Below are 144,179 nucleotides of genomic sequence, written 5' to 3' on the forward strand. Positions count from 1 at the left end.
TCTGTTGATTCTTTCTATGGTCCTTTTTGTTTCTACTTGGCTGATTTCAGCTCTGAGTTTGATTATTTCCTGCCTTCTAGTCCTCCTGGGTGTATTTGCTTCTTTTTGTTCTAGAGATTTTAGGTGTGCTGTCAAGCTGCTGACATATGCTCTTTCCTGTTTCTTTCTGCAGGCACTCAGAGCTATGAGTTTTCCTCTTAGCACAGCTTTCATTGTGTCCCATAAGTTTGGGTATGTTGTACCTTCATTTTCATTAAATTCTAAAAAGTCTTTAATTTCTTTCTTTATTTCTTCCTTGACCAGGTTATCGTGAGTAGAGCATTGTTCAATTCCACGTATATGTGGGCATTCTTCCCTTATTGTTATTGAAGACCAGTTTTAGGCCGTGGTGGTCCGATAGCACGCATGGGATTATTTCTATCTTTCTGTACCTGTTGAGGCCCGTTTTTTGACCAATTATATAGTCAATTTTGGAGAAAGTAACAATAGGAGCTGAGAAGAAGGTATAACCCTTTGCTTTAGGATAGAATGTTCTATAAATATCTGTTAAGTCCATTTGCCCATGACTTCTCTTAGTCTGTCTACGTCTCTGTTTAATTTCTGTTTCATGATCTGTCCATTGATGAGAGTGGGGTGTTGAAGTCTCCTACTATTATTTTGTGAGGTGCAATGTGTGTTTTGAGCTTTAGTAAGGTTTCTTTTACATTATGTAGGTGCCTTGTATTTGGGGTATAGATATTTAGGATTGAGAGTTCATCTTGGTGGATTTTTCCTTTGATGAATATGAAGTGTCCTTCCTTATCTTTTTTGATGACTTTTTAGTTGAAAATTGATTTTATTTGATATTAGAATGGCTACTCCAGCTTGCTTCTTCTGACCATTTGCTTGGAAAGTTGTTTTCCAGCCTTTCCTCTGAGGTAGTGTCTGTCTTTGTCTCTGAGGTGTGTTTCCTGTAGGCAGAGAATGCAGGGTCCTCATTATGTATCCAGTTTGTTAATCTATGTCTTTTTTTATTGGGGAGTTGAGGCCATTGATGTTGAGAGATATTAAGGAATAGTGATCATTGCTTCCTGTTATATTCATATTTGGATGTGAGGTTATGTTTGTGTGCTTTTCTTCTCTTTGTTTTGTTGCCAAGACGATTAGTTTCTTGCTTCTTCTAGAGTATAGCTTGCCTCCTTATATTGGGCTTTACCATTTATTATCCTTTGTAGTGCTGGATTTGTAGAAAGATATTGTGTAAATTTGGTTTTGTCATGGAATATCTTCGTTTCTCCATCTATGTTAATTGAGAGTTTTGCAGGATACAGTAACCTGGGCTGGCATTTGTGTTCTCTTAGGGTCTGTATGACATCTGTCCAGGATCTTCTGGCTTTCATAGTTTCTGGCGAAAAGTCTGGTGTAATTCTGATAGGTCTGCCTTCATATGTTTCTTGACCTTTTTCCCTTACTGCTTTTAATATTCTTTCTTTATTTTGTGCGTTTGGTGTTTTGACTATTATGTGACGGGAGGTGTTTCTTTTCTGGTCCAATCTATTTGGAGTTCTGTAGGCTTCTTGTATGCCTATGGGTATCTCTTTTTTTAGGTTAGGGAAGTTTTCTTCTATGATTTTGTTGAAGATATTTACTGGTCCTTTGAGCTGGGAGTCTTCACTCTCTTCTATACCTATTATCCTTAGGTTTGATCTTCTCATTGAGTCCTGGATTTCCTGTATGGTTTGGACCAGTAGCTTTTTCTGCTTTACATTATCTTTGACAGTTGAGTCAATGATTTCTATGGAATCTTCTGCTCCTGAGATTCTCTCTTCCATCTCTTGTATTCTGTTGGTCAAGCTCGTATCTACAGCTCCTTGTCTCTTCTTTTGGTTTTCTATATCCAGGGTTGTTTCCATGTGTTCTTTCTTGATTGCTTCTATTTCCATTTTTAATTCCTTCAACTGTTTGATTGTGTTTTCCTGGAATTCTTTCAGGGATTTTTGTGACTCCTCTTTATGGGCTTCTACTTGTTTATTTATGATTTCCTGGAATTCTTTCAGGGATTTTTGTGACTCCTCTCTATGGGCTTCTACTTGTTTATTTATGATTTCCTGAAATTCTTTCAGGGATTTTTGCGATTCCTCTCTGTAGGCTTCTACTTTTTCTCTAAGGGAGTTCTTCACGTCTTTCTTGAAGTCCTCCAGCATCATGATCAAATTTGATTTTGAAACTAGATCTTGCTTTTCTGGTGTGTTTGGATATTCCGTGTTTGCTTTGGTGGGAGAATTGGGCTCTGATGGTGCCATGTAGTTTTGGTTTCTGTTGCTTGGGTTCCTGTGCTTGCCTCTCGCCATCAGATTATCTCTAGTGTTACTTTGTTCTGCTATTTCTGACAGTGGCTAGACTGTCCTATAAGCCTGTGTGTCAGGAGTGCTGTAGACCTGTTTTCCTCTTTTCTTTCAGCCAGTTATGGGGACAGAGTGTTCTGCTTTCGGGCGTGTAGTTTTTCCTCTCTACAGGTCTTCAGCTGTTCCTGTGGGCCTGTGTCTGGTGTTCACCAGGCAGGTCACTTGCAGCAGAAAAGTTGGTCTTACCTGTGGTCCCGAGGCTCAAGTTTGCTCATGGGGTGCTGCCTACGAGCTCTCCTCGGCGGCAGCAACCAGGAAGATCTGCGCCGCCCTTTCCAGGAGCCTCCGTGCACCAGGGTTCCAGATGGCATTTGGTGTTTTCCTCTGGCATCAGAGATGTGTGCAGAGTGCAGTCTCTTCTGCTTTCCCAGGCGTGTCTGCCTCTCTGTAGGTTTAACTCTCCCTCCCACGGGATTTGGGTGCAGAGAACTGTTTATCCGGTCTGTTCCTTCAGGTTCCGGCGGTGTGTCAGGCGCAGGGGTCCTGCCACTCCTGGGCCCTACCCCACGGGAAACCAGAGGCCTTATACAGTTTTCTCTTGGGCCAGGGATGTGGGCAGGGTTGGGCAGTGTTGGTGGTCTCTTCCGCTCTGCAGCATCAGGAGTGCCCACCTGACCAGGTGATGAGGTCTCTCTCCCACGGGGTCTGGGAGCAGAGAGCTGCTGCGGGCCAGGATCTGCGGGTGTGGGACTCCCGGTAGACACAGGAAGTTACCGGTCTTAGAGGAATTTTGCCTCTGTGTGTCCTGAGTTCACCAGGCAGGTCTCTTGCAGCAGAAAAGTCAGTCTTACCTGTGGTCCCGAGGCTCAAGTTTGCTCATGGGGTGCTGCCTACGAGCTCTCCTCGGCGGCAGCAACCAGGAAGATCTGCGCAGCCCTTTCTTGGAGCCTCCGTGTACCAGGATTCCATATGGCGTTTGGTGTTTTCCTCTGGCGTCAGAGATGTGTGCAGAGTGCAGTCTCTTCTGGTTTCCCAGGCGTGTCTGCCTCTCTGAAGGTTAGGTTTTCCTCCCATGGTATTTGGGTACAGAGAACTGTTTATCCGGTCTGTCCCTTCAGCTTCCGGCGGTGTCTCCAGTTTTTCATTCTTATATCTTCACAGATCACTGCCTGCATTGACACCTACAGGGACTCCCACACATGGTACTGATTCAGAGGGATGGTGTGAGGGAGGAGGACTGGGCACACCAAGAGGGATTCTCTCTTTTGTTTTTCTTTTAGACACAGGTATTCACAGGGAATCTTGTGAAAATGCAGGGAGTATACAGCCATCTGCATGTTGAAGAACAGAACCAGTGCTCAGACATCTTGATGTCTGACTCCCAGACTCCAGAACTGAGGGGAGGGGAGGGAATACATTTCTGCTGTTTCAGCCACCCCTTTGTGGCAAGACTTTGTGTGACAAGCCTAGCACAGAACTCCTAGGGTTTCCTAAATGAAACATGAAAAGTACCTGAGTACATGAAAAGGTACTCATTAGTCATCGGAAAAATGTAAATTAAAACCACAACAAGCTACCACTCCCCACCTACCAGAATGGCTATAATTAAAACATTTGACAGTGCAAAATATGTTTAGATGCAACTAGAATCATTAATACAGTCAATAGACATGTATAATACGTTGTCCTTGGCACTGTACCAAAGAAATTCATCACAGAGGTAAAGAAAGCAAAGGCTGCCCTACTTTCCTTGAACTTAGAACCCAGAAGGAAGTTACAGGATTAGAGCAGCAAAAAGAAATACTCCAAGATAAGTACAGTTATTGTGAAGGTGGCTTTGGGAACTCAAGCAATGTGAACTTTCCCAGATTAGAGGTAATATCAGTGATAATTAAAAAGGGAGAACATGTCAGGCCTTTTCTGACGGAACAGGAACGACTCACATGACATCACTGATAAGTACTGATGACATTACTGGTGAGTAACTGGTGTTACTGCAAAGATGCTGTTAAGATAACTGATTGACATTACTGAAAGGTGAGGCTGAATACATTTCAAAAGACAGAAGACCCTCAAGGGTACTCCTCTTGCTACTCCTCCGTTCTGGCTCCAACAAGCTCAGCAATACAGAGGGCTTTAGTTTAGGTGGCGTCACATGAAAGTTTCCAAGAGCTTCTGCTGACTGTAATGGGCAATGAAGCTACTTTTGCAGTGGTATCGATGACTGCAGACTCACAGTAGAGAAAGATTGAAATAGAAGGCCTTCATGATGACACCTACCTTCATCTCCCACTCCCTACAAAAGCAATAGCCTAGACAGGAAGCCATAGAAGAGAACTGTTAAAAATGGTGATAAAGATGCTGAAGTGTAGCTCTACACAGTTGATGGCTTCTGGAGGGGATACAGGTGGCAAAGGACTCAGTTTTCTTTAAGGGGTTGTCTACTGGGAGTTTGACCACGCTGCAGTGAGTATACGGGCGACACAAATTGGATTTTCCTCCTCCTCTCCTCCTCTCCTCCTCCCTCCTCCTCCTCTTCCTCCCTCCTCTTCCTCCTCCTCCTCCTCCTCTTCCCCTCCTCTTCTGGGGTGCCATAAAGGTGGAGGTGGACCTCAGAGGACTGGAAAGTGAATGTGACTGGGGTACATTATTTGAAATTCCCAAATAATCAATAAAATCTGATGCTAATTTTGAAGCTCTGTTACCACAGTCCTGGAACTGTAAATAGTTTTTGCACAGAGTCCCACATTCTCCTGATGCATGTATTATATAGCAGGTGCAGTCGGTTGCTAAGAATATTTTTAATCCTTAGCAATTTAATGTGTTTCTTAAGGAAACGTACCTGCATACTCTGTAAGTTGCTCAAAACCCTGAACAGAGAGGTTTATTTTCATAGTAGAATGATAAGCCACAGTCTTTTTTTTTTTTAAAAAAAAAAAGTCCAAGGAGGTATCTATAAGAATAAACATGACGTAGAGGGATAATGGGAAATCTGAACCTGAAACCAGGTTTCCTGAGTTAACCAAGCAATTTGAAGTAATTCAAATTGTCAGGGTAAAAGGCTATATAAAGAATTTCCACATTTCCTGTTGTTGTTAAGATTTTTTTTGTCACGTTTGCTTTATCCTGTGCACCAGGATTCCTGAAAAGGAGCTCTGAGTACAAAGATTTATTAAAACTCAGTGACCATGGAGAGTTTGGACTATTGCAGGTCTCAAAGCAAAATTACAATCTCTCCATCTTTAGTTCCCAAAGAACCAGTCCTTGCCCACATTTGTGTCAGACCTAATATCCTGACAAATGGATACCCACCCCCCCTGGATATATTTACTTAAAAAGGCCTTATCCTTTACTGACAGAAAGGCTAAGCATGGCGTCAGTTAGCATATAAAGCCAGTAGTTGAGAGTCTCCCATTTTTGCAGAAATTGCTAATCAGATGTTTCTACCAATGCACTTTAAAAAATGTCTTGATTTTATAACTTTCATTCTTCTGTTACCATAGAACTCCAGGAAACTGCTTCCACATTGGAACACTGTATCTTGGACCACAGTTATTCACAGTTTGGTTCTAGAATAAACTTCCTCTTATTTCCTTTGAATTAAGAGCTTTATTTTTGTGTTGATTCCTTATTATTCTTTCTCTTCCTTTCTTTCCCCCAAATTCTCCAAGAAAGGCTGCTTGTAGACATTATAGCTCATTAGCTGTAAACCCTGTATGTGTTTTAATGTAAATAAAGATATGCCTTTAAATGCTCACAATATAGCATCAGATGCAGGAACTTAACATCGTTTTACACTTTATATTATAATCCAAGGCATCAACATTTTAGTGACTGTCCCAAAGTAAAAAGGAAAAATATATCATGCTTTCTTATGATAGTGTTTGTTTCAGTGATAAACTTTATTTTTTTTTAAAAATTTATTGTGGCTGGATCTGGATGGTGTGTCTTTAGTAACATTTCTAGCACGCTTGAATACACACACACACACACACACACACACACACACACACACACACACGCACACATTACGAACATGCACACCAGCTGATGTTCATATTGCCATGGTGTAACTGTCATTTTTTTGTGAATTATTTCTATATCATTACTACTAAGAAGAAGGATCCGTATTTGCATTCCTACTTAAAGAAACAGTTTAAACAGCAGTCCCTGCGAAACATCAAGGAACCTACAGTGGAATAAGGGGTCAATATTTCAAAACCCACATCTCCATATCTATCTATTATCATATCCTAGTAGGTGGTAGAAAATAGTTTTCTAAGCCCTAAAATAATGGTGCCAAGCCATGTCCCAGCGGTTGTTAGGAAGATTAATTAAACAGTAGAGGTGAAGAATCCGGCGTGAATGAACCTGTGCATTGAGATTTAGTTTCTGTCAAGCTTATGCATTCATGGTAATGATGCCTGGTACTTCATTAAAGCTATTTAGAGCAGGGGTGGGGTGTAAGAACTGACACTTAGGTCATGTCTTCTCACTTTGCAGGAAGAGTTATCCGGTTTCTGTGCAAATGCAATGTTTTCTCTTTTATGTGCCACACCACATTAAACTGAGTACCACGCAAAAGAGTTTCGCTTATGTAGTCATAGGAAAGAAAACTTGCATCCGTTGGCTGGAATATTTTGTTTAACAATACTTTATTCTGAAACTTAACTGTGGGCTTTAGGAGGGGGAGGTCCTCTTACTTGAGGCTTAATACTTCTATCCACGAACAGTTTTAAACAGAGCTGTAAGGGTTGCAATTAGAACCACTTATAGCCATAAAAACAACAGAACTTTTAGTCCATTTCAGAATTCCAAATAGGATGTGTGATGAGTGAATCGATAGCAATGGCTTGTGCCTCCCCATAAGCCTTTTAGACATGGTGTTCTCATCCATTTTACAGTGTAATTCCACTTGTTCTATTATCTGCAATTGCAGGGATGACAGTGGAGGAGGATTTGTGAGGGTGGCTTCATGTTTAATCCCCACTATACTCTGCTGGAGACATCAAATGTTCCCTTAGGCTGTGGTTCAAGTTCAGGCACACTAAAGTAGAAGATAAAACAAACACTGTGGATTATTGCTAATCATTATTAACACAAAATCCCACACATCTTAGAAGATGAACATGAAGTTTTTCTTTAACATGCCCCCCCCACCCCTGGAAATGGTATCAGTTGAGAATCTCACTTGTAAATAACAGAAGCTGGATTCTAAGTAGCAAAAGAAAATGGTCTGTATGAGGAAAGGGTGAATCACCAGTTATGAGTATGGTTGAACCTTCAAAAAGTATTTATACTTGCTCTCTAATCACAGCTCTAGAGAGGAAGAGGCAGGAGGGTTTGTGTGAGCTCAAGGGTAGCATGGTCTACACAGTAAGTTTCAGGCTAGCTACGGGTACAGAGTGAGACATTGTCTTAAAAACTAGGTATTTATTTTTATGAATATGGGTGTTTTGTCTATGACCCGTGTGTGTGTGTGTGTGTGTGTGTGTGTGTGTGTGTGTGTGTGTGTGTGAGAAGTATTTACAAAGGCTGGAAGAGGGTATCACATCCCTTGGGATTGGAATTACAAATGTTTGTAAACTGCCATGTGGATGCTGGGAATCAAACCCCTGTACACTGGAAGAGTTTTGAGTGCTCCTAACTGCTGAGGCATCTCCACAGTCCTGTAATTGAATATTTGAGAGAGAGAGAGAGAGAGAGAGAGAGAGAGAGAGAGAGAGAGAGAGAGAGTTTCATAGAATAGAAATAATATGCCTTCTCAGTGAGCACTCACTCGACACACATAGAGACGAAAGAAAAGTTTTTTACTTAAGCATCTGATGAACTGGGGCTAATGTCCAAATAAGAGTTGGCCCCCAACAGAAGATTTCGTTAGCTATTCTCCACCTTAGGACTGTGGATTTTACATGTTATCATCTTAAATTCCTTTCAGGCTTGGCTTCACATTACACTTTAGAACAATTTAAACAGGGACAGAAGACTTTCAGTCTGGTCACTTAGGCAGAGAGGAGCTTTACACAGCCAAGATATTATATATTGCCAGAATTACTTTAAGCATGCCAGTGTTGTTCTTTCAAATAGTTGTCACCTTGTAGTTTTCTGATAAGAGCACCGAGGTCTAAATGGCAGACCTGATTTAATGATTGTGATTCTTCACTGCCACACCCCTGTATTCCTTTGGTATGGAAATCAGGGCTGGTCAATCCTGGTGAACATTTACATTCTAACATCCTAAATTTCTCTTCTTGCTAACAGCAAGTATAGCATAGTATTTTTCTTTGGGGTATTTTTGAAGCAGCACTCTCTTAGCTAAATTCTTACTGTGTGACTTCACGTCTCCAAAGCAAATCTATTAGTAAATTCTTAATAACATCAAGTATCCACTTAAGTATCCACTTGATGTTATTAAGAATTTACTAATAAATTTGATGGATACTTGATGGATAGTTTCATTACTTTGCATTTCTTCTACATCAGGGGCAGTGTTATGTTTGTGTAACTGGTGTTCATGAAGGCCAGAGGTATTGGATCCTCCTGGAGCTGAAGTTACTGATGACTGGAGACTAACTGTATTTGAGATAGGAACCAAATTCAGGTCCTATGTAAGAGCAGTACACACAACTGCTGAGCCATCTCTTTAGCCCCATAATGGTACTTAATTTTAATTTCCTAGTGTATTTAGTCAGGGCTCTCTAGAGTCACAGAACTTATGAAATACCTCTATATATTAAGGGGAATTATTGGAATGATTCTGCAGTTCAACTAACCCAACAATGAGCAGCTGTGAATGGGAGTCCAAGAATCTAGTAGTTGTTCAGTCCCATGAGGCTACAGGTTTCAGCTGGTCTTCTGTATAAGCTGGAATACTGAAGAAGTAGGTTCTAAGAGATGTGCTGGCGAGGAAGTACAAGCAGGTAGTGGAGAAGAAGGAAGCCCTCCTTCTTCCATTGTCCTTATGTAGGCCTCTAGCAGAAGGTTTGGCCCAGGTCAATGATGTGTTCCACCACATCTGGACCTAATCTGTTCTTTACTTGTAACTTGTGTTCAGGCTGGCCTTGAACACAGAGAGCTGCTTGCTTCTATCTCCTGGGATTAAAGGCATGTACCATCTTGTCTTGACCTAAGAGTTTCTTGGCCATTCTGCCTCAAGGTAGAGACCAAAAGTGTGGGCTATCTCATGTCAAGATCTGGATCTAAAGGCTGTGTCTTCCACCCTCAAGATCTGGATCACAGGATTGTAGTTCCTTCCAGATATAGTCAAGTTGACAACTGGGAATAGCCAATAGACCTAGCCTGAAGGTCCATTCTCCAGATTTCTCATATTGGAAATTACGACTTCAGGGTATGCATTGGGAAGAAGCAGTTCTGCCTACAGGACTGGTCATGTGCTGTTTCTTTAACTCTCCCTCTCTAGTTTCTTCCTACCTCCTTGCACATTCCATCAGTGTCATCCAATCAGCTAGCTATTCTCGACTGGCATGAAGTAAACGCATGCTGCAATATAAGCTTATCAAAATCCCCTCCCTTCACCCAAGGCCTTGCAATAACAATTATGTAGACTTGCTCCATGTTAGATCCATCAAAGACCCTTAGAAAATTTGGAGTCAGGTGTGTGAGAGAGGCTCTTCAATGACACATTAGGAAACTAGTTACATAGCTGTTGTCAGTCTTGTTTTTATCCATGTGGCCAGAATAGAAGTAGGTTCTACAGTTATCAAGCAAGAATAAACAGCATTACAGAATGTGTTAAAAAAGAATCAACATTCTAAATGCCTTTAGTCTTTAGTTTTATTAATTATAGTTGGACATAGTAACTTATTTGTGTAATTCTAGAACTCCTAAGGTTGAGGCAGAAGAATTGGACATTTGAGGCTAGCCTAGACTATGTAGAAAAATTTGTCCTAATGATGCAGAAGAAAGTCAAAGTAATATAAAATTGATGTTATAAATAATTTTCTATTAGACTTCCTTGGGAGACATGACATTACACAGTTAAGTGGAATTTAGTTAATGGAGCATTGCCTCCAAAATACCCCAAAGATAAGTACTATGATAACCAGGCCTGCTAGAGACAAGCACAGTCTAGAATGATAGGATGTAGAAGTTCACCAGAACTGATCAGCTCTCTGGAAGGTTCCATTCTCTTAACAAAGACTATTTGCATTTAAACCATGGTGGCAATTTAAGTGAGAATCATGGGGCAAGTGGATCCTGCCACCAGAGAGAAGAACTGGTAATGCTGAGTGAGTTCAAACTCCATGAATCTCAGAATTGAGAATGGTAAGAGTGGGGCCACTCCTGCCTGCCTCTACCTGCTCTGGGAGGACCATGACAATCAGTCACTAGGGAAACCACCTGGAATTCTGCCGCATGCAAATAGAACATCATTAGAATCTCAAACTGAGCCAATACGAAGCGTCTATCCCTGGATCCCACCCTACTCTTCAATGTTTATAAAGTCCTTATTCACCTGGAATAAAGTGCTAAAGTTATTTTACCGAGAATTGTCTGAGAGTCTCTTGTTTTACTGAGCATAAACACTTGGGGAAAAGTTCTCTTTTGAAGCATTCTAGCTCCCCTCTGAAGTGCAGTTACTGGTTACACACTGTACCCATTGGGATTAGTTTAAATTGGCCAAAAAGATGAATCATCTCGTAATGGCATTTGCCTCCAAGCTTGATTCATGACCTGAGTTTGATTTGTGAGACATACATGGTGGAAGGAGAGAACTGACTCCTGCAGGTTGTCTTCTGACTTCCACAAGTGTACACACACACACACACACACACACACACACACAGGATGGTGAGAGAAATAGTAAGAACTGAAAGGATTGTTTCAGATGCAAATAGTAAGACCTTTAGTTATGGCGTTTAAAATCAGTTTCAGCAAGGCATAGTTGTAAGCACTTGCAGTCCCATCTACCTGGGGAGGTGCAGCAGATGGATTCTGGGAAATATCAGAGAAGATTCCATCTCAAAACAAAGAGATAAAAACCTCAAGTTCAAAAAGTTTAAAAATGCAAAATATTAGAGTTCAGAAAGTTGATCCAGAGAAACTCCTGAAATCATTGGCTTTTTCTTTGTGCCTTACTACTTTAAAAGACTATATTACTTGTGTGTGTGTGTGTGTGTGTGTATGTGTGTGTGTGTGTGCATAAATGCCATTGTGTGTGTACTATGGTAATCAGAAGACAAATTGCAGGTGTCAGTTCTCTTCTGCCATGTGGGTTCTGGGGATCAAACTCAGGTGATCAGGCTTGTTAACAACTGCTTTTACCTACCGTGTCATCTTGCTAGCCCTGTTCAGCCTTTCTTGGTGTATGGCTTCTAATTTTTAGATCACCTTATGTATTTAGATGAATATCAGAGCTGTATATGTGCTGCTAACTTTTAGTCATCAAAAAGGAGGAAGGGAAGAAACGGTTATTTATCTATCCCCATACTTCTCCACTGCTTTAAAAATATTTCCTAGAACCTCTCTTTGTAGTTTCTATGCAAATCTCATTATGGCCAAACCTAGCTGCAAGAGAAGCTGGGCACTGCATCTCTTAAGTTAGTATATCACTTCCATTAGATAGGAATAGTTACAGCTCATTAAATAGGAATGTGAGAATGAAAACTTGAAAGATTAGCAGTCACTGCTATAGTTAATTAGAACCCCACACTATGGTAAATTCTGGGAGCATGGTAAGTGAATCATAAACACATAATAACAGGCAGAAGAGAGAGTCCAGGGCAGGTAGAGATAAGTCTGATGGCAAGGGTATGATTTATGGATGGCAAGAAGGCATAGGGAGTTGAGATTGTAGATGAACTGGTGGTAGAGTGATGAAGCTCTCACTGTTTGTTATCCATCAGTTTGATACTGAAGGCACTGGAAGTGACAAGCAATAGTAAAAGTAAAAAAAGTTTTTTTCTTATAATGAGGAAACTTAGTTCCTGGAGGTGTATAAAAGGCCTCTAATGAACATTTAGAAACTTCCAACAGGGCTCACAGGAGCTTTAGCTTCAGGAGTTTGGTCTCACTAGGTTGTCCCCCCTCCCCACTAATTTTTTTCTAAAAGAAAGCTGAGAGATTGAAGCAGGGTGAGAACTTGATCCATTTGTAAACATGTTAATATGGTGTGAGTGAGGCAGAGGGTCTGGCTCTGTATACCATATAAATCATCAGGTTGATTTCAGCTTCATTAAGAAAAAGAATGGATTGAATCTAAACTAATTAGATGTCATCTAAGGCAGTAATATATAATGAATAAACTTTTTGGCTGTTAGAAGTAAATTAATTTACAACTTATGGGCTGAGGCAGTAGCTCAGTGGCAGAACACATAGTTGGTATTCATGAAGACAAGGTTTTAATCATATAATACTAAATAAAATTTACACGCAGAAGCAACACACTTCTCTATGCCAAGCTTCCCGTCAGCTGTAAGAATGTTTTATCTTTTATAATACAGCTATTGAAATATATTTAGTTAATATTCTGGGAGATAAGTGTGAAGGTTTGCTTACTCATTTTCTTTTAGTTAGTGTACTGCTTAACTGTGTCTTATTTTCAGATGGACAGCTGTCTCGTTAGTATGGAAGCTGGAAAGATTTCTTTCCAAATGAGGGACATTGTTTTTTATTTTTCATTGGCTATTTTATTTGTTTACATTTCAAATGTCCCCCTCCCGGTTTCCCCTCTGCAAGTCCCATATCCCATCCCCTCTTCCCCTGCCTCTATGAGGGAGCTCTCCACACCCACCCACTCTCACCTCACTGCTCTAGCATCCTCCTATGCTGGGGTATCAAGCTTCCATAGGACCAACGGCCTCCCCTCCCATTGATGCCAGATAAGGCAATCCTCTGCTATATCTGTGGCTGGGGCCATGGGGTCCCTTCATGTGTAATCTTTGGTTGGTGATTTAGTTCCTGGCAGCTCTGAGGGTACAATTAGTTGATATTGTTGTTCTTCCTATGGGGTTGCAAACCTGTTCAACTCCTTCAGTCCTTCACCTAACTCTTTCCTTAGGGTCCCTGTGCTCAGTCCAATGGTTGGCTGTGAGCATCCACATCTGTATTGATCAGGCTTTGGCAGAGCCTCTCGGGGGACTGCTATACCAGGCTCCTGTTAGCAAGTGCTTCTTGGCACCAGCAATAGTGACTAGGTTTGGTGTCTGCAGATGGGATGGATCCCTAGGTGGGGGCAGTCTTTGAATGGCCTTCCCTTCAGTCTCTGCTCCACCCTTAGTCCCTGTATTTTCTTTAGACAGGAACAATTCTGAGTTAAATTTTTTTAAGATGGGTGGGTGGCCCCATCCCTCAAACAGGGGCTGAGCCTGTCCACTGGATATTGTCTCTACAGCTCTGTTTCCCCTGTGTTGGTTATTTTGGCTAATGTCATCCCTGTTGGGTCCTGGGAATCTCTTGCTTCCTTGGCATCTGGGATTTTCTAGTAGTTACCCCTAATTTCCCATCCTTTCCCCAACCCTTGCTACATACCTTCATTCAATTTCCTGACCCTCTGTACTTCTGCCCCATCTCCTCCCTCACATGATCCTGCCTCTTCTTTTACCCTTCCCTCCTCTCCCCCTCCCAAATCCCTCTCTCCACCTCCTGTAATTATTTTGTTCCCCCTTTCAAAATCCACACTTTGGTCTTCCTTCTTCTTGAGCTTCATATGATCTGTTTTGAAACAAAGCAAACAAACACACAAAACAAAATAAAACAAAAAAACAAAACAAAACAACACAACTACCACATAGTTGGCATAGATTATACAGGTCTGAAAGCTTGCCAATGCCTTTGGCCTCCTTGGGCACCAGGCTTGCATATGGTGTACATACATCCATCTAGGCAAAACTCCATACACACAAAATAATAAAAAATAAAAGGTTTAAAATTTTTTTTCAAGGCATTGCTAGATACAAATGATTTTGGACTGACCTGGGTACTAAATGGCTCAGAATCAAGTGAGATTTTAAGGAAGCTCAAAGTCTACTGAATTTTCTCTGTCTCTTACAAAAATGTGATCAGAAATGGATGTTAAGTAACCATCTTTCCCTGTTGTTCTGTATCCTTGCACACTGCTCTGCACTTCCCAGAGGAGATCACCCATGCTATTTTGCAGCATTGAGACTGCCCTCATCCATCAAATACAATTGAAAGCCGATTGAATCTATAATTATTGTATTTTTGCTTTTTGACAGAATAAAGCAGACAGAATTCCTGCCCTCCTGGGTTTCATACTGCAGTAGGTGACAATGAACAAGATTACTTAATGAGGTATGTAGAATGTTTATTCAATGCTAGAGAGTAGTAAATGCTGCAAATTGAATAGGAAGAGCAGTGTCTGAATGAGGGTGGGAGACGTGTTGTAGTTTTAGACAGAGTGACCCAAAAGGGGCTGAGCACTGGTAGGCTTATTTATAAGCTTGTCATATGATTTTTCTTCAAGCCTCATAGGTTGTGTGTCTTCCATGTGTGTATATTTAATTATGTGAGTGTTTTCTTAATGTGTCTTTTGTCACTGTTATGTTCAGATGCTGAAGCTTGTGGAACGGACCAGTTACTGCTCCCCTACAGGGTAGCCACGAGGCCTTATCTGCCTCTGAGATGCATAAGTGGAGATGACAAGTAGATGACTGAATATATGAATGTGGAGTTAAGGAGAGAGCGTGGATCCACCCATTTTTAAACATTTAGATAGTGTGTAAAGCCACAAGAATGGACAAGGTCACAAGAGAGAAATAGACTGTCAATGCTTCAGTGATGAGGGGATGAGGAAAATTTGTGAAAGGAGACAGAGACAAGGTGGTCTAAGAAAGGAAACATCAATATGTGATGTCCTTGGAGGGAAGAAACTGTTTCAAGAAAGAAGTAAGCAACTTAGCAACATCTGGAGCAAGACACACCAGAACTTCTATGCCCGTCACAGAAAAAGAGCAACCAGAGATAAGGATACCAAGTACCCAAGTTCACACAGTGGGCATGTAGCAAGTTTGAAATAAAAAAAACCAAAACCTTGTTTGTCTTTAATTTAAGGGAAGAAAGCAATTAGTCCACTTATGATTGGTATTAGTTGAATTTAGAATTCAAGATGTTTTCCTTGAATTTGCTTTGCTAATGAGGGCCTGAAACAAAGAGACAAAATGGAAACTATTCATTTCTCTGTTTCTCCCTGTTCCAGAGATGGCTTCATCTTCTTATATAGTGTCAATCTCCTCTCACAGACATGCTGGTAAAGGTCAGACTGAACAGATTTGGTCATATTGGTAACCTGGTTACCAGAGCTGCCAGTTCATCTGGCAAAGTGGAGATTGCTGCTGTGACCCCATTCACTGACACCAACTATATGGTCTCCATGTTCCAGTATGACTCTACCTATGCCAAGCTCAATGGTACATTTAAAGCTGAGAATGGGAAGGTTGTCCTTGCTGAGGTTTGTGGTCCAGGGCTTCTTACTCCTTGAAGGTCATGGAGGCCATGAGGTCATCACCCTGTTACTATAGCCATATTCATTGTCATATCAGGAATTGAGCTTTACAAAGTTGTCTTTGAGAGCAATGCCAGCCCCAGCATCAAACATGGGAGAGTAGGAGTCACTGTTAAAGTTGCAGGAGACAACCTAGTCCTCAGAGTAGCCTAGGGTACCCTTTAGTGGGCCCTCGGATGCAGCTTTTTCCAGGAGGCTCACTGGCATGCCCATGATGGACATATTGGGAGCAGGGATATGGAAGGCCATGCCAGTGAGCTTCCAGTTTAGCTCTGAGATCTTGCCCACAACCTTAGCAGCATCAGGAGAAGCAGGAATGAATTTCTGGGCAACCCCATGGCAATCATGCCATAACTCTCTGTTTCAATTCAGCTCCCAACACTAAGCATTCTTTTCACAGTTTTCATCCCAGATCCCCACAATAATGAGAAAGGCTTAGGGAGCCCTGTTCTTTTCAATACCACCAATAAAGTTCGGTGCACCCACAAAAAAAATTGGAAAAGATTCAACTTAAGAACTTTTAAATGTGTTTTTAGATGCCACTGAACACTGATGCAGTGAGCAATTATATCTGTCACAGGATGCTTCTGGCTTCTCTTTGGCATTTGCATTTATCACTTGTAATGCTCAGGGCACCATTGAGTTCCTTCTTTCCCCTCATAAGGTTTCTTGTGCTCTTTTAAAAACATCCTACAGGTTGATACATTGAAGATGCACAGATTACTAAAGAAAGCAAACCTGCAAATACTTGGCATCTGGTGGTTTCTTAAAATCCCATTATATTTAATGAAATATGAATGAATTCCAACTTCAGGGACAGAGACAGACTAAATCTGCATTGAATCCTAAATGAGTAAAATGAGAGCTCAACTTCCCTTGTATTTTCTATTAGAAAATATGTTCCTTAAAAGTGTTTGAGATGTAACTTGAGGACCACTAACATGGTAAATGGAACTAATGGCAAGACATTAATTGTAATGCTAGCTTGAGGAGCTCGTGCCCACACTTGGGTATGCTTCACTTTCATCAACTCTCCCCTGAGGAGGCTGGACTTGTACTTGGGTAGGTCTTGTTTCTCCTTTATTCTCAGGTAGTACACACCAGTGATGGTGTATCCTGTTTTCCTCATGAATGCCTCTCTTTCTCCTAAACCTCATGTTTAAACCTATATTAATTTGTGCTTAGGGTCAAAGAGGTGGCTAAGCAGGTGGAACACTTGTCACACAAGACTAATGACCTGAGTTTGGTTCCCAGAATCTCCGTAGGGTGGAAAGAAAGTGCTGACTCCACAAAAGTTGTCCTCCAAACTCTATATGCACACCACAGTATATACCACTCACTTGATTGGTATAACAATAAATAAAATTCAAAACAAAACAATCCAACCTCACAAATTGTCTTTAATAAAACCTCCGAATATGCTTTGGAAGTGTTATGCCTAAAATTCTCTTCTGTGTGGATACCACAAATCCAGGTTAGTTCTAAGTGAGGATCCCTAAAAGATTTGAGCTGCCCAGACTGCTGATAGTGACAGTATGGAACTCTTTGTCTTTTATTGCTGACAATATGACCTTATCTGAAGGTCATACATCAAATCCTCAGGAATACTAGAAACCACAGTGCTAAGTCCTGGCAGGACAGAACTCTATTCATCTCACCAGGCTTCTAATGTCCACTGTCTTCCTATTGCATATTGGGAATACACATTTATGTTGTATGGTGGCAACACCTGCAGTTATAGCTACCCCATAGGCTGTGGCAGGTGGATTGCTTGCCCTAGAAGCTTGAGGCTAGCTGGGGTACAGTAGTGAGATCCTAGCTCAATTACACACACATATGACTACTCACATTGTTTGAGATGCATTGTTATGATAACTGTATAGTTCTAAAATAAAACATTTACTCCTTAACTTACTGTTATACTTCCTTTTTACCTTTTATAGTAAAGCTCTTAGGCAGACCATTCTGATATTGAGTTGGAGCCTCACCATCCTTGAAGACATACATACATACATACATACATACATACATACATACATTTATATATATATACATATATACATATACATGTGTATGTATGTATACATGATTGTTGGGGAATGTAGGCATTTTCTTAAGTAGGGTAGTCACTGGTTAGTTGCCAATGCTTCTGTAGACAACCTGTCACTCGTGCTCCTTTGAAAGACTCTAATGAAACTTGTTGCATCATTAAAAAAAAGACATAAAGGTAGATGGGGACCAGTAGGGATGAGGAAAAGAAACAACAGGAGTGGCAGGTAGATAAGAAATGATAACAGGGAGTAAATATGAAAGGATTACATTATATACATCTATGAAAAGGTGGTGCTGCAACCCATTGAGTATAAACACAGTTAAAAATGAAAAAGTTGGATAAACAAATTTTCGAGCAGGATTTGAAGAGAAGTGAAAGAGAAGGCTCATTGACTTCCGCACTTCTCACTCAGGCCCTGTTGTACTATTCATGATTTCCTTCCTGTGCTCTGAGAGAGAGCAGCTAATTTTAGGTTTGTTTTTATGGCCATGGCCAGTATTTTGTTTGGCTTGAGACAACGATCTCAGGAAAGAATGGAGTTTTTGTAAAGCTGTTGCTTATCTTTTTCTTTTTCTGTTATACAACTCATCCAGAATCTTCTTACTGCTCAGAGTAAAAATGGATTGTTTATGATCACATTCTTAACATTTACTAAAGGCAAATCACAACCCCCCTAAAAAAACAGACTATAGCTTGTATTTTTGAGCATAGGGGTGAATGGAGTGTTTCTTCACAGCAATGATGGGAAATCTACACATGCAAGGTTGAGAGTCACTATCCTGAGCTAGGATGACTATGAAATTAGTAAAATGGTTAAAAGAGCCCTAACACGAAACATTAATTGGGATTTAATGGTTAATCTTGGTAGTGAGAAGGATATATAGTAGCACTCTGTTCAGCCTCTGCTAGCTCTATGCAATTCTCTGCTAACTGAGGTAGTCACAGAAAATGTACACAGTCCAGTCATGAATTGGAACATAATTACTTTATATTAGTGTCATGTCTTTACCTCATAGAGCACTCTGCTTTATTTTTAATCACCTCTTATATGTTAAATCAATAGTGTCTGCTAAGTGAGTAACAGTTGCTTTAAAAGCGCAACTCCGCATAATTACTTCACACACAGAGAAGCCACAGCAGGACTCCATAATCTCTGAGTTTATAAAATCTAATTATGTTCACAATACAATATTTTATGTTCAGTGATCTCAGAAAGACTCCAAACGTGAACAAGCCAGACTAAGCACATAGTAACTGGAGAGCAGTGAGGTCCTCTGTGCCTACAGTCTGCCCCTGCTAGCTGTCTGAGGGAGAAGCCCCCTTTGCTCAGTCATCATGGCACAGAGAAATTTGGGGATGTTCTGGATGAATCTTCTGGACTGGCCTACTTGACATTAGGTAAAGAATTCTGTTTAGTCCTGAGGTTCAGGCTTCTGTAGGCTAAACTCAGTCCACAGAGTGGAAAAGAAATGCCCAAATCTGGTTCTCCATGCTGCTTCAGAAGTGGATGTAGCTAACAGCTGGAGAAGGGGAGGCCTAAACATGGTCTCCAATGTGTTCTCAGAAGGAAGTTTGCTTTCCTTGTAAATGATTGCGTTTGATAAAGAGGATAAAATGCTAAAGCACATCTTCCAAAAACCTCTGCTCCATGCCATAGTCATAAGCAGTCCCTCTATTAAAGAAAAAAGGATAATTGAAAATATAAGAGAAGAAGAAGCTGGGAATGTACCGGGAGTGCAGCCCAGAAACCCATGCTTTCTAAGAGCCGCATACCTTATTGTTTCTTCCATATTATTTCTAACCCTGGTTACAAAAACTCTACTCTAAATAAAGTGCACACCCAGACCACTCCCCCGCCCCCACTTGACTAGTTCAGGAAATGGTCCTACTGCACTATCTGTGACTCCATTTTTTTGGTCCTATGTAAGAAAGAAGAAGGTATTAGGGCAGGAAATAATTTATTTTCCTTACCAGGTGTAACACTGTACAGAGCAGGGTACTCCATCTAGTTTCAGCATCTTTCCCATCATGTTTCAGCCTCTCTCCCCTTACTCTTTCTTCATGGTGTCTTGAGGTCCACTTCCCCCCTTTCTCCTTTCTCCTCTACCACACCAAATTCAGGATATTTCCACTGAGGATCATCGACTTACAATACTGTGAGACTCACGGAAAAGAAGTTAATAATATACTCTAGAGCAAAATAGATTGATGTCATAATTTATACTTGTTCCCAGAACGTACAGAAAATACAGGATTCAGGCAAAGACTGGAGGTGATGTGGGTGGCACCGTTAATGGAGAGAGAATTATGACTTTAACCACTCAAGAATTTTTCTGTGTTGACTTCCACTTCAGATTTATATGGTAATGGTGATGCCATTGCTAAGTACAAAATAATTCAATAAGTACATGTTAAAAGAATTACAGAAAAAAGGCATTTGACTCCTTGCCAAGCATCATTGTTGTAACAGAGTTGAAGTTACCATGAGAATTGGGGCAGTAGCAAGTATATTGCTCATGTTGTAGGTACACTTTCAATTTCCAGGTCATTGGGGATGGGAAAAGCCAACAGAAAATATTCAACAAAAATGTCTCCTCTGGAATTAGAGAAGGGATTGAAGGAGCTGAAGGGGCTTTCAAACCCATAAGAACAACAATACCAACTAACCAGAACTCCCAGGGACTAAACCACTACCCAAGGACTATACATGGACTGACCCATGGCTCTGGCTGCATATGTAGCAGAGGATGGCCTTGTTGGGCACCAATGGAAGCCCTTGGTCCTGCCAAGGTTGGACACCCCTCAGTGTATGGGAATGTTGGTTAGGGAGGGGGAACACCTTTATAGAAGAAGGTGAGGGGGATGGGATAGGGACTTATGGCCGGGAAAGGGGGATAACATTTGAAATGTAAATAAAAAATATCCAATAAAAATGCAACAGAAAAATAAATAAATAAATAAATAAATAAATAAATAAATGAAGGGAAAATGTCTCCTCCCCTTTGCTTTCTTCCAAATTCATGACCTCCTTTTGTTTAATTTTCATTACACACACATATGTACACACTGTGCATATATACACATATACATAGATATTCCTAAATATGTCAATGAAATCTGCTCAATCTATATAATATTATTTATATATATTTGCTTTTAGAGCTGACCACCACTCGGTATTTGATAATCAGTTGGTATGTTCTTCCCTGGTGATTTAGTTTGAGTTAATATTGCTGTAGTGAAACATCGTGACCAAAAGCAACTTGGGGAGAAAAGGGTTTGTTTGGCTTATATACCCTGAATCACAGTCACCATATATCAACATGCAGGTGCCCACTGAAGACAGAATAGAGTTTTGGAGCTCCTAGTGCTAAAGTTACAAGTGAGTATGAGACACTTAGTGTGGGTGCTGGAAACACACTCTGATCTCCTACAAGAGCAGCCAATACCATTCCATTGAGCTATCTCTTCAGCATCCCCTTTTGATAAAAGTCCCGAAGAAACTCATTAGGAAGAACATAACTCAACTTAATAAATACAAGAAACTTACAGCCAAAAGTTTACTAAATGTTGGAAAACTCAGGACCATTCCACTAAAATAAGCGATAACACCTTTTTTAAAAAATTTGTTCTTAGTGTCGTACCGGAAGTCACAGCCCAATAACACAAGCACATGGAAGGATGAGTAAAGGAAAGGAGGAAGGCAACCTCTCTCTATCCGCAGATGACATGATGCTCTACATAAGGGACCAAAGGAATCTACCAGGACACTCCCAGAGCTGATAAATACCTCTGCAAGGTAGACCGGACACAAATCAGAGACCGTCTTATATGCTAGTGACAGGTATACTGAGAAAATAATCAAGGACATAATCCCATTTGCAATAGACTGGAAAGCGGACAAACCAACAAACCAAGAAGCAAAATGCCTCAGAATAAACCTAACTAAAGATGTGACAGCCCTCGGCAAGGAAATTTCAAAAACTGAAGAAAACAATCAAGAAAGGCAGGAGAAGATGGAGAAACCTCACATATTTATAGATCAGGCTTATTAATATTCTGAAAATGGCCTTCTTACCAAAGAAATCTATAGATTCAGCACAATCCAATCAAAATCCCAATATTATTTTTTATAGAAAGTATAAAACAATCTTAAAATTTATATCAAAGCACAAAAGACCCCATATAACTGAAGCAATTCTGAGCAAAAAGGTTAGGGGAGATATCATTGTACCTGACTTGAAGTTATGCTACAGAGCTATTGTAATAAAAAGACCATGGTGTTAATACGAAACACATATATAGATCAATGGAATAGAACAGAGCTGCAGTATGGGATTTTTTTTTATAAAGATGCTAAAATACAGCCTCTTCAACAATAGGCACTGGGAAAAATCAGATATCCACATGTTCAAGAACAAAATGAGATGCTTATCTCTTACCCAGCACAAAAGTGAACTCCAAAAGTGTCAAAGCCTTCACTCAGTGTAAGGGTGCAGCCAGGAATGTGCTACAGGAAAAGGCTTCCGCTTTTATACCCAGCCCCTCATTTCCTTTGTTAGGTCTATTCCAAGGTTTGTCTTCTTTCCTCTCTTCCATTCCTTTTCCTTCCTTTCTCTTTCCTTTCTTTCTTGATTTCTTCTCTAGGCAGGACTCTTATTTAATAGGGTATTCCAGTGACCCAGCAGAAAGGCTGAAATGGGATCTAACAAAGTTCAAAAGCTTCTGTACAGCAAAAGAAACAGTTAATCAGGGAAAGAGACAGCTTACAGAATGAGAGAGAAATCTTTGCCAGCTATACTTTTGATAGGGGATTAATATATAGAATATTAAAAGAAGTAAAATAGCTAAATAACAAGCAAACGAATGAGGGACTGGAGAGCTGGCTCAGTGAGTAAGAACACTAACTGCTCTTCCAGAGAACCTGGTATGATTCCTAGCAGTGCCATGGTGACTCACGACCATTTGTAACTCCAGTCCTAGGGGGATCCAATGCTGTCTTCTGGCTTTCATGGGCACTATAAACACATGACATGCAGTCGTGCATATGTACAAAATACCCAGACACATACATAAACTTAAAAGGCAAACAAACAACATGATTTCAAAAACAAGCTTAGGAAATTAACAGGAAGTTGTCCAAAGAATAGATACTTTTATTTTAAGAGTTCAACATAATTTTATGTCAGGGAAATGGAAATTGAAACGTTGAGCTTCCACCCCACCCCAATCAGACTGGCTATTATTAAGAAAACAAATACTGGTGAGAGGGTGGGGAAAGGTGAACTCCTGTGTATTGCTGGTGGAAATGTAAACTGCTGCTGACACCAAGGAAAACAGTGTGGGGATTCCCCAGAAACCTAGTGATAGATCTATCCTATGACCCAGCTAATCGACTCTTGGACCTATACCCAAAGGACACCCATTAGAGATACATTGGTCATCATTCGCTGCTACTCTACTCTCAGTAGTCAAGGAGTGGCCCCAGTCTAGATATCCATTCACTGATAAATGGATAGAAAATGTGGTTTATATATATGCAGAATGGGATATTATTCAGCAACAAAGAAAAGAGAAGTTATAAAATTTGCAGGAAAATGAATGGACTAGAAAATATTATATATTGTTTTCTATAAATATATATTTAAATTATTTGTCTGTCTGTATAGGGGTATATGTGCATGAGTACAGGTGCTCTCAGAGGCTGCCCAATCCCCTGGAGCTTGAGCAATTGTGAACCAAACAACATGGATACTGGAAAGGCATTGAGGTTCTTGTAGGAGCAGTATCCACTGCTAACCGTCTCTTCATCTCCCAAACATCATATGAAATGAAGTAAGTCATGCTCAGAAAGATAACACTTCATGTTCTTTCTCATATGTGGAGCCCTGGCTCTAATATTTTACGTGCATTTGTAGATGTTTGTGTGTGTGTGTGTGTGTGTGTGTGTGTGTGTGTGTGTGTGCGCGTGTGTGTGTGTGTGTGTAGGTGCATGCACGTGCACCAGGAACTTAGTAAGGGGCCCTTGAGAGGGGAAAATGACACTTTCAGGGGAGAGGTGTGGAGAGGGCAATAGATCAAATGTGCTATGTAAGCACAAGTGGGAATACGGGGGTGGGTAGGCTTAGTTGAGCATGGGGCAAGGACATGGTGTCAACCAAAACTAAGCATAAACGAAAAAGCCACAAAGAAACCTGCTACTTTGCAAGCTAGCTACAAAAAAGTTTTTCCTGTGCTGAGCAGGGATGTGGTGGGAGGAGAGGCCGGAGAACAAAGACTGTTGCATGCTTCAGACCACCTGGGGCAAGAGGCACGCACTGCGCTGTGGCGGAAACATTTATGAAAGAGCAAAGAACTCTTTGCTGTCGTCTTTTTAACTGAACAAAAGCTTTTCACATACATTAGATTTATGATTGCAATGACGCGACGTGGCCTATAAAAATGTCTTCTACAATATACCAGATCAGCCAACAAACAAATCTGTCTCGTCATTGTCTCTCAAACCTGACCCGCCTCTTTCCTTATTGTCAGTCTCCCTTTAGAGAATAGTAAGGCAAAGTCAAGACAATCTACAAGTCAAGACATTTAACATTTGCATTGCGTTAGTGGCACAAAACAGTCTGTTTAGATTATGGAAAGTACAACGAATACATATATACTTTAGGATAGACAACAGAATTTCCATTAGGGGGTAAACTTTGTACATTTTAACTGGTTGTTCTATTTTGGAGCAGAATGGCTTCGTAGAATGAGAAAAAGAAAAAAGCATATGTGGTTATGCACTTTGTATTAATATATTAGAAATCTACAGATCTGTTTTGTACTTTTTATACTGTTGGATACTTATAATCAAAACTTTACTTAGGGTATTGAATAAATTTAGTCTTATTAGGAAAAAAAAAAGAAAATGGTAAACAGAGGCATGACCAGCCTGCAATATCTGCCACAGACATATCTGTGGGATGTAGTGGATACTCACTATTCCAGAGTCAGATTCATAGCTGTTTTCAGGATAGATTTATGAGATACTCAACACATAGTTGACAATAACAGTCAAACCCCTTGTTTTGCCCATCCTGTGCCTCCTACCTCAGGAGGATTCTGCTAGAATAAATATTGATGTTTGCCACAGAATGAAGCCCACCACTCCCCATTCTTCAATGAAGAAAGGAGGGCCATGGTTCCCACCACCACCAGTTTACAACCTTTGAATCTAAAACAAGAGGTGGAAGAACTATGAACAAGTATGCTAATTAGCTGCTGTCCTCTGTTTCTGCAGTCACTTGTTCTCTTGTTTGCTTCTAGATCTTATCTACTCAGGAGAATTTTAAATATTAGATGAAAATTAAAATTGTTTCTGCCTTTGCAAGGAAATACTCATGTTTTGATTTTTAAAGACCCATTTTCTACATTTATTTCACTACTATGTATTCTGCAATATTTGTCCTTTGTACAAACTGAGCTGCTGTGTACAATTTAATGACAGAAGTAGGAAAGAAATAGTTCTGGTGGTTCCCCCCTTTAATCCTAGCACTTGGGGAGAAGAGGCAGGAAAATCAGGAGCTCAGCCATCCTCAACTACACAGTGAGTCAAGTTGGGCTACGTGAGCTCCTGTCTTAAGTGGGAATATTGAAATGAAAACAAACAAATGAGTAAACAAGGGAACAAGCACCTCATTGTTTTTGTTTTATTTTGTTTTGCTAGTGAGAAGAACTCCTTCCTGGAGTCATGGCAGTGTAATTACACTTTTCTTGAGCGAAGTATTGGCTTGCAGTTGAAAGGCAGCTTCTCACATTGACTTTGATGGCATAGTCTACTTTTGCAAGAGTGGAATCCCACTGAAATGGCTTTCCAAAACGTTCTGTGGAAAGTAAGAGTTAATAGACGGCAAGTCTTCACTCCCGATTGCCAAACAGGAGACAAATTCATCAGGCAGTAGAGTCTGCGCTGGGATAGTTTCCCTGGGTGAGTCACTTTGCAAAATCATGCTGGTTTCCTCCTGTCTTGAGTTTTGTATGTCAAGAGAATTGAATTCTCCTTGATTTAAAACGAGACTCAATTCATCAAGAATTAGTGTTTTGCTTAGTGAAGTCATACTTGAAGCAGAAAATGTGAAGTTGGGATATGTTTTCAATCTGGCAAAGTGGTCACCTGTGGCCTCAAGGGATGTAGGGTCTCTTTCATCTCTATTAATGAAATGGTTTCCCTCAGGGGGTACATTTGAAACCTGGGGTTTGTATCCAGTGTTGAGATCAGGAATATACACAACAGAAGAACTGGTAGACAGTGTTGTTAGTGGACAGTCTCTTGTCTCAAGGAATCCTGTGAGCCTGTCCTTTTTGTAATCTGTGGGTTTGTGTTCCAGGGGACAGATTTCACTTATCTCTGTGAGGATAGGATCCACATACAGGGCCTGCTCGCTGGCATTTTCATTCTCAAATACACTTTTTTCCTAGGGGGGAAAACATTACTTCATTTTACAGTCACAACAACACTCCCCCCCTCAAAAAAAAATAAAACCCCAAAAACCATTTAAAAGAATTGAATGATTGAGTTGGGGCTGAAACTTTCTTTTTCCAACTTTCCTTTCCTTTTATCTTAGTGCTTATCTCCTTGCTGATTTCCTCCTTCTATCTTTTTGGTTTCTTCTAAATCTTTATGTCGGTCTCCCAAAGAGAGAACTAAGAATAATCAGTGGCTTAAGTATATTTCTTGGTTAAAACCTTTTAAGTCTTAAATTTTTATTTCTTTATTTTTATTTTATCTTGCAAATCCTTTGTTCAGAAGATGTGAATTTATTTAGGCTAAATTGATTCGTGAGTGTTTTGACTAGTTTTATGTCAATTTGGTACAAGCCAGTCTTTTTGGAAGAGGGTTGAGACGGTGTAGCCGCAGATTGACCTGTGGGCAAGACTGTGGTACATTTATTTTTGATTGATGATTGATGTGGGAGGGACTAGACCATTGTAGGCAGTGCCACCCCTGAGCTGGTGGTCCTGGGTGCTCTAAGACAGCACACACTGAATATGTAATGAAAAGCAAGCCAGTAAGCAGCACTCCTCCGTGGCTTTGGCATCAGTTCTTGCCTCTATATTTTGTCCTCCCTTCCCTGGGTGATAGATGGCAAGCTGTAAGATGAACTCTTTCCTTCCAAGTTGCTTTTAGTCATGGTGTTTATTCACAGCAATAGACCATGGGCTCACCTGACTTTAAGCAGAGCCACATGTATTTGCTTTATAAATAGGTATGGTCTGCTTAAGCTAAAATCAAAATATAACTCAAATACAAAATTGTGAGATTTTTAGTTACGATAGGTGGTAGAGTACTTTAATTGACAAACTGATAGAATAGATGTTAATTATAAATCATGCTTTATAATTTACATAGTTGTTATGGTTATGTTCAATCTATCTGGAAAAAAAGAACCTTTTAATTGGACAAAAGGGGGGGAGATGCTGTGGGCTGCCTCAGTGCTGTTTGTATTTTGATGTTAATTCTGCTTCATCAAGAGGGGCTGACTGCCCCTGATGAGAAGTAGATCACATACTGAGGTGATCTCACTCAGCCTTCTCTCCATTCTAAATGAAGGCTAAAACCAATGATTGGGCAATGGAAGGGAAAGGTGGGTCTGGAGGTCTCGGGGGGGGGGCAGGGAGAGAGAGAAAGAGAGAGAGAAAGAGAGAGAGAAATAAATATAAATATAATAACTGGATTGTGTGTTTTTTATACAGGCTTATTGGGATAAGAAGTTACCAGAACAGTACCCTCTGTACTTGAGTTCACGTCATCCGTCTGCCTAGAATATTCTTTCTCTTGAGATAATCCTCATCTTCCCATATTTTCTCTCTGCTTTGTAGCTGTCAAAGCTTCTTCCAACCCCCAGCATCCCTAGGCTATCCTGTGAACTCCTCTTTTCCTGGAAAAATTATATATATATATATATATATATATAAATAAATATATAATTTATTTATAGATTTATTATGTATATATGAAGTTTTGCCTGCATATATCTATTATGTATGTATACAGTACAGTTGAGGTCAGAAAAGGGCACTGAATCCTCCTGAATTGGAGTTATGGATGGTTGTGGGCCACCACGTCAGTTCTAGGAATTGAACTTGGGTCCTCAGCAAGAGCAACAGGTACTCTTACCCACTGTGCTGCCTCTCTAGCTCCTGCTTATTTGTTTGACAAAGTCTTATTATATAGCTCAGGCCTTGAAATCACCATCCTGCTGCCTCAGCCTTCCCTATTCTAGTTTTACTGGCATACCCCATCACACTGGACACCAATCAGTTTCTGTTTGGTGCTGTTTGATTACCTGTAATAATTTTGCAATATTACTATTTTCCATATTAGGAATATCTTCATAAAGCCACTTTGGGATCATCAGTAAGACTTTTCTTTTAATTCTAGAAAACAAAAAAATTTATTAGAAGCAGCTCCTTCCTTCCTTCCTTCCTTCCTTCCTTCCTTCCTTCCTTCCTTCCTTCCTTCCTTTCTTCCTTCCTTTTCTTCATTCCTTTTTCCCTCCCTCCCTGTCTTCCTCTCCTCCTCCTCTCCTCTCCTCTCCTCTCCTCTCCTCTCCTCTCCTCTCCTCTCCTCTCTCTCCTCTCTCTCTCTCTCTCTCTCTCTCTCTCTCTCTCTTCTTTCTTTTTCTTTTGGTTTTCTTGAGACAGAGTTTCACTGTGTAGCCCTGGCTGTCCTTGCTATGCAGACCAAGCTGGCCTTGAACTCAGAGAACCCCTGTCTGTGCCTCCTGAGTGTTGGGATTAAAGGCAAAACCATCACACTTTCTCAGAACATTTCTTTAAAATTGGTGCAGGCAATCATAGGCGATGAACAGAGCTAAATGGAGTACAACTTAACCTCATGAAGCAAAAGTTCCATCTGTTTTTAATAATCATTCAGTGAGAAGCCGACTTGATGTCTTGTGAAATGTTCTTCTCGGTGCTATCTTCGTGTATAAGAGCACCTTCTACCTTGACTGTGCAAACTCATTTGTGCAAACAGGTTGTACCTGGGATGCAGACAAGACCACTCCAATCTGAGGTATGTTTTTACACGTGAAGAGACAGTGAAAAACAAGTAAGACCTGTTTTTGTTTTAATAGGTTCTCTAAACACATTTATTAAATAACAACCAAAATGGCCAAGTGAACTTTGCAAATCCTTTGACCTTGATTGACACTAGGGAAAAATAATTTCTTTACATATATTTATACAATTTTTATGACTCAATTCTAAAAATTAATTGACATTCTTCCTATGTTTATAATTAGATCAAGGTAGGGCTCAATGCTACTGGGATGTTTTCACATAGCATGCTGATGTAATGTACAGGCATTTTTACATATATATTTTAAACATGTATCTACTCTTAGTGTCATTATATTTATGTGATGATGCAATATTCAGAAAATATCCTCCATTGTAAAAGACTGGAACTTTTGCTGGATCTCACATCCAGAGTTAATAATAAACCTCTAGATCACCTATGATTTAGGACTACTAGCCTACTGTGTACTCAGTTTGTTTAATCTGCCTTTAAGAGAACAATGTAACAGTTGACTGCTTGCCTGGGATTTCCCATGTAATCAACATTTACAACCTAAGCGAACGCATGACTATAATCTTAAATTATGTTCCATTCCCCTGACCCAGACAATGGATGTGTTTCATTTGCTGAAACCAGGAAATACAGAAGTTGAAAGACACTTACTAAATCTATATAAAGGTTGAAAGCAGCCATGTATGAATATCAGTTGATAAATAATGGTATTTGTTTTCTGAGTCAGTTGGAATCAGTTGGAGCCAGGGACTTAGTCTCTTACATAAGTGTTAGTGATTTCTGTAAAGCATCCCACTCCTTCTCATGTGATGCTTTCTGTGCTGCTCAATAAATAAAGAGTGAAGCCCTTTGTGAAGGAGAGACACAGCATTCATAGACAGATACACAAAGGGATAAACACACGCGCACGTGCACGCACGCACACACACACACACACACACACTCACACACACACACACACAAACAGACACATGGACAGATAGAGCCACAAGACAGCCTTCAGGCAGGTATAGGTTCATACTCATACAATAGACAGATAAGGTTCAAAGGTAGAGGGAGTATGAAGTAGAGATTCAAGTCTGGACTTGTTCCTTCTTGGTTAAATGACTCCAAGGGAAGTGCTTTTAGTTCTTTCCTCAATGGGACACTGATGCATTGTGGGTAACAGTCTTATTCTCTAATGTGTATAATCTGTACATATTTAAAATGTGATTTTTACCTCCATTTTAGTTCTGACTCTAATATCAGGCTTTTATCAGTAATGTTTAATTGCATTAAATGACAGTACCTGCATTTTGTTAAATACTTATATTAGAACTATTTCCTCTTTCTATTTTAAATGTGAGTGTTTATTTTCATATATATATGTGTGTATATATATGTACATAATGTGTCTGTGTGTGTGTGTGTGTGTGTGTGTGTGTGTGTGTGTGTGTGTATGTGGATCTATAGATATGTGAAAGTCTGAGGACAACCTTGGGTGTCATTTCTTAGGTTCTATCTACTTTATTTTTAAAGACATGGTCTATCATTGACCTGGAACTTGACAAGTGAGCCTCACAGATTGGCCTGTTTCTGTTTTCTTAACACTGGGATTATAAATAAGTAACAACCCTCCTATAGCTTTTGTTAACTTTTGTTCTAGCTCTCAAACTTAAGTTCTCTTGCCTGCAAAGCAAGTGCTTTACTGAAAGACCATCTCCCCATACCCCTTTATATCTTCTTAAAATTAGAACTTATACAATTAAATTATCCATGAAGTGTTCTATTTTCTCATGTATTATTGCTAACTAAAAATTTTTGGGTTACATTAATTATAGTAATGAAATGGTTATTATTTAAAATTTCAAAATATATAGAATATCTTTGGGTGATAAGTACTGACATTTTAATAGACATTATTTGAACATTAAGACATTTCAAGAGTCTTTGTAGATAATTACATTTTAATACATCCCAAGCAAAATCACAAGCAAGTTTGTCCAGTTTGAAAAGCTACTAGGGTTATGCTTACTAATATATAATTTAAAATTTGAAATATTGCTTAAGTTCTGTGGGAAAAGCCTATATACATATTAGGTTGATACAATTTATAGACTAGCTTGCTTAAAATAGTTCTTCTTCATTTTGATTTTACATTTTGATAAAAAAATTATCTCATGTAACTAGTGAAGACAAAACAAGCAAGCAAGCAAGAAAAGAAAAGAAACTGGTTTCCAATTTCTGGTTGGCCACATATATAGTCTAAGTCAGAAACCAGTGAATATTCTTGTGCATCCAAATCTTTGTATAATTATATGTACTAGAAAACTGCAACATTAAACAACTTTAGTCTACTGAGATATTAGAAATATCAAATGTATCTGGTAACATTTAGAAAGGCAAAGGCCTTTCCTTTTTCATATCATTTTGAACAATTAAGCATAGACTTTTACTAATACCATACTGGGAGAAGTTGCTTGAAAATAGATAGCTCTTTTCCCAAGACAACACAGGCTATTACTACTGATTTTTAGTTGCTGTTGTGGTTTGAATAAAAATGGCCCCCCATAGCCCCGTAGGGAGAGGCATTATAAGGATGTGTGACTTTGTTGGAATAAGTGTAGATTTGTTGGAGGAGGTGTGTTACTAGGGTGTGGGCTTTGAGGTCCAGAAACTCCAGCCTGGACACTGTGTCACTGTACACGTCCTGCGGATCCAGATATAGAACATTCATCTACCTGTCTAGCACCACGTCTGCTGGCGTGCCTCCCTCCATATTTCCCACCATGATGATAATGGGCTAAACATCTGAACTGTCAGCCAGCCCTAGTTAAATGTTTTCCTTTATAAGAGTGGCCATGGTCATGGTATCTCTTCACAGAAATAAAACCCTAACCAAGATAGTTGCCCACCAAAGCTAGATGGTAAGACATTATTTCTGAAGGCACCTTACACTTTGATTGCAGAACATAGAGAAATCAAGTTGGGACTGCCTTGGGAAATTCCTCTCCCAACTTCCTCTCTATTGGCCAGAGTTCATAGTGCTGGAAGGGGTTATATCGGCCACCGAAGGAGAAGAGTCATCTGTGGTTTTACTCAGTGGTAATGTCATATGCAACAATATTAAAATGCCATGCAAGACATATCCACTGGTGTAAAAGTGCCAGAAGTATTACTGGGGTGTAATCAACCACTTTCTGATTGGATTTGAATCTCTTCCTCCAGGAGGAAATTCAGAGCAGAACTGTAAACTGGTCAAAAGCTCATGTCTGGGGAAGGAATAGACTCAAATAAGGAAGAGATGTGCTACTGTCATTTTGCTAACTAATCATGTTGTCAAATTGTCTTCTAGATATTTGTTTATACCCATAGTATCCTCAACCTTGGTCAGAGAGAAGCTTCTTTTGCAGCAAGCAGTGGTCAATGCAATGACTTATAACTAGTCAGAATCCTGAGAAGTAAGTAACTATTTACCTGTTTGGACCATCTGTAACACCCTCAACTTGCAAGGCTCAAGAAAGGATGACAGAAGAAGGAACAGAAAGAATGTAAGGGCTCGAGGATAGAAGTGTGTGAAATACTGTCTTCAGAGCACAGCAGGGTTGTAGCACTCATAAACTCATACTGTACAGTGGTTGCCTGCATGAGACCTGTACAAGATTTAATCAGAAAGTATCCCAGTATGTATATGGGAAGGGCACATGATTCCCATCCCTAGCTACTTGCAGGTGATGGCTACTGGGCTTGAGGGATCATTTTTCTTTAAGGATGTAGACTTTGGTAAGTTGGCCATGGGTTAGTAAATAAGCCTACATCTATGCACATGCAAGCAACCCCAATTAAACTAAGTGGGGTGCAAAATGGGAGAATAAGAGAAGGGAATGGAGGAGGGAATACGCTCAAAATACACTGTAGACTTGTGTGAATTGTTAAAATAGTTTTAAAATAGAAGGGGCTTAGGGGGTGGGGATTTAGCTCAGTGGTAGAGCGCTTGCCCAGGAAGCGCAAGGCCCTGGGTTCGGTCCCCAGCTCTGAAAAAAAGAACCAAAAAAAAAAAAAAAAAGAGGGGGCCTTGAGGCTAGACTCATAAACATCAACACAGTTGGTAACGTAGTGACAAACCAGGAAAGGGAATAACATCTGAAATGTAAACAAAGAAATATATCCAATAAAAACCCAAACAAACCCCACTTGTCTTCACACTGATTCAGCTGTTTTGTTTGGATTGAGGTTAAGGCCGGCTGTGATCACTGGGAAGAATTCAGGCACTGTGGATAATACCTAGGTACAGTGTTAGTGCTGTGCAGGAAGAAGAGAACATGGAAGTTGATATCTACTGTCTCTTTAATGAGTGTTTGAGGACCTTGGGTGGAGGAGTCAATCTTTTATTCTAAGCCTTGTTTAGTTCATCTGTAATACGGGACACATAGCTTTTCTGATGAAACCATTTTGAGGATTAACTGAATGAAATGTGTAAAGAGTTTGACAAGGGTAGGTATTTATTAAATATCTGTCCTTTCGCTTTCCATTTTTAGGGCTGGTGAGATGGCTCAGCTGGTAAAGGTCTCGCAGCACAAACCCAATGATCTGAGTTTAATTCCTGAAACTCACATAAAGGTAGGAAGAGAGAACCAAGTCCACAAAGCTGTCCTCTGATTTCCATGTGTACCCTGTGACACATGCATTCTCCTAGTCACACATTATACATATACAATAATTTCTCTTTTTCAAATAAAGATGTTAAAGCTTTTTAAAAAATAACTAATGGAATTGACTATGTTTTGATAGTACACATGTATGGCCTAAACCAGGAACCAGAAACTATAGAAACCTACCCTATTCGAAGTGATCTGTTAAATATCCCAATCAGAGAAAAAATCGGCAGCAAGATGGCCAAGAAGACCATTCCCGACAAAAGTCCAATGTCTTGACTATTATCTAAAAAGAAAAGTAATTTTAACTGGGCATTAGTGTCTGTGTGATGACCACGTCAATGCTCTCTCTTTACTATGTTTAAAGTGACAGTCACTGATCTCAAAGGAAGGGGAAGCAGACTCAACCTTCACCTAGGACTACAAAGTGATTTCCTTTCCAGATTGCCTGACTGTATACCCCAGGAAACCATCTTCTGTGTGAGGAAATTGGACCACATCCATCTGAGGTCAGTGGGTTTCTAGACATGCATCTTCAGCAAATGTGGTCAACTCACACAGACATAGTCTGTGTTAGTATGTGTCATGATAAACCTCATTTGATTTGTCTGACAGCTGAGAATTCCCAACTGCTGGGACAATGTCTAAGGCTGGCCAAAGGCACAACTGTGATCAATTTTTGCAAGCTTTCTGTGAGGCAAAATTTATCTGTGTCTTCTTAGCATTCTTCAAAATGAAACTTTACCTATGAGAAAGCAGTAATAGTACTTAGAACAATATATGCTTTAAGAAAGAAATCAAAATTACCACATCTTGCACCCTTTAAAAAAAACACCTTTTTTACATTTTGAAGTTGAATTACTCTTTAGGTCTCTTAGTACAGCTTATCCAACATGCATTATTCATAGGCCCATCACATTTTCTCCCCAACACAGGGAGTTTTCCATCCAGAAGATATTTTAGATGTGACTTATCAGTCTGGAACTTGTTGTGGGGCCATGCTGAATAGCTGCTACCTTTCCTTTCTTCTTCAACCCCTACCTCCCTTTCCCACTTCTTTTAAAAATAGCACTGGGGAGCTACTGGCCTCACACTAGTCACTTCTCTGCTCCATTCACTTGGGTGTCTTCGGGCTGTTCTTTCTCATCTTTAAATTCAACTGCCAGACAGGACTGTGAACTTTAGTTTGCTTCAAATTCTCAGACTAGGGAATTTATATTTTTCCTAGGAGTTATATTATTGAACTTTCTAGGCAACTAATGAGGTTACAAGCTGCTGCACACACCCTTGAGCATTAGAGCATAGAATTAGAGAAAGGACCATCAAGAAACATGGTGCCTGGAGAAATGGTACAAGGAGATAAGAGGGACCAGGAGCCAAAATGAACTCTGCCATTCATCAGCTCAATGACCTTGGTGAATAATTATAAACTTTTGAGATTCACATTTTATTTTTCATAAGACACAGCACTGTCTGTCTAATGGAGCAGCCATGAATCTCCAGCCTCCAAAATTTCCATAGAAATTTCAACGTGATTGTCTACAATTAGGAATCTGTATGGAGAAGTTTTTTTCCTGCTTCATTTTGCTGTTTTGTTAATAGTTTTTCTCACCTATCTAGAGTAGAGACTTCATGAAAACAAAGGTTTTGTTTTTCTCCCCACCTCCTTCCTTCTTTCCTTCTTTTCTTCCTTTTTTTCTTACCTTTCCTCCTCCTTCCCTTCCTCTTTCCCCTCTCCATGCCCCCTTCTTTGACAAGGTCTCATGTGACCCAGCCTGGCTTCCAACCTGCTCTATATCTTAGGTTTTGAACTATTGTTCTTTCTGCTTCCACCTCCTCCTTGCATAGGATAGTAGGCATACACCACTATGTCCAGCTTTGTCCATTTGTTTCATGTTAATTTCTCATTACTCAGAACAGTACTTAGTACATAGTTATTTAACACACATTTGTTGGACAAACTAGAAAAAGTGCAATATCAATATGACCTGAAATTTTTCTTATTTAAGACCTGTTAGATTTTTGTGCCATGAAGTAAATAGTTTACTAGTGAAATAGTCAGGCTTCAAGTTTTCCTATGTCAAATTTCAATTTAGGGTTATATTTGCCCATTGTAAAGTTTTATCTAACATTTTTACATGCCTAAAACATTTAGATGTGACCATAAATTAAAAAAAAACACATCAAGCCATACTAGCAAACAAAATGGGAGCTGGTTCATCTAAGGGAAAGAGCACAGACTTGTGTACATAAAAGAATAGGGCTGAGTGTGGTGTCTCATGCCCATAATGCCTCAGCATTGGGAAGCTGAGGCAGGAGGCTTGCTGGGAGTTTTAGGACATTTTGGAACTGAGCTATAATGTGACACCCTGTCTAAAAAAACAAAACAAAAGACAAAGAAATTAAGGGAAATCGAAAGAGTAATATTTGCATTATTTCTAACAGCTTTGTACATTTAACTATTTTTTAACTTTCTTGAATTTCAGCTTTCCCACCTATAAAATAGATTCATGGCATTTATGTCAACAGGTTACTCTTGAGATTGACAGATGATGTATATACAATCCTAGCACCTGGTGGGGAGGTGGCATATTTTTATAAAGATATTTTTGAGACTTGAGACCCAGAGTCTACTGAAATGGCAACATAACCACTTCACTACCACAGCAGACAGGCACCTCTGAACTATTGCGTGCATTCAGTGTAAGCACATTTTGAAACTAATCAAGAATTTTCCCATAGAAAGTAGTTTGCTGTTGTTTTTCTAAGAAATGCTGATGCATTCGTTTTGGTGTGGAAGTTATCTGCTGAGAAGCTGAGGAGGCCTTAGTGAATATACATGTGTACATGTATATATATGTATATATATATGCATATATATATGCACGTGTGTGTGTGTGTGTGTATGTGTGTGTGTGTGTGTATGTATGTGTATTTACCTGAAGTAGGATGTCCTTTGAAGATTGTAGCAGTGAGCATCTCAATCTTCTGAGGTTCGTGGGGTGGTTTTGATGTAACCTGGGAAGCTTAAAACAAAAAAGATGGTCAGCATTTTAGGTCTTAGCATTTGGATGGTTCACTTTCCTGAGATGTCTTCTCTTGTTTGGAAGTGATTGATAGGTTCAGAGGGTGAAATAAAGCAAGGTCTCAAATGTGTACATTTTCTTATTTCCTTTTCAGTGACTACATCTCAAAGGAGGAACTTCTGCATGGATAGTTAAAAAACTACATCAGGCTTTAAAATACCAGTGTGGTTAGCAATTTCTCCTGGTTTCTAGACAACAAATACCAAGACAGATACCAGGATAAAAATTCCACCCTGCCACAAAAATGCACAACAACTTGTCCCTGCTTGGATTCTTCAAATTGGTGATGCTAAGAAGCCTAAACTTCTTTGATGGTTTAAGTTGTGTCACCTCTGCCTTTGGACAGGCTCTGGCTTGGCTGCACTAAGATGAACTTTTAAGAGCGGATATTTCGAGGTTGTAATACAGAGGTGAGACGTAGCTAAGAATTCCTTTGTTCTACTTTCCTGCTCCTGTGGCTCTTGGCCAGTCCTGTCCAGCCAGTACACTTTCAGGGCCCCAGTAATGAAAGCTTCAGAATTGGGTGAGGTAAGAAGGCTTGGCAGCTAATTTACTTTAAGCCTGAATTCAGAAGCGTTCCAGAGCAAGCTTGCCCATCTCCTGCTTCCTAATAATCGAGAGCAGCCAAAGGTGACTTCATGGACGCAACCCTCGACCTTGGCAGAAGATAGCTCTGAAGGAGGATCTAAGTTCAGCATCCCTCCGACTCCAGCTGTCCAGCCATTCCTGTGTCACTTTTTAAACTCACCTTCTGAAAAAGTGACTTACACCACTTGAGATATTACTGTTGTCAAGTCGCCAAAAGGCTTATTAGATAAAGTGCAATTCGTGGGACATTTGTTTAAAAACGGACAACATGTAATCAAAGAAAAGATTCCTATTTAGACCTTTAGAGTTTTTGAAAAAGCTATCTTTATGCTGGCAACTTAAGGGCAGTTTTCTGTAAACTATGGGCTAAACTAGAAGAGGAAAGCATCAGGAAACTGTAAGGTCTGCCTTGTGTTTGACAGAAAGAGGAAAGCGTTTCTCGTGAGTTATGGCAATAAGAAATTGTTTGGAGCTTTTCAATATTTGCTAAGTTTCTTCTGCACCATAGCAAGTGATTCTACTAAATTCTAAGTTGGGGAAGGTTATGCAGTCATGGCCAGCAGCCAGGTTTGCTCATGTAGAAGAGCAATGATAATTCTCACAACACAAGAAGAACTTGCAGCTACATGCTTTCAGAATTTTAAAAGCAGAAATACAACATTAAAATGCAGCATGATTTTCTCTTTGGCAAAGGCAGAGGTTTACAACATATGTTGATATTATTTTTACTTTTACTTTTATTATTTGAAAACTATCATTGTTATTTAAAAATAATAAATTGTACTTTTTATTACAAGATAATATAATTTTTTGTATAAACTACAGTTGATTTGGCAATGAAAACTTCACTGGGTTGTTAACTTCTATCATATGAAAATAACTATATTTCACATTTATTAGCCTTAATGAGTAGATATAATTTCCCTTTAGAGTCTGTTATCATAGCTTCAAATCAATGAGTTACACGCTTTTTAATTAAACTAGTCATTTAAAAGAGGTGCTTAATTATGAGAGGGTAATTTTACAAAGAATTAGATATCTGAGCAAAATAACTTATGAACAGAACTATCAGAGAAGAAATCAAGTCTATGACAAAATATTTTTTAGCAAAGGACTGAAATGAAGCCACACATTCTCCATGTTATACTGCCACCAAGTGGCTAGTTAGTTTCTTTATAAGTCATACTTAAATTTCTTATTTTAAAAGCAAAAGTTATGATGAAGGAATTGTAACAGGAAAAAGAAGCGTGAGATAAAAATAACCCAACTCTATCCTCTTAATTCACCAGATATTAGTATTTTGTAGTACTTTTAGGTATTCTAACATATGAAAGCACTCACAAATAGAATGCCACACGGATAGACTCTTTCACGGGTGTAAAATATTGTTTATGACAGGTTTAACCACTACGTCATTAGCTGGCATGCTGTAAAACCTCATGGTATTTCTGTTATTTCCTTATTACCTGTGGGATTCTGCTAATAGCTGGACAATTCTGTCCTGCAGTAGAGTGTTACACTGTATGACTAGCATATTTTCACAGGATATATTTGAGGATATTCAGAAACCCAAATAATTTCTAATTTGGAAAGATTTTTTTGACATAGTTTACATATACTGACATTGAAAGTAAGAGTGATCCTCCTAGAAGACAATGTGTCTGGAAACAAGCTAGACCGTTTTCAATAAGAACAGTTATCCTGGGGCAAAAAGCAGAGCATACTCTTTAGCCCAACAGCTACCAGGCTAAATTAACCAAATCTACTCCAAAGGACTGGTTTTGGAAAAAATGTATTCTATTTGTTTCTTAGGGTTGGTGCCAAATGATCTCCCTAGCTCTTCACTCTATGTCCACCTCTGGCAAACTGTCATCACCGTGAAGCAACCGTTCAGTACCTTCCAGCGTGTTTCGGGTGACACAGTAGATCTCATGTGCCCTCTGCTGAACCTCACAGTCATGCTAAACCTTCATCCTAACTAAGCATGTCGTTTACTGAATGGTTGAGATAAGACTTAGACATGGTGACTAACTTGCACGTCAGCCACATGGCAGTTGAAGAGTGGAACTTCTCACCTAGTTTTTAGATTGACTTTGTACCTGTCACTAGTCTCATGAGTTTCACTCTCGCATCAGGACAGTTCAGGGTGGTGGCCCGGGCAGCAGTCTGAACCCAAAAGAGAGCATTGCTTCTCTGGGGACAAGTCACAGTGTATCAGCACTGCCTGGCCTCACGGGGCTCTCCATCACAGCACAGTGTGTATTATGGAGCTAAAGCACTGAGCACTGATTCTTTCCATCTTCAGCCGACCGGTTATTTTCTCCAGATAGTTTTCTTGATCATTCACTAAAAACACTAATTGTGGGAAGCATGGAGAGTGCAGAAGATTATGGAGAGCATACCAAACTTCAAAATGTAAAGACACTTATTCTAAATAGCCATTAAGTATTGTTTCCGCATCAGTATTCCATTGGAGACCATATGCTTTAATAATGTTGCTGGGTGACTTTTTCATTCAGCATTATACGATGAGCATTTCATCATTAAAATTACTCAAAACACACTTAGGATTACTTAATACTGATCATGCTCATACAATACAGTATCAATTCAATCATGAGCCTGTTGAGAATCGTTTTTGAATACAAACTGTTGACTCACATAAAGCAGTTCAGGTCCTAGCTCCACCACTTAGGATTACCTAATCCCAGACAAATTATTAATTGTCTTTGGGACTTGTGCTCTTCCCAATAAAATGCTTCACTCAGAAAATTTTATGTCTTCGTTACTATTCTATTGCTGTGAAGGGACACCACAGTCAAGGCAGCTTATAAAAGAAGACATTTAACTGAGGAATTGCTGACATTTTCAGAGAGCGATTGTGGGAACCATGGTGGCAGGAGCCAGGTATGGATCTTAAATTAGTAGGTGAGATCTCACATCTGACCTCCAAGTTGCAGGTACAGAGGAGAGACAGGAAAAAGAGAATCAGATAGCTCTGGGCTCACCTCCTCCAAAGAGGCCACACCTCTAATGTCCAAACAATTCCAATCACTGGAGACTAAACATTCAAACATAGAAGCTTGTAGGAGCCATTCTCATTTAAACTACCACAATGAGACAGTTTACCTAAAGCACTAGCACCATGCTTTTCATAAATTAAAGTCTCAAAAACATTTTTCTATTGCTAGGCTGGACATTTAAATTGGCTTCAAATTCTTACTATTATAGCTTTGGGACAAATGTCATTGCACATGGATGTCCTTCCCTTATCTGTTGATCCTTCCCCATATGCCTTGAGCTCCTTATCTCTAATATTTTTCAAGGCAGTGTTTCTATAAGTCAGTTTCTTTAGCAACAAACACAAAGATCTATGAGATCGTTTTACTCATTTCTTCCTTTGTCAGTCTTTGTGTCAGTTAAGGACTGCATTATAAGAACTTAGATCAGAGCTGACAGGTGTGCTGTTATGTTATTTCTTTCCAAAACTTAAAAAAAAGAGTCAAAGAAAAAGGTAGTCTTCTTTTCTACCCTTACTATTATATGTATATGTATATGTATATGTATATGTATATGTATATGTATATGTATGTGTATATGTATATATGTCTTCTTTTGGTCTCCATCTTTCTAATATTTTAATAATTTAACTGTGTAACAGTATTTACATGCTATCATCTCTGGGTAAATCTGTGATGGTGGAATTCAATACCATCAGACCAAGGGCAAAAATTTGGTATATAAGTACTGATTGGTAAAGTGAAGACACTGACCGTAGAATATCAGGCAGGCATCAGAAGCCCAAGGAAGAAACAATGGTATACCAGCAGGACACCTGGAAGACTAAGCCAGATTAAGAGTTATTTCATGGACTAATGATTATGTCATCGATGTATATTAACGATGGTAAGGTATGCAGAGACACTGCTATGGGACTCTCTTAATTCAAGTATTCCTGCACTGTAAGTTTACAGAGAAAAAGGAAGATGAACACAGGCATCTTGTTGTGGCAATGAATAAGAGAAAGGAAAACAAGATGCTATTCATGAAAATTCCCGATAACCAAATAACCCTGTTAAAAATGGGGGACAATATATATACAGCCACCAAAACTAGATAAGATTGATGAAGCTAAAAAACGCATGCTGAAAGGGACCCAATATAGATCTCTCCTGAGAGACATATCAAGAGTATGTCCAATACAGAGGTCAATGCTAGCAGTAAACCACCGAACTGAGAATAGGACCCTCTTGGGGGGAATTAGAAGAAGTATTGAAAGAATTGAAGGAGCTTGCAACCCCATAAAAACAACAATGCCAACTAACCAGATCTTCCAGGGAGTAAACCACTACCGAAAGACTATATATGGACTGACCCAGGCCTCCAACTGCATATGTAGCAGAGAATAGCCTTGTTGGGGCACCAGGGGAAGGGGAAGCCCTTGGTCCTGCCAAGGTTGGACCCCCAGTGCAGGGGAATATGGGGGGGGCAGTAAGGGGGATGGATGGGGGGAATACTGGTATGGGGGAGGGGGAAGGGAGGGGATGGGGCTTATGGACAGGAAACTGGGAAGGGGAATAATGTTTGAAATATAAGTAAAGAAATATATCTAATAAAAAATTAAAAAAAATGGGGGACAAAGCTAAACAAAGAATTCCCAACTGAGGAATATAGAATGACTGAGAAGCACCTAAAGAAATGTTCAGGGGTGGAGAGATGGCTCAGTGGTTAAGAGCACTGACTGCTCTTCCTAAAGTCCTGAGTTCAATTCCCAGCAACCACATGGTGGCTCACAACCATCTATAATGAGATCTGGGGTCATCTTCTGGCCTGCAGGTATGTATGATGTATACATAATAAATAAATAAATATTAAAAAAAGAAATGTTCAATATCCTTAGTCATCAGGGAAAGGCAAATCAAAACAACCCTGAGATTCCACCTCACACCAGTCAGAATGGCTAAGATCAAAAACTCAGGTGAAAACAGATGCTGGTGAGGACGTGGAGAAAGAGGAACACTCCTCCATTGTTGGTGGGATTGCAAACTGGTACAACAATTCTGGAAATCAGTCTGGAAGGTCCTCAAAAAAATTGGACATAGTACTACCTGAGGACCCAGCTATACCACTCTTGGGCATATACCCAAAAGATGCCCCAACATATAACAAAGACACGTGCTCCACTATGTTCATAGCAGCCTTATTTATAATAGCCAGAAGCTGGAAAGAACCCAGATGCCCTTCAACAGAGGAATGGATGCAGAAAATGTGGTACATCTACACAATGGAGTACTACTCGGCTATTAAAAACAATGACTTCATGAAATTCATAGGCAAATAGATGGAACTAGAAAAATATCATCCTGAGTGAGGTAACCCAATCACAAAAGAACACACATGGTGTGTATTCATTGATAAGTGGATATTAGCCCAAAAGCTCAGAACACCCATGATACAACCCACAGACCACATGAAGCTCAAGAAGAAGGAAGACCCAAATGTAGATGCTTCAGTCCTTCTAAGAAGGGGGAACAAAATACTCATGGGACGTTGAGGGTGGGAGGAACTTGGGAGAAAGAAAGGAGGGGAAGGGGAGAAGGGGGGCAGGATTAGATATGAGAGGAGATGGGGATGATATACAAAGGGGTCAGAAATTTAAACAGAGGTGTGTTGCAATCAGGGATGAGGAACTGGGAATAGCCATCAGCAAGTTCCAGGTGCCAGGAAAGTAAGAGGCTCCCAGGACCCAACAAGGATGCAATGAGCTGAAATGCCCAACAGAAGGGGAGGAGAACTGTGGAGACCACATAGAGAGGATAGGGTTGGGGGATGGGGCCACCCACACTTCTCAAAAATTTAACCCGGAATTGCTCTTTTCTAAAGGAAATATGGGGGCAGAGAGTGGAGCAGAGACTGAAGGAAAGGCCATCCAGAGACTGTCTCACCTGGGGATCCCTCCCATATACAGACATCAAACCCAGTCACTATTGCTGATGTCAAGAAGTGCTTGTTGACAGGAGCCTGATTTGGATGTCTCCTAAGAGGCTCTGCCACAGCCATACTGATACACGTGAGGATGCTTGCACCTAAGGATCGGACTGCGCACAGGGACCCCACGGGAGGAGTTAGAGAAAGGATTGAAGGTGATGAAGGGGTTTGCTACCCCATAGGAAGAACAACAATACCAACAAACCAGACACCCCCAGAGCTCTTGGGGACTAAATCATCAACCAAAGAGTACACATGGAGGGACCCATGTCTCCAGCTGCAGATATAGCAGAGAATGCATTGTCTGGCATCAATAGGAGGAGAAGCCCTTGATCCTGTGAAGACTGGTTTCCCCAGTGTAGGGTGATGCTAGGGTGGTGAGGTGGGAGTGGGTGCGTGGGAGGGGGAGCATCCTCATAGAATCAGGGGGTTGGGGGATGGGGGGAACCGGGAAAGGAGATAATATTTGAAATGTAAATACATAAAATATCCAATAAAAATAAAATAAATTTTAAAAAAAGAGAAAATTCCCTAAGCCATGTGGACCACATAGAGATGGGGGTTGGAAGTCAAAGCATGTCAAAATTTTAGAGATAAGAAATTTTATTTGTTATCAAAGATTCTTCAAAGGTCTAGCCTTGTTTTGGGGCTCAATGCTTAAGTTTGAATAGACTAGTCGCCCCTTGGGAAGAACAGCTCCCACTCCCACCCACAGAGCAATCTCTCTAGCCCTTCTGAACTCTTGAGTTGTTACTTAATAGGAAGAAGCACAGTGGTTTCTAGAGGCAGGACCAAAGGATAAAAACCTCAATGAGAAGTCTAAAATGGCTCATCTTTCAAGGAACGCCGCGTTTGCCTCATAGTTTATTAACTAAGAATCTACAAATTATAATCCATCTTTCATGTGTGAATGACAAATCTCTAATTACAAATGAGGGAAAATTTGGAAAGCACATTTTGTACAGTGTTACTAAATTTGCATTACACTTAATAGCACATACATTGGATTCTATTAATCTGTTTTTCTCCTTCTTTGTGCACGAAAAATCCTGAGGAACTAATGAGCACCTAAGTAGTTGAGCTGGTGATGCCACAGCCAGTAACGTCACAGGAACAAAGAGAAATGAGGCTCGCAGCTTGCTCACACTTGCCTTCCCCTGGAAAACCATCCAAATAGGTGTCTGTCTTCTCTGGGAAACTTCTATGAAAGCTGCAGTTTAAGCACTGTATTAGTCATTATGAAATTACTGCTTTTCCTTTGGCGCTCTAACTTCATAAAAGGATTATGAAACTGGAGCCTTTTTCCATTACAGAGAGGCCTGTACGGCAGAGCAGTGTTCAGGGAAATGACTTGGTTTTCAGTATTGGTTTCCTACAACTTATTGACGAATTGTCCTTCTCATTTCAGGTATTTTCTGTGCTTAGAGACCGCAGCGGTTTCTACAGCAGCTGTCCAGGTTGGTGGATTAGAAGTCCTCAGTGGTTCCGAGTCTCACTGAGGCCTAACGGCCGTACAAAACCAGATGTGGTAGAGTTAGTCGCATGGACACTATTCCTGGGCACAAACCTGCACAGAGCCTGGGTTGCCAAGAATGCCTAGGTGGGCAGACTCCCAGGAAAGTAGACAGACAGGACTACAGAGAATTGTTGAAATTCTCAAATATCCACTGAAGCCTGTTATTACTAAAACTGGGCTCCACACTTGTTTTTCCCGTTTTTGTTTTTGTTTTTTTAAATTTATGCTGGGTGTTCTTTATTGAAGACACTATGCAACAGAGCCCCAGTCTGACTGCAAGGTCTCTTGCTAACGCGTGCTACTTTCAAAAACACTTCCACCAATGACCAGGCTGCAGAACTGTCGACTCTTCCCCAGGCTTTCCTACAAAGTCCACTTCCATAATACATGGGAACCTAGCTGACCGATCTCACTGAAGGCACAGAGGCAGCGCCTCCATTGTCTTTTGCAAGCAGAGCCCAGATAAACCCAGTGCGCATGAGAAGATCATTAAACTAAGCATAAACGCTAGAAAGGAGAACAAAGAACTCTAAAAATATGTGTAGAAATGGCAGATTGTGTGTAGTAGATGACTGTATGGTCTTGGGAGTTCATCATTTATTTATGTAAGCGAGATGCTTGAGTCCCTGAAAACCCAATCTGGCACCTCTGTTCGGAGCGCCATCTCCCGTGCGTTTGGTTAGATGGTGTTGTTTGTTTTCTGTTTGAGTTAGCTCAGGAACTGAAGAAAAAGCTGGGAACACTGAACATCGAGAGCTGGAAACTAAACCTGGGATGATTGGTAACTAGTAATTCTCTCTATTGTTGGGGTGGGAGGATGGGTCTCATTTTCCATATTCTCATTTCTCATATTCCAGGCTGGTTTAGAGTTCACTATGAGGTCCAGTCTGCCTTCGAAGTCCTGGTGAGACTTGTGCCTCCGTCTGGAATTACAGGTAGTAGCCACTACACCCAGAACTTTTCTATCTTGAAGGGTTGGTCTGTCGTTTAGAACACTGGTTCTTACACTTCGTTACAGAAGTGTCAGGGACTGAGAGGTTCCGGGATCCGCACAGACATTTCCAATGCTACTGGCTCAGGGCTCCGAGAAACACTGACTTGAGATAATTTACTCAACTGAAACCAGCTTAGAAAACTCATGAGTTGAGCATGACTATCCTGCCTTGAACAACGTCTACCTTTCCCATGTGTTCTTTTTTTTTTTTCTCTCTTCTTCTTCTCTCAGACCACCACCTTCCTGATTCCATCTCTAGATATTTGGAGCCCCGTGATTTCATTATCATCACCTCAAATTAACCCTGCTTCCTCATCATCTAGTCATGACAAGGTTTGAAGGAGTTGATGGCATATCATTATTTTCTCATTTGTGCATTTTCATAGTGAGTCCTCCATTAGAAAGAAAACCTGTTGGCATGGTTTTATTGGTATGTTTAGGGCATATAGACAAGTTGCTGGGAACGGGTTGATGCAGCCTATTCCTAGGTCTCTGGGGAAGGCAAGCAGTACAGCTGTTCTGGAACCCAGAGACTGAGTGTGCCAGGATTTGACTGTTTTTGTAATGTTCCACAAGTGTTTGGGCCTCATTGCTTTTATCCACATGGGAAACAATGATTATGCTGGTTTTATAGGACTATGGCAGTAAAGGACAACACATAGGTAAAATGTTTACACAGGGCCCCACCCATACTAATAGCCAAGAAATGCTAGCTACTATTTAATATTCTGAAGACACCAAGTCTTATTAAGTGACCTCGAGAATATGCAAGAACGAAGGAGAATGTCTGTCTAACCAGAAAATCTTCCCCCATGGGTGTGCTAAAGCCTGACTTTCTATTCTGAGGAAGTGACTGTCTCCCCCCACACCGCCCCCTTTTAAGCTTTGCTTTCCAGTAAAAGTAAAAAGAAATGATGTCATGCTAGCCATCTAACTCTTACCATAAATGAGCTGTTTCAGTTTCTCTTTGAGGTGGGTGTTCTTTTTAAACGTTCAATTATTGTTATAGTTGACAGTCCTGAGGACTGAAACTAAGCAGCCAAGTGCTCTATAACTGGACCAATAGCTCAGCTTCAGACCAATATTTGGCTGTTGTATCCTTCTCATTCTTTCATTCATCGGCAGGTTCTCACTACATAGCATAGGTTGGACTTGAACTCAAAATTCTCCTGCTCTTGCCTCCCATGTGATAGGAGTGTGCATCCATGCCCACTGCCCAAGAACAGACTTTAAAGGCAAGGAAAAGACTCTCTTCAGGGAGCAGCAATACCAAGAAATGCCTGTATCCTAGCTGGATAAAATTTTGGAAACCAGTGATATACAAGTAATAATTTTAGAAAATAAATCAGAAAAATCCTCTATGTAGGGGGCATTACTGCTTCAAGTGTACTTTCTTAAAAATAAACTCTTAATTACTTGGAGTTTAGCTGTTGAAAAAGACCTTCATTATCAAGCAAACCAAAATAATTTGAATGCAACGGAATTTCTTTCTTTTCAGTCACAAATCATGTCAATCTTCATCTGGGCAGACTGCTTCTTCTTGCTTTTATTTGTATTTGTATTTATAAGGCAAAGAAGTTTGCTATGTAATTATTCTTTTCTATCTTCTCTACAATAAAACTTCTCCAGGTCCTTTACTTACTGTCATTCTTAAGCACTTACAATGTCTGCCATTATAAGTAATGCTTAATTAACAAGAATAAACTGTTTTTATGAATTCTTTGAAAAGTAAATTGGGATTTGCTAAAACAAACATTTTAGCAGCTACTACTATAATTTTCTAAGTCAATATAGCTTCTAACTACTTCTAAACACTCATCCTTAGAACCACAGAATAAGTGTAGCTCATAGCCCTCATCAAAGAAATTTCTTTTCAGAAGAGATTGAGACTACCACAGGGATCCACGACTGGTCCAAATGCTGAGACCGGGTGACTATTGGGTGCGCAGTCCCACTCAGTATCTCTACACCACAATCCCAATACCTAAAGCAGAGGAGACATGGGCGGAAAAGGGAGGAGAAAGATTATGAGAACCAGAAGACCAAGATGTCTGCTGCAAGATAGTGTCTTCTAGACAGGGTCTGCTTCCACGGTCTCTCAACAATATGGCTACCTAAATAAGATCTGCACAACCGGCACACCAGTTGATGTGCCAGCGAGGATTAAGGACATTTCACAAGACCCCACTCCTAAACCAAGAGCCACAGGCAAGCAGTGGTTTCTGAGGAAGGGAGGATTAATTGTTTTCTGAGGTAAGCTCCTTAGCTCTTTGTCTTAAATGGTCAACTCCAAGGAAATACATTAAGTACAACACTGAATGGTCTCAGGATGGACATGCACATGCATGCAGGCACACACACACACACACACACACACACACACACACACACACACTCCAGTAGAATTTTAAATATATAATTGTACAAGAAGGGGTCATGAATTTGAGAAAGAGAGGGGATAGAAAGGAGATGTAAGAATGGAGATGATATAACTACAGTATCAAATTACTAACAGAATAAAAGAAATTCATTTTGACCACATGCATCTTAAAATGTACTTAATTCTTCCTCCCTCCCTACCCCCTCTTTCTCCCTCCCACCATGAGTGGCTCAATCTGTGTGTGGTCTGTATGTGTGTGTTTAACTTTCTGTACGGGTAATGTATGTGTGTGTGTGTGTGTGTGTGTGTGTGTGTGTGTGTGTGTGTGTGTGTGTGTGTGTGGCATATACATGTACATGCTTAACTGTGTGTATGAGTGTGTGCTTGTGTATGTGAGGATACTTTCTTTCATGTAGTTGCATGTGGAAGCCTGTGTTCTTCACCTTATGTTTCCGAGGCATGGATCTCTTACTCAACCTTCTGGGACTCAGAGTGATGGGCTAGACTGGCAAGTCAGCAGCTAGGATCTGCTGGTCTCTGCCCAACACACTGGTTACCGACACTCAATGCTGCACATGGCTTTTTTGTGGGTTCTCATTCTTGCACAACAAGCAGTTTAATCACCAAGCTATCTTCCCAGCACCAATCTGCCTAACTCTTAATTTAGTAATTCTTTTTGAGATATAAGAGATAAATGTTTAAATGCAAATCTGTTTTTAAAAGCTTACTGATAATGATGAAATGAAGGAGCTGAAATTTTGTTTAAATAAGGAAATGGAGAGATGGCTCAGCAGTGAAGAGCACTGTGTGCGCTTCCAGGGGAGCAGGCTGTATGCACGGCATCCACATGGTACATGCATATTAACTCTAATTTTTTCCCCTTACCCACAGTTTTATTTTTTACCAAGTATTAATGGAATTATTTTAACATTCTTCTAAGAGTACAAAAATACTACAAAGAAATTTCAAATATCAAACATGTTTTGGTCAACAACAACAGTCACAAATCACAAATCTAAGTCTGACATGTTAGGATATATATGGTGTTAGGCTCTAATGTTTAAAAGAGGGAACTATTGATTAAAAATGGGAAACCTGTTTTTGAGATTTTTTGAATTGTTTTTCCCCTAGTCACATAATAGGAAATGTATTAACTCTAATTTTAAGGGATCAAATGCCCTCTTCTGGCCTCCTTAGGCACTGCATGCATGTGGTACACAGACATATACAGGCAAAACACCCATATACATAAAAAAAAAATCTCAAAAAAAGAGGAAATGAATATATAAACCATAGTATGTCTACAAACAAGAATAATGTGTGGCCATAAAATCTCAGCCAGGTAGATTACATAAGGAAACCAGAACACACTGCAGTAGCAATCAGAAAATGCAGGAAATATAACACACCAGTAGTACATATTTCTAAGCACATAATAAATAAACATATATTGTGTTTGCAAAAAAATAATTGAGTTTTAATATTTTTACCTTCTCTAGTATTTTCACTGTTTCTCATTTAATGTATCACAGAAAGGATATAATACAAAAGAATGAACTGTGGCTCCTTTTAGCTAATATGTGGAATGCATAAATATTTAAGTTTGGCTACTATTTTGCCTTTTAAGTGAAATTTTGCCTGATGAAGTAAGAAACTTTTTAAGCTTAGATTTTGTAGGTTCCTATTCCCTTCTATGCTAGATGGAGAACCTTTGTCGTTAAACATTTGTGATACGATGACAAATACCTGTAATTACAGCACTTTGAGGGCTGAGGCAGGAGGATTACCACAAGCTAAAGACAAGCCTGTATTACAGAATGATACTCTGTCTAAACTAATGAACCAGGCACTCGTGCACACGCACACATGCACACGCACACGTGTGCATACCATTTGTCGGCTTACCCTTAACCTGTAGAGGGGCCAGATTATCTGCCCTTCCACTTTGACAGAACTGAACTCCGAGAACAAAGATGAGATGTTGAGCAGTGGTGAGGATACTCGGCATTTGAGCAACCCAGCCCAAAGACTCACAAGCCATGTGCTGTCCATCAAACCATGATTCAGGTTATACATTTGCAAATTGGTGCTGGTTACACATCCAAATATGGTGAATGTAGAAAACAAGCTTATAGAGATCAGAACTTTGCTAACTCAAGTAAATTGTGTTTAATTATACTCGTTTGAGTATTGATTTAAAAAGAATCAGGTTACTTGGAGCTAGAGAGATGGGTCAGCAGTTAAGAGCTCACCCAGAGGATCTGGGTTCAATTCCCAGCATCCACATTGTGGTTCACAACCATCCATAACTCCAGTTTGAAGTAATCTATCAGGCACAAACATCCAAACATGCAAACATTCATATACATATTCATATACATTCATATACATAAAACCAAAATAAAATTTAAAAAATAATTTAATTACCAAATAAATCTATTTTATATTCTATGTAAAGTCTGAAGAAGTTTTACCAATATCAAGTTAAGACAGGATAAATTAAAAATTAACTTTCAAAAAAGAGAGAACTGATAACTTGAAAATGATTCCCTTAATAATGTAGCTCTAAGATTTGGACATCAGAGGGCGCCAAAAGAACTTGGCTTGCCTGGCTTCTTCCACTTGAAATCACAGATCACAGTTATCAAGCTGTTAACAGTAAGAATGATGTCGTTAATAATGTGAGCATAATTGAGCCGGATGTGTTCTTTCTGGGAAGCAAAAGACCCTGGCATATACCTAAAAGGCATACCTCTGGTTCAAGGATGCATTATAGAATATAATAATGATTATAATTGATTGACTTTATCACCTGCTTACAATTAAAATCTATTTCACTAAGAAGACGTACTTGTGTAGCATGATTCAATGTATGTATAAGTAATTATTAATTATAGGAAAGAGATCTAAATATGTATTAGCGAGGTCCTTTTGAGAAGCCATTAATCCTGTGATTAAGTGTTCTTAGTTCTTTCTGGTTCTTTCAGTATAGTGGTAGTGTTTATTCACATTATTTGAGTTTTCAAAATTTTGGCGATACACACACACACACACCCACACACACACACACACACACACACACACGTATATTTATTCAATTATACTTTCCAAAACAAAGACTGATGGAAAAAATCAGTAAGAATTGTTACCCCAATGGTGTGTAGCATCAAAAACCCTTTGTGGGAAGCCATGTGGGTGAATGTGTTGAAACCTAAGGCTTCACAGGTGGTTTAAAGCATTTCACAAATTGTCAATTTAGAAAGCTCATTTCAATGATTGCTGATGTCAATGTTATCATTCTCCACGGAATAGCTTCTCTCAATGGTAGCAGGCCAGCTGAAAGAATGCTTAGCAAAGAGAGAGCAAAAGGAAAGCTGCAGAGGACACAGTATTGGATCACACCCACCTGTCTGGGGAGTTTGGTGGACAAAGGGCGAGCTCCAAGGCTGCCAGTTTCTTTTACCAGTTCCTTGACATCTCACTTGAAATACATACTTGCTGTTTGGCTCCAGGTAGAATTCTGACTGATGCACATATGTGTAATTGGTGTCAAATTCTTTAACCTAAAATGGACACACAATGAAATTGAAGTGATGTGGTGGAAGACCTGTGGGACACCTACTAGAGTCTGGGAACTTCCTAGAGCCAGAGAAAGCAAGCAAAAGCAGAACACTCTGCACAAAACACACAGCACATGCAGGTTTATAAGTTTACCATAATGGTTTATATTTGACAAGCTTGGAAATCTCCAGAAATTCTGAACTGTAACTGATTGATTTTATCACTTGCTTACATTTTACACTTTGGAATAGGTGTCCCCCAAAGAGGAATAGGGGGGTTAATTTTCATATTTTTTCTTTGTAATTTTTTCCTTTTTTATGTTAGGGTCTCATGAAGTACAGGCTACCTTGAAACAGTATGTAGCTGAGGATAATCTTGAACTCTGGTTCATCTTGTCCTCACCTCCTAGTACTATGGATTTTGGGATGCACAGTTGCCCAGTTACTTGGTGCTGGAGGTTGAATTCAGGGCAAGAATTGAATATTGAATATTTATATGAGTAATTTCCCTGAATGATGAAAATACCTTATTTTTTATGAAAAAAATAGAAAAATACTCAGATGCTAAATTGTTAAATTGGCTCTTAATGGAGATTTATATAAACTGTATAGTATGTATGAATGTGTGTGCACAAGTGATTGACAGCAAATAAAACATTCAAGAAAGGTGAACTCTGAAAATATTCCTGAGCTATTTCCTATTTCCTTCCTGTTGCATTTTCAGAGTTCACCTTTCTTGAATAGGAAGGTTAAGAACCAGTGCCTTAGCCAAAGTGATTGACTCAGCATAAATGGAATGTTAAGTCTCTACCCAGACAGGACATCCATCTCCCATACAATTCATTTCCCTCAATGTGCATCTTGAGCTCCTAACCTGAAACCTTTCATAATGGTGCCAAAACCCATGAGGGGGCTCAGCCAAAACAGATGCTCTTTGGGACTCCATGGGCCCCATTTTCTTACTGCTGCTTCTCCACATCCTACACTGGCCCCTATCTTCCTTTGGTAAAATTTATCTTTGGGACAACTGCTATCTGTGGACTAACCAACTAAAAGTTAGTGTTAAGGCAGGTGCCTCCTCGAGCTTGTGTTAGAGCCCATTGCTCAGTTTTGGGGATGCCCAAACTCAGTTTGTTTTCCTGGGTGTGTCCTGGCCACACTTTTGGCAGGAGATCAGGAAGCAGAGGCGGATAGGCTTCCCTCACTTGTCTCCACTTGCTTGACTCACTCACCAAACTTCATAATAGACACAGCTCATTCTTGCCCATTCTTGTCTGCCTAGGATTCTCCTTTCAGCTGCCTTTTCTCAAAATGCTTTAACCTGGGTGGGGAGGGATCATATCCAAATGACCAATTTTCTTTTATAATATCTCTTCACAGAAAAACAAAAGGGATGGCTTTCGATGGCATAAACATTGTTCCCTCGATGTAAACCTTTGTACAAACCTAGATTTTATACAGCATAGTGGCAAAAGGTTTAACTATTCCTGTAGCAAATATTTTTTTCTACCTCTAAAAGAGCTCTTTTTCCTCTCTGCTTTTCCTTGCTATATTCTCCACACAAAAGCTCCCTATCCAGAAAGTGGCTTCCTCCAGCTGGTTGGAGACTGCAACTTTTCTGCAACTGCTGGCCTCATTCCTAGCCTGGCTCTCTGCTTTGCTCTGATGACAAAACCTCTGGCTTCTCCAGTGTCACACTTGAGTTTTATCTGTCTCCTCTGGCACGTGGTGGCTCAAACTTGCTACTTTCTGGCCGTCTGGCATCTTCCTAAAAGCCTCCTGATTTCTCTTAGACCTGGTTCATGCTCCCCATGTAGTTGCTGCCTATATTCATCCATTCAGGTAAGACATGATTAAGGTACACCATCTTGTCCTGACTTTGTTTTGTGTTTTCTTAGACAGTTTTTGGTTTTTTACCACACAATAGTCACATTTACCTTGGTAGCACATTTGAGATTTCCATGGCCTTACCCATTCATCCAGATGTATTAACCGAAATAATTAATGTTTATATACAGACTTATCATAAACTAAAATAACTGAGGAAGGTATAAATAAAAAACAATTGTTATTCTGTCTAAATTAATCACTATATTCTGCCAGAAATTAATGTTTCAAGGTTACTCTTACCCTCATCTAACTATGATGTAAATGATGGTCTTTGTGACTTTTGCCTTTAAAAAATGCTGTACTCCTGAGCTTCGGCACCAAAACTCTTTGAGGCATGAGACTGCTCTTGGTCACTGGCCAACAAAGGACTCGTATATCTTTAATTGGCTTAATCAATGTAGTTGTCTGTACCTTTCTTGTGTGGGTTATTATAAGTGCCCCACCCCATCTCCAGGGTTGCACATCACAGAACCCACCACTACTTTTCTAGTAAACATGGACCAGCCACCTCCTGCAGTTTCTCCTGGCCAGACCAAAGCAGTTCATAGTCTCAATATTTCTAGAATGGGGAGTCCACTTCTCCTTTTATGCTAACTTCTGACCAAAGTGAGACCACGTTTCACCCTGACAAGCTATAGTAGGACCCACAGAGTGCTATCTTGTTCCAAACAGCCTACCTTTTACCAACCTCATTCTCAACTTACATTTAAGAAAATGCTAGTTTATGTTCAACTGACAAAATACACAGTGAAAAAATTTAAATAGGAGACTGGTGGGAGGAGGGGAACCCCTGGGGGTGGAAGGCCTCTTTCCTGACATGCTTGTTTGAAAACTTCATACAGAAGACTTAGAAGCAGTCACTCAACCCTTTGCCTTCTCAGTGGTTAAACATACTGTGTTACATGTTAGTTCAGTGTGTTGTCATGTGTTGGTCAGATTTCATATTTATTTCTAAGGGTTTTATTTAATCTGTCTTCTATGACCTATAGTGTCTATTTTCCAAATGACGGAGACAAGATCCATGGCTACTACATTTTAAATACTATATGGCTGATTTCTAAAATGTAAACATGTGAATGAATGTATATATATTAATATGTACATGCACATAAACAATTTATAATAAAAAGTTTTTAATTTAAAGATAGAGACATCTTGTAATTAATAGACATCCTTAATTTTATTTACTTCAAAAATATAATTCCTCTTTTATGATGTATTTTGGATAATGTCTTAGTTAGGGTTTTACTGCTGTGAACAGACACCATGACCAATGCAACTCTTATAAGGATAACAGGTTGGTTTGCAGTTTCAGAGGCTTAGTCCATTATCATCAAGGTGGGAGCATGGCATCATCCAGGCAGGCAAGGTTCAGGAGAAGCTGAGAGTTCTAGGTCTTCATTTAAAGGCCATTAGGAGAAGACTGGCTCCCAAGTGATTAGGAGGAGGGTCTCACTGCCCATGCCCATAGTGACACACTTCCTTTAACAAGGCCACACCTACTTCAACAAGGCCACTCTTCCTAATAATGTCACTCTCTGGGCCTAGCATATTCAAACCACCAGACAATAATTAATTCCTATGATGTAATATGATTTTCTCAGTTTTCATTTGAAATATAATTTATTGACAAAAAAGTATTCTCTAGATTTTTGAAAATAATACAAAACAAGAAAAACTCATATGAAAATATCTATGGATAATAAAGTATACTTTTAGTAAAGAAAATTTTAGCAAAAAGGAAATTTTTTGTATGAAAAGGGTATTTTTACGGTTAGGTAAAGAATTGTTTCAAAATAAAAATAGATTAAAAATAAATTAAAAGGTCAAAGTATGTTATGGAAAGGTTATGGTAGTTAAATTTGAAGAAAAAAGATGATACAGTTATAACTCAGCTGGATTCAATAATTAAAGGCTATTAAAATTTGAGCTCTGTTTAATGTCTTATCTTTTTATAAAAATCAGATTAACCATCTAAAATGTTAAATTTCAGTTTGCTAGGGAGCCAATGACTACTTAAATTTAATTATAATTTATTCCATTATATATATATATAAAAAGAATTGTACCAATATTTTAAGTAAACAATGTCCACTAATAAAATGTCAAAATTAACTAGTGTTTGGCTTTCTTTTAAGAGCTGTCTTTTACAAAAACAAAATCTATTGTCACTTTTAAAATAAGTACTCAGTTTCTCTCAAAAAATTTAATAAAAACAACAGGCATCATCTCTAGTTAAAAGAGACATACACTGTGACAAGGGTCTTTTGAAAATGGCAACTAAAATTCTAAAGTTGATTATAAAATCTTTGCAGAAGCTCTTGAAAAATGAAGATATGTATTAATTTGGAAGAAAACTTCCTCTAGTTTGGAGGGGAAGGACTACATTTTACATTTCTTAAATCCTGTTATATTTTTAAATATTTAAAAATTTGCTTGATATATTGCTAAATGATAAAATGATGTCAAGCTGTCTTGGCCAGGATAGGGGTAGAAAAATTGTATCCTTACATTATTGTCTTGGTCAGGATACAGGTAGCAACATTGTATCCTTATATTATTGGCCTGATCAAGATACAGGTATCAACATTGTATCCTTCTAATACCACCTTTGGTCAGGAGGATACTGGTAGCAACATTGTGTCCTTACATTACTTATGTTTTGGTTATGATTGTTTTCTCACCCAGGCCTACTATCTTACTTATTAAAGCAAATCCTCTCATATTGAAAATAATCAAGTTTTTCACTATATTTATCTGAAAAAAATTCTTATTTTTTTATCTTTTTCACTAAAAGTATTGGGTATGTAGAGAAAACAATTTTGTTATAGGAAAATGCAAAGCAATACTGCATTGTGACCTGATTGCTTCTATAATTTAACTTTCCATTTACTTTCCTATCCACTGCCTTTACTTCTTTAGGTCTGTGATGGTTTGTATATGCTAAGCCAAGGGAATGGCACTTTTTGGAGGTATGGCCTTGTTGGTGTAGATGTGGCCTTGTTGGAGTAGGTGTGTCACTGTGGGAGTGGGCTTTAATACCCTAGTCCTAGCTGCCTGGAAGCCAGTATTCTGTTAGTAACCTTCAGATGAAGATATAGAACTCTTAGCTTCTCCTTCATGATGCCTGCCTGGATGCCACCATGTTTCTGCCTTGATGGTAATGTACTAAATTTCTGAACCTGTAAACCAGCCACAATTAAATGTTGTTGGTCATGATGTCTGTTCATAACCAGGACAAGGACATACTATGCTCTTTGTTAATTTTATTTTAGTTAGACCTGGGTCTTCTGGAAAAGCAACTGGCACTCTTAACCACCCAGTCATCTTTCTAGCCTCTTGATCATTTTGATTATGATAAATATTTGTAAAATATTGCAGACATTCACTTAGTTTCAGGTAATGAGCCATGAAATAAATTTCTCTCTATAGTCTCCTCATTTATGATACAATGACCTTGGCACTTATTGAAGAGTTTATTTGGGCTTACAGTTCCAGAGGGATAGGGGTCTATGATGCAGAGTGGAGATGTGGCAGCTAGAGCAAGGTGCTGAGGACTTACATCTTGAACTACAAGCAGGAAACAAGAAATGTGAAATGAGAGTTACATATAGATTTGAAACCTCAAATCCCAGTGACAGACTTCCTCTAGCAAGACCACACTACCTAAACTTACCCTAACATCACCCCAACAGGAGACTAAGTGTTCAGATGCAGACACTATATCAAACAGTTCTCATTCAAAACTACTGCACACTCTGAATGTCTTGTCTTTTTTGTCCTGATGGCCATGGCTTGCCAAAATTATTACCAATTTTTTTTATGTAATAGCCTACATAAGGCTGGCAGCCCTAATAAACTAGGACTAATTAGCCTAATAATTATCCCTAATAAGCTCTGTCACTCATCTACAATGGGTCAATTAAAAAGACAAAGTAATGATGAAAAGATAGATGAGGGGATTAATTCAGTGTGACCACACTGGAAGGAGATCAAGGCAGTCCAGCACATTTTAGGGGCTCTGACATGAAATTTAGGTTCAAATAAAGGGCAAAAGTTGTGTATAACTATGTAGTCCTGGCTAAAATGTGATTCACCCACTACCATTCTCATGGCTCCAGTCTGTCCTTCAAAATGGTCTGAACTTGGTGTGAAATCTCTCTCAGTAATTCAAAATACCCTTTCTGGCTCAGACTAGGATCCTGGTCTTTTCTTTCTCCCAGTAAGTGATCCCTGGGTGGGGCTGGATTCCACCATCTTGTTTCAATATTGTAGTAGCCAAAGGGAGGGACAATTCCCTGTCAGGGTAAGACATTTACACCTGGTAAACTAAAGCCAATGAAGTGAATGTACACGAACTTGTATATTTATTGTTATTCAATAAATTCTGATGTGGAAATCCACAAATGTGTCTCTGTTATTGACATAGCTCATGTAGACAGAGCCAACATCGGAGATCTGATATTATTTTGTAGTTTGGACTAGGCTGTGGCTGGTTTATTTTCCTATTGCTATTTCTGACTTTCTTAAATCTTCACTATAGGACTCGACCCAATCTCCGAATCCAAGAAGAGATTGTGAATTGAAGTTCTTCGAGGAAGCTATATTAAAGATCTTGCAAATTCTTACATCGTGACTGATCAGAGTATCCTGAGTGTGGAGAGATAGAATGTTGTAGTTTATACCCTATATTTTCTTGAGCTTTCTTACCACCTTTAACAGCCATTTGCCCTAAATTTTGCATTTGGCCTACCATTCTCTTAGGTAAATGTCTCAGAATGTATCATCATTAAGCACTCAAAAGGCCGGCATCCACTAACTTTGCAATTAACACACTATACTCCTGTGTTATTCACAGAATTAAGAAGGCACAATGAACCTGCGGATCCCGGCCCGCAGCAGCTCTCTGATCCCAGACCCCGTGGAAGAGAGACCTCACCGCCTGGTCAGCTAGGCACTCCTGAGGCTACAGAGTGAAAGAGACCACCAACACTGCCCATCCCCGCTCACATCCGTGGCCCAAGAGGAAACTGTATAAGGCCTCTGGGTTCCCTTAGAGGAGGGCCCAGGAGCAGCAGGTCCGCTGCCTCTGAGACACCGCCGAACCTGAAGGAAACAGACCGGATAAACAGTTCTCTGCACCCAAATCCGTGGGAGGGAGAGCTAAACCTTCAGAGAGGCAGACAAGCCTGGGAAACCAGAAGACACTGCTCTCTGCACACACATCTCGGACGCCAGAGGAAAACACCAAAGGCCATCTGGAACCCTGGTGCACTGAAGCTCCCAGAAGGGGCGGCACAGATCTTCCTGGTTGCTGCCACCGCAGAGAGCCCGTGGGCAGCACCCCGTGAGCGAACTTGAGCCTCAGGACCACAGGTAAGACCAACTTTTCTGCTGCAAGTGACCTGCCTGGTGAACTCAAGACACAGGCCCACAGGAACAGCTGAAGACCTGTAGAGAAGAAAAACTACACGCCCGAAAGCAGAACACTCTGTCCCCATAACTGGCAGAAAGAAAACAGGAAAACAGGTCTACAGCACTCCTGACACACAGGCTTATAGGACAGTCTAGCCACTGTCAGAATTAGCAGAACAAAGTAACACTAGAGATAATCTGATGGCGAGAGGCAAGCGCAGGAACACAAGCAACAGAAACCAAGACTACATGGCATCATCGGAGCCCAATTCTCCCACCAAAACAAACATGGAATATCCAAACACACCAGAAAAGCAAGATCTAGTTTCAAAATCAGATTTGATCATGATGCTGGAGGACTTCAAGAAAGACGTGAAGAACTCCCTTAGAGAACAAGTAGAAGCCTACAGAGAGGAATCGCAAAAATCCCTGAAAGAATTCCAGGAAAACACAATCAAACAGTTGAAGGAATTAAAAATGGAAATAGAAGCAATCAAGAAAGAACACATGGAAATAACCCTGGATATAGAAAACCAAAAGAAGAGACAAGGAGCTGTAAATACAAGCTTCACCAACAGAATACAAGAGATGGAAGAGAGAATCTCAGGAGCAGAAGATTCCATAGAAATCATTGACTCAACTGTCAAAGATAATGTAAAGCAGAAAAAGCTACTGGTCCAAAACATACAGGAAATCCAGGACTCAATGAGAAGATCAAACCTAAGGATAATAGGTATAGAAGAGAGTGAAGACTCCCAGCTCAAAGGACCAGTAAATATCTTCAACAAAATCATAGAAGAAAACTTCCCTAACCTAAAAAAAGAGATACTCATAGGCATACAAGAAGCCTACAGAACTCCAAATAGATTGGACCAGAAAAGAAACACCTCTTGTCACATAATAGTCAAAACACCAAACGCACAAAATAAAGAAAGAATATTAAAAGCAGTAAGGGAAAAAATGTCAAGTAACATATAAAGGCAGACCTATCAGAATCACACCAGACTTCTCGCCAGAAACTATGAAGGCCAGAAGATCCTGGACTGATGTCATACAGACCCTAAGAGAACACAAATGCCAGCCCAGGCTACTGTATCCTGCAAAACTCTCAATTAACATAGATGGAGAAACCAAGATACTCCATGACAAAACCAAATTTACACAATATTTTTCTACAAACCCAGCACTACAAAGGATAATAAATGGGAAAGCCCAACATAAGGAGGCAAGCTATACCCTAGAAGAAGCAAGAAACTAATCGTCTTGGCAACAAAACAAAAAGAATGAAAGCACACAAACATAACCTCACATCCAAATATGAATACAACTGGAAGCAATAATCACTATTCCTTAATATCTCTCAACATCAATGGCCTCAACTCCCCAATAAAAAGACATAGATTAACAAACTGGATACGCAACGAGGACCCTGCATTCTGCAGCCTACAGGAAACACACCTCAGAGACAAAGACAGACACTACCTCAGAGTGAAAGGCTGGAAAACAACTTTCCAAGCAAAAGGTCGGAAGAAGCAAGCTGGAGTAGCCATTGTAATATCAAATAAAATCAATTTTCAACTAAAAGTCATCAAAAAATATAAGGAAGGACACTTCATATTCATCAAAGGAAAAATCCACCAAGAAGAACTCTCAATCCTAAATATCTATACCCCCAAATACAAGGGCACCTACATACGTAAAAAGAAACCTTACTAAAGCTCAAAACACACATTGCACCTCACACAATAATAGTAGGAGATTTCAACACCCCCTACTCTCATCAATGGACAGATCATGGAAACAGAAATTAAACAGAGATGTAGACAGACTAAGAGAAGTCATGAGCCAAATGGACTTAACGGATATTTATAGAACATTCTATCCTAAAGCAAAAGGATATACCTTCTTCTCAGCTCCTCATGGTACTTTCTCCAAAACTGACCATATAATTGGTCAAAAAACGGGCCTCAACAGGTACAGAAAGATAGAAATAATCCCATGCGTGCTATCGGACCACCATGGCCTAAAACTGGTCTTCAATAACAATAAAGGAAGAATGCCCACATATACTTGGAAATTGAACAATGCTCTACTCAATGATAACCTGGTCAAGGAAGAAATAAAGAGAGAAATTAAAACTTTTAGAATTTAATGAAAATGAAGGTACAACATACCCAAACTTATGGGACACAATGAAAGCTGTGCTAAGAGGAAAACTCATAGCGCTGAGTGCCTGCAGAAAGAAACAGGAAAGAGCATATGTCAGCAGCTTGACAGCACACCTAAAAGCTCTAGAACAAAAAGAAGCAAATACACCCAGGAGGAGTAGAAGGCAGGAAATAATCAAACTCAGAGCTGAAATCAACCAAGTAGAAACAAAAAAGGACCATAGGAAGAATCAACAGAACCAAAAGTTGGTTCTTTGAGAAAATCAACAAGATAGATAAACCCTTAGCCAGACTAACCAGAGGACACAGAGAGTGTGTCCAAATTAACAAAATCAGAAATGAAAAGGGAGACATAACTACAGATCCAGAGGAAATTCAAAAAATCATCATATCTTACTATAAAAGCCTATATTCAACAAAACTTGAAAATCTTCAGGAAATGGACAATTTCCTAGACAGATACCAGGTACGGAAGTTAAATCAGGAACAGATAAACCAGTTAAACAACCCCATAACTCCTAAGGAAATAGAAGCAGTCATTAAAGGTCTCCCAACCAAAAAGAGCCCAGGTCCAGACGGGTTTAGTGCAGAATTCTATCAGACCTTCATAGAAGACCTCATACCAATATTATCCAAACTATTCCACAAAATTGAAACAGATGGAGCACTACCGAATTCCTTCTATGAAGCCACAATTACTCTTATACCTAAACCACACAAAGACACAACAAAGAAAGAGAATTTCAAATCAATTTCCCTTATGAATATTGATGCAAAAATACTCAATAAAATTCTGGCAAACCGAATCCAAGAGAACATCAAAACAATCATCCACCATGATCAAGTAGGCTTCATCCCAGGCATGCAGGGATGGTTTAATATACGAAAAACCATCAACGTGATCCATTAGATAAACAACCTAAAAGAATAAATCCACTTTATCATTTCATTAGATGCTGAGAAAGCATTTGACAAAATTCAACACCGTTCATGATAAAAGTCCTGGAAAGAATAGGAATTCAAAGGCCCATGCCTAAACATAGTAAAAAGCCATATACAGCAAACCAGTGGCTAACATTAAACTAAATGGAGAGAAACTTGAAGCAATCCCACTAAAATCAGGGACTAGACAAGGCTGCCCACTCTCTCCCTACTTATTCAATATAGTTCTTGAAGTTCTAGCCAGAGCAATCAGACAACAAAAGGAGGTCAAGGGATACAGATCGGAAAAGAAGAAGTCAAAATATCACTATTTGCAGATGATATGATAGTATATTTTAGTGATCCCAAAAGTTCCACCAGAGAACTACTAAAGCTGATAAACACCTTCAGCAAAGTGGCTGGGTATAAAATTAACTCAAATAAATCAGTAGCCTTCCTCTGTACAAAAGAGAAACAAGCCGAGAAAGAAATTAGGGAAATTTACACCCTTCATAATAGACCAAATAATATAAAGTACCTCGGTGTGACTTTAACCAAGCAAGTAAAAGATCTGTACAATAAGAACTTCAAGACACTGAAGAAAAAGAAATTGAAGAAGACCTCAGAAGGTGGAAAAGATCTCCCATGCTCATGGATTGGCAGGATTAATATAGTAAAAATGGCCATTTTACCAAAAAGCGATCTACAGATTCAATGCAATCTCCATCAAAATACCAATCCAATTCTTCAAAGAGTTAGACAGAACAATTTGCAAATTCATCTGGAATAACAAAAACCCAGGATAGCTAAAACTATCCTCAACAATAAAAAGGACTTCAGGGGAATCACTATCCCTGAACTCAAGCAGTATTACAGAGCAATAGTGATAAAAACTGCATGGTATTGGTACAGAGACAGACAGATAGACCAATGGAATAGAATTGAAGACCCAGAAATGAACCCACACACCTATGGTCACTTGATATTTGACAAAGGAGCCAAATCCATCCAATGGAAAAAAGATAGCATTTTCAGCAAATGGTGCTGGTTCAACTGGAGGTCAACATGTAGAAGAATGCAGATCGATCCATGCTTATCACCCTGTACAAAGCTGAAGTCCAAGTGGATCAAGGACCTCCACATCAAACCAGACACACTCAAACTAATAGAAGAAAAAACTAGGGAAGCATCTGGAACACATGGGCACTGGAAAAAATTTCCTGAACAAAACACCAATGGCTTATGCTCTAAGATCAAGAATCGACAAATGGGATCTCATAAAACTGCAAAGCTTCTGTAAGGCAAAGGACACTGTGGTTAGGACAAAACGGCAACCAACAGATTGGGAAAAGATCTTTACCAATCCTACAACAGATAGAGGCCTTATATCCAAAATATACAAAGAACTCAAAAAGTTAGACACTTGAGGGAAACAAATAACCCTATTAAAAAATGGGGTTCAGAGCTAAACAAAGAATTCACAGCTGAGGAATGCCGAATGGCTGAGAAACACCTAAAGAAATGTTCAACATCTTTAGTCATAAGGGAAATGCAAATCAAAACAACCCTGAGATTTCACCTCACACCAGTGAGAATGGCTAAGATCAAAAACTCAGGTGACAGCAGATGCTGGCGAGGATGTGGAGAAAGAGAAACACTCCTCCATTGTTAGTGGGATTGCAGACTGGTACAACCATTCTGGAAATCAGTCTGGAGGTTCCTCAGAAAATTGGACATTGAACTGCCTGAGTATCCAGCTATACCTCTCTTGGGCATATACCCAAAAGATGCCCCAACATATAAAAAAGACACGTGCTCCACTATGTTCATCGCAGCTTTATTTATAATAGCCAGAAGCTGGAAAGAACCCAGATGCCCTTCAACAGAGGAATGGATACAGAAAATGTGGTTCATCTACACAATGGAATATTACTCAGCTATCAAAAACAACGAGTTTACGAAATTCGTAGGCAAATGGTTGGAACTGGAAAATATCATCCTGAGTGAACTAACCCAATCACAGAAAGACATACATGGTATGCACTCATTGATAAGTGGCTATTAGCCCAAATGCTTGAATTACCCTAGATGCCTAGAACAAATGAAACTCAAGACGGATGATCAAAATGTGAATGCTTCACTCCTTCTTTCAAAGGGGAACAAGAATACCCTTGGCAGGGAAGGAGAGGCAAAAGATTAAAACAGAGACTGAAGGAACACCCATTCAGAGCCTGCCCCACATGTGGCCCATACATACACAGCCACCCAATTAGACAAGATGGATGAAGCAAAGAAGTGCAGACTGACAGGAGCAGGATGTAGATCGCTCCTGAGAGACACAGCCAGAATACAGCAAATACAGAGGCGAATGCCAGCAGCAAACCACTGAACTGAGAATAGGACCCTGTTGAAGAAATCAGAGAAAAAGAACTGGAAGAGCTTGAAGGGCTTGAGACCCCATATGTACAACAATGCCAAGCAACCAGAGCTTCCAGGGACTAAGCCACTACCTAAAGACTATACATGGACTGACCCTGGACTCTGACCTCATAGGTAGCAATGAATATCCTAGTAAGAGCACCAGTGGAAGGGGAAGCCCTGGGTCCTGTTAAGACTGAACCCCAGTGAACTAGAGTTTTGGGGGAGGGCGGTAATGGGGAGAGTTGGGAGGGGAACACCCATAAGGAAGGGGAGGGGAGGAGATGTTTGCCCGGAAACCGGGAAGGGAATAACACTTGAAATGTATATAAGAAATACTTAAGTTAAAAAAAAAAAAAAAAAAAAAAAAAAGAAGCACAATGAAAAGGGGTTGCTGTAGGTTGTACAGTTTGGAAGCAGAACTCAGCTTTGCCTCACAGCCTGTGATCTGAGCCACAAGGTTTTCCTTAGATAGCTGCCTGCTACTGCCCTCTTGGTATATCTGATGAAGGCAGTGTCACCCCAGAAGGTGAAAGGTGACGCCCCTTCAACTCTCCACTTTTTCCCACTCATACCCACAAGGAGGCATGACCTAAATGAAAATATAAAATAAAGCTTCTCCTTGGCTATTTTTGACTTGACTAGGAAATCATAGAAAGGAATGGTGATTCAATTTGCCTTCTTTTTATTGGTAGCTTTATTTTAGAAGTAGGTAGAAGGGATGAGATGTGGGCTTTGGATTGAAACCTGTTGTTTTCATTTTCTGAATATTCACTGGATACCCGGAGCAATAACGTTTGTGAGAGGCCCTTAACTCCTAACTATGTAAATTTGGTAACACTTGGCTTTATTCACCCAGGTTGTATTTCATCTATATAATGACTAGAGTTAATACTTCCTGCCACAAAGGACTGTTGTGAGAATTACAAGAGAGTATGTATATGACGGGGATGGCAGAGACAGATAGAGGCACTTTTACATTGGTTGTGTAGCAGTTTCCCCAGAAAAATTTCCTCCATCGGGGAGGGAAGGCTCATGAAGTTTAGGAGGTAAACAAAAAGTCACTTTGATGACCAAGAGAACAGAAACTTGGATGATTCTCCAGGGCTCCTCCCCAGCATAAAAAAACTAGTAAACAGCTGATTGGGAGGGGCCTCTGGCAGCTGGGTGCCACATAAAGACTGAGGTACCTGAAAGCTGTGCAGAGAGCCCTAGGGTGTATGCTTTCAATGAGTCATGACCAATGTTGGTTCTTATGGTGATGCAGTTGCTTCTGAGTCATCCCTACTCCTGTGGGTAACTCCTTACTCATATTCCTGTTAGGAATCCCAATAAAAATTCATTGTTTCACAGACTTGGACATCAGTGTAATCTTTCATTTGATTTGTCATGAGTTCGCTTTCTGGGGTGAATAGACTTTCTCTCTCTCTTCTTTCTCTCTCTTCTCTCTCTCATTCTCTATTATGTATCATCTATGTATTTATTTATCATCTATCATCTGTCTATCTATTATATATCTATCTACTGTCTATCTATCTATCTATCTATCTATCTATCTATCTATCTATCTATCTATCTATCTATCTATATCACCTATGTTTTTATCATTTATCATCTGTCTAGACATACCTATCATTTATCTAACAATCATCTATCTATCTTTCTATCTATCAACTATTATCAATCTGTAATAAATCTGTCTCTTACTCCCTCCCCCATTAGTGTGGGTATTTATTGTATCTCTCCAGGGAATGCCATTACACAATGTTCTATACTATAAGGTCACATGTGTACTTTATAATTTGAAAGATATCTGTAGGAATATGTTGTAAAAAGCCCAGCACCACTGCTAGCAGTTTTGAGTTAACCTAGATGAAATCCATACAGTGACTTGGGAGGAATATAGCATTCAATGACCTTGAGGGTATCTGAAACCCCCCTCCTCTTACACAGAGGTCATAGTGAGGGAAAGCAGCAGATAAGAAAACACGAAGCTGACCAGAGGGACAAAATTAAATCTGAGAATGACTTATTGCCTTTGTTTTGACTTACTATAAACATGCTAACTTACATGCTAACTCTGGTATCCTGAAGAAGTATGAACTAAAACTCCTGACACGGAATGGTTGTTCCTGAGGGCTAGAACCAGCCCCAAATATGGCAATTAGCCTCTGGATGTGCAACCTTCCAGTTGCTCCACAGTACTGAAGTTCTCATTGGCCATCTCTGCAGTCACAGCTTCTTCTCACCAGCTATGTCTGTGTCTTTAGATATGTTGCATGTGTGTGAGTAAATAAATACATGCCAACATTGAAAGGACTTTAAGGATACTTTTTATCACTACTGTGTCTTTAAAAACAAACAAACAGGGTTTTTAAGATCCTTATTTTAGGCAGGCCTGTTTAAGAGAACTTTAAACATGTATTTTTTAAATTTGCATTTTAAAAACCTATTTTGAGTCTAATACAAGCATATTAGAATTTACATTTTAATGTGCTGCAGACTAATGATACATTTTAAAACACTATTCATCTTTGATTTTACTTAAAATAATAATAAATTTATAAGTGTCATATTTTATATTGCTCTGTATGCCTCGTAAACACTAATAAAAAGTAAATGGTTTTTCTAACAGAAAGCATTTCAAGGAACCTGTTATAAAAACTTAAATCTTTAACAAGTTATTTCTTTAAATTTGGTTAAGACAACAAAAACTAGTAATGTGTTTTATCTGTGTCTATAATTATTAGATATCTACTGTACCATGTGTTTTCTGTGTTTTAGATGATGTTTGCTAAATTTTCTAATTATGATGTTGATTAAAGTATGCTGTAAAAGGTTGCTAAAAAGAAAGAAAGAAAGGAAGGAAGGAAGGAAGGAAGAAAGAAAGAAAGAAAGAAAGGGAGGAAGGAAGAAAGGAAGGAAGGAAGAAAGGAAGGAAGGAAGAAATATGTTGCCTCTGGGGTCCATATTCAGGACCACAACTCTGGCTGCTTTCCTGGAGGCCACAGGGGCACCCAGACAAGAACCTAGCATAACCGTCATCAGAGATCCCCTACCAAGCAACTGACGGGAACAGATGCAGAGACCCCCACAGCCAAACAGTAGGCTGAGCTTGGGGAATCTTCCAGAAGAGGGGAAGAAAGGACTGTAGGAGCCAAAGCAGTCAAGTATACTACAAGAAAACCTACAGAATCAACTAACCTGGGTCCATAGGATCTCACAGAGACTGAACCGCCAATCAGGGAGCATGCATGGGACTGGACCTTTGAACATATGTAACAGTTGTGTAGCTTGGTCTTCATAAGAGACTCCTAACAATGGCTATCTCTGACTCTGTTGCCTGCGTTGGGGACTCTTTCCTCCTACTGGGCTGCCTCCTCTACCCTCAAGAGGGAAGATGAACCTAGTCTTACTGTATCTTGATATGCCAGGGTTGGCTGATATCCATGGGAGGCCTTCCCTTTTCTGAAGAGAAACAGAGGAGGAATAGATGAGAGTTGGGGAGAGGGGTCGGAAGGGAAGGACTGGGAGGAGATGAGAGAGGGGGAACTTTACTTGCAATGTAAACTAAATTAATAATTAACTAACTAATTAATTCATTAAAACATGTATGTAAGTTACATAATATAAAGGTTATAAATTATTTAAAGTTATTTCCACACACTGAGATAAATTTAGTACTTGATGTTTTGCAGCAATGTTTTCTTAAGTATTGGTTTGTTTTTAATACCCTTTTACTAAAGAAACATTTAAAACCTATGATTAAATTTTAATTTTTAAATATTTTCTCATTGGACAAAGTCTTTGCTTTTTAGATAATCAGTCATTGCTTTAACCATAAAAAGTTTCTCTTTAGAGGCCAATGCATACTTATTTTTACTGTATTAATGAACACATATTTAAATCTGTGTTTAAAATTTGATCTATTAAAGAAACATAACATATAGCATTGTAAAATCCTTAACTATGATAATTAAAATTCAAAATTAGTTACAAAGTCTGTCTCAGAGAATTAAAGACGAGATTATTTCACCAACTTATAAAACAAAAAAGACATCACATCAAAGATTCCATTCTGCTTTTAAAACTCAGGTCTGGTTCCATTTAATTTTAACTCACTTCTGGGAAGATGTGGGCATTTTCAATCTGAGAATACTTTCATGTGGACTTTGAAAATTCTGGATACCAATCTCCAACACCACTGACAATCAAGTCTTCCAAGTTACTAACATTTTCCTCACCTTTTATGTTTCTTAAATTTTTGTAATTAGATTTTAAATTTTTGTTAATGTCATCTAATAATCTAATTTCTAAATGATAAAATAACACTAATCTTGGTTTTAATGAAGTTAAATAAAAATATTAGCTCCTTCTATTTGATCATGCCTTTTTGTTATGACTGGTTTTTTTTACTTTAAACCCTACCCTATTCAAAACTAATGTTTAAAAGATTCAAATGTTTTTAGTGTTTACAATTTGAATAAAACAGCAACAAAACCTCATAGTTTTCAACTTAAAATTTAACTCCATTAACTTTCACTAGAGATATCCAATTATTTGGGTAACTCTTTTTATCCAAGTTATGGAAAAAACACATCAATTTCTAATGATAACAATACGAACCATAAACACTGATCTTTCTTGGTTTAATTAATACCTCAAATGCCCTATTGGACAATTAGCCAAAATTTAAAATTTAATTAAGAAAATTTCATAATTTGCAAATAAAAAGGGACAATACTATACTCACTCTTTAATTTTTATTTCTACCCATTTAAATATAAGTAAGATAGCTCATAGATATAAATACAGAAGCAATTATGTAGCCAGTCTTGTCAAAAAAGATACATTTTGGTTATTTTTAAAATGTTTGTTTCATCTGTAATCTTTATTTCATTAGGCCAGACTGTGTTCCTCATAACTTAACTTTAGGTACAGCATCCTATGCCACATGTATTTGGTATGTCAGATACTGAGAGGGTAAAACAGTAAGGCAGATCTGGATCATGACTATGATCAGATCATTGTTGGTATAATCTAGAAGTTTCTTTCCTAATGCCCTTTGCCAGCTATTTCTCTGATCCGAAGATGGTGTCCTGCCTACTACTAAGTCTCATTTAGATCAGAATCTAGTAGTAAGCCTTCTTAACCATGAGGTACCCTATAGTTAGTAAATATATATACTACCAAGTGCCCAAATTGTGATGCTTGGTTAACAGGAGAAACTAAAAAGAAGCCATGTCATGATTGATTGATTTATTGATTGATTGGAACTGTAGTACAGTGGAGAGGTTGGAATGTTGCAGGTCTAGAAGCTAATTGTCTTGGGCTAGTTCTAGTTGGAACAGCCATCCCTTGCTCATTTGACTGACAGATAATAGAACAACAACAACAACAACAAAAAAAAAAACCCAAAACAAACCAACAACAACACTTCTTGGAATCTGTTAACTTAGCAGACCACTGGCTTCTACCAACCCAAGAGCTAAAAAAACATGTCAGGCATATAGAAAAGCTTCCCAACCAATATATTCTAAATTTGCTTTGACTTACGACTCCACATTGGAATTTGGGGTAATCTAAATCTGTTTTTTTGGGGGCCATTGCTACTTAAAATGGCTTCAGAATAAATGACCCCTTATTTCCTTTAAGATGAGAGCTGTGTTTTTTGTGTGGACAGAAGATCGATCTTTTGGTTCTCTGAGCTCCCAAATGGGTAGCTTTCTGAGAACTGTGCATTTCTAACATCTGGTAGAGATTGTTTTGAAAAGAGAGATTAAAGGCAACAAGAGGGCACAGCAGGTAAGGGTGCACGCACCACTAGGTCTGTCTGATGACTTCTGGCCTGCATACTGGAAGGAGAGAACAGATGTCTGTGTTTGTCCTCTTTCCTGCATGTTTTCTCTCTAGAGCATGCACTCTGCTCTCCAATAAGTAAATGTACAGGGCTTTTCTGTTTGTTTGTTTTTTCTTTTAAAGGTGGGCATGGTAGTGTAAATTTGTAATGTCTGTATTTGGGAACTAGAGACAGACCTTTGAAAATGCCAAGCCAGTCTAGGCTATACAGTAATACTAAAAAGAAAAACAAAACCAAAAACCATAAAAGCCACTTATCTAGCTTCCAATCCCACAGGCACTAGGTGGGGACAGAGAGTGAATTTCAACCAGAGGATAGAAAACCTCTGAAAACCTGTTCCAAGTTATTTATTGATAGTGTGTTTCTAATTTACAGACATTCACACAGTCTTCAATTATCTGGCTGATATGGAAGTTTTTTTGTATTTTAAAATAATAAAATGACACTTTTCAAGTGTAGCCAAACTGGAACCATTTCCTAGGGCAGAGTAATTCCAATTAATGTACTTATTGCCCACAGGTATTGCCCTGTTATGATTTTATTAGTGAGCCTCAAACAGACACATAGAAAATGCTTTTGCTAAAAAGCACTGACTCTTGACTTGGGCCTACAAGGTAACTAGAAGCGGGAGAAAGCTCACACGTCACTTTCATTTCGGGCCCATTTGTCTCCTGTAGTTTGTTTGAATGAAGGCAGAGACAAGTTGTTGTCCTTGTTTCTTCTCAGGTAACACTGGACTCTAGAAACAGCAAGGCTACCCAGAACCAATCTGTCACCCATATAAGGGCATGCCCCAGTGAAGGGCAGGGCACAGCTGGGAGTATAGGTAATCTCCTGAGGAGTACACATTAAGTAATAAGTACCTTGTGAGACCACCTTGGAGAAAAAGAGCTAAGCTGGTAGTTATTGAGTTCACACCTAGACCAGGACTGGGTAAGTATGCCAGCCTCTTGTCTTTTATTTAAGCCTAAACCTCATGTCAGTACCCTGAAGATAGACTTGGTGGGTCACTGAATGCTTTACTTGTTTGTTTTGGTTAGGTTTTGGTTTTCCCTTTTGTGACCACACTCAATGGGACTCTTCTCTGCTTTCCACATGCCCGCATGCTCACTTTGACTTGCCTCTCAGTATGTTAGAGACAAGTGACCATGCTTAGCTTCTTGAGGCTGCCAGGGCCCAGCTTGTACCCTAAAAGCTTTGATTGCAAACCAAACTGTTTGCAACCAAAATGATTGCAAACCAAACTGTTTGCAACCAAAATGATTGCAAACTGTGCTTCTCCTAAGATACTTGGTAATTTAATCTTAGTTCGTAAGTACAGTTGGTTCGTTCAGAAATTCCCTTTTATCTTAATGTTATCTCAGATTTAAGCTTATACTAGTAATAAATCTTAGAGTTTGTACACCACGTAATTATTTGTTTTATGCCTCTGTATGTCTGTGTGTATGCGCATATGTGTTCAGGTGCCTGTAGGGGCCAAAACAGGATTATAAGATACGCAACATGCATGTTGGGAACCAAATTATGGTCTTCTTCAAGAGTAACATTGTCTTTAATAACTGAGCCATTGCTTTCGCTCCTGGATTATGAGTTTTCATTTTAAAAATTGATCTCTAAGTGTAACTTACAGAATCACTCCCACCCACCATACTGTCAAATTTCAGCATAGAATGCTTCAGTTTTATATTTGTGACTGGTGATGTAAATTTCATCCTAAAAGACAACCATAAGAAACTACAAAAGATCCCATTTAGTTTCAAATTCAGCCTCTTTAGCAATTTACAGAAGGCAGAAGAAAACTGTCAGAAAACAACCCCATTTAGAAGCATACAGTAACCACTGAAACTAGAGTAGTTCAAATATCATATCAGTTAAATATGGGAGAAGCTGACCCTGCCTAAGTCCACCCTGAATGCCGTTGACTGACTTTTCTGGAAAGAATTTCTTCATACACTAAGGAATAATGAAAACTTAGCTTACATTCCATGTTTGGTTTGTTGTTGCTTTGTATCTCATCTCACAGAATACTTTCCCAGTCATAATTTTGCTCTTCCAGTAAATTATGGTCTTGGGCACATTAGCATTTGTAGTCTCAGCCCTGGAAATGATGGATGGAGAAGGTATCACTAGAAAAAGAAACAAAATACTAGTTGTTAAAAAATTCCCTCACGGAGAAATTGATACCTTTTCATCAACAATTACAAGGTGACCCATCAGGACGCACGACAATTTGCATACTCTGTTTCTATTGTATAATAAGGAAGCATTCACCTGGATAATAATGAGATAAGAATATTACATCTGTTGCTAACTTTTTGTTCTTCCATTGCAACAAATTCTCTTGCAAATTGTCATGCATCCTGATGGGTCACGTTGTAATTGTTTTATGAGAAATTGTAGTGACTGGAATAGTCACACTTATAAACTATATAAACACTTGTAAATTTATCTGAACACAGAGTATAATATTGATACTTTTCATTTCTTCTATATAAAGGTGAAAACATTAGTCTTTGTTAGATACATTATCAAATCAAAAACCTGCATGTAGGCTCCAGAAACCATTGCTCAAACTTAATATCCTCTAAGAAGTTACTCATTTTTAACTTCATAGAATACACTTTGGGAAGTTATTGTTTTAGAGAACCATGGATCTCTAAGACCACTTAAAATCATTTTAAGTACTATCAGGCTATAAATTGTATTCTTCTTCCTGTCTCCCACTTGAGTTTGGCTTGGGCATTCAGAATAGCACCATTCTGAATTAAGCCTTCTGAACTCTGTAAAATTTATCAAAATCAAAATATAATAACCGTGTTTCCATCTCAACAAAAAATAAGTAAATAAAGGGAAAGGATAGAAAGAGAAGGATAGGAAATAAATAGAAAGGATAGAAAGAGAAGAAATTCATGGTCATGTGTATGATAAAAGACTGGTTACAACATGCTCTGTCACAACCCTAACCTCCCACAAAAAAACCTGCACAAAATCTGTTTATCAGCTGTCTGGCCAGTTTTGGGTTGATTCTACCTTTTTTACTAAACCCCATAGGCAAAGGTAATTGATCCAAACCAATTTATATGGTCATCTGCATTTTGCATTTGAAACGTCTTGCCATCCTCTTTTAATTCACGTATAGTTTACAATGGCATGTGTATGCACATTGCACTGCTAAGTCTGAGTATAACAACCCATCCTTAAAGTGTCCCTTAGCAATCAGAGAAAGAACTGGAAGAGCTCAAAGGGTCTCGAGACCCCCTATGAACAACAACGCCAAGCAACCAGAGCTTCCAGGGACTAAGCCACTACCTAAAGACTATACATGGACTGACCCTGGACTCTGACCTCATAGGTAGCAATGAATATCCTAGTAAGAGCACCAGTGGAAGGGGAAGCCCTGGGTCCTGCTAAGACTGAACCCCCAGTGAACATGATTGTTGGGGGGAAGGCGGTAATGGGGGGAGGATGGGGAGGGGAACAGCCATAAAGAAGGGGAGGGGGAGGGATTAGGGGGATGTTTGCCCAGAAACTGGGAAAGGGAATAACACTCGAAATGTAAATAAGAAATACTCAAGTTAATAAAAAAAAAAAAAAAGTGTCCCTTAGCTTACTTATTATGTAGGTTATCAGGAGCTTTTGCGGAAACAGCTATTCTTAGGAGGAAGCAAATATATGCTTAGATTTTTTAGAAATGCAAATGGTGCCTGTGATGATTTGGATGAGATGTCCCCCATAAGTACTGGCCTCCAGCTGGTGGCTATTCAGAGAAGATTGGGGATGTGCACTTGTTGGAGGAAGTAAGTTACTGGGAGAAGGCTTTGAGATTTCCAAAGACTTTTGCCTTTACAATTTCAACCTATCTCTCTCTGCCATCTATTTGTGGATCAAATTGTAAGCTCTCAGCTGCTGCACCTACTGTGGCCCCATGCCTTCATTCTGCTATCATAGAGTCTAATAGTCTAGGACCACATGCCCGATCAAACTTCTATTCTAAGTTACTTTGGTCATAGTGTCTTACTACAGAAGGAAAGAGTGAGTAATATAATATTTGGTACCAAGAGTGGTTTTTGGAGCACATTGGGACTTTTGTGTTGAAAAGTGTGTGGATGCTGTAGGCATGGATTAGTGAGTTGTTCTCGTAGGATCTCAGGCAGCAGAAACAGCAGGTAAAAGCTTTCATCCGGATGATGAAAGTTATACAGATTGTGAAGCCATAGCCCAAGGAACTTCAGAGGGAAGCAAAGACTTTCAGTGGGTTGAAGACCGTTCCAGGGACATTTTGGCAAAGAATCTGGCTCCCTTCTGCCCTTGAACTACAAATTTACCTGAGGCTAAATTAAAAAGTAGTATGATTAGTTTCTCTGTAAAAGATGATTTTAAGATAGCCTAATATTGAATATGTCAAGTGGAGATTACTAATATTATACAGGTTGATAACGTAAAGGAGCAAGAAATAACAAAATGGGGGTTGGGGATTTAGCTCGGTGGTAGAGCGCTTGCCTAGCATGCGTAAGGCCCTGGGTTCGGTCCTCAGCTCCGGGGGGGGGGGGGAAAAATAACAAAATGTACAGTATGAGGAGCTAAAGAGTACCACAGCCACGTTCTACTGGAAGACATGGGGAAATTAAGGCAATGCCTGATCTGCAGTGGAATAAAGGGCAGGGTGTCCTCAGGGGATGACCCCAGCTAAACTTCTACCTTTGAAAGGAAAAGACAATGAAAGAGGCAACAAATGTGAGGGAGTCAGGCTCCTTCCCAAGAGGGCAGGTGAACTTGGCAGTATCATCCACATAGTTCAGCTGGTTATGGAATCTCCCTCCATGGTTAAGAAGAATCAGTGAGGCTAGGCAATGTGTGGTATGGCAGGTTCTGCATGTAGGCCCTGAGTGGGCAAGAGACCCTGAGAAGCCTTTGGCTGAAGCTGTGAAAGTGAACTCAAATTGTGTTGAAGATCTCCAGATAACTGCAATATCTGCTAAGGAGATAATCTCTAAACATGCAGTGGAATTAGCCTAAATGAGAAAAGGATGTCACACGCAGCAGTACCGGAAGGGCAGAGCCATCTTGGATATTTTACATTAGATATGGAGCTACAGGATTTGGTGTTTGCCCTTTTGGTTTCAGCTTTGCTTTGGTCCAGTATTTCTTCATTTTGTCTCCATCTTCCTTTTTGGAATGGAAATGTATATTCTATGTTTTTATGTGTTAGAAGTAAGTAATTTGTTTTTGATTTTTATAAAGGGTCACAGCAGAGATTACCTTGAGTCTAAGAAAAAACTTTGAACCTTTAAACAGTGCTGAGAATGCAAGACTAGGGGGACTCTGAAGTTGGACATGAATTTTACATTATGACATGGCCACAAGACGGCTGGTTTTTTTGGAGGGGGGAATAGAATGTAGTTGATTGAATGAAAATGGCCCCCATAAGCCCCAGGCATTTGAATATTTGTTTCCCAGTTAGTGTCTGTTTGAGAGAGAACTAGAAGATGTGGCTTGCTGGAGGAAGTGTGTCACTGGAGGTGGGTTTTGAGATCACAAAAGACTCTTGCCATTTCAAGGTAGCTTCTCTTCCTGCAGATGAAGATGTGAACTCTTAGCTGCTGCTCCAGCCATGGGCTTGCTCCACCGTCATAGACTCTAACCCTATGGGACCGTAAGCCCCAATTAAACTATTATTTCTTTATTAGTTGCCTTGGTCATAGTGTTTACTACTGCAATAGAAAAATAACCACTACAGTAGCAGAAGAGTTTTAGCATTGCAACAGAGAAGTAACCTTTGGTTTTGAGTAAACTTAACGTTTTGAAAAGAAACAAACTACAAGCACATGATTAATTATGATAAAACTTAACTGTTGAATCTATGGTTCTTGTCACTTATATTTCAAACATTTCCACCATATATTCCACTATCAGAAAAACAATTAAATCATAGATATTACATATCTAGATTCCATTTGTGTTAAAGAAGATAATCATATTATAGTTTTTCATATTTTTCCTGCATGATAACCTATGTTTATACAATAGAATTAGTGTTCACAGTAGTTGGCAGGAGACAATTCTCTTTCTACGTCTAAATTTATTTTGCTGCCCCATATTTCAGCAGAGGCATTCCACATTTTGGGGGGATACTTAAGACAGGGTTTCACCCTGTGCACCAGACTGGGTTTGAACTTACAGAGATCTGCCTGCTTTTGCTTCCTGAGTGTTGTGATTAAAGGCATGCGCCATCACTGCCCAGCACTTTCTAATGTTCTTAGAGCCAAACATGAAGCTATTATGTGGTGATTGCTTGCAGAAGACTTTTCTATACTCAGCTTCATAAAAAGATGCATTGAACTTGCAATACCTTGTTATTCAGTTACTCATCTATAAAATACTATTAGTATTCTGTCTAAGCTCTGCTCCACAATTACCTGGCAACGGCCTGGCATGCCTGGCACTATAAAAGGGGCTGCTTGCCCTGCCCTCCCCCTCTTGCTCTCTTGCTCTTTTGCTGTCTTGCTCTTGCCTTCCCTTCTCCCCTCTCCCCATTCCCTTTCCCCCCTCTCCAAGTGCTCATGGCTGGCCTCTACTTCTCTACTCCTTCTCTCTCTCTCTCTCTCTCTCTCTCTCTCTCTCTCTCTCTCTCTCTCTCTCTCTTTCTCTCTGCCTCTCCTACCCTCTTAACTCCTCCCCTTTCCCTGCATAAATTCTGTTCTATACTATTCCGGCATATGTCTGGTTCCTCAGGGGGAAGGGATTCCTCAGCATGGGCCCTCAGAGGCACCCCCTTCCCCCACACCTCACCACACTTCCATAGAACATATCTCCCTTCTCTTTATTTTTTTTATAAACACATCATATGGTATGACTGTTTTCAAAATTAAATGTGATGTGTGCTAAATTTTTGAAATACATACAGCACATAATCATTAAATGGAGGTGGTGATATTGAGATCATAATTACAATAACAGTAAAACTGTTACCAATTATCTTTTGTTCCTTAGGAGGAACCCAATTGAAATGACATGATCAGCTGTTATAGCTGATGTGAGCTTCCCAGTGTGAGTGCTAGGGATTGAACTTGGGTCCTCTGTAAGAACCCTATGCACTTTTAATTACTGGAGTGGTCGCTCCAGCCCCCAAAGGAACATATTTAAGAAAAATGTTATATTTACTGTATCTTACCTCAAAATGTAAACTTATGAAATGTGGTATATTTTGTACACATTGTATATATTGGTTATGTATATATTGCTGGGAATAGACATGTAATTCCTAATGATGTGTAGTAATATAAAGTTATTGTACAACATCATAGTCACCTATTTATGTTTTAAAATCTAATAATGAGAAGACAGGAAAGATTGATTCTTAGAAAAGTCTATTATTTGAGATAATTAATTTGCCATTAATTGAGAAGTTATAATATTAGCTATGATAGAAGGCTTTAGTGATCCCCCAAGGGTATTCATGCTGAATCCTAAGAGATCTTTTTAACAACCCTTTTCTTATTAGTTATCAAACACACTGTAATGTAATTTTATTTTTCTAAAAGAGGCTAAGGAATAAGGGATTGAATCAAAGATATTAAAATAAGATATTTCCTTCTGTAATCTTAAATTTTGTAATGTCTCAATCTTCATGTTCTTTCTGTACAAATTATAACCTTTTTTTACAAAATGGTTTGAAGATTAAATCAAAGACTATGTATAATATTGGACTCTCAGGAAGCTGAGAACTAGTGCCAAAGGGCTATCTATGAGCTGAAACCTGGCCAGCAGAAAACTTCTAGGTTGCAGAGAGCAAATTTTGCATCAGAACCTCATGGTATTCAGTGATGTGGAAATAGAGACAGAGTCTGCAGGAGAGCACAGCTTCCAAACAGCATGCCTGAATTTAGCAAATAGCCTAAGGTCTAGACCAGATTTCCCAACTGAACTTTTGAGGAATCACACAAAGGTGTGACCAGTATCTGGGACCTATTCCATGCCTAGAAGTGTAACAGAATCTGGAAGCTTGGAAAAGAATGCTGTGAAAGTCTCTCCAGCAAGCAGGAGAGATTGCATTCAAACTCTACTTTCTATCCCAATAAACTCAAGATTGAGACAGTTTATAGAAGAAAGCTTATTGGGGATTATGGCTCAGAGGGAGAGTCCGTAACGCTAGGAATGCATGGTATCAGGTAGTCAGAACAGAAAGCTGAATGATCACATCTTCAACCACAAATGTGAGGAAGAGAGCAAACTGGATGTGGGATGGAGCTGAAAATTCTCCAAGTCTGCACAAAGCGATATACTTCCTTCAGGAAGGCTGTATCACTTCCCCAAATAGCACCACTGAATGGGACCAAGTATTCAAATACTCGAGCCTATGGGAGAGTTTTCTCATTCAAACGATTATACTCCTTTTTATATATTCTTTCTTTATTTAGTATCTAGAAACAGTCTCTCTCCTTTTAGTGTTTTCCTTTCATTTTTCTTCTAGTCTTCCCTTTTATAATTCCCTCTGATAGGCTTTCCTAAAGATTACAAGGTAGGTTATTGCAGTGTCTCTATGTATTAGTAACATAGAGACTTTAGGTAACCTGGTTCTCTCTGCCCTCTCCCTCCCTGTCTCTGTTTCTGTCTCTGTCTCTCTCCCTCCATACCCCCATCCCTCCATCCCTCCATCCCTCCATCCCTCCATCCCTCCATCCCTCCCTCTCTCCGGTTGTATGTCTTTACCTCTTTCTTTCATTTTGCCTTTTTTAAGAACTGCCTCATCCCTTCTTGTCTCTACTATTCACCCCTTCTATTTACTTTCCCCCTTGATTCTTTTCTCTATCAGAATACCAATCACTAGGCTCACTCTGCTTTTTTCTTTCCAGACATTCCTGAAGTCATTAATTCTGTAATGCAAACCATACTACCAATGTTGTACTTCTTAAAATGATTGGAGTTTAAAGGTTGAATTCTCTTGTTATTTAACTATTACTTTATGTTTCTATCAGACTTACACTGTGATAGAGATTGCTATTGCAAACGGTATTTTATTTTCAAAAGTGTACGTGAAGACTGAGCCTGGTTCCTTGAATGTTAACAGAGAAAGGGCTGAAGCCTTACTGCTGTGTGCACTTTTGAACACTGCAATCATTTCCATTTAAAGGACAAAAATGACAAAATGTCCAAACAATCGCTTACATCAGATGCTCAAGTCCCAAGATATGAATACAAGAAACATGAAGAACAATACACCATGACTCCTACAAAAATTATAAATCGCACAGTAATCACCTCTAATGAATTTTCAGATCAATAACTTAATGAAGCACCATGGAGCCCTGAAAATACATCAAGCCAAACTTCAAAGCAATAGATGGAAAACAATGATTAAAATTGTTTGGTCACAAGAAATCCCTTTTCTCAAAGCCTGGCACTTAGACAAAGGCCAGCATTCCCTCAGGGACTTGAGAAAACAGTGTCTGCTACAGGCATCATTCTCCGTATCTCTGGCTCTTCCCTAACACATGCCTGTGGTGCCCATTAGCATCGCAAAGCCCAAACTAGCTTCTAGCTCCTTCAGTCTCTACTCACAGGTACCCGTTATACAAGTCAAAGCCCTCCACCCATCTCACAGGTTCTCCTCCTCCCAGGTACCTGTTTCCTTAAGACCCTGGAAACAATCATCATCAACTCCCTCTCCTCCAACCTGGTTTCTCTTGGCTTTCCTGAAAGACAGTCTTGGTGGTTTGGATAAGCCTTCCCTTTTCACCCACGGAGTGGCTATTTTGGTGTCTTATTGCACTCATTTTTTTTTTCTTTTTTTTCGGAGCTGGGGACCGAACCCAGGGCCTTGCACTTCCTAGGCAAGCGCTCTACCACTGAGCTAAATCCCCAACCCTGCACTCATTTTAACCAAGGATCAGGGCAGACATTAAAGGAATAGAAATGAGGAAAGCAGTAGAAATAAATTATTGTATTAATCGAGAGAGAGAGGAGGGAGGGAGGGAAGAAGAGGGAGGAGGAGGAAGAGGAGGAGGAGGAGGAGGAGGAAGAAGAAGAAGAAGAAGTAGAAGGAGGAGGAGGAGAAGAGAGAGAGAGAGAGAGAGAGAGAGAGAGAGAGAGAGAGAGAGAGAGAGAGAGAGAGAGAGAGAAGAGAGCATAAAATGTCTGGATTAGGTAGGGAGACCCTCTGGAGGAAGGGCAACTTAGCTCCTGGGTTGGGGACCAGGTATGCCAGGTAGGGGCTGAGGGATGCTGGGAGGACAGGTCTGCTTTGATATGTAAAATAAGCACCTCATTCCCTTGTTCTGGTGTCCTTAACCAGTTACCCAACTCTGCATCTCTGTCCTCTGCCACCCTGCCCCCCTCCCCCCAGTCTCTCTGTCTTCCCTCCTTTGCTCCCTCTCTGTCTCTCTGCAAGACTACTTCATTGGCCTCATTATCTGAGATTGAGGAACCCACCAGGGAGCTGTTCCCAAATAAACCTGCTTTTATATTTTCAAGTCGGTTTACTATGTCAGCATCTACTTCAATTTCTTTTCCTCGCACTGCATGGAACACTGTCAGAGACTTTGACACTCACGCACACTGCTCATTCCCTCAAACACACTCACCACACCCATTAGGTTAGAGTGAGTGTGACCCATGGAAAATAAAACCAGATCCTTGTGTCTCACTTTGCACAAATACCTACTTCAAATGAACCATAGATCTCAATAAAAGGTCTAGAATTCTCGTACTGTTAGGGAAATAAATAAGAAAATGCTTCACAATATTGGCATAAGGGTTTTCTGAAAAAAAAAATCTCCAGTCCAGTGTGAAGTAGACAATTATTGACTAATGGGAACCTCACAATATTATAAAATCTTGAAGAGACAGGCATGAAGGCTATTCTTCAAGTGAAGGTTTTCTTCCTAGGTGCCTCTAGTTTGTGTCAAGTTGACAAACAAATAAGGACAAAGAATGTATATGTGTATATACATATATGTATTAAATCTTTTAATTTCTCTATGTATATATGTGTACATATATCTTAATACGTACAGATAGGAAAATGTTTAATGAAACCAATTTCTTTCTATACTAACCAAATTTATAAAATGAAGATTTTGCCACAAAGTAGCTCATGATAGTATATTTTATGATGGTTGAAAATCAAGAGTAGTGTAAATTAACAAGGGAACAAAAAATCACGTGTTAAGATTGTTAGTATTTCTTCTAGGTTCCTTCCAGTATTTACCTAGCAACTGTCACGTACAAGGCTGGTTTGTTATAAAAGGACTGTTTGGCCAATCTGTCACCCTCTCACCTGTTAGTATTCTGTCTAAGCTCCAACCCCACAGCTACCTGGGGACAACCAGGTCTGCTCCCCCCACCCCCACCACAGTTGCCTGACAACAGCCAGCTGTGCTTGACTGTAAAGGGGGCTGCTTGCCCCCCTCTTCCTCTTACTTCCCTCTTGCTCTCTCTTTGTTCTTCCCTTCTCTTACCCTCTTCCCTGTCCCTTCTCTCCCCATTCCACCCTTCCTGCCATGTGCCCATGGCTGGCCTCCTTTACTTATCCCCGCTTCTAATCTTCTTCTCTCATTAAACCTCTCCTCTTGGACATGTTGGTTTGGTGTGCTTTGTCCCGGCGCAGGCCGGGATTTAATTTATTTTTTTATTGGATATATTTCATTATTTACATTTCAAATGTTATTCCGTTTCCCGGTTTTCTGTTCATAAGCCACCGTCCCCTCCATTCCCCACACAGGTGTTCTCCCCATCCACCCCTTTACCTCCCACCCCCTGACATTCCCCTGCACTGAGGGTCCAACCTTGGCAGGATCAAGAGCTTCCCCTTCCACTGATGCCTAACAAGGCTATTGTCTGATACATATGCAGTTGGAGCCCTGGGTCACTCCATGTATGTAGTCTTTGGGTAGTGGTTTAGTTCCTGGAAGTTCTGGTTGGTTGGCATTGTTGTTCCTATGGGGTTGCGAATCCCTTCAACTCCTTCAGTCCTTTCTCTAATTCCTCTAACGGGGGTCCTGTTCAGAGCTCAGTGGTTTGTTGCTAGCATTCAGCTCTGCATTTGACACGCTCTGGTTGTGTCTCTCAGGAGAGATCTACATCCGGTTCCTGTCAGCCTGCACTTCTTAGCTTCATCCATCTTATCTAGTTTTGGTGGCTGAATATGTATGGGCCACATGTGGTGCAGGCTCTGAATGGCCATTCCTTCAGTCTCTGCTTTAAACTTTGTCTCCCTGTGGCTTCCTATGAATATTTTTGTTCCCCTTTTAAAGAAGGAGTGGAGCACCCACATTTTGATCATCCGTCTTGAGGTTCATGTGTTCTGTGCATCTTGGGTAATTTGAGCATTTGGGCTAATAGCCACTTATCAATGAGTGCATACCATGTGCGTTTTTCTGTGATTGGGTTACCTCACTCAGGATGATGTTTTCCAGTTCATTCCATTTGCCTATGGATTTCATGAAGTCATTGTTTTTGATTGCTGAATCTCCATTGTGTATATGTACCACATTTTCTGTATCCATTCCTCTGTTGAAGGGCATCTGGATTCTTTCAGTTTCTGGCTATTATAGATAAACTGCTATAAACACAGTGGAGCATGTTTCTTTGTTGTATGTTGGAGCATCTTTTGGGTATATGCCCAAGAGAGGTATAGCTGGGTCCTCAGGTAGTGGAATGTCCATTTTTCTGAGGAAGTTCCAGACTGATTTCCAGAGTGGTTGTACCTGTTTGCAATCCCACCAACAACGGAGGAGTGTTTCTCTTTCTCCACATCCTCACCAGCATCTGCTGTCACCTGAGGTTTTTTTTTTTTTTTTTTTTTTTTTTTATCTTAGCTATTCTGACTGGTGTGAGGTGGAATCTCATGGTTGTTTTGATTTGCGTTTCACTGATGACTAAGGATGTTGAACATTTCTTTAGGTGCTTCTTAGCCATTTGAAATTCCTCAGCTGAGAATTCTGTTTAGCTCTGTACCCCATTTTTAATAGGGTTATTTGGCTCTCTGGAGTCTAACATCTTCAGTTCTTTGTATATTTTGGATATTAGCCCTGTATCAGATGTAGGATTGTACGATCTTTTCCCAATCTGTTGGCTGCCATTTTGTCCTAATGACAGTGTCCTTTGCCTTACAGAAGTTTTGTAGTTTTATGAGGTTCCATTTTTCAATTCTTGATCTTAGAGCATAAGCCATTGGTGTTTTGTTTAGGAAATTTTCCCCAGTTCCCTTGTGTTTGAGATTCTTCCCCACTCTTTCTTCTTTTAGTTTGAGTGTATCTGGTTTGATGTGGAGGACCTTGATCCACTTGGATGTAAGCTTTGTACAAGGTGATAAGAATGGATCAATTAGCAGTATTCTACATGCTGACCTCCAGTTGAACCAGCACCATTTGTTGAAATGCTATTTTTCTTCCATTGGGTGGTTTTAGCTCCTTTGTCAAAGATCAAGTGACCATAGGTGTGTGGGTTCATTTCTGGGTCTTCAATTCTATTCCATTGATCTATCTGCCTGTCTCTGTACCAATATCATATAGTTTTTAACTCTATTGCCCTGTAATACTGCTTGAAGTCAGGGATGGTGATTCCCCCAGAGTTTTTTATTGTTGAGTATAGTTTTTGATATCCTGTGTTTTTTGTTATTCCAAATGAATTTTCAAATTGCTCTTTCTATCTCTGTGAAGAAATGAGTTGGGATTTTGATGTGGATTGCATTGAATCTGTAGATTGCTTTTGGTAAAATGGCCATTTTTACTATAATCCTGCCAATCCATGAGCATGGGAGGCCTTTTCGTCTTCTGAGATCTTCTTTAATTTCTTTCTTCAGAGACTCGAAGTTCTTGTCATACAGATCTTTCACTTGCTTGGTTAAAGTCACACCAAGGTATTTTATATTATTTGGGACCATTATGAAGGGTGTTGATTATCTAATTTCTTTCTAAGCCTGTTTATCCTTTGAGTAGAGGTAGGTTACTGATTTGTTTGAGTTAATTTTATACCCAGACACTTTGCTGAAGGTGTTTATCAGGTTTAATAGTTTCTCTGATGGAACTTTTGGGGTCACTTAAATATACTACCATATCATTTGCAAAAGTGATTTTGACTTCTTTCCTTCCCATTTATATCCCTTTGACCTCCTTTCATTGTCTTATTGCTCTGGCTAGGCCTTCAAGAACTATATATATTGAATAACTAGGGAGAAAGTGGACAGCCTTGTCTAGTCCCTGATTTTAGTGGGATTGCTTCAAGTTTCTCTCCATTTAGTTTGATGTTAGCTACTGGTTTGCCCTATATTGCTTTTACTATGTTTAGGTATGGGCCTTGAATTCTGGATCTTTCCAGGACTTTTATTATGAAGCGGTGTTGAATTTTGTCAAATGCTTTCTCAGCATCTAAAAACCCTGAAAACCCAGAAGGTAGACAACTTCTGATGACCTATTTCTTTTCCCAGAGCTACTCTGACATAAAAGACAATTAAAAAAGCTAGAGAGGGGACCCTTAACTCCACAGGTAGAAGTTTTGGCACTAGACTTTGAGGTGTGCCATGGGAGAGACGAGAAACTTGCAGACTAAAGTACCAAATACTGGCAAAGGCTGTCCGATCAGCCTCAGCCACTGCACTGAACTTCTAAGGTGGTCTTCTAAGACTAAGAGACCATCAGGCTCCTGTTACAGATGTGGTCAACAAGGCATTAGGTAAGGGTTTTCCCTAACTTCTGCAAGCCCAGGAGCCATGTCCTAGGTGCCATCCAGAGGGACTCTGGGCTGTCGATTGCCCTCATGTTGCACAGAACAGGGGGACATCCAGATAACCCTCTAGCTGATCTCCTAGGCTTGGCTATGGATGACTGAAGGGGCCTGAGTTCCCTGGACCTGACCATTGCCATCACCAGCAAAGTCCTGGGTAACCATTATGGTATGTGGGCATCCCATCTCCTTCCTCTTGGACACTGGGGTTGTTTACTCTGTCCTAACTGACTTTTGGGGACCCACTTCTTCCCCATTGTTGGGGTAAGGGGTAATCTTACCTTCCTCACCAAACCCCATTGATTAGCTACACGTTTTAGGGGTGTATCTCTCACCCATTCCTTTTTGGTAGTGCCAACATGCCCTGTTCCCTTATTGGGAAGGGATCTTCTAGCTAAGTTGGGAGCCTCTATTTTGTTCCACCCAAACTCGAGTTCACTAGCAGCCCTTCTGCTTCTTCTAGCCAGCCAGCCTACTAACACAGACATGTTGCTTCCTTTACCAGCTTCTCAGGTAGACCTCCAAGTCTGGAAGGTCCAGAACCTCTCTATAGGATCTGGAAACTGCTTTCTCTGTTTGTCTTTTTGTTGTGGAAAACTGTTTTAAGACATGCAGGACACATTCTAAAGGACAAATTCTTCCTTCTGCTCCACAAAAAGCTTAACTTAAAGAATGTTCATGTTGTCAACTCATGTTGTTATCTCTTTTGTAAACGTATAAGCCACTCAGACCTACCTGTCATGGACCAAATAGACTCCACTCAAATAAGTACATCTGCCTAAAGTTCCCACTTACTACCTATTCCAAAGGGTGGGACTCCTCTGGGTTTCAAATGTACATCTAAGAAAAAATTATTCTTTTCTCCCAAATACACTTAATCTTATTCTCTACCTATTATATATAGATGTAGGGAGCCGTATTGGATTTGGGCCTGGCCGCTTTGTGACTACATAGCTCAAGGTGGCTATGTGATTCTGGGCTGCATGGCCACAGAAGCTCACCCTAAAGTGGCTGCTATAAGACTATGAGATTGTTGGACAAAAGCCTCTCCCAGAAAGACCCCGGGAGCAATCACAGGACGTTTCAGCCTGAGCAAAACACCGGATGTCTCTGAGCAGATTCCTGAGAAGGGTTCGACCTTTTCAAAGAACATGTCCCCGGAAGACTGTTGCCTCTTTGTTTAAGGAGGATATCTTGCAGTTTAGTGATTCACCCTATATCCTTGGGCACTTCCCAATACTCTCCCACCCTAAGCTTCAGCTCCCGCTTCTATTCCTGCCTCAGAGCTTTAAATGCTGTACATTTCTCTCAATAAACGAGACCTTGACAATGGAACTTTTGCTTGGTCTCCTTCTTCTCTTCACCCCATTGACCCACAGGTAGAAAGCCTCTTCGGGACCCTGAATAACTGGGTCCCTGCAGGCAGGGGCATATGTGTGTGTGTGTGTGTGTGTGTGTGTGTGTGTGTGTGTGTGTGTGTGTGTATGTGTGTGTTCCAGCATCTTGTCCAGGCATTTACTACACCCAGGACAGCTCCAGAGAAGCAACCTCCAGATGTCCAATCTCCCCTCACAGACACAGACTCTTCTATTGGACCTGTTCCTTCTGACCTATCCTCAGATGGTTCCACAGACAACAAGGAAATAGTCAGCTCTAAGATTGGACAAACATCCTATACCCATTTTTCTAGGTTCCCTAGAGACATGTCACCCCAAAGCAAGCAGGAAGTAGTCAGAGATCATAATGACTCTATTCCTGCTCCACCATTGCTTTTCTAATTTTTCTTTTTTAATTAAACCAAAACAGGGGAATGTTGGTATTCTGTCTAAGCTCCACCCCCACAGCTACCTGGGAAAAAACCAGGTATGCTACGCCCCACAATTAGTTGCCTGGCAACAGCCAGCTGTGCCTGACTATAAAGGGGGTTGTTTGCCCCCCTCCTCTTCCTCCTACTTCCTCTTGCTCTCTCTTTGTTCTTCTCTTCTCTGCTCTTGCCCTCTTCCCTGTCCCTTCTCTCCCCACCCCACCCCCACTTCCTCCCACATGCCCATGGCCCGCCTCTTTTACTTATCTCTCCTTCTACTTTTCTTCTCTCAATAAACCTCTCCACATGGAACCATGTTGGTTTGGTGTGCTTTGTCCAGGCATGGGCTGAGATTTAAACCCCAACATTGGTCCTAATATCACCTATTTCTTTGATCTCTCTCCACCCCTCTCAGTCCTCTTGCCCCCCCATCACGTGTTCCTACTTAGCTGGCCTTTTCTTTCTCTTTCCTTTCTTTCTGTCCCTCTCTGTTCCCTTTCTTCCCTACATCCCCTTCCCATGCCACAAACTTCATTTTATATTAGACCCAATATATGGTTGGTACCTTGGGGAGGAGGTGAATGTCACCTCCTTGGCCACCCCTTCCTGCTGCATCATGCTGGCACATTATAAAGCATGTCAGAGATAAATACTGAAAAGAATAGTATAGATTACCTTAATAAAAATACTTAATATTATAACCTTTAAAAGGGAGGCTCTAAAATATCTCAAGCAAAACATGCTAACAGTTTTCTGGTTGGTGAAGTTAGAGATGTTTATACAATTCTGAGCAATCTATATGTATCTGAAAACAATCCTCTCCGACACACAGCAGACAGAACATAATCTTTTATATGCCGTGCCTTTTACAAAAGAAGTCTGATCATATCTGAGCACAGTCTTTGTTTCTTCCCATCTGCTCTCGAAAGGTGACAAGTTATTTTAAGGTGAATTTCATGTCTCTTAGTCTCTCTTGGGAGCCAAGTTCCAAAAAAAAAAAAAAAAAAAAAAAAAAATTGTAAATAACAGCCATCTAGAGATGAGACCAGAAAGAAGTCCAATTGTAGAGTTGCCCTAGGTGGCAGAATAATGGGATAAAAATGATTGCTTATAATCTGCAGGAACTTTAGTTGCCCTTTGTTCAAATGTAGACTGTGTGGTGTCATCAATACAAAATTAGTTGTTTGTAATAGAAGACAGGCAGCCACTCTCACTCTTACCTATATCATCCAGATGAACTTGTAGTTGTTGTGAGTTCTCCATGCCTAGGGCATTGACAGCTTGGACCCATACCAGATACTTCCTGCCACCTTGCAATGAGTCAGTGGAGATGTTAACATAGTTTGAGGCAAGATATTGTTGTTGTTCTTCTGTCTCCAAACTATTTTAAAACAAACAAACAAACAAACAAAAAACCAAAAAGAAACGAAAACTCTACAGGTTATATTTATTTAGTTTCCTTGTTCCAGAAACTTTGAAAGCTATCTTTTTCACCTGATTTTAGAACTTGACCTGTTACTGAAAAATGAACCAAACTTCATTTGATCTGAATTTTTAAAAACAAATAATTCAAATGAGGCAAGTGTTGGCTTCATACTCACAGAGATCTGCTTACTTCTGCCTCCTAAGTGTGGGATTAAAAGAGTGTCACACTGTGCCTGGCTTCAGACAGGGATTCCTGTAGCTCTGGCTTTTAAACTCCCTAAGTCACTGAGGGTGACCCTGAACCTCTAATTCTCCTGAGTGCTGTATTAGAAGAATGTACTCCCTCACCCAGTTTATTCAAAGTTGGGGGTTTGAACATGGGGCTTTGTGCATGCCAGACAATCTTCTATTAACTGTGTCATGTTTCAGCCCCCAAATTCTTATTTCTGAGAAATAGAAATACTTCATAGATTTGCACATTACCCTTTATAGGGGATGGGTGCTAGGGGAAACACCTGCACCTTCATTTTACTGTTCCAATTATGGTGGTTGAGCATCTGAGTTGGGGTAACCACTGGCCAGAGTTTTTTTTTTTTTTTTAAATCTAATACCATTAACTGTTTTTTTTTTTTTTTTGTTCCAGGAGACTGCTTTCATGAGGTCATAAGAAAGAGTTAAAGTTACAGTTATTTCATGGTTAGGGTTACATTCTAGGTGCCTTTTTAGGACATGCCCAATCAGCAACCCCCGAGTTTCTGCAGGTTTATAATAGCTCAGCAAGAATCAGAGCTTGAGTCATGTGACATGCTCTCAGAGACACGAATATGAGATTCAGAATTTGATGCAAGCGATGTGCTGCACAAGCATAGATACGAGGAACTAGCTTTAGGCTGTAACCAAACAAATACCTTCATGAATTAAAATACCACAGAAACGTCGTTCTGCCATAGGAAGGCTCTCTGAGGCTCACAGTCACTGGGGACATGCTATAGGGACAGGAACCAAATCTGCAGCAACTTAGGCTTTAAGTTCCCGTGCCTCCCCACACCGCCTCTTGCCTTTCACCAGCAGTGAAGGCATCATGAGCATCATGTGGTGGGGTGGGATAAGAAGTATCTATCATTTTGGCTAACTGTAGGAAGTGCGGATTTTAGAGACAGACAGAGGTTCAGCTCCCGGATAAGACCCTTCATAAGTTATGAGACTGAGACAATTTACTTAGCCTTGATACACTTCAGTTTATTCATCTGTGAAACAGGAAGGATGGCATCACTGTGATCACAAATGAAGGCAGATGCTTGAGAAGAAAGAGCCAGGAGTAGATGGCTTCGTACCTAACAGAGGACTCATTAAATTATATCAGAAGGAAAGGAACTTATAATGTCACTTTTGTGAATATAAATGAAATAAAAAAAATTAAGACAGGATTGTTCTGTGTCTCAGGCTGGCTTTGAACTCTTATTCCCTTTGCTTTGGCGTCTTAAGTGTTGGGGATTACCAATATTTATATATAGTTTGGATCTGAAGGTAAATTATGTCCTGGGCTTATGCATTTCCATAGGTGACTTATATACTTTCTGGAGTGAGAGGGGTCATAAGTATATCAATAGAGAACTTACTGGAAAATAGGCTAACCTGTGTTAAATAAGAGTTCAAGCATGAACGTAAGACAGCTGTAGCTGTGCTTAGTGGTAAGCGTAAGTGTTAAGTGGGACATTTTTGACTATTTTCCAGTTAGAGAAAACCACATACACATTCTTAACTGGTTTGTGGCTTATTTTCTTACCACGCATACTGAGACCTCAAGTCTTACAAAGAGAAATGCATAGGTTACAAAGGATGTGACCCAAACATCGTGAGGAGAGCTGCAGGTTACAAGATAGGTCTCAGCAGTTAAAAATGCTCGTCTCCAAGCCCAACCCGTTGGAAGCAGAGCCTGATGTTTGATTTATGTTCACTTTGGACATCTAAGAGGAACTATTGGATGCCAAATGATTACGAGCTTGTCGGACTTGTTGATATCTTTTTCCTCTATGAAATTTTTAGGTTAATTTCTCGGGTTTACCAGGGGCCCAGAAGTCCTAAAACCAGAAATAAATATTTGCTGAATTGGCTTGGCCTATCAGGATGGAGGCCTATCGTCGTCTATTCCTCACTCTTTCTAAAACTTGTTGAAATTGTTAAATAGTTTTTCATTTGTTATTTGTTTAGTGTATGTGTATATTCTCAGGTACAAATACCATGATATGGGGGCCAGGGGCCAACTTTTGATTTCACTTCTCTCTTCCCACCATGTGGTTCTCAAGAGTCAAAGTCAGGTTGTCAGGATGGGAAACAAGCATTTCCAACTGCTGGACCATCTTGAGAGCCCCATTAATTAATTTCTTTTCAACAACTATTTACAATTAGAAGGCACAGCCAGACACTACTACTGAGTTTCAAAGATAAAATGCCTATTCATCAGGGGCTGCTGAAGAGAGAGGGGGCAACAGTAAGTAGATACTTAGCTACACAGGTCAGTCTTTTTTCCAACAGCACTGGTGATACACAGGAAAACAACACAAAACCCTGTCTAGTGGAGGGCATCATTAACAAGCCAGGGAGGAAGAGAATTCTTGATTCAACAGATTCAGTTCTGTAAGGCAAGGCTCTACCATTGAAAGATTGCTACTTTTCTGTTGAACAAGCAGGTGGGCCAGAGCGACAGGCTTTTACAGTCAGTGTGATCTTACTGGTGCATAGAAGGAAGCACATGATTTGGAAATGAAACTTTGCCTGAGCTGATCTCTTGATGTTTGGCTAAGTGGAAATACCCTACGAGGCCAGGACGGCACAGGCATTTTGCTTGCTGCTTGCTTCCCGCCTTGCCCACAGCATTCGATATAACTCAATTTTGTCTTGGAGGGAAAAGGCCCTTAGGCAATTTCTTAGAGGTGTAGGCTTTTCTTTCAGTTCACTACTGTGCTTGAAGATGATGAGATGCGTGTTTCCCTTTGTGCTTACTGGAAAGTACACTTTGAATTTGTTAGAAGAAACATCCATTTTCTATAATTTTCTAATGTTTATGTCTTCTTTAAAGAATTTGGTTTTATTTTTTTTTAATCTCTCTCTCTCTCTCTCTCTCTCTCTCTCTCTCTCTCTGTGTGTGTGTGTGTGTGTGTAAAATGATATGAGTTTGTGAGTACAGGTACCCATAGAGAGCTGGATTTATTTATAGACAGTTGTAAACCATTGGACATGGCTTCTGGGAATCAACTTTAAGTGTTTGGAATAATTGTAAGTGCTTAACTGCTGAGCCACCTTTTCAGACCCATTGTTTCTTCTTTAATATATGACACAATTACATTGATCCGGACACCATCAATTCCAAATACTGGTTGGGTTTGCCAGAGTTCATCTACAGTTTAACTTCTTATCCAAAGTGCTCAGGATTGGAAGTGCAGACTTTAAATATTCCCCCCAAATTTTGAGTATCTCGGTGCAACAGCTATAAAGTTAATCTTTCCTATTAGAATACATCTAACAGAATTTTCTAGATTTGTACAAAATTACCTGAAAATAAATTGTATATATTACTCTGTGATTGTTACTGCTTTACTAATCTTTTTACTTCTGTATTAATCAGGTTTGGTATAGGACAAATCACATCAACTTATACAGTCAGTTTTGAGTGCAACACAATATTCTAATCACTTTTGATATAAATAGTCTGATTGATGTCCTTCCAAATACACATGCTGAGACCTAGCAGGTCTCTTAAGCAATGGGTCCTTTTCATACTTAAGATTTAGCCTTTAGTGCAAGAGTCTTAAGTGGCTGAGCTCTTAGGTGGTGGTGAAGTAATGAGGGCTTCACACTCAAGGATGATGTCAATGCCTTATGAAGGAATGAAGTTGTTTTTCCAGCATTCATGGGAAGCCTCCTAGAAGATATTGCTTATGGGAAATGGCCTTTGGCAGACTTTACTGGTACTTTGATCTCAAACTTCTCAGTCTATATGCAATAAATTTCTATTTCTTACCAATCAGCCAGTCGCTGGTATTTTGTTATAGTAACATAAATGGGCTAAGATACTTATTTCATCACTGCTTTAATAATTGTCTTCATTTAACAGGAGGCTGAGAGCCATACATCAAAGGCTAACAACCTCTCTGAGGTCATATAGACACAACAGGCAAATAGCATTGAGTGGCTGCAGTAAAGTTCTTCTGTAATGTCTTCTGCCAGGTCTCCACCTGGACAGATAGGCAGGCACATGGTTCTGCCCAGAGGCATGGAGAAGGAGTCCATGGGAAGGCATCTTTTTCCTTTCACCACCTTTCCTATCTGGAACTTGAATTCCCATTCAGCTAGAGTTATAGCACCTAAATTAGAATTAAAACTCAAAGGTCATGTTTAACCACTAATACTTCCCCTGAATTTCCTGTCTTAGGACCTGACATCATCCTATGAGTTGAAAGTCAGAATCACTCAATAAATTAGAACAAGCTTGCATTTGGGGGTCCATTTTAAAAATAAAGAATGGAAAATTTGAGGAGCTAAGTAAATTATGCTGGTCCTCAAAGGAGAACAGGCTTAAATTTAGGTCACAGTTTTAAGTGGGTTGCACCTCCATTAGGCTCCTGCTACCAGTTATCACCAAGAGAAAAGGATGAGGAAGTCATAAAGTTTGTTGTCCCAAAATTGCAGAAAATGGCAATAGCATAGGCGTGATTTTTAAGTTTCCTAACCAAGGTAGGTTTCTCAGATTTGAGGCAGGTCTTGGTCGAGGCTGGATCCACTCTGGAATAGAATTCATGTTTAATAGTGCTATAGAACCTACCTCTTCACGTGCACAGTATACTTGGTATCTATGTAGGTGGGCTTCCCAGTGTTCCAGGTGCAAGTCATGTTGCCTGAGTATTCATAAATGACACATGTCATATTGCTGGGGGCATCTGGTGGATCTGCAATAAAATGAATCACTAAGAGCTGCTTTTGATAAAGTAGCTAGCTGTTAAACTGTCAGTGTCATAGGGAAACTAGGCCTCTTGGCACTGAGAGCCCATGGGCTCCTCATTCCACTACTGCTACCTTACAGTGTAGCCAACTTTCACACCAAACATAGCTCCTCCTTACAGTATTATTTTTCTATAGTTTCTTCTCCTGTGGAGATGCTAACAAACTCAGATTCCTCTCATCCAAATCAAACAAGCCTCCTTCTATCTCCCCTCAGATACCATTTCACATTTCTTTTAAGCAAGACATTAAAAAATTATTTTGGGAACATGTTTATATGGGTGTACGTGTGTGTATATTCTGTATTTGCATACTTACATGTGTGAGAATTCTGGTGCACATGGAGGCCAGAAGTCCACTTAGTATCTTTCTTCATTACTTTTCATATTATTTTTTAATATTTATTTTAAGAAGCGCTGTCACAGCTGAGAGCAGAGGTAAGACCCACTTTTCTGCTACCAAGTGATCTGCCTGGTAGATTCAGAATACACAGAGGCAGAAGTCCTCTGGGTCAGGATACTCTCTGTTTTTGACTCTGCCCGGAAGTGAACTGATACCATCCCCCGGTTCCCTGCACCCAAATCCCATGGGGAAGAGAGCTGACCACCCAGGAGTGCAGACATCCTGGGACCACAGGAAAGACTGCCACCTCTGCACACCTCGGTCCACATCCCTGGTCCAAGGGGAAACTGCCCAGTGCCTCTGGACACAGAGATATAGGAACAGATACCCGCCGGTACCCGCTGTTCTGATCTGTGCCCAGGACCTAACTGAACTGGCCAAACAGCTCCCAGCACCCAAGTCCCGTGGGGGAGAGAGCTGTACCCTCAGAAGTGTGGATATTCCTGAGAAGTCAGAGGAGAATATCCTCTGCCCACAGTCCAGATCCAAGAGGGAATCGCATAGTGCCAACTGTGCCACTGCGTGCAAGGACCTACAAGAGCAATCAGGGGCAGGACCCTTTAATTCCTGCCCATGCCTAGAGCTGGCAGACAGTCTCCAGGAGTGCCAACACACCTGAAATCAGAACACCTGTTCTCAGGAAAGACTGAAAGAAAACAGGAAAACAGTTTTACAGAAGTGCTGACACAGAGGCCTACAGCAGGGTCAAGTCACTCTCAAAAACAGCAAGACAAACAAACACCAGAGACAACCCAATGCTAAAGGCAAGTGCAGGAAACTAAGCAGCAGAAACCAAGACTACTTAGCATCATCAGAGCCCAGTTCTCCCATCAAAGAAAATACTGGATATCCAAACACATCAGGAAAGCAAGATTTAGATTTAAAATCAAACTTTTGGATAATGATGGAGGACTTTAAGAAAGACATAAAGAACTCCCTTAAAGAAATGCAGGACAACACAAGTAAACAAGTAGAAGCTTTTAGAGAGGAAACACAAAAATCCCTGAAAAATTATAGGAAAACACAACCAAACAGGTGAAGGAATTGAAAATGGAAATAGAAACAATAAAGATAGCACAAAGGGAGACAACCCTGGATATAGAAAACCAAAGGAAGAGACAAGGAGTCGTAGATACAAGTATCACCAACAGAATACAAGAGATAGAAGAGAGAATCTCAGGGGCAGAACATACCATAGAAAACATTGACACAACTGTCAAAATTAATGTAAAAGGCAAAACGTTCCTAGCCCAAAACATACAGGAAATCCAGGACACAATGAGAAGATCAAACCTAAGGATAATAGGTATAGAAGAAAGTGAAGACTCCCAACTTAAAGGGCCAGTAAATATATTCAACAAAATTATAGAAGAAAGCTTCCCTAACCTAAAGAAAGAGATTCCCATAAACCTACAAGAAGCCTACAGAACCCCAAGTAGATTGGACCAGAAGAGAAATTCCTCCCATCACATAATAGTTAAAACACCAAATGCACAAAACAGGGAAAAACTATTAAGAGCATTAAGAGAAAATGGTCAAGTGACATATAAAGATGGACCTACAAGAATTACACCACACTTCTCACCAGAGATATGAAAGCCAGAAGATCCTGGACAGATGTCATACAGACACTAAGAGAACACAAATGCCAGCCCAAGTTACTATATCCAGCAAAATTTTCAATTAACATAGATGGAGAAACCAAGATATTCCATGACAAAACCAAATTTACACACTATCTTTCTACAAATCCTGCCATACAAAGGATAATAGATGGAAAACTCCAACACAAGGAGAGAAACTACACTGTACAGAAAGCAGCAATATAGTTTCTTTGGAATGAAACCAAAGAGAGACAAACAAACGTAATTCCACCTCTAACAACAAAATTAACAGGAAGCAATAATCACTATTCCTTAATATCTCTCAACATCAATGGACTCAATTCTCCAATAAAAAGACATAGACTAACAGACTGGATATGTAATGAGGACCCAGTATTTTGCTGCATGCAGGAAACACACCTCAGAGACAAAGACAGACACTACCTCAGAGTAAGTGGCTGGAAAACAACTTTCCAAGCAAATGGCCCGAAGAAACAAGCTGGAGTTGCCATTCTAATATCAAATAAAATTGACTTTCAACCAAAAGTCATTAAAAAAGATAACGAAGGACACTTCATATTCATCAAAGGAAAAATCCACCAAGATGAACTCTCAAACCTAAATATCTATGCTCCAAATTCAAGGGCACCTACATTCATAAAAGAAACCTTACTAAAGCTCAATGCACACATTGCACCTTACATGATAATTGTAGGAGATTTCAACACCCCACTCTCATCAATGGACACTTTATGGAAACAGAAATTAAACAGAGACATAGAGAAACTAACAGAAGTTATGAACCAAATGGATTTAACAGATATTTATAGAACATTCCATCCTAAATCAAAAGGATATATCTTCTTCTCAGCACCTCATGGAACATTCTCCAAAACTGACCATATTGAGGTCACAAAACAGGCCTCAACAGATACAGGAAGATAGAAATAATCCCATGCATCCTATCAGATCACCACACACTAAGACTGGTCTTCAATAACAACAGTAATGATAGAGAGCCCACATATAGGTGGAAGTTGAACAATGCTCTACTCAATGACAACTTGGTCAAGGAAGAAATAAAGAAAGAAATTAAAGACTTCTTGGAATTTAATGAAAATGAAGATACAACATTCCCAAACTTATGGGACAAAATGAAAGCGGTACTAAGAGAAAAACTCATAACTCTGAGTGGCTGCAAATAGAAACAGGAGAGAGCATATGTCAGCAGCTTGACAGCACACATAAAAGCTCTAGAACAAAAAGAAATAGATAAACCCAAGAGGAGCAGAAGGCAGGAAATAATCAAACTCAAAGCTGAAATCAACCAAGTAGAAATGAAAAGAACTGTAGAAAGAATCAACAAAAGCAGGAGCTGGTTCTTTGAGAAAATCAACAAGATAGATAAACCCTTAGCCAGACTAACCAGAGGTCACAGAGAGTGTATGTAAAATAAGAAAATCAGAAATGAAAAGGGAGACATAACAACAGAATCTGAAGAAATTAAAAAAATCATCAGATCCTACTATGAAAGCCAATATTCAACAAAACTGGAAAATCTGCAGGAAAGGGACAATTTCTAGACAGATACCAGGTACCAAAGTTAAATCTGGAACAAATAAACCATCTAAACAACCCCATAACTCCTAAAGAAATAGAAGCAGTTATTAAAAGTCTCCCAACCAAAAGGAGCCCAGAGCCAGATGAGTTCAGTGCATAATTCTATCAGACCTTCATAGAAGACCTCATACCAATACTGTCCAAACTATTCCACAAAATTGAAAGAGACAGAGCAGTACCAAATTCCTTCTATGAAACCACAATTACTCTTATACCTAAACCACACAAAGACCCAACAAAGAAAGAGAACTTCAGACCAATTTCCCTTATGAATATTGACGCAAAAATACTCAATAAAATTCTTGCAAACCGAATCCAAGAACACATCAAAACGATCATCTATCATGATCCAGTAGGCTTAATCCCAGCTATGCAGGCATGGTTTAATATATAAAAATCCATCAATGTAATCCACTATATAAACAAACTCAAAGATAAGATCCACATGATCATTTCATTAGATGCTGAGAAAGCATTTGACAGAATTTAACACTCCTTCATGATAAAAGTCCTGGAAAGATCAGGAATTCAAGGCCCATATCTAAACATAGTAAAAGCAATATAGGGCAAACCAGTAGCTAACATCAAACTAAATGGAGAGAAACTTGAAGCAATCCCACTAAAATCAGGGACTAGACAAGGCTGCCCACTCTCTCCCTACTTATTCAATATAGCATTCAAAGTCCTAGCCAGAGCAATCAGACAGCGAAAGGAGGTCAAAGGGATACAAATTGGAAGGGAAGAAATCAAAATATCACTATTTGCAGATGATATGATAGTGTACTTAAGTGACCCCAAAAGTTCCACCAGAGAACTACTTAATGTGATAAACAACTTCAGCTAAGTGTCAGAGTATAAAATTAACTCAAATAAATCAGTAGCTTTCCTCTACTCAAAGGATAAACAGGCTGAAAAAGGAATTAGGGAAATGACACCTTTCACAATAGTCCCAAATAATATAAAATATCTTGGTGTAACTTTAACAAAGCAAGTGAAAAATCTCTATGACAAGAACTTCAAATCTCTGAAGAAAGAAATTGAGGAAGATCTCAGAAAATGGAAAGATCTTCCATGCTCATGGATTGGCAAGTTTAATAAAGTAAAGATGGCCATTTTGCCAAAAGCAATCTACTGATTCAATGCAATCCCCATCAAAATTCCTACTCAATTCTTTATAGAGATAGAAAGAGCAATTTGAAAATTCATTTGGAATAACAAAAAACCCAGGATACCAAAAACTATACTCAACAATAAGAGAACTTCAGGAATCACCATCCCTGACTTCAAGCAGTATTACAGAACAATAGTCATAAAACTGTATGGGTTGGTACAGAGATAGGCAGATAGATCAGTGGAACAGAATTGAAGACCCAGAAATGAACTCACACACCTATGGTCACTTGATCTTTGACAAAGGAGCTAAAACCATCCAATGGAAGAAAGATAGCATTTTCGACAAATGGTGCTGGTTCAACTGGAGGTCATCATGTAGAAGAATGCAAATCAATTCAGTCTTATCACCATGTACAATGCTTAAGTCCAAGTGGATCAAGGACCTCCACATAAACCAGATACACTGAAACTAATAGAAGAAAAAGTGGGGAAGAGACTCGAACACATGGGCACTGGGGAAAATTTCCTGAACAAAACACCAATGGCTCATGCCCTAAGATCAAGAATTGACAAATGGGACCTCGTAAAACTGCAAAGCTTCTGCAAGGCAAAAGATACTGCCATTAGGACAAAACGGCAACCAACAGATTGGGAAAGGATCTAAACCAATCCTACTTCTTCTGATAGAGGGCTAATATCTAAAATATACAGAGAACTCAAGAAATTAGACTCCAGAGAGTCAAATAACCCTATTAAAAATGGGGTAAAGAGCTAAACAAAACATTCTCAGCTGAGGATTATTGAATGGTCAAAAAACACCTAAAGAAATATTTAACATTCTTAGTCATCAGGGAAAGGCAAATCAAAACAACCCTGAGATTCCACCTCACACCAGTCAAAATGGCTAAGATCAAAAACTCAGGTGACAGCAGATGCTGGCGAGGATGTGGAGAAAGAGGAACGCTCCTCCATTGTTAGTGGGATTGCAAACTTGTACAACTATTCTGGAAATCAGTCTGGATGTTCCCCAGGAAATTGGACATTACACTGCCTGAGGACCTAGCTCTACCTCTCTTAGGCATATACCTAAAAGATGCTCCAACATACAACAAAGACACATGCTCCACTATGTTCACAGCAGCCTTATTTATAATAGCCAGAAGCTGGAAAGAACCCAGATGCCCTTCAACAAAGGAATGGATTAAAAAAGTGTGGTACATCTACACAAGTACTACTCAACTATCAAAAACAATGACTTCATGAAATTCATAGGCAAATGGAATGAACTAGAAAATATCATCCTGAGTGGGATTACTCAATCACAGAAAAACACACTTGGTATGCACTCATTGATAAGTGGATATTAGACAAAAAGCTCCAATTACCCAAGATGCAAACCACAGACCAATGGAAGCACAAGAAGAAGGATGACCAAAATGCAGATGCTCCTACTCATTCTTAAAAGGGAAAAAATATCCATAGGAGTGGATATGGAAGCAAAGTTTAGAGCAACAACTCAAGCACTGGCCATTCAGAGCCTGCCCCACATGTGATCCATATATATACAGCCACCAATACTAGATGAGATTGATGAAGCTAAAAAAGAAAAATGCATGCTGAAAGGGACCAGATATAGATCTCTCCTGAGAGCCACACCCAGAGCATGTCCAGTACAGAGGTCAATGCTAGCAGCAAACCACTGAACTGAGAATAGGGCCCTCTTGGGGGGAATTAGAGGAAGTATTGAAAGAGGTGAAGGAGATTTCAACCCCATAAAAACAGCAATGCCAACCAACTAGAGTTTTCAGGGACTAAACCACTACCGGAAGACTATACATGGATGGACTGACCCAGGGCTCCAACTGCATATGTAGCAGAGAATAGCCTTGTTGGGGCACGAGTGGAAGGGCAAGCCCTTGGTCCTGCTAAGGTTGGACCCCCAGTGTAGGGGAATATGGGGGGCAATAAGGGGGATGTATAGGGGAATACCTTCATGGGTGAGGGTGTAGGGGTAGGGGGATGGGGAGCGGAGGGAATGGAGTCTTATGGACAGGAAACTGGGAAGGGGAATGTCTTTTGAAATGTAAGTAAAGAAATATATCTAATAAAAAATTTTTAAAGAAAGGAAAACTATTTATTCTATTTTTAACTGTGTATGTTTGTGTGAGAGTTTGTGATGAGTGCAGGTGTCTCTGGAGGCGAGAGGAGGATGTTGAATCTTCTAGAGCTGGAATTCCAGGCTATTGTAAATGGTCCTATCGGGGTTGTAGGAACTGAACTTGGGACTTATACAATACAGTATGTGCTCTTAACCACTGAACCATCTTACCTTTTTTATATTCTTGTTGCTATTGTTATTGCTTTTGTGTTTATTTGTTTCGAGGCACAGTTTCTCTCGCTCAACCTGAAGCTCACAGATTGGCTGGTCTGGTAGACCAGCAAGCTCTAGAGATTCTCCTCTCTGTCTCTCCAGTGCTGGTATTAGAGGCAGGCATCCACCTACCTGGCTTTTCTGTGGCTGCTGGATCCAAATGCAGGTCCCCATGCTTTCATGACAAGCACTTTGCCAACTGAGCCATATCCCCTGCCCCTCTGACTTACTCAGAATTTAGTTTGCAGAGCTCTACCAAAGCCACATTTATTAAAGTGACAGTGACTTTCTATCTGGGAAACTCCATACTGTCCCATCAGAATTACATCATTGTTATTGAGCTTGACCTCTGTGGCAGTTGATTCTCTTCCTACTTTCTCCTTCAAGGCTAGGCTCTGTGAAAGGTTCTTTAGCTTTGTCCTATTGCCCTGGACGCCTATTTCCTCTTATGGAGAATACATTCTACTTTTCCCTTTGAAATTTAGCTATTTGCATGCAGGAAGGACTACTATTTAACAGTAAGAGGAAGGAAACTTCCAACAATGTTATAATATGGGTAAAACCTGAGGATACTGTGTACCGAATAAGCTGGACACAAAAGATTGCATGATTCCTTTTATAGGAAGTGTCTAAAATAGTTAAATTCATAAAACAAAGAGGTGGAATGATGGTGGTGTCCCTCTGCGTGGAGAGGCAGTGTGTGCAAGTCCATGGATGAGATAATTTCCTGTGACAAGAAGAGTTCTAGCAAGAGAGTGCTGGGAAGATAGAAGCCAATGCAGTGAACAGCACTGAAACAAGCCCTTAAACACGGCAAAAGTAAACAGGCTATACTATGCACATTTTACCATCACCACATCAAAAGTTGTTTTTCTTTTTAAGGGTTGGTATTCAGAGAACTCTTTCAAGGTACGCTCTCTCTCTTGCTCTCCCACATCCTTACCCACACTCCCACTCACCCACCCCTATTCAGTTTTTCCTCTCCACGGCCTCATTTTTTTTTTTGGTCTGCTAACATTTTTTTCCCTATAAGAAGCAACACTTTATTCAGTCTCCTCAGCTTCCCTCTCTATACAAGCCCAGCCCAAGGACATCAGTCACTATGTCCTGTGCACAAGTCATTAGAGATGTATTACTAAATAATGAGCATATGATAAAGTGGCTTTAGAAGTATGTTACAAAGTGATATACTGTAGCATCTTCATTAGAGAAAAAGAGAAAGATAAATCCTGAAACTTCAAAGACACCTTGTCATGAGCAGAGTGAAGGACTCATGGGCTTGACAGGGATGTTGATTTTTACTCAACGAAAGCTTTTTAACTTTTGTATGTTGAATATAGTCAACTTTACTCTTAAAATCTGTGTTCTTGGCTATAGAGATGCCTGAGAGGTTAAGAGCATTTGTTGAACAATTATGTAGCCTGGAACTTAGTTCCCATCACCCATGTAATAAGCTAGGAATGGAATGTATATTTGTAAACCCAGCTCTGGGAGAATAACTGACTTGACTTTCAGCCTGGCCAAGAAAACTTGAGTGGAGAGTGACAGAGGAAAACACCCAGTGTCCTCTTCTAGCCTTCACACATTCACATGTACACACACACACACACACACACACACACACACACGCACGCACACACTCTTACATGTGTACAACTCAATCTTCTCTTTAAAAGCTACTTTCAAGAAGTAATGATGAGGGTTGGGGATTTAGCTCAGTGGTCGAGCGCTTGCCTAGTAAGTGCAAGGCCCTGGGTTCGGTCCCCAGCTCCAAAAAAAAAAAAAAAAAAAAAAAAAAAGTCAAGAAGTAATGATGACTACACAAAAGTGCTTTGTAAGAGTTTGGTGAGTGGTAATGAGGAACTTAAGTTCCTTAAGTTGCATTCCCACAAGGTGGAGGAAATGTGTTAAGTTTCCTTTGAACTCGAAGGAGGTAAACATGGTAACAGTACTTTACACCATTCTGTACTCTGTGTTGTGAGAGCTTGTGGATTCTAATAGTGGGGTTATGTCATGGGTAGGATGATGGGCTCGTGGGCTCCATAGGCATTTCATTTTTGCTACTTTCCCCTGTGGCTTTAGGCAGAGAACACAGTTAATTTAAAAATCACAGAAGACAAATGTCAACTCCCTGGACTTTGTTTCTCCATGAAGCAAATGGTCAGGAGTGTAAATGCATGGTTGGCATGAACTCTGCAAAGGACAAAAGTGACAACTCTGTACATGTGCAAGTGAGCAACGTATGTTAGTGGGGAGCAGAGCGAAGAGCTAGAGAGTAAATTCACAGGAGAAACATTCCATTGTTGATCTGTGTAGTGGGGAGCAGAGTAAAGAGCTAGAGAGTAGTTGTGAGAGGAGCATCCCATTGCATGATCTGATTCTAGATTATAAATATCCAAGAATAAAAATGGTTGTCCACATCTTAAGCATATCCTGAACACACAGAGAAGATTAAGATTCTCTTCTCTCACACTTATCCCACCTCGCTATGTTTGTTAGAATGTTCCCTGATCATTTACCAGGAGACTAATTAATTCAGCCGAACCAAAGATTCTTTGCCACTGAGATCTTTTGAAGGGGCTGGGTCTGTGGTTCTCTTTACTTTGTATTTCTAGTGCTTAGCATATTTTTTTGGTACATATGTAAAACAACCACTGAAATTTATCCCTCGAATTGAATGGCAATTCAGAAGATGGCACTGACAAGATTAAGCTGGAGAGGTGTGATGTTTCAGGGGGAGATCACTGAGCACCTGCAGGAGGGTGTAGGCCAGGCGAATTATGCAAGGAACAACTCTGAAGATGAATATTTAAGGAGTTAAGTGGATAAGAATCCTTTCATCACCAAAAATAAAGATGAAAGACTGAAAAACTTTAAGGCAAAAAAAAAAAAAAGCTTAAAAATTTAAGTAAATGGTTAAGTGGAAGTATCACCTACCTGGTTTATTTAATTTGACACTTTTCAATGACCCTTATTTGAACAAATTTCCCATAATATGTTCTCATTTTAGCAGAGATAAGAATCTAAGAAGCGTTTAAGATTGTGGATTACAGTGGAAATTGTGATAGTGGTATTTCAGAAATTGCTCATTAGAGAGACTTTGAAATGCCTGGATCTTTTCAGGGAAAGCACTGACTCACTCGCTCTCCACCTTCCGTGATGCATCGACATGCCTGCAATCACTCTGCTCAAAACAGTGCCGACTACTTGGCATCGTAAAGCTTACAGAACAAATATCCTGTATCAAAGCAGCTCAGTGAAAGCAACGTGCTTTCTAGAACACCACAACACCCTCAAGGCCCCCTTTTTTGACCTAGTTAATAGGAAGTAAGTTTGCTGAGAACTCAGTCCCAAAAGCACATTGAGCTTGAACCCCAGAGTTTGAGTAAATTCTTGCCTGGCAGTTGAGTTTGCACACTCATAATCTGAGGTTTCTGTGAGGAATTACAGCTCATAAATTAATGAATGGAAAGAGCCTTGACAAGAAACACCTGCCAATGCTCTGGGCTTGGGCAGAAACTCCTCAACCAGCAGCAGGAGAGTGGCAGCAAGTTATCAGTCACCTGCACTCCAGCAGTGGGAAGGGATATTAAGGAAAATCTGTAAAAACATGTTTGCTGTTGTTTTGGATGAAGGTGCTTCAACAGGAAAACAAACTAGCAATTTAAATTAAAATGAAGGGATAGGTGCTCAGTGAGTGACAAACTGAAATTTAAGGCCACGTTTGCCTGAAAATAGGAGCCTCAACAACATCCCATCTTAACTGCTCTGTAGCATGGTGGCAACTTTTGATTTCTTGTTCCATCTTATAAAACCACTGGTTGATCTCCATCATAGCCTCTGTCTGTTTACAGGATGAGGTGCTCTTTAATTCAGGAACTGTAAGAGGAGTCGGAACTGAACATCAGAGTTGCTGGATTTTTTTTTCTTTTAATAAAGGTGATACTTATGTTAGATCAATTTTGTCCTCTTGCTTAGACTAACAGCTCACCTTTCCCTGAGGCTTGTGGAGATTTCTCACTTTCTCTCTGACGAAATCGCATAGCATGTCCACTCAAACATCAGTCCCTAAAGGGGAAACTGAAGCACTGGCATATTGAGAGGATGATATGGACAAGTTGGCAAGGCTTCATCCATCAAATGAGGTGTCTGCTTACGGTTCGATTTTCACAATGTAGGCACCTTTTACCGTTCAGTTCAGTAATTTAAAGTGCACATAGCAAGGTCATTATTAAAGTCTAAAACTTACTTTTTCCTCCAACTCTCCTCCACCTCATCCTGTAGCTGTCTTATTTGAGAGACATGCATGCATTGTCAGCTGCCTGGAGTTAAGTAGGACAGTGGCCTTTTTACAGAACAAGAAAGTCTCCTAGCTTTCAGGTGGCCAGTCTCAATGCCAAGTGGTAGTGGGGTCTGGTCTGGCTTTTCTTATCTATGTTCTGGAACTAAGGAAGAAGCAAGAACTTCATATAATATTATCATAAGTATGGGGGAAGGGAGCTCTTCTGATCTTTGAGCCCCAATGGCAAAGATGTACTGGAGAATGACTCTCTGCTTTAAAACAGTGAAAATTGGACAAGGAGATGGCTCAGTTAGTGAGAAAGGTGTTTGCTGTGCAATCATGGGTTCCTCCCTCGCGTCCACATAACATGCCTGGCATTGTGCCATAAACTTGTAATCCTAGCAGCGAGCAGGTGAAGACAGGAGGATTCCTAAGGTTCACTGGCCAGCCAGACTAATTGGTGAGCTTCAGGTCACAGTATGAGGCCAGGTATTGAAAAAAACAAGGTGAAAGACTCCCTCAGAATAATGTCAAAGTTTTATCTCTGGCCTCTGCCCAAGCACGTGCGCATGCACGTGCACACACACACACACACACACACACATACATACACACACACACACACACACACACACACACCAACAGACATAATCACAGGTACATAAACATAAAAGAAACAAAAAGTCCATAGATATTTGTACAGATCAGTACAGGAACTTACACATCTTCAGAATATTGAGAATACAAACTGATTTAGAATGTGTTGAGATTGGTTTGAGTAAAGCTTTTCTTAATAATGACAGTAATGGTAATTCATAACAGGCAGTATAAGATAAGACACAGGAGATTGTACGAGACTCTCCATATGTATGTTTACTTATTTGTTTATTGAAATAGAATCTTTCTGTGTAACCTGGCTGGTCTGGAATCCCTGATATAGAACAGGCTAACCTTGAACTCCCGTGTGCTGGGATCAAAGGCAGAGACCACCATACCTATCTGGAGAATCTCCCTATGTTTTATCAAAACATGCATTTATAAGGACTTAACACTAACATATTTTAAAGTTTTTAATATATATTCAAATAAATTATTGAAATAGAGTGCTTATAGATTCTCTTATTCCACAAAATGAAGGTTGAGGTCAGATAAGCAAATTCCCCAAGATTACTCACTGGGACCGTAATAGTGAGAACACAAAGGTAGTTTTGAAATGCACCCTGAATCTTGGCTTCAAAAATCTAATAGGATCAGCCAAACATTAATGATATTGATTTGGCAAATAGACACACAAAAGCCAAATAAAAACCAAATGAAAGAGCATCATTTAAATGTTTTGTTGTGGTCAAGGCTCGAGTTGACTGGGAATTCACTATCTTCCTTCCTCTTCATTCAGAGTGCTGGATTACAGGTATATACTGGCATTCTTAGCTAAGAGCAGTATCTCAGCTAAAGAGCAGCTGCCTTTCACATAGACTGTGTTCATTCAGACTAGTGGGGGAAAATTGTTCTCTGGGGATATTTGCCATATTTAAAATTTTTGATGTTCATATCAAACCTCCATACTTCTGTCTTCTTTTGAGAACTCAGCAGATCAAGGCACACTGAGTCCCAAGAGGTGGTGGCTGTCCCAGTGAGCCATGATCATTTTTCTCTGTATAAGCCTCACCAGTCCCTATAATTCATAGTTCACCAACATGACTCTGTAGACATTTGGGTTGAGCCCCACTTTTAAACCAATCTGATACATAAACTCTATGGATTTGCCTCCATTTTTATGTAAAAGCCCAGCAGCTATCAGTTAACCATTAGGATACTCTGTAGTACTTACATCCAGAGGAAATGTCTTTCCCACAAATGAGTGTCTCTTGAAAATGCCCAGGACATTCAGCAGTGCAATACATAGAGGCATGAGGTTCCGAAAAGCCTTTATACCAAACTCGAGCTGTTGTTCTATTAATCCTTGTGATATGAAATCTTTCTTTGAAGCCATTTTTATAAAAGTGAAGATTCCTTGGTCGGCAATTCTTAAGAGCTTCTTGGCAATATACAGAAACATTCATACCCATCTGAAAAATTTCACCAGGCTCAACCCACATATTACCAGAGCAGTTTATAGTTGCAATTCCTGGAAACAAATACACGAAATAATCAATTGTATGTAAAATATTGTAATAGGTTTAGAAGAATATGCTACTGCATGTAAAACTCATTCTTTCAATAAGTAAACAATAACTGACAAACCGCTGTATGTTTTCAATCATGTTTCCACTGATGGCCAGGGGCAGGATGCAACCTTTGAACTCTGCTCATTGTCAGAGAGCAAATATGATTTCCTCTTCTACTTTAAGGTAGAAAATGGAGGCATTATGAAAAGACAGCACTTTTTCAAAGACAAGACTCAAAATAATACTGGTCATGGCAGGATCCAATTCCATTCTCTTGCTACTCAATCATTCTCTGTGGTCTTGATATTCAACCAATCTCTTGTGGTTTGTAGGGATGGGGAATGGTTTTTTTTTTGTTTGTTTGTTTGAGATAAAATCTACTTCTATCATCATAGTGTGACTATCATGATGGCTTTACTCTTGCAACGACAATAAGAGAATACTTAATAGCCACATAAAATTCAACACTAACTGAACAGTATAGAGGACACAAGATGCATTTTGAGTTGAAATGCAAGTTGTAAAACAAAAGATGATTTTATAAAAGCTCAGCATTGGAAAGGAGCAAATAATGGGTGAATCAATGAGAAATACAGGAAGTTGTTAGCAACACTAATTTTTATGTTAATATTTTTATTTTAAATTGCATATGTCTGAGACTCAAACACTATCCAGTGAGTGTGTTAACTTTCACCACACAACTAACTCAAAACTCAGTAGCAGTGCTTGCCTTGAGATAGAGTCCCACTGGCCTCTCCTAACATTAAAGTCATTTATATAAAGTCAAATGGAATGAAATATTAATAAAATAAAATCTTACCTAGAGACTGGAAGAGCTTGAAGGGGCTCGAGACCCCATATGAACAACAATGCCAACCAACCAGAGCTTCCAGGGACTAAGCCACTACCCAAAGACTATCCCTAGACTCTAACCTCATAGGTAGCAATGAACAGCCTAGTAAGAGCACCAGTGGAAGGGGACACCCTTGGTCCTGCTAAGACTGAACTCCCAGTGAAGGTGATTGTTGGGGGGAGGGCGGTAATGGGGGGAGGATGGGGAGGGGAACACCCATATAGGAGGGGAGGGGGAGGGGTTAGGGGGATGTTGGCCCGGAAACCGGGAAAGGGAATAACATTTGAAATGTAAATAAGAAATACTCAAGTTAATAAAGAAAAAAAGGAAACAAAACAAAACAAAACAAAAAAATTTTACCTAGAAAAAAACTCTACAAGTTTTATGAAATTTGTTTTAGCTTTTCCTGGAAATACTTGTATTAAAATATATTTACACCTAATTAGAATAAGAATAGATAACTATTTAATTTTTAAAAAGGCCTTCATCTTTGGAGTACAAAACTTAAAGAGCTGGCTTATTGAGTATATAGTTTATGATTTCTTTTTGTTTAAGTAACAGTTACACATACATTAAAATATTTAAATGGGGAAATAGTAGTAAAATAATTACAACATCATCAATAGGAATAGAACCAGATGCTGAGTCCTACTTGGCCATGTGTAAGGGACACTGTGACATGGTTTCCTGCCCCTAGAACAGAGCCAGCAGGACATGGACCTCCATGAGTGTTGATGGTTGCTGTGCATGTAAAGTTTGCTGGTAAAATAGTATACATGTTTTCATGTTCCTCTTTTGAGGAATGCCCTCTTTGCCAAGGTTAATGACTCAATGATAGTCAGAGACATCACAAGTCCAGGGGCAAGGGTGTGTCTATACCTCAGCAAAATGGTAGAATGTTGTGACCTTCAGGACAACCTTTAAAGCTAGGGGAAGAATGCTGAAAATATGAGTTCAAATATATATGATTTCTCAACTCTGTAAAATATAAGGATGCAATATGAATTGTATAAGGAGCTTCATAGATTTAAAGGCGAAGCAGCTGCACTATGAGCCAGCTTATCAGAAAGATACTAAGGAAGGAGATAAAGAGATTCAGGGAGTGGTGATCACAAGGCAAGATGCCACCCAATTGAGTTTTTTTGTTTAAGTTTACAAAGACAGATTTATTCCTGAGTTCAAGGTTAGCCTGGGACAGCATTAATTTAAATATGGTAGTGTCAGGGCAGGGCCCCACTCAGCTATCTTATTGACTATGCCTGTGATTGCTGAATCTTTCTAAGAATCAAGGGGTTGGGGCTGTAGCATGCTATCACCTGGCTGTGTGAGCTGGGCTGTCTGTAACCTGGTGTTAATACTTGCCTGACTGTGAGGCCCTGGGGTAGATCCTTATTAATGAAAAAGAGTAGAAAATAAAATGTGAAAATCTTACCAGCTCATGGCTGATTCATGGGATAATCAAAAAAGAATCTGAGGTTAAGACTGAACTGATATGTCAATAAAAGACTGGGCTTTCGGTCTGTAAGAGATGAGCCATCCAGAGAGTTTTTAGAATAGCAAAAGAAAACCGTCTCCAGTAGAACAGAACACAGACAATGATCTGAAAAGCTGTCTTCTCAAGCAGAACAGAGAGAGAGAGAGAGAGAGAGAGAGAGAGAGAGAGAGAGAGAGAGAGAGAGAGAGAGAGAGAGAGAAAATCTGGAAAGCCATCTTGGACCCATGATTTGACTTTGAGTCATTTGTTTTGCTGCTCCCAGACACCCTACTCTCAAGAACTCCTCTCCAGACTAAGGCTGGTCCTTGGGAACCAGAAACATGCTCTTGTAAACCCAGGATTCAAGAGACTGAGGGAAGAGGACCTCGAGTTGTAATCTTGTGCTACATAGATTATAAATTTTAAGCTAGCCTGGAATAGACAATAAAAAATGAGAGGGTGAGATGGCTACCAAGCCTGAGGACATGAGTTTGATCCTTGGAACCCACATGGTAAAAAGAGAGGGAGAGGAGCACATTGTTCTCTGATCTTTCCCTTGTGCCATGACTCACACTCTGTTCCACAAACAGATAAATCAATGTGAAAAAATACTTAAAAAGAAATAGACGGGCTGAAGAGATGGCTCAGTGGTTAAGAGCACTGACTGCTCTTCCAGAGGTCCTGAGTTCAAATCCCAGCAACCACATGGTGGCTCACAACCATCTGTAATGGGATCTGATGCCCTCTTCTTAAGTCAGCGACAGTGTACCCACATACATGAAAGAAATAAATAAATCTTTAGAAAAAAAAAAAAAGAAATAGACGTGTCAGGTCATGGTAGCATATGCTTATAATCCTAGCATTTGGGCAACTGAAGCAGGAGGGTAGAGATTTTAAAGTCAGTTTGTGTTACACAGCAAGTTCAAGGCTCATGTGCAAAATGTAACTTGGTCTTAGAAAAACAAGCAAAGGAAGAAGATGGGGATGAAAGAGGAAATGGACAGAGGAGGAAGGTACATGGGGGCAACCCTGAGTAGATCAGCATGAGTCAACTGTAAAGATGGCAGACAGATTTGTGAAGTACTCTTTCTCTTTTTAAAGGAAATACCTGGCTATTTTAAATAAGTTTGATAATTCAAATATAGACAAAACATAATTCCATGACTCATTGTGAAACCATTTTTAGAATATATAGAAAAGAATCAAAAGATTTGATCACATGTCCTGAGTTTTAGAAATGACTTTTCAGAACATAGTGAAGGCAAGTTGGTGATCAGGGAGAGGCAAACACAGATTATAAAAGAGTAAATCATGTTAACTTGTTACGTCTGTCTTTTGTTCTTTCTTTTTTAGATAGGGTCTCACTTTGCAGCCTATGCTGGCTTTGAACTCACTTCCATTCTAGTGCCTCAGTCTCCTGCATGATGATAATATATACATGAACTACCTTGGCCAGCTAACTGAATTTCTTATATACAGTTATTAGATGGGTTAGAAGTGTTTAACTCATTGTTGAAATGTGCAGTGCACTTTGAAAACATACTTGTAAAGCTTTTTGCTTATTTAAGGATTAATTTTCTGGCAGAATAGTTTTGCTCTTTGTACCAGGCTGTCCTCAACCTCATTCTGAAACCCACTCTAGCCTCAAATTTGCAGCAGTTCTCTTATCTTGGCCTCTTGAGAGTCAGGATTAAAATGTGTGCCTCTGCACTTGGCCAGTAAAGCTATTGAAATGTATTAATACCATCCTAGCAAAAACTTGGACAGATGTCACTTGTATTCTATTAAAATAGTCATTGCAGAGTGAACAATAGTTCTAGACACTGTCTAACACCATGTCCTATCACAGTCTAGACACTGTCTAATACCATGTCTTACTTCACTTCATATGTACTCATCATTTGGATGCATAAACAGTCAAGCAAATGGCATCTTTTCTCCTAAACCTTGCGGAGAAGCTGTTAATCTGACTCTGAAGTGTTCAGTTATTTCGCTGAAAGGTTTTACATCTACATCTATAGCTCCAACATAATTGTGTCCCTGCCTAGAGATGAGCATTATAGTCAATATGATCCCAAGAAAGAATGACTTACAAATTTGTGAAGCATTTCACATTTAACTACAGCAGCAGCAGCAGCAGCAAAAAGGAAAAAGGGAAGAAAGAGAAAGAAAGAAAGTAAACACGTTTGTCACTATTTTGAATCACCTAGTCTGAAAAATGTCACTGACTCTTCAGAACTCTGTGTTGATACTATCTGTCTTCAGTTATCTTTACCCTTGCCCAGGAGACAGCTGCTCCCAACCATACCCGTCCTTGAACTTCTGCGGTGTCAAAGAAACTTGTTTTACTGAAGGTTTTGTGAGTTATAAGACAGAAATAACAACAGCAAAACAATGGCGTTTAACAGGGACTGAAAGCTAATCGAGAGCTTGTTGTAATCATCAATGAGTAATTCTCAGAACTGAAGTAAATGCAAGTTTTGGCTGAGTTACTTAACAGTTATGATAATCCCAAAATAGAACATTTCAACTCAAGATTGTGTCCTTTGTGGAAACATTCATGTATGACAGAAGAGTGCCCATTTGGGTATCTGGGGGGGGGCGGAGGGGGAGAACAACCTGCATTTGAAAGGAAGTTGGATTATTTTTAGTTTGTTCCATTCCATATTAAATTTTCTCAGTTTAATAACTTTTGTATTTTCCAGATATTATGATATAATGGCTTGAAAATGATAATAATTCAATGTTCTATTTGTTAAATAAAAATTTAGGCAGATATATAAAATACCATACCTCCATGACACCATCTGAAGAGCACATAAAGGGCTATTACCACGTGCAACTGAAGTGCGATGTGACTCATGTCCCAAATGTAGTAGAAACCTCTCATTTCTCTCTGGAAAAAGATGAAAAATGTTTATATTTATATTGTAACATTTTGCAGAGATAATGAACATTACCTTTCTCATAATTATTTTCTTTAATGGGATCCTTTCATTCAGAAGAACAGAAACAGGGCAGATAGAGGCCACATTCTCTAAGGAAGTTCATCAAAAGGCAGTTAAACAGAGCATAAAGGTAGAATGTCTGCCTTCCAGCCTCACTGCAGATTAACCTAGGAGGTCACTAGACCCCTGTTAAAATGCAGTTCCTCCTGTTCTATTGTCATTCATCAGGCAGTTCCTTTCCCTGCTATAACTTCAGTTAATGTCTGACTGGTTCACACCCATCATGATCTGGAAGACCAGTTTTTGATGAACAAAAGTTGGGAAAAGCAGAACATTTCAGACTTCCTAAAGATAAGTGGGTAGAAAGTGAGGAAAACTGGTATAAGGCAAAGACATGTACTATGAAAAGTCAAACCTACAGGGAGCCCTTTTATCTCTAGGCCTCAGAAGAGACACGCGATGGAAATACTGTCGACACTCTCCCCAGCTTACACTGGGAGCCTTGCTTTCCATTCATCAGTCTAGTTGTAGAATAAGTCAGTTACTCAATAATAGTTATTATTATTATTACTTTGGTCAACTTAGTTAAGCCCCGTTTTCATATTAAAGAACTTCAAAACATAATTCATGGCTCATCAAATATCATAAACCACACGATTATACTTTTGTGGCTTATGAATATGGAGAACTCTTTCTTAATTTGTGACAACATATTTCTCTGTAAGAGGTTGTAGAATTGCTTCACCAGAAGTTGACTGCTCACCAGAGAGGTGAGCATCAAAAGAGGTATGATGGCTGGCAGTCCGAGAGACTCATCGTTCATCAGTAGCATTACATGAGAAAATCACAGAAATCATAAAAGAAAGCAATTTGGCCTGCTTATTTCCAAAGAAAAGCACAGCCGTCTCCAAGTATTTCAGGAATTAGGGTCTCCTTACCTCTCTTCTCATTTCTTTGCATTACTTTCTCTCTTCAGAATCAAGCAGCTGCCCTCCTGGCTGTGCTTCTTTCCCACTGCCTGCCTGTCAGCATTTGCTTCAGACTTTTTACCTATGAGGCAAGTGGAAATGTCAGCAGAGCCCTGACCTACATTTCCATTTCTTGAAGAGGAACTCTGTGTCCATTTCATAATGACTAGTTGTCATGTCACTGTTTGGAAAAACCCAGGTTACTGAAAGTGAACTGTCTCGTCAATGCTTTTTTTTTTTTTCTTCTTGACTTAATTGAAAATAGTGTCTTATGCAAAAAGTCAAATAGCTCAATGAAGGTCACTCACGTTTTTAATTTCTGCATGTTTGACTTCAAGGTCTGCCTGGTCTACAGGAGTTCTAGGCCAGTGTGTGGTTTGATTATGTTTGGCCCATGGGGAGTGGCACCCTTAGGAAGTATGGCCTTGTTGGAATAAGTGTGGCCTTGTTGGAGGAAGTGTTTCACTGCATAGGCGGGCTTTGAGGATTCTATTGTTCAAGCTCCAACCAGAACAGAAAAGAGTCTCTTCCTGTCTGCCTTCGAATCAGAATGTAGACCTTTCAGCTCCTCTAGCACCATGTCTGCCTGCAGGCTGTCATGCTTTCTGCCATGATGATAATAGAATGAATCATTGAAACTGTAAGCCAGCCCAGTGAAATGTTGTTCTCTTTAAGAGTCGCCTTAGTCATGGTGTCTCTTCACATCAATGAAACCCTAACTAAGACAGCCAGCTAGGGCTACATAGTGAGATCTGGTAGCCACACAAAAACATTTTAAAAAAGAAAATGTTAGTCTATGCAGAAGGTGATTTTTGTACCTGCAACATACACTGAAGTAAGAGAGAAAATAGCGAGTGCTAAAGGAGCATCAGAGAGAAACCTTCTACTCCCTCCAGCTCCTCTGGAGGTCATGGTAACCTGAGGTAACTAAGGAGGCAGTAGCACCACTCTCTCTGGTCAGCCCTACACTGAGGCTTAACTCACTGTGCTTTTCCAGCCAGAAGTGAAAGGTTCTCCATGTGAGTGTTCCTTCTCTTCCTTGAGGACTAATGGTGGGTGAAGAACAACAAATTTTAGCTTGCAAAAATCCCTTACAAAGAAAAATAGACTTGAGCAAGAATCATCAGTTGGGGACAGAGGGATGGCTCAGTGGGCACTGACTGCTTTTCCAGAGGTCCTGATTTCAATTCCCAGCAATCACATGGTGGCTCATGGACATCTGCAATGGGATCTGATGCCCTCTTCTGGTGTGTCTGAAGACAGCTACAGTATAGTCCTATACATAAAATAAATATATCTTTTAATGAAATCATCAGTTTAGAGCTGAGGAGATGGTTTAGTAGGTAAAATGCTTGCCATGACTCCATTTACAGCTCATTATTTGATATGTATAATTATATTTATTAAGAAATGTTACTTTAAATCTCAATGTCTGGGAGGCTGAGAATTTCTGTTTCAAGGACAGTTGGGCTACAACATGTTTAAATATAGTGTGGGGAAAAAGACCCTGTCTCAAAAGTAAAAGAAACCTTGTGTCTAGAAATGTGGTTTAGTTGTTAATAGTGCTTGCTGAGGACCCAGAGGACCCATGTTCAGTTTCTAGTGCCACACAGTGTGTGAACACTTAAAACGCTGCTGTACTCAGACTCATTCTAGGCAATGAAATTGTGATTTTCGTGGGAAAATGTGGCCATTGAGATTTTTACAAAAGCCTCACAGGAAAATATGAATGTATTATGAATGCATTGCATCCTTGAAAACCAAGCAGAAGAAATAACTATTATTCAGGATTTAATGATTAGTTACAGTCTTACACATTTTACTTCTGGAGAACCACAAGTGCAAGTGATGGTGTCTAAGGATCTTCAAGTCACTTCTCCAAGGTGAGGGAATAGTGAACTTCAACTGGAAAGTATGTCAGTGGAGGGGGAGCATGATGGCTCATGCCTGTCATTCTAGCTGTTAGACGTCTGATGCAGGAGGATCATGAGTTTGAGGCCAGCCTGAGATATATACCAACGTTGTTCCTGTCCCTTCCACCCTACTCAAAACAAAAACAAAACAAAACAAAACCTGTCAAGTCACCAGCAGCCTGAAATCAGTGTTGTATTCCTGGATAAATAGAGAAGAGAGAGAGAGAGAGAGAGAGAGAGAGAGAGAGAGAGAGCAAATATTGCTAAGAAATGGCATTATCCAATGGCATTTTAGAAGATGATATGGATGACTATATAAAGAACTGATTAAAGATGAAGTGACCTTTCATGGAGGCTGGGCTACTGAGATTCAACTTTGGCCAGAAGAATAAAATCAGTCAGAATTCAGAGAGTTATGTGGAAATGTGCAGGAATGGGTGAAAATATCCAGTTTCCCTGAGCAGAATCAACATATTGTTATTACCAGGCTACAGAAAGTTGTTTGGGCTGCTAGAGTCTCACGGATATTCTTTTCTTGTTCATGCTGACTTTGAACTAGGTTTCATGGTGCAAGCATCCCTCTTTCAACTGATCTTTCTGCTACCCCACCATCATCCAGGGGTAAGCATTCAGCACCAACTTTTTCCTTTACCAATGCTGTACAGCTCACTGTCTGAATCTGGCCTACTTTCAACACTGGAAATTCTGAATTGTTAAGAAGCATGCAGACTAAGTGACACAGATATTTTTTAAGAAGGAAACAAACTATTTTTGATTAACTTATACAAAATATTGAAGCAGGGTTAGGAGTGCTTACCCAGCATATGCAGGCTCTGGGTTCATTGCTAGCAGCTCAAAATTTCTTTGAGTTAACCTTCCCTAATTTTATGGCTTATTTATAAATTTTAATTAACCCAGAGTATTTTTCCTTATCCTTCAAGTAAGTGAGGAGCTATCTTATCATATTTGTTATTGTAACACTGAAGATTTTCTGAGGAGAAAGAGCTATAAATTGGCTTATTGGAAAGATAATATCATTCTGTACTGACTGGTTTTATGTGTCAATTTGACACAAGCTGAAGTTATCACAGAGTAAGGAACCTCAGTTGAGGAAATACCTCCATGAGTCCCAGCTGTAAGACATTTTCTCAACTAGTGCGGGAGGACCCAGCCCATTGAGGGTGGTGCTGTCCTTGGACAGGTAGTCTTGTGTTCTATAAGAGATCAAGCTGAGCAAGCCAGTGGAAGCAAACCAGTAAGAAACACCCCTCCATGGCCTCTGCATCAGTTTTGTCTTCCTTACCTGCTTGAGTTTCAGTCCTGACTTCCTTTGGTGATGAACAGCAATGTGGAAGTGTAAGCTGAATAAATCCTTTCCTCCTCAACTTGCTTCTTGGTCATGATGTTTGTGCAGGAATAGAAACCCTGACTAAGACACACTCCCAAGAAGTGGCTCATGGGTCAGCTTCAGACACCTGAGTTGTGCTTAGCTCTGTTAGAGGAAAACGAACACAAGATTCACTCACCCCATTTCCTGTGAGATGTGCACTAAAGGTCCACTTTACTTGAATGCCCAAGACATTTAAGCACTTTAAGATACAGAGATGAACTAAATTTACTAGTGGGAAATATAAAATTGTACAACTGTTTTCAACTTTAAGCAGACTCTTCTAAATTTTTATATAAAAATCAGAAAGTGTGCTCCTTGGTATTTACCCAAAAAGGATAAAAACAAGAAGCACACAGGATCCAGACTATGGGACTATGGGAATTTGTGATATTATTCATATTTACTCAAACTTGGACAAGACCAGTATTTCTTTAATGTGAATGAATAAATTATGGTACATACCCATGATAGAATATTATTCAGTGATGAAAAAAAAACTGTTGTGTCATCGAATGTCAGGGCAGAAGATTAAATAAATGCTGCTAGGTGAAAGAGGGCAGTTTCTTTCTTTCTTTCTTTCTTTCTTTCTTTCTTTCTTTCTACATAGTATTTTTTTAAAGACTTATTTATTTTATTTATATGAGTACACTGTAGCTGTCTTCAGACACACCAGAAGAGGGCACTGAATCCCATTACAGATGGTTGTGGGCCACCATGTGGCTGCTGGGATTTGAACTCAGGACCTCTGGAAGAGCAGTCAGTGCTCTTAACCACTGAGCCATCTCTCCAGTCCAAGAAGCCAGTTTCAAAGTTTTGTATAATTTCCTACTGCATGATGATACAGAATATAAAAAAAAAAATAGAGAACTGAAAAATAAATAAAACAAACACTGAAAAATATTCACAGTGGTTATCAGTGGTTAAGTTGAGGGAAGAAAGGATGAATAAGTTAAGCAGAGGATTTGTTAATTAAAATTATCTATTATCTATCTATCTATCTATCTATTTATCTATCTATCTATCATCTATCCATCCATCCACATCCAAATGATGCTCCCCCTCCCAGTTCCTCCCTCACAGCATCCATCCCCCAGCCCCTCCTCTTCTCCTTTGATAGGTTGGGGTCCTCCTGGGTATCCCCGATCCTGTCACATCAAATCCCTGTCAGATTAGGAGCATCTTCTTCCCCTTAGACAAAACAAGGCAGCCATAAAGACTGAGCTGCCCGTCTGTTCTGTATGTACCTGGGGCTTCTTTCCAGCCCTGTGTGTTCTTTGGTTGGTGGCTCAGACTCTGGGAGCTCCCAGGGTCCAGGTTTTTGAGTTTGGTGGTCTTTCTGTGGGGTTCATATCTACTTCAGGGCATTCAATCCTTCCCCCAGCTCTTCCATAAGTGTCCCCAAACTCCATCCAATGTTTGGCTGTGGTATCTACATCTGTTTCAGTCAGCTGCTGGGTGAAGCCTCTCAGAAGCCTCAGAAAACAGTTATTCTAGGTTCCTGTGTGCAAGCTAACAGAGTATCCTTATGTCAGGGATTGGTGCTGGCCCACGGGATAGGTTTTGAGTTGGGCCGGTTCTTGATTGCCTTTTCCTATGGTCTCTAAGCAGAGGATTTTTAAGTGAAACTACACTGAATAACACTCCAATAATGATATATCATTCTACATTTCTTTAAACCAAAGAGAATGCACATCACCTTATCATCAACCAGGACCCTGTATGATAATGACGTGTCTCTGTAGTCTTATCAATTCTAATAAATGTGTCTCTCTGATAAAGGTGTGGAAACATTGTGCATGAGAAATCTATGTAATGTTTTCTATAAAACAGCATGCTCTAAGAGTAATACTAAAATAAAAACAACAAACCAGGAATTATAGGGGAAAGCAGGCTTAGCCCAGGCAGTGACACGCATAGGTGCTGGGGAGCAGGTGAAATTAATTGGGGGCAATTTTGGAGTTTGATATCCCTAAGCATGAGGTCATCAGGTAGATTAGTTTGCTTGGAGGTTCAGTGCTGTAGACTCCATGAACTCTGAAGCTCAAGCAGACATCCTGCTATCTATAGAGCCATCCCTCCAAATGAGTGATTAATGCTTAGTGGATTTTGAAAGTACATCAGGTCAGCCTAAGGAGATTTCCGTGCTCTGGCTTCTTTCCTTTGCACCTATTGCACTTGGAAGACACCTCAGCTAGAATATCAGCCATCATCTCCAGTATGTTCTAGGCCATGTCCAGAGACTGGGAGAATATATCCCTCCCATGGACTGCAGAACTAAATGTGGCCAGCAGAGGCCACTGTTGTGCAAACAAAATAAACTACTGGACCAAAGGCAGTTCTTGAAGACATCAAAGACTTGCTATAGGGTAACTCTGGCCTGTATCTCCAGTACTCTGGAAGCTGAGGTAGAAGGATTTCTGTAAGTTCAAAGTCAGTTTGATCCACAAAGTGGACATTATATCAGCATAATAACACCAACAAAAGAGTCCAGAAGTTCAATGATTAACCTCATCTCTTATCTCTCTGTATTAGGGACAGTTTTTAGTTCTCTTCCTTCCCTACATCTGTGTCCTTCCTCTTCCTCTCCTGACATTTTGATGCAAGTTATCTTGTGAGCTTATCTGTATAGGCCAAGGCTCTCCTTTGAACTACTGATTCTATTGAACTATTGAGCCTGGGGCTCCACGCTCAGCTAGCTTCTGACTTCTTTCTTTTTCTCTTCTTCTTTCTCTCCTCTCTCTCTCTCTCTCTCTCTCTCTCTCTCTCTCTCTCTCTTTTCTTTTTCTTTCTTTCTTAGTTTCTGATTTCTAAAGGCCCAGAAGAAAGCTGCTCCAACACTTTGGCTGTCTTCCTTTTTTCTTTCCTTCCTTTTACCTCCCTTCAGAACCTCCTTCCTTTTATTTTCTCTCTCTCATTGTGTGCTTACTTTTTCTTTTTACTGTGCTTTTAGAAGTTTTTGTGCTTATACATTTTATTATTTATTTATTTACATTCCAAATACTGCCCCCCTCCAAAAGAACCTCCCCTATCCGTCCTCCCTTTCTCCTCTGAGAGGTTGGGGCCCCTGAAGTATCCCCACCCCCAGGTGTAGCAGACCTCTGCAGGGTTAGGTTTGTGTTTATACTTTTAAAAGAATTTTTATCTTTCAATTTTATTCCCCTTAATACATTTGTATTACTATTTTTAGTTTTTTAAAAAAAATTGTTGCCCTTCAAGTTCCCCTTTTGTTTTTTTTTTAAAATTTCCTATCTTCCCAACAATTGTTTGTTTGTTAATTTGTTGTGTAAGAGAATACATGATGGAGACAGAATTTGTGTGCCAGGTCAGAGGACAATGTTAATGTAAAGCGAAAAGCTACTGGTCCAAAACATACAGGAAATCCAGGACTAAATGAGAAGATCAAACCTAAGGATAATAGGTATAGAAGAGAGTGAAGACTCCCAGCTCAAAGGACCAGTAAATATCTTCAACAAAATCATAGAAGAAAACTTCCCTAACCTAAAAAAAGAGATACCCATAGGCATACAAGAAGCCTACAGAACTCCAAATAGATTGACCAGAAAAGAAACACCTCCCAATACATAATAGTCAAACACCAAACGAAATAAAAGAAAGAATATTAAAAGCAGTAAGGAAAAGGTCAAGTAACATATAAAGGCAGACCTATCAGAATCACACCAGACTTTCTGCTCAGAAACCATGGTACGTCAGAAGATCCTGGACTGGCAACAAAAACAAAGAGAAGAAAAACCTCAATTAACAGCACACAAACAAATAACCTCACATCCAAATATGAATACAACAGGAAGCAATAATCACTATTCCTTAATATCTCTCAACATCAATGGCCTCAACTCCCCAATAAAAAGACATAGATTAACAAACTGGATACGCAACGAGGACCCTGCATTCTGCTGCCTACAGGAAACACACCTCAGAGACAAAGACAGACACTACCTCAGAGTGAAAGGCTTGGAAACAACTTTCCAAGCAAATGGTCAGAAGAAGCAAGCTGAGTAGCCATTCTAATATCAAATAAAATCAATTTTCAACTAAAAGTCATCAAAAAAAGATAAGGAAGGACACTTTATATTCATCAAAGGAAAAAATCCACCAAGATGAACTCTCAATCCTAAATATCTATGCCCCAAATACAAGGGCACCTACATAATGTAAAAGAAACCTTACTAAAGCTCAAAACACACATTGCACCTCACACAATAATAGTAGGAGATTTCAACACCCCACTCTCATCAATGGACAGATCATGGAAACAGAAATTAAACAGAGACGAGACAGACTAAGAGAAGTCATGAGCCAAATGGACTTAACGGATATTTATAGAACATTCTATCCTAAAGCAAAAGGATATACCTTCTTCTCAGCTCCTCACGGTACTTTCTCCAAAATTGACCATATAATTGGTCAAAAAAAAAACGGGCCTCAACAGGTACAGAAAGATAGAAATAATCCCATGCGTGCTATCAGACCACCACGGCCTAAAACTGGTCTTCAATAACAATACGGGAAGAATGCCCACATATACGGAAATTGAACAATGCTCTACCAATGATAACCTGGTCAAGGAAGAAATAAAGAAAGAAATTAAAAACTTTTTAGAATTTAATGAAAATGAAGGTACAACATACCCAAACTTATGGGACACAATGAAAGCTGTGCTAAGAGGAAAACTCATAGCGCTGAGTGCCTGCAGAAAGAAACAGGAAAGAGCATATGTCAGCAGCTTGACAGCACACCTAAAAGCTCTAGAACAAAAAGAAGCAAATACACCCAGGAGGAGTAGAAGGCAGGAAATAATCAAACTCAGAGCTGAAATCAACCAAGTAGAAACAAAAGGACCATAGAAAGAATCAACAGAACCAAAAGTTGGTTCTTTGAGAAAATCAACAAGATAGATAAACCCTTAGCCAGATTAACGAGAGGACACAGAGAGTGTCCAAATTAACAAAATCAGAAATGAAAAGGGAGACATAACTACAGATTCAGAGGAAATTCAAAAAATCATCAGATCTTACTATAAAAGCCTATATTCAACAAAACTTGAAAATCTGCAGGAAATGGACAATTTCCTAGACAGATACCAGGTACCGAAGTTAAATCAGGAACAGATAAACCAGTTAAACAACCCCATAACTCCTAAGGAATTAGAAGAAGTCATTAAAGGTCTCCCAACCAAAAAGAGCCCAGGTCCAGACGGGTTTAGTGCAGAATTTATCAGACCTTCATAGAAGACCTCATACCAATATTATCCAAACTATTCCACAAAATTGAAACAGATGGAGCACTACCGAATTCCTTCTATGAAGCCACACCATTTTATACCTAAACCACAAAGACCCAACAAAGAAAGAGAACTTCAGACCAATTTCCCTTATGAACATCGATGCAAAATACTCAACAAAATTCTGGCAAACCAATCCAAGAGCACATCAAAACAATCATCCACCATGATCAAGTAGGCTTCATCCCAGGCATGCAGGGATGGTTTAATATACGGAAAACCATCAACGTGATCCATTATATAAACAAACTGAAAGAACAAAACCACATGATCATTTCATTAGATGCTGAGAAAGCATTTGACAAAATTCAACACCCTTCATGATAAAAGTCCTGAAAGAATAGGAATTCAAGGCCCATACCTAAACATAGTAAAAGCTATATACAGCAAAACCAGTTGCTAACATTAAACTAAATGGAGAGAAACTTGAAGCAATCCCACTAAAATCAGGGACTAGACAAGGCTGCCCACTCTCTCCCTACTTATTCAATATAGTTCTTGGAAGTTCTAGCCAGAGCAATCAGACAACAAAAGGAGGTCAAGGGATACAGATCGAAAAGAAGAAGTCAAAATATCACTATTTGCAGATGATATGATAGTATATTTAAGATCCCAAAAGTTCCACCAGAGAACTACTAAAGCTGATAAACAACTTCAGCAAAGTGGCTGGGTATAAAATTAACTCAAATAAATCAGTAGCCTTCCTCTACAAAAAGAGAAACAAGCCGAGAAAGAAATTAGGGAAATGACACCTTCATAATAGACCCAAATAATATAAAGTACCTGTGTGACTTTAACCAAGCAAGTAAAAGATCTGTACAATAAGAACTTCAAGACACTGAAGAAAGAAATTGAAGAAGACCTCAGAAGATGGAAAGATCTCCCATGCTCATGGATTGGCAGGATTAATATAGTAAAATGGCCATTTTACCAAAAGCGATCTACAGATTCAATGCAATCCCCATCAAAAATACCAATCCAATTCTTCAAAGAGTTAGACAGAACAATTTGCAAATTCATCTGAATAACAAAAAACCCAGGATAGCTAAACTATCCTCAACAATAAAAGGACTTCAGGGGAATCACTATCCCAGAACTCAAGCAGTATTACAGAGCAATAGTGATAAAAACTGCATGGTATTGGTACAGAGACAGACAGATAGACCAATGGAACAGAATTGAAGACCCAGAAATGAACCCACACACCTATGGTCACTTGATTTTTGACAAAGGAGCCAAAACCATCCAATGGAAAAAAGATAGCATTTTCAGCAAATGGTGCTGGTTCAACTGGAGGTCAACATGTAGAAGAATGCAGATCGATCCATGCTTATCACCCTGTACAAAGCTTAAGTCCAAGTGGATCAAGGACCTCCACATCAAACCAGATACACTCAAACTAATAGAAGAAAAACTAGGGAAGCATTTGGAACACATGGGCACTGGAAAAAATTTCCTGAACAAAACACCAATGGCTTATGCTCTAAGATCAAGAATCGACAAATGGGATCTCATAAAACTGCAAAGCTTCTGTAAGGCAAAGGACACTGTGGTTAGGACAAAACGGCAACCAACAGATTGGGAAAAGATCTTTACCAATCCTACAACAGATAGAGGCCTTATATCCAAAATATACAAAGAACTCAAGAAGTTAGACCGCAGGGAGACAAATAACCCTATTAAAAAATGGGGTTCAGAGCTAAACAAAGAATTCACAGCTGAGGAATGCCGAATGGCTGAGAAACACCTAAAGAAATGTTCAACATCTTTAGTCATAAGGGAAATGCAAATCAAAACAACCCTGAGATTTCACCTCACACCAGTGAGAATGGCTAAGATCAAAAACTCAGGTGACAGCAAATGCTGGCGAGGATGTGGAGAAAGGGAACACCTCCATTGTTGGGGGATTGCAGACTGCTACAACCATTCTGGAAATCAGTCTGAGGTTCCTCAGAAAATTGGACATTGAACTGCCTGAGGATCCAGCTATACCTCTCCTGGGCATATACCCAAAAGATGCCCCAACATATAAAAAAGACACGTGCTCCACTATGTTCATCGCAGCCTCAACAGAGGAATGATACAGAAAATGTGGGTACATCTACACAAATGGAATATTACTCAGCTATCAAAAACAATGACTTTATGAAATTGTAGGCAAATGGTTGGAACTGAAAATATCATCCTGAGTGAGCTAACCTAATCACAGAAAGACATACATGGTATGCACTCATTGATAAGTGGCTATTAGCCCAAATGCTTGAATTACCCAGATGCCTAGAACAAATGAAACTCAAGACGATGATCAAAATGAATGCATATCGCCTCCCTGAGAGACACAGCCAGAATAGCAAATACAGAGGCGATGCCAGCAGGAAACCACTGAATAAATAAAATATCAAAAAGCTCGAGACCCCATATGTACAGCAATGCAAAAAACAGAGCTCCTGTACCCAAAGACTCATCCCCTTCAGAATATTCCTATAAGAGCACCTGTATCTATGTAAGGATGCATTGGGAGGGAAGCAAGGGGGGAGGGCTGAGGAAACACCCAAGGAAGGGAGGGGGGGGGATGTTTGCCTGAAACCGAAAGGAACGTAAGATTGTTTATAATAATAAAAAAAAAAAAAAAAAAACAGCAGAGGCAAAGAAGTGGCTTCCATTTTGAGAGACACAGCCAGAATACAGGCAAAATTCTCCCACTGAACTGGAACCAGAGAAAGGGACTGAAAGACACTGAACCATTTTCCTTAACAACAGAGCTGACCTCTCTTTTTGGACTGGACTTTCTCAATTTATTTTTTTTTTTTTGTAGGAATAGTTTTACTTTGTCTACTGACTTTAAAAATTAATTCTATAAACTTTTATTATTTAAAAATTTTGCAAATATAATACGTATCACACACTACAATTAGCCAGACGTAAGCCTGAACATTTCAGTGACGTTTTAGGCTTAGAGTAGCCATTCTGAAGCTGTGGAGCCTCACATTGTATTCAACATTTTTTGCTAGTGAATATATTATATGCATATCCAGTGCCAAAGGATAAGAAAATATTTTTAATATTATTCAAATATTAGGAAGAATTAGAACTAGAAAAAATACAGTTCCTCTTCCTTTGATGTTTATTTAACCTCTCTCTCTCTCTCTCTCTCTCTCTCTCTCTCTCTCTCTCTCTCTCCCCCTCCCTCCCCCCTGAGATTCAAGGTCTGATCAGTTATTTGTTACTCTTAAAGATGTATTATTGACTGGGCTCAAACTTAGAGGTGAAAATATGATCAATAGACTTAATCATACAGAAGATGCAGAACAGTAAGGATGCAGAACAAATTTGAGAAAATACTACTCTTAAACACCAATGGGGAGGGGGAGGACTGTTCATGACATCTAAGAACTCTGCGATTTGATCAAGAAATCAAGCCTGAAGGCTGGAGAGATAGAACAGAGGCAAAGAGCCCATTTTGCTCTTGCAGAGAACCCAATGTCAGTCTCCGCATCCACACCAGAATGCTCACACTTTCCTGTTACCCTAACTCCAGAGGATCCCACTCCCTCTTATGGCCTCCAAGGACATCTGCATTCGTGTGCACACACGGAAACATCCATTTTAATGGCTAACTTTTGTTTTTAACTTGACTACTTTTGGAATTCACTAAAACCCAAGCAGCCTGGTGCACCTGTGAGGGATTATTTTTCTTGGTGGTATTATTTGAGGTGGAAAAAGCCACCTTGCATCTGGAATATTTGAGGTGAGAAGGTGCACCTTAAATCTAGACCATCCCGGGGTTGGGGATTTAGCTCAGTGGTAGAGCGCTTGCCTAGGTGGTTCGGGTCCCCAGCTCCAAAAAAGAACCAAAAAAAAAAAAAAAAAATCTAGACCATCCTTCTGGTGGCAGAACATGTAAAAGAATATGAAAGAAGGAAGCTCTTCTTTCTATCTGCTTGCCCTCACTCTCATTGCCAAACACATCTATCCTGACCTATTCCTTTGCTGTTGTTGGAACCTACTTCTTCAGGATTCTAACAAGGACTGACAGACAACTGGCAGCTCTCTAGGAACTCCCTGGGACTCCAGCATCAGACTGGGACGTCTCACACACCAGTCTTGTGGACTGAACAACTACTGAATTATTAGCCTTTCTATCAGGAGACAGCCAATGTAGAGCTTTTTTTTTTTTTTAAATCTTTATTAACTTGAGTATTTTTTATTTACATTTCGATTGTTATTCCCCTTCCCGGTTTCCGGGCCAACATCCCCCTAACCCCTCCACCTCCCCTGCGTTATGGGTGTTCCCCTCCCCATCCTCTCCCCATTACCACTCTCCCCACAACAATCCGGTTCACTGGGGGTTCAGTCTTCGCAGGACCAAGCGCTTCCCCTTCCACTGGTGTTCTTACTAGGTTATTCATTGCTACCTATGAGGTTGGAGCCCAGGGTCAGTCCATGTATAGTATTTGGGTAGTGGCTTAGTCCCTGGAAGCTCTGGTTGGTTGGCATTGTTGTTCATATGGGGTCTCGAGCCCCTTCAAGCTCTTCCAGTCCTTTCTGTGATTCCTTCAATGGGGGTCCCATTCTCAGTTCAGTGGTTTGCTGCTGGTATTTGCCTATGTATTTGCTGTATTCTGGCTGTGTCTCTCAGGAGAGATCTACATCCGGTTCCTGTCTGCCTGCACTTCTTTGCTTCATCCATCTTGTCTAATTGGGTGGCTGTATATGTATGGGCCACATGTGGGGCAGGTTCTGAATGGGTGTTCCTTCTGCGTCTGTTCTAAACTTTGCCTCCCTGTTCCCTGCCAAGGGTATTCTTGTTCCCCTTTTAAAGAAGGAGTGAAGCATTCGCATTTTGGTCATCCCTATTGAGTTTCATGTGATCTGTGCATATAGGGTAATTCAAGCATTTGGGCTAATAGCCACTTATCAATGAGTGCATACCATGTGTGTTTTTCTGTGATTGAGTTACCTCACTCAGGATGATATTTTCGAGTTCCATCCATTTGCCTATGAATTTCATAAAGTCATTGTTTTTGATAGCTGAGTAATATTCCATTGTGTAGATGTACCACATTTTCTGTATCCATTCCTCTGCTGAAGGGCATCTGGGTTCTTTCCATCTTCTGGCTATTATAAATAAGGCTGCTATGAACATAGTGGAGAATATGTCTTTTTTATATGTTGGGGCATCTTTTGGGTATATGCCCAAGAGAGGTATAGCTGGGTCCTGAGGTAGTTCAATGTCTTTTCTGAGGAACCTCCGGACTGATTTCCAGAATGGTTGTACCAGTCTGCAATCCCACCACATTGTAGAGCTTCTTGAACCGCAGCCTATACAATGTTCTAATAAATATAATAATATACTATATAGATGCACATTAGTTCACTCTATCAGTTCTGTTCCTTTGAGAGCCCTGGCTAAATTACACATATAATTAAAGATATATCTAAAATGAAGTTGTAAAATACTCTATTTAAATGACTCAAAGAACAAGTTTGCAATGTAATAAATTAGCTACTACTCATACTTAGTGTAATTTCCTTTTATTGGTATTGGTAGTTTAAATGGAAAATTTTTATCAATTTGTTACAAACAATATATGAAAACCAAACCAACTTCTCAAATTAACTATGGGTAAAATGATTACTGGGAATTTAATAATTGAAAAAATGAAAAACTCTATATCCACACAGATATAGAATTTTGGTTTTGTTATTTTCACTGAAGATAGGCCTTTTAGATAGTTCAAGGTGACTTGGAACTCGGTATATAGTCCAGGCTGTCCTTTGATTTATAACCCTCCTGCTTCTGTTTCCAGAGTAATTCTTATATAATTTTAAGGCTAAAATAAAGAGACCTTAAGCTAAAAGCAGATCAAACTTAGCTTGCTGGGTTTTTGGCCATTAACACTTTGACCTGTGAAAACTAGGTTGCTGAATTCTTAAAATCCAGAAATTTAATTCCAGTCAAATGAACAAACTGACAGTTTTATGTGTATAAAATGGGCAGATTAAATAGGGGTTTACACAGACTAAAGTCAATACTGCTTCAATCCAGGCTTACAAATAGTTCAAACCAGCTACTTGGGAAAGTTTAGGCTGGAGAAATCACTTGAACCTAGGAGTTCAAGACCAGCCTGGGGGGAAAAGAAACAAGATCGGGTTTCCCAAAAAAGGTGGTAAACATTTTAATCATAATTTACAAAAAGAAAAAAAAAAACATGCGAAAGTGCATGTGTGTGTTTGAGAGAAAAGGAGAGAAAGAGGGAGAGTGAGGGAAGGAGAAGGGAGAGAGTGTGTGGGAGGTGGAGGAGAGAGAGAGAGAGAGAGAGAGAGAGAGAGAGAGAGAGAGAGAGAGAGGAGAGAGAAAGAGAGAGAGAATATCTACCAGTTTAAGGGACCAAATCCAATCACAAGAGTGCGACCTTGAGAAGAAGCCTAGGTGTCACTCTTGGCTTCTTGTCTGTTCCTCACTTCCTCTCTGCCTTCTCCAGCACAGCTGTGGATCAGCCTAAGTTTCATGTTTCTGCACTTTTGTCAAAAAACAAAATGCCCGCTAGTCTTCTCCTGAGCCCTTAAGTGGCCGTAGGGAATTAGTATTAATTATTGACTTGACAGCCTAGAATCATCTGACAGGAAAGTAAATCTTAGTTAAAGAATGTCTAGCTATCATTGGGTTGTGAATATGTCTGTGGCAGACTGTCTTGAAGACTAGTTGATGTGAGAGAGTCCAGCCAACTAAGGACAGTTCCCTAGGCAGGTGGCCTTAGGTTCTTATAAAAAAACATGGGCCTGTGAGTGAGACAGAGACAAAACCAAGAAGTCTAGGCCCTTCGTAATGCAGATGTGAAGACAGCGTCAGTCATATCCATAGTTACTGAATGGAAAAATTTGAGAAAGGTGCCTGGAATAAAACAGGAATTCCAATAATCCAAGCAGGTCACAGTAAAAGTCTGATATTGCGTAAAGAAGAGAAGATTGGACAGGAAGAGATTCAAGATTTAACATAGTTCTGAGAAGGTACTGGAGACAGGAAATCCTGGACTCCAAATTGCTCGTTCTAACTCTGTATCTTGCAGAGATGGGCATCTATTGCCCTTCAGACCACACTTGGTGATTAGGTAGGGGTAATCTGGGGAAAGCAAGAGCTTGTTGCTCTCTCTTGGGGGAAGCCCAGGTGAGAGGTAGAAGCTATGAGTTGGTCATGCTCTTGCTATGTAGCAATTTCCTCTGAAGCTCCTCAAGACCCAAGATGTTCTAAAGGAGGTCCCTTAAGATTCTGGAGGTTTTAGTAAGAGCACCAGTGGAAGGGGAAGCCCTGGGTCCTGCTAAGACTGAACCCCTAGTGAACTAGACTGTTGGGGAGAGGGAAGCAAGGGGGGGAGGGTTGGGAGGGAAACACCCATAAGGAAGGGGAGGGGGGAGGGGGATGTTTGCCCGGAAACCGGGAAAGGGAATAACACTCGAAATGTATATAAGAAATACTCAAGTTAATAATAATAAAAATAATAATAATAAAAAAAAAAGATTCTGGAGGTTTTGGGGGCTGTATTCACAGCCTAGTGGTTAAGAGAACTTATTGCTCTTGTAGAGGGCCTAGGTTCCCAGTACACACGTGGTGGTTCACAATCATCTATAGCTCTAGTTCCAGGGCATCTGAAACCCCTTTCTGGTCTCTGTGAATATTAGGCGTGCATGTAGTACCTATGTCCATGCAAGCAAAGCACTCGTATAAAAAGTAAATAAATATATAAACCCCAAACTAAAACTTTAAAATTTAAAAAGAAACAGGAAGTCTCCCAAATTGACAGGCTGTACAAGGAGCGCCTTCCTCAAAGTTCCATTAGCAGCAAGGAGTGCTAAGCAAGTGCTCAGAGCAGCTGAGCTGCCTGGAAGAGATGTGTAAACCTGCTGGATGCCTTCAAGTCATGCAGCTTTCATGGTTTTTCATCCTTGCTGGGTAGGCTTTTGGTGATGCAGCAACCTTTGCATCACCCCTGCTACTTCTCAGTAACCATCACCTATTTTCCTGTATGCGACCTCAATAAAACTCATTGCTTTATGAAGCTATACTTTCGTGGTGCCACTGATTTTGTCTGTAACCAGTTCCCTGCACAAGGCAAATATATTTGTGTGCATCTTCTCAGGAATAGTGTCACACAGCAGTTTCCCACAGAAGATCTTTAGAACTATGTCTCCACAGCTACAAAAATCTTGATAATTTTACAATTTGAGTAAGTTTTCTATTTGGGATATATATCATTATGCTGCCAAATGAACAATTCTTCAACATGCTTATATGCCTCCAAACTCTTATTTTGAATGCCCAATGTGATGGAGTCCAGATGCTCTTGATTGGAATACATGCCCAGAAAAGCTCAATCCCCACTATTTGGAGGCATTCTAGACTTTCAGGCAGTAGGACATTACTTAGGGCCCTTGGTAATGAGGCTGAATTCACAAAGGAGATAATGGGAGCTCCCTCCCCTTTCTCTGATCCCTAGTTCATAATATTAGCAGTTTGCTCTACCATATTTCTTGTCTGTGACTCTCTGGCACCTCAACAGAGGCAGAGAGAAATGTGTCTACCTCATCTTGGACTATAACCTTCAAACCATGAACCAAAATAAACCTTTTTAAAGAAGTTAATGATGTCAGATATTTTTATTATAGTGATGCAAAGATGACTAATATAGGAGAGGAGGTAATTAGGTAATGGAAGGAGAGTCTTCTCGAATGACAATAGACCTCTATATGGGAAGAAGAGAGAACAGAAACTTCTCCTCCTACAATGTGAATATACAACATCTGTTTATAAAACAAGAAAGGGACCCTCAACCAGAATCTAATGATTGTGACAATCCTAATCTTGAACTTCCAACTTACAGATCAGTGAGAAACAAATGTTCACTTATTAAGCTTCTCATTCTATAATAGTCCCTGGGCGTTTGGGGTGGGGTTGGGGGGAGAGTCTGGTTGGTCGATATTGCTGTTCTTCCTATGGGATTGTAAACCCCTCCTGCTCCTTCAGTCCTTTCTCTAACTCCTCCATTAGGGTCTCCATGCTCACTCTGATGGTTAGCTGCAATCATCCTCATCTGTATCAGCAAGGTTCTGGCAGAGCCTCTCAGGACATCCATATCAGTCTCCTGTCAGCAAGCACTTCTTGGCATCAGCAATAGTGATTGGGTTTGGTGGCTGCATATGGGATGGATCTTCAGGTGGGGAAGTCTCTGGATGGCCTTTCCTTAAGTCTCTGCTCCACTCTTTGTCCCTGTATTTTCTCCCATGAGTATTTTGTTCCCCCTTCTAAGAAGGACTGAAATATCCACATTTTGGTCTTTTTTTCTTCTTGAGCTTCATATGGTCTATGAATTGTATCTTGGGTATTCAGAGCTTTTGGGCTAATATCCACTTACCAGTGAGTGCATACCATGTGTGTTCTTTTGTGACTGGGTTACCTCACCCAGGATGATATTTTCTGGTTCATTCCATTTGCCTAAGAATTTCATGAAGTCATTGTTTTTAATAGCTGAGTAGCACTCCATTGTGTAAATGTACCACATTTTCTGTATCCATTCCTCTGTTGAAGGGCATCTGGGTTCTTTCCAGCTTCTGGTTATTATAAATAAGACTGCTAAGAACATAGTGGAGTATGTGTCCTTGTTATATGTTGGAACATCTCTTGGGTATATGCCTACGAGTGGTAGGCTGGGTCCTCAGGTAGCACTATGTTTCTGAGGAACCGCCAGACTGATTTCCAGAGTGGTTGTACCAGTCTGCAATCCCACCAACAATGGAGGAGTGTTCCTCTTTCTCTACATCCTTGCCAGCATCTGTTGTCACCTGAATTTTTGATCTTAGCTATTGTGATTGGTGTGAGGTTTCTCAGGGTTGTTTTGAATTGCATTTCCCTTATGACTAAAGATGTTGAACATTTCTTTAGGTGCTTCTCTGCCATTTGATATTCCTCAGCTGAGATTGTTTATTTAGCTCTCTTTTTTAGTTGATTTACTTTACATACTGATCAGATAGCAGCTTCTCCTCTATCCTCTCCTCCAAGTCCTTCCCTCTTTCCTCTCCTACCCCCATCTTTACCTTCCTTTCTCCTCAGAGAAGGGGAGGCCTCTGGTGGATATCAACCTGCCTTAGCATATCAGGTTGCTGCAGGATTAGGTGTACCTTCTCCTATTGAGCCTAGACAAGGGAACCTAGTTAGAGGAAAGGGGTCAAAAGGCAGGAGGCAGAGTCAGAACCAGTCCCTGTTCCAGTTGTTAGGGGTCTCACATAAAGACTAATCTGCATATCTGTTACATATATGTAGGGAGCCTAGGTTAATACCATGCATGCTCTTTGGTTGGTGGTTCAGTCTCTGTGAGCCCATATGGGCCCAGAATAGTTGATTCTGTAGGTTTTCTTGTGGTGTCCTTGATTTCCTCTGGCTCCTTCAGTCCTTCTTCCCTAAAATCCTGTTCCCCAAACTGGGCTGCCTTGTCTGGTCTCAGTGGGAGAGGATGCACCCAGCCCTGGAGAGACTTGATGTTCAAGGGTGGAGGAATACCTGGGCGCCTTCTGAGAGGAGAAGGGGAGGGGGGAGCAGGAGGGATCATATGAGGGGGACCTGGGAGGAAGGGGAGCGGTGATCAGGATGTAAAGTGAATAAATACACTAGTGAGGAAAAAGAAAGATTCCCCAGCTACACCCAATGTCTGGTTGTGGGCCTCTGCATCTGTTTCCATCAGCTGATGAACTTCGCAGAGGACAGTCATGCTAGGTTCCTGTCTAGAAGTATAGGAGAATTTCATTGATAGTGTCAGGAGTGGGCTTTCTGTCATGGCATGGATCTTAAGTTGGGCCAGTCATTGGTTGGCCATTCAATTTCTGCTTCATCTTTATCCCCGCACATCTTGTAGGTAGGACAAATTGCAGGTCAAAGGTTTTGTGGCTGTGTTGGTGTCCCCATCCTTCCATTGGAAGTCTTGTCTGGTTACAGGAGATGGCCTTTTCAGGTTCTATTTCCTCTACTGCTAGGAGTCTGAGGTTCTTGGGAATTTACATTGTCTTGGTTTCTAGTTTGTCCCAGTGATGCTCACTCCATACCCAATTCTCTCTCCCAGTTCTTTCTCCCTTTGTCCTCCCAACACTTGATCCCCCTTGTTTCCCTCCTGACCATCTCTCACACTCAGTTCCTTCCCTCGGTTCAGCCCCAGTGTTTATTTTATTTCCTCTTCTCAGTGAGATTCAAGCATCCTCCCTTGGGAACTCCTTGTTAGCTTCTTTGGGTCTGTGGATTGTAGCATGGTCATCCTGTACCTTATGGCTAATATCCACTTAGAAGTGAGTACATACCATGTGTGTCTTTCTGAGTCTGGGTACTTTATTCAGGAAGTTATTTTCCATTTATCTATTTGCCTGCAAATTTCATGATGTCCTCATTTTTTAATATCTGAGCAATATTTCATTGTGTAAATGTAAATCAAAGCAACTCAGAGATTTCTTCTTATATCCATCAGAATGTCTAAGATCAAAAAACTCAAGCAACAGCTCATGCTGGCAAAGATGTGGAGGAAGGGGAATCTTCCTCCATTGCTGGTGGGAGGGAAAACTTGTACAATTAGTTTGGAAATAAATTTGGCAGTTTCTAAGAAAATTGGGAATAGTTCTACCTCAAGACTCAGCTACAGCACTCCTGAGTGTATATCCAAAATATGTTTCACCATACCACAACATTAGCTCAACTGTGTTTATGGCAGCTTAGTCTGTAATAGCCAGAAAGTGGAAACAACCTAGCTGTCTCCTTGTCCTAAAAGTCCACCAACTGAGAACCAAACATCCAAGTATATAAGCCTATGGGGGCCATTCTCTTTCAAACTACCATACTCAACTCCCTAGCTTTCATAGGCTTATAGCCATATCATAACACAAAATGCATTCATTCTAACTTAACAAGTCCTATGATCACAACCCAGGCAAGTAGTCTAAAGTCTCTTCTGAGTCTCATGACATTCTCTTACCTGTAAACTCCTGTAAAATCGAAAAGCAAATTACATAATTCAACATACAACAGCACAGAATATAAGGTACCATACTGTGGTCATGGTAAGGGGAGCTAAGGGGACACAGTGAGGAGATACCAGACTAAAAGCAAGACTAAAACCCAACCAAGGCAAACTTCACTGACTTAGTCAGTGTTTCCAATCTCACTCCTTTCAGCTTTTTTGACTGTAATGCACTTCTCTTTCTTGGGCTAGTTCTACACCTGTCTGTAGCAATTCTTGGCGGGTATCCCAGGGCTCTGGCTTCTTCAACATCTAGGGATCTCCAATTTGATGCATGCTACATCTTTACAACTTTACTCAGTGTACTTTCTGGATCCCCATTTAGGGACTTCCCTGGTATACACTTGGCCTAAGAGACTTTCCTTAACTGTGGGGGAATGGTTTAGGTTCTAAGCCACATTGTTTTTTATTTTTTTTATTTTTTGTTTGTTTTGTTTTTTTTTTGTTTTTTTGTTAATTTTTACTTTTTTGTTGTTTTTTATTTTTCAAGACAGAATTTTTCTCTGTAGCTCAGGTTGTCCCGGAACTCTCTCTGTAGACCATGCAGGCCGTCAACTCACAGAGATCTGTCTGCCTCTGCCTTCAGCGTGCTCAGATAAAAGGCATGCACAACCACCACTCAGCATGTCCTATCTTAATATTTATGTCCATCTACTCCTTTTAGATTTGGCTTATTATTGTTTCTCTAAGGCTGTGAGGGACATGGTTATGTACTGGAGTATCCTCTGATTTTTAATTTCTTAATATAAATAAATAATATGTAATGTAAATATTATAAATAAAAATTTATGAATGAGTATGTATTTATAGAACTGCTTTCATTATTTTTCCATAGGTTTCCATTTTGATCCAATTCTAAGAATTTTAAATTTTCCTTGTTGATTTCTTCTACTACACTGTCATCATACTCTACTTTGTTGTTTAATCTCTAAGAGTTCGTATGTTTTCTATAGTTTTTCTTGCTGTTGATATCTAGCTTTATTCTACTTAGGTCAGATATAATGCAAAAAGTTATAATAAATTTCCTATACTTTTCGAGGCTTACTTTGAGTCCTAATATGTGATCTATTTTGAGAAAATTCCATGGGTTGCTGAGAAGAATATGTGTTTTGTAGTATTTTGATGGAGTTTTCTGTAGATATGTATTAAGTCCATTTGACCTTTGATTACATTTAACTCAGATGTTTCTGTTCATTTTGTTCAGGTGTCTGTGTCTAAGGGTAAGGATGGTGAAGGCATTGAAGTCATCCCCTATCAGTGTAAACACACTGTTAGTCTATGCTTTAGTTCCTTTTTCTGTTACGGTGACAAAATATTCTAAACAAAGAGAATTTAATTGATACAATTTTTAGTTTAGCTCAGAGTTCAAGATACAGTTCATCATTAAGGGAAGTGAAAACAGCAGGAGCTTGAAGCAGCTGGTCTTATTATGTCCACAATCAGAAGAGAGCAAGGAATGAATGCAAACACTTCAATTCTCCTTCTCTATTTGTACAATCCAGGATCCCAACAAGGAACTGATACTACCCTCAATAGGCGAGTCTTCCCACCTCAACTAAAAGGATCAAAATACTGCCTCACAGGCATGCACACATCTCCCACCTGATCCTAGATTCTGTCAAGTTGACAGTTAATACTACTCATCATAATCTGTGACCTTATAGCTTGTAGTATTTGTTTTAATGAGATTGAGTGTGCCTGTATTTGATACACGTATGTTTATAATTGTAATGTCCTCTTGATTTTTTTATTTTTTTTGCCTTTAATCAGCATAAAGGCCTTCTTGATTTCTTTGGAGTAGTTTTCTTTGAAGTCTATTAGAAGAGCAATTCCTGATTGCTTTTGGGTTCTGTTAGCTTGTAATACTTTTCTCTATTCTTTCACCTTAAAGTAAAATCTAATTTTGGTGATGAGATGTATGTATTTCTTGGGGTTAGCAGAGAGATGGTTCATATTTTTCTTTTGGTTTTGTTTTATTTTATAGTTTTAAAATAACAGTTCATTAAGTCTTTGGAAATTCCATATAATGTATTTTGATCACGTTCACCTCTATTTCTCCCAGATTCACCAAACTTCTTACTTATCCAACTTTTTTGTTTTCTCTTTCTTACATTTCCTCTTGCACTCTCCCTTTTTAAACTCATCAAATTCAGGTTGCATTGGTTAACTTCTGTGGATGTGGTCCTACCCTAGAGTATGGTCAATATATCAAGGCTTATACCATTAAAGAAAATGAATGCCTTTTTGAACAGCTGTCAAATGTCAATTAACGCTCAGCTAAGAGTAGAACTAACTACATGGCCACCCCATCACACCCCTTGGGGGAAGTTGTCTGAGTTGAGCTTTCTCAGATCTGGTGTATATTGCCACAATCATTGAGTTCCTGCAGGCATGCTTTTTATGTGTAGAAAACTCCATGCCCTATCTCATCCACCATCTTTGGCTCTAATGATCTTTCCACCCCAACCCTCAGGAATATCCCTGGGCCTTGAATTGTGGCATAGACCTCATTTACAGATGGATATTCTACGGTCTCTTATTCTCTGATTTCAGTTGTGGATTTCTGTGGTAATCACCATCCACTGAAAGACTAAGCTTTTCTAATGAGTGTTGAATGATACACTGATCTATGGGGGCTCAGCCGTTAAAGGCTAGGCTCACAACCAAAAATGTAAGAGTTATTTAAATGCTACGTCCATTTAGCAGAATAATAGTAGTAGGCTCTCTGTTAGGATCTATGACCTGTCTAGCTATGGATTCTTGGCCTTATTAACAGTGCCAGATATTTGCTCCACCTTATAAAGGGGCCTTAGATCTAGTCAAAAATGGATGGTTAATCCCATAACATTTATGCCACTGTTGCACTAATGGGCATATCTTGCCAGATAGATCATTATTATAGCATGTAAAGTTCATAGTTGGGTGAGACTGATGATTACTTTTCTCCTCCCACAGTGTGTATAGCAGTGGTTCCCAGCCTGTGTGTCTCCACCCATTTGGGGGTGTCAAAAGACTCTTTTGCAGGCCTCACCTAAGACTGTGAGAAAACACAGATATATATTTTATGATTCATAACAGTAGTACAATTACAGTTCTGAAGTAGCAATGAAGATAATTTTATAGTTGGGGATTATCATAACATGAGGATCTATATTAAAGGATCACAGCACTAGGAAGGCTGACAACCACAGGAAATAGCATCCTCTAGCATTATTAGTGCTAGCCAATAAGGATGGAACTTCCAAATCAGTGTCAACTTGATTTCTCCATGATGGAGCATTGTCTCCCACTATAGTCTCTCTCTCTCTCTCTCTCTCTCTCTTATGGCTCTCCTCAAAATGCTTTTCTTCTGTGTTATTTGTCTTTTCTCAAATAATTTTAGTGTTATTTGTCTTTCTCTATCCTGCCTGCCTCCCACCCAACCCCTTTAATCCTTTCTATTCTCATTTCTTCCCTTTGTAACATATTCTATTTACCCTTGTCTGAAAGATTCCTTCATTCCTTTGTTTCTTAACTTCTGTGATTCTTTCAAACAAAACACCCATATCTAAAGAGTAAAAGTTAATATCCACATATGAGAGAAAACATGTGATGTTTGTCCTTTGAATCTGTGGTACTTCACTCAGGATGATTGTTTCCAGTTTCATATATTTACCTGCCATCTTAGTTATGGTTTCTATGGCTACAACAAAACACCATGACCAAAAAGCAAGTTGGGAAGGAAAGAGTTTATTTGGCTTACACTTCCAGATCATAATCCATCATTGGAGGAAGTAAGTCAGGACAAGAGCTCAAGCAGGGCTGGAACCTGGAGGCAAGAGCTGATGCAGAGGTCATGGAGGGGTGCTGCTTTCTGGCCTGCTTGCTCATGGCCCACTCAGTCTGCTTTCTTATAGAACCCAGGACCATGAGTCCAGGGATGGAACCACCCACAGTGGGCTACCCTCCCCCTTTTGATCACTAATTGAGAAAATATCTTACAGTTGGAGCTTATGAAGGCATTTCCTCAACTGAGGCTCCTTCCTCTGATGACTCTAGCTTGTTATCAAGTTGATGCACAAAACCTAAACATTTTATAGTCTTATTTTTAACACCTGAATAGTATTTCATTGTATAAATATATCACATTTTTATTATCCATTCATTAGCTGGTCAACATCTAGGATCTTTTCATTTCCTGGAAATTGTGAATAGAACAGCAGTGAAGGAAAAGCCAGGATCTCTGTGTTGGGATCCAGAATGATTCAATGCTTTCCCAGAGGTCCTTATGAAAGGACAGAGAGAAGGCTAGTTCTGTGTTTTGGCTAGCAGCAGACTTGACCAGGGGCTGGGCCCAACGAGTTAAGGTTTTTGTTCCCAGAAACAAATGCTACCGAATGCTCAGTCTGTGTCATACTTGGGATATTCTGTGTTCCTTTTGTGCAACATTGCTTTATTCACTTCCTGCTGACCTTGTCCCATTATGTGATAGCTTTCTACTGACTCTCGCCCTTTCTCCCCTCTGCACACTGTGCTTATGTTCCACCTCTTCATAAAGTTGTTTGCACTCACCATCAACTTATACAAAAACTTCTGATCCGAAACTTTCCTGTTTTCTTTATTTTCTCTTATTCTCTGGTCCTCCCTGTCAGGAACCTGTCACTGATCCAGATCATCTCTATAATAAGGTATACAGTTCCTTGGGAATGTTATCAAGACTGACAAAGCTGGACCACAAGGTAGATCTATTTCCAGCTTTTTTCCAGGAACCTTGGCAATGATATCCAGAGTGATTGTTTCAGTTTTCACTCCCACCAGCAGTGGACCTGTTTTTCCAATTTGTAGTTTTTGGATGGAGAATTAAAACTAAAATTAAAGCTCTATTAAAATAGAGCTTTTATTGAAAGCTATAAATTAATTACTTTAGTCTTATTGATATTATAATATTTGATACTTTCCCCTATCTTTATTTGTTTAACTTTTTTTTTCTCTGTAGCCTCATGCATGGGATTATAATTCTCTTTAGTCTGAAGACTTTACTGTATTATTTTCTGTAGAAAAAGTTTCTTAAGCCAATTTTATCATGAAAACTTTTATTTCCCCATTAATGATGAGAGTTTTGGTAAGTATAGCAATTACTTGTATCTGTGACTTCATTTTTATTTCTTGCAACTTTTTATACATTAGTTGTTCTGTTTTGATTCTAATATGATATACGGTACTTCTTTTCTAATCTTATCTACTTGATAGTCTACATGCCTCTTGTATGTGAGTGAACATCTCCTTCCTTAGATTTGCAGATTCTTCTGTTATAATGAAAATATCTTCTATGCTTTTATCATGTAATTATTTTCTTAGTACCATATAAATCTTCTATATTCCATTTGTATGTTTTAAATAATGAATCTTTGTTCTTGACAGAATGTTGCAATTTCACTACCTTGTCCTCAGTCTCTGATATACTGTCCTCCCTATGACAATTCTATGGGTTATGTACTTTCCTGATCTTTTTGTTTGACTTACTGAAGCTTTCATTTATAGCATTTCAGTTTTTTATTCAGTATTGCTATCTTTAAAAATATTTTATTTTAAATTAAATGTATATCTATGTGTTTGTATAGGTATGTGCATATGAGTGCAGGTGCCCATGGGGGTACCTAAAGTTGGTGCTGGGAATAGAACTCAGGATCCCTGCAAGAGTAGTACACCTTTCAATTGCTGTAGAAATTGCCCCAGAGTTTCTATCTCTTGATTAAATTCCATGTTTATATCCTTGTATTGACTTTGTATTTCATTCAGTTCTTTGTATTTTCTTAGAATTCACTCAGGAGTTTATTCATATCCTCTCTGATTTACCTGAACATGTTTACGATCATGATTTTGAATTGTTTATCTCAAATTTCATTGAAATCATTCTTACTGAAGTCAATACTCAGGTGTATATATATATATATATATATATATATATAAAATGAGGTATATTTTTGGAGGAGACAAGTTGTCTTTGTGTTTATACTACTTTTTTGTTTGTTTTGGGACTTGTGCATTTGGAAAGTCACTTTTCTTTTTTCAGTGGGAGTGTCTTCAGTGTTTAGGAGAAATCACTTTGTAGTAGTATTGGAGAGTCATTTTTCTTTAAGACTGGTGTTCAGGGCACTAGGTTCTAGTTCCAGTCCACTTAGGAGAGTAGAATTCTATCTTTTTTATTAGTCATTATCAGGAGTAGACCCATCATGATAATACAATACAGTTATAGCCAATTACAAAACAACCATTCCATTTGTTTTGGGATTTAAAGACACTGACAGTATTCTGAATATCAATATATCAGATATTATGGCTATTCATCGAAAGAAATCAAAACAAAAGAAAAAATCCCAAGTAAGAAAGACTAGCGATTAGTATTGGATTGATAGAAAGCATAAAGGAGAGTGGTTCATAAAAAGTAAGGGCTGCTGTAAGAACAAGAAAAGGAGGGTGAGATGAGAGAGTTCGGGCATAAAGTAATCTTTTTTTTTTTTTTTTTATCCCGCCCTCCGGGGCATAAAGTAATCTTAAAGAGAGAGGTAAAGAGATTTGTTGCAGATAATGCAGAACAGTTTCGTCTCTCTGAGTCCATGAAGACCCCCAAACCAGGACAGTCTTTGCTCATTGAGAGATTAAAAAGAGAAAGGAAAGACAGGTAAAAGGAAAAAGATATAAGACAGGACTAAGATGTTCTTTAAGATTGACATTGGGTATTAATAAGGAATAGATGTTACAGGGACAGGGAGTTGGGTCGGGACATAGGACATAAAAGCTACTTGGCTGGGTAGCTTCTAGAGGCGTGTCTTACTGTGGGAGCTCCCCCGTGAGCCAAACAAATGCTGCATCACTCACCTCGTCAGTGCCAAACTTTTCCAGCCTGACTCCTCAGCATTAAGCTACTTGAATCCTGCTCCGTGTGCAGGGAACCCCTCCAGTGGTATTTTCAACTCTGGCTCTCTCAAAGGAATTTTCCATTTTACAAGCTAGAACTTTCAGAAGTAGATAAACCTGAAGTTTAAAAATAAACACATTTGTTTCTTGTATCATAGTTTAAGATCTGTCTCTGTTCATGTAGCTGACCATGGATGTTTTGTACAAATCAGAGAGGTCATGGCTTTGTCTCTGTGAACAGGTGGCCCTAGTTTCCCTCTCACAGAAGCCTAGAAAATGACATGTTCTCATGAGCAAGTGGGTGGAGGTTCTTTGAACTCATTCACAACCTGCAATTTCTCCTCCAGGTTCTTAGGCGAATTTGCCATAGATGAAACAGGACAGACACAATCCCTTCAGCCCTTCGGCTTGATTTAACCATTAAGACCAAGTACATTGCTAAATAAAACTATACACATTTTACAAACAGGAAAATAGGTGGCCAATGACTTCAAGGCTTACCATTTTACATCTATGTAAGTATCTCTCCCATCTAAGTGATAGTCAAAAGCTACAGAATAACCACAATTTAAGAATGGAAATAATCAGCAGGCATGGTGACATACACCTTTAATCCCAGCACTCAGGAGGCAGAAGTAGAGTTAGAGGCCATCCTGATTTACATAATGAGTTCCAAGCCAGCCAAGGGTACAGAATGAGACCCTATCTTTCAAAGATGTGTATAACAACCAAGAACAAACAATCAAGACAGTAACCAGGCAGGCAGACAGAATGAACACTAGATAGGTCTGTAAGTTTAGGAACTCAAGTACACTGCCACCTGCTGCCTGGCTTGGGTAAGTCTTTTCTCTGTATTCTATTCTCTTGGCTGCATAATAAAATATATGATTAAATGAAGGACACTCCCCCTGTCCCTAACATTCTACTTGAAAACAGTAAGCACACAATATGCAAGTGAGGTAAATAATGCTCAATATTGTCCTACTTAAGGGAATGGAAACAGTGGAGAAACCCGGTGACTCACAAGGAAGTCAGCCTACACTGCTGGAGGCCCAAGGAACAAGCTGAGACCTGATGAGAGCCCCACCTGCTTTCACATCCATCTTAAGCTCAGCCTCATCCTGAGGGCAAACCAGTCAGTGGAAGGGAACTTTTGGAGTGAGGGGAGAATTGTAAGGAAGAGGTTAAGACCCTGAAGGTTTCTTGTCCTTGCCCTAGGGTTGAGTGGAAACAGAAATGGGGAAATGAGTTGAGACAGCTTGGGGAAGTGAAGAGGAGAGGGTACTCTACACTTCAGGTGCTTGTGCACCTGCAGCCACCTGCTCCAGGAAGTCAAAGTTGACTTTAGCTCATGGAGGATGAGCACATATTTAGTCAGTGTTTTTGGATCTTAGCTTTTCTGTGTTGTTCATGTGATCTAGAAAAGCGAGAGGTATAAATATGCTGAACTCACCAAACACCTCATATCCCTTTCACAATAATGAGAGAGACTTTGTGGTTTTACTTCACACAGGGGAATGTTAGTGACTTTCTTACCCAACGGGAAGTTGGATTTTAATTCAGATTCTCCAGTAAGTCAGTATCTCAAAGGTCATACATGTGAAAGGGGACCCAACTTTGAGATCTATAAAGGGCCAATCGTCCACTCGGGTTAGAGAAGAAAGTGACATTTTAGTTGTTCCATTATGACAGAGGAAGGCTTTCTCAGAGTGTTTTTGTTTATTTGGTTGGTTTTTTTCAGTTGCCCACTTCATCAACATCTACATCTGTTTGTTTAATTTTTGAATGTAAGAGACTTGTAAGCTCCAGCTGGGCCTATGAAACTAATTTTGGGAAACCTCTTGTTCATGTCACCCTTAGAATGAAAGGTTAGGTCAAAAGATGCCTGGCTCTCCCTCAAGGCTTTTCAGCTAGGGCCATCAAGTGAGGAGAGGAAGGCGGGCAGAGAATGAAGACTGCAATCTCTCTCATAAGGAGTAATTGAATTAGGTATGTCCACTTCCAAGAACTGCTGGGAACCTGGTTGCACCTGCTCCTGTCCTTTAAGTGATTTCATTTGAACAGGAGAGGAAGTTTTAAGTTTGAAGTCGTCATCCTCTCCTAGCCTAAATCACAAATGCCAAACACCCACAGCCCCAGACTTAGAAGATGGGCAACTGAGAGCCGCCACCCTTAACCACCAGCAAGATACTGTAGGCTGAGGCTCAATTTGGGTTGTAGTAGAGGGGTGAGGCCAGATGCATCCTGTGGGGAGACACTGAAGCCTTGCCTCTAGATTATTGTGGAATATCAGCTTCCCGGTTATTGAAGTGACTTGTTGGTGTTCCATAACAACACACTTGGCTTCCCAGAAGTGAGTGGGCAGGAAGTGTTAAACTTGATCGGTGACTGGTGAATGGAAAAAAAAAAGACGGATATGCTCATAAAGATGGGTTTGGGGGAAGTTGCTTAACAGTCTCAACCCCAAGATTAATATTGCCCAACAGCTTAATGAAGACTAGTACCTCCTACATCGGAGTAGGACTCTTACGAGAAAATTTGCTTGTGAAATGAAGGAGCCTTGATAGCTTGTGCACTTGAGCAGCAGCAGGTATATGGAAGTCAGCCTGGAGAAGTCGGCCACCAAACCCAAGCGGACCCTCTCCTCCCCCGCCCCACGTCTGGCATCTAGTCGACAGAGCAAGTGCTGCTGTCCCGCGCGTCCGAAAAGCGAAGCATCGCGTCTAGCATCTGCAGCACAGGCGTGAACCTGGGCCCTAGTCTCTCTCGGAGGGGCGGAGCAGACATGGGGTTCTCCAGGCTTAGGCTACGTGTTGGGACACTGCAGATGGCCCGGCCGCTCCCTTTAGCGCTTACTCTCTGCCAGACCGGACCGACTGGTTCCAGCCTCTCACCCAGAGGAATTTGGGTGGCCTTTCCTCGCCATTGAGTACCGCCCTCCCACTCCCATCCCATGTGATAACATCAAACTGCACCCGCCTGTGGGCTAACGAAAGCCGGGAGAGGAAACCGATACTCGCCTGCCGCCTTGGTTCCACCTCTCGCAGCTTGCATAGCTAGGCAACCGCACCTCCCACCCCTTGGGAAACACTGGAGAACCAGCAGTAAATGTTAGAATTTCACGAAGGATCCAGAGGTGCTACCCCACTCCATTTTCCCACACTTCTCTCTTCTCCCAACTTCTGCCTTTAGGTCTTTTCCCCCTTTCGTCCCCCAAACTCTCAGTAACAAGCCTTTATACCATCTGTCGCTAACAGGCACGTGTCCTCACAAAACAAACAAACAAACAAACAAACAAACAAACAAACAAAACAGACCCTCAGCCTTATGCTTCGGAAGAGTCTCAGAGACCCGAAGTAGCCTAGTCATTTATATCCTAGGATTCTTGGAAGTGGGCTTTGCTCCTTCACGTGGCTTAAAAACCACAAAGGAATGTTAATAAGCAACCTAAGGCTGCGTCCATCTCCCACTCCTGTTCAGATTTGAAGGTTTTAGCAACTTCCTTCAAAGGAACAGCAACCTTA

At 39.8% G+C, this 144,179-nt stretch overlaps 1 protein-coding gene across 1 annotated transcript; it reads right to left on the reverse strand.

Annotated features, from left to right (window-relative positions):
* Positions 1-25,673: 25,673 nt before the first annotated feature.
* On the reverse strand, positions 25,674-113,085 carry Il23r (interleukin 23 receptor). The gene is made up of 11 exons (XM_032907244.1): positions 113,074-113,085; positions 111,981-112,083; positions 106,524-106,820; positions 93,125-93,248; positions 88,098-88,258; positions 72,333-72,478; positions 51,527-51,683; positions 36,508-36,594; positions 33,752-33,854; positions 28,186-28,276; positions 25,674-26,313 (listed from the first exon to the last, which is right to left on the reverse strand). Exons 1-11 carry the CDS (start codon positions 113,083-113,085, stop codon positions 25,675-25,677), a joined length of 1,920 nt encoding a protein of 639 aa, XP_032763135.1. The 3' UTR covers position 25,674.
* Between the last annotated feature and the right edge of the window lie 31,094 nt (positions 113,086-144,179).

This window comes from Rattus rattus, chromosome 6 (genome assembly GCF_011064425.1).
Source record: "Rattus rattus isolate New Zealand chromosome 6, Rrattus_CSIRO_v1, whole genome shotgun sequence".
Lineage (NCBI taxonomy): Eukaryota > Metazoa > Chordata > Mammalia > Rodentia > Muridae > Rattus > Rattus rattus.

What these genes read in the sequence shown, in the direction of transcription:
- Il23r (XM_032907244.1), bottom strand. An exon ending in CCACCAAACTCCCCAGACAG is followed by an intron (nt 36,595 to 51,526) that starts GTGGGTGTGATC and finishes TTTTGTTTTAAG; the next exon opens with CTTCCCAGGTTACATCAAAA. An exon ending in ATATTGCAAAATTATTACAG is followed by an intron (nt 26,314 to 28,185) that starts GTAATCAAACAG and finishes TTTCCCCCCTAG; the next exon opens with GAAAAAAGTGTATTTGAGAA.